A 144179-nucleotide genomic window follows, 5' to 3' on the forward strand; every position below is an offset into this window, starting at 1 on the left:
CCTTCTTAAGGACAGAATGATCTTACTGGGCTGACCTTTATTCCTTTGGTTGAATTTCACGCTTATTCAAAAAGGTAGTCCATGTTTCTGCGCACATTTCATTTCCATTGGTTATATTTTGGAGTAAGTGCTTTGCATCCTGTGCAATTTGCAGTAGGGAGTTACTCGTCCATCTTAAACGCTTCAGGTTGATTGTCGATGTTTCCCCAGGTAATGATCGAGCTTTTAAATGTTTGAAGGGTGCCAGGCTGATTTCAATATGCTGCATTGAATGGTCGCTGTCAGCCGTACATAGAATTTGGAAATTTTTGATTAATCCCAGCAGAGGGAGCGAGACGATGGTATAATCCAAGATTGTACTTGCGCTAGGGCCTATATAGGTGTTTGAAGGGGGTTTATCCTGTTTGATTCTTCCATTAAGTACTCGCAACCCATGATTTTCCAGGGCCCACATCAACTGTTTTCCCACTTGATCGGCCTTCTTGGCGAGCGGGATCTCCTGTGTTTCAACTGCCCAAAATTCATTTGCAGCGATTACGTTATCCTCCTCTTCTGGGTGATGTATAAGATTAGTATTGAAATCGCCCGTGAGGATTATCTCCCATGCTGGTTGATCTAGACGAAACCCGGATATTACATTGTTAATGCATTTAAATAGCTCTTTTTTTACCTTCATTTTTGGGTGAGCATATATGTTGATTAGTATTATGGTTCCGATACCAGCCTGGGATAACCTCTCAAATTTGATTATTTGCATGTCGGTCGTAGAGTTTGCCAGTTGGGAGGCTTTGATGTTTAATGCAGTGTTTATGTAGACTGACAAACCACCTTTTGCTCGTCCATGGCGCTGGGTGCGGGTTGCACTAACATGAAAACTGGTTCTGCCTGGGACATCAATTGGCTCTATTAGCCATGTTTCCTGCAGGGCAACGATGTCATAAGTGTCCCAGTGTCCATTTTCCAGTTGTTGTTTAAAATTTCTTTTGCTCCAGCGATGTTCCAGGAGAGAACTTTTACTATACTTTGGTCGATGTTATACGCTCTGCTACTAATTCAGTCTTCAGTTGGACGTTGCATCGGCCTACTCTGTTGCTCAGCTTTTATAAGTTCTGCACCCCTGGCACCTTGCAATACCGAGTATGTTTGTTTTCGACTTATACCGGTATGATCTTCTCGTTTGATGTGCCTTCTTAATAGGGGCGAGGGATAGCCTGCCGTTTTCTCTTCTTTGAGCGAGATCCCCCACTCTTCAAATTTCGTGGTTTCGTTAAGTAACTGCTTAACTATTTCCACGCTCCTCCAGGTTGAGAGGGTGCCTTCCTTTGCTGAATTGTTACCAAGATTAACGAATTCGATTGTCAATAAGTCTGCAGGCGTTATATGGTTGAGGCTCGGAATAGCCGAGATCAGGTGTAAGATGTTTCCTCTGTTTAAATAGTCTTGTGTATCTCGCATTGTAAAGTTGGGTATAAAAAGTAGCCTTCCAGTTATTGTTGATTTTATATCATGCACATTGCGATGTTGCCGAGTTCTCACATTTTTATTACTTCCGTTGTCCCTCGGCTCATCCTTTATGATTTTGTCCTGTTGCATATAGTCATCATTCACTAATTGCTCTGTTGGCATTCTTGTCTTGGTTTTTACTTCCAGAATCGTTCTTTTCTGTCCGCATGATTTTGTGTTAGGCGTACAATCGTTAATGGTGGTCACTAGAGAAGGCATTGGCCTTGTTGCTTTTTCCGGACCTATGCTTTGATGTTTGTCATGCCGCTCTGTAATAATCTTTACTTGTAGTTGGTCCCGTTTACTTCTATCGACTCTTGCTGTAACTTGTCTTGTGTTAGTTTTGTCCCTTTTGGAGGTAATGTTGATACTCCTAGTTGAATCAGGATTTGGCGTAACTTTATGTTTATTATCAATACTATTAGTCACTACCCTTTGATCTCCTTGCTTGGTGAACTCGTATTTACTGAGTTCTTGTTTCATTCCTTTGTTGTAAGTGCCTTGCGGCTTAACGCAGGTTCTTTGTTGTTTTTTATTCCCATCATTATATGGTTCGTCCTTCGGACTCACTTGTACTCTGTTCAATGGTGAGTGGTCATACTCGATACTTTCCAGACTCCAATCCGCACTACTTGATATTGTGGCTAGGGTTGCATGTTCATCCTTATTTGAGTCATCTGTATCTGAGCTTGCGACATGGATCATCTCCTCTTGTGTTGTTGTTATTCGTGATCTTTTTATTTGGGCTAAGTCGTTACACCATTCCTCTTTGGCAGTGTGCTGTTGCCCTTCTGCTTTTGAGCTCTGCTTCCGGGATTTTGGTGTTATTGATATTGATAGGGGGTATGACCCCTCTTCATTACCAACTTTGGCTTTAACTGATGGCTTTGGGCGGTTAAAGATCGGGAAGTTGATCAAGGTCTGCTTTGTTGCTGGCATACGGTTTAATAGTTGGTTTCTATTTTTCCTCGCCCGTTTTTTCTGTCTTTTAGTTAGGGGTTGTTTGGTGTTCGGATTTTTTTCACTAACCTGTGTGAACTGTTTCTTCTCTGTTAGGTCATGACAAATGCTATTCCGAGCTCCTGGGTTTGTCCCTCTAAGATTTTGGACATCCTGTTGTTCTTCAGTTATTATTTTTATTGACATGTTTTGTTTCGATTCCTTATCTGTTATTTGTTGTGCTGCTACTGTTTTCGAATCTTCCTTTCTCTTTTCTCGATTTGCTATTTTATCTTTGAGTACATCTTTTTGTTGCACGATAAGGTCTCTTGTATCGAATGTACTGTTGACTCCCTGATTTGTCTGCTTGCATTCCTGTAGAATGTCTTTAAGTATTACCGGCAACTCCTTTAGTTTTTCCAATATTGGACTGCACGTACAATTCGGGGGCTGTGTCCGGAGGCGAGACTGTTCCTGAATAATCTCAACCATTTTTCCCATCGTATCCAATTTTTTGTTTATACTCGATATGTGTTCCGCTATTGTGCTCATTAGGTGGATTTGAATATCAAGTTTGTCTGACTGCATATTCAATGTTTTGATTGAGGTTTCCAAAATGTTACCCAGTGCACTATGTAAAGTTATTATTGATTCCAAATTTTGGTTGAGACCGTGCATTCCTGCTTGCTGATGTACGTTTGCTTTAGTATTCTTTGGCGTGAGTTTAGTGTATGGGTATTAATCAAGAGACACTAGTATTCGATGTTCCTCGTTTAGTTTGTGTAGAGATCCTTTATATACTGACTCTTTTACGGGTAGTGGCTCGCATAATGCTGTCACACTTGAAATTTCTATTATTGATAATTCCTGGCGGTGCTCGTCGTCGTTACAGTTGAACAAATCTCAAAATTTTTGGGTTTCGTGGGTTTCTATGTCTTGATTTGACCCACTAGATATCTCAATGAAGTTATTGTTTGGTGTTACCAGAGTTGATTGATTGCCTCGGTGCTGTTCATTTGAGGTATTTTCTTTTGCCTCTGTTGTTGGCGCTACAGACTTGTTGTGTAGTTTCATTTGTTTGGTACCAGTCAGGTTTGTTTGCTTGTCTTGCTTTACATTGCGCGACATTATGCTTTGTTTATTGTCCCAAAAGGTTTGGCAGTCCGTCCAGTGATTACACCCATCACTGTTGTCACTGGACTTTAACTTTATTTGATTTAAACGTGAGTCCAGTCTCGGGGTTGAATGATTATTTGATTGTACCTTGTACGCAGCATCAATCGTACTCGCATTGTGGCTTCCTACATCAACACCCACCGCCAGCGGGCTACTGGTCCTTGGTAGTTCTTGATTTATGTCAATTATTAATGGAACTGACTGCGTTGGATACGTGGTGGTCCTTTGAGGCCACGTGGTCGACATACTGTCGCCCAACGGTTTTTCACTAGGATTGTCCAGTTTCCAGTCTATGATACCTGGCGGCATTGAGTGATTGATTTGTTCTTGCGCCAGGTCATGACTACTGTTATACGCGTGCTCCGTGTGTACCATATGTACTTGTGCTTGGATTTGTATCTTGTGCTTGTTGTTCCTCAGAGCTATTTGTGGGCTCTTGTCTAATTCAACTTTTCCAAAGCCCTTCGCTGGGGTGACCGTTGCACCGGACAGGGGGGGCTCTGGAGCAACTGACTGCATTGTAGCCTTGCTCGGAGTCATAGGTTTTTGTAGTCCATTTGGGATTGCTGGCATTGTGTATATCGCAGACACAGGATCTTTCAAAAATGTGAATTTTCCATTTGGCTTCATAGAGCCGAATATTGAGTAGATTGGAGGTATTAGTGGGGTAGTGGGGGGATTGGCTACAGTATCTTTACAGGGGCTAGTGTTTGCTTTTGCTTTGGTTTTCCGTTTTGTAGTCCGTTTTGTGGTCTGCAGGGGGTTTCCTCGTGTTTTTCCCGACCTCATTGTTCCCACCGACTGAACTCCAGGCCTCTCGCTGCCCTTGTGGACCTTTGCAATGGGAACTTGCTAGGCGTATACTTGCTTAGTATGACGATCAATAAACACGGGTTGTGGCCATTAGTAAGTGAACTGACATGGCCCAAACACCCCCTCTGCACTCCACTCCACCCCTCTCCAAAGTCCTTTCAAAACAGTGGCTCCAACTATGGCTGCCTTTGCCACTGCACGCCCCCACTGTCTCCTCTGTTCCCGCTAGTACTCAACACCCTCCACCTCTCCTCACCGGGTATGCTGCTCACTGCTCGCTCGCAGGATTCCTCAAAAGATGCTTTAGGCGTTCCAAGCACTTTAGACACCTCCGTGCTGACGCCTCTCCTCTAAACAGGCTTTGTGCTCTCTCCTCTGGTTAAGCTTTAGATCAGACACGGGGTCGGCAGCGCCTCGGGGGCTTCAGGGCTTCAGGGCTTCGGGATGCCACGGCGCTTCAATGCCTCAAAATTCACTTATGCTCCAGACGTTATTGAAAATGCTTCTGTTTGTTTATCTGCATCGGCGTCTGGCATCTGGCACTGGTGCCAGGTATAATAGTGTGATGCAGTACTTCAAGGCTCCGAGAACCGAGTACCGACTCAGCCTGGGAGCAACTCTCAGCCTGCTCCCGGCACCCGGCTCCTGCTTCTACCTGAACTTCAGCAGGGCGATGCGGCGCGGAGCTGTAGTGGAATCCTCTGGGCCTCCGAGGTTGTGACAGGCGCCTTAGGGCTTCCGAAAATACTGCGACGCCTCCGGGCTTTAGAGCGCCTTAGAGCACCACCAGCGCTCTTGGCTCCAGCGCTTTAGAGCTCCACCAGTGCTCTCCACTCGCGGCTCGCACCTGGCTTGGGTTCGCGGTGTGGTACGGTGCGATGCGGTATGCCGGCTTTGATCCCACTGACGCTCCACCAGAACTTTCAGCCTCAGCTCTCAGCCTGCTCCAACCATTGCACCAGAGATCGTTCCCCCAGACAAGTCTGGCTTTGTACCTGGGAGGAACTTGACCTATAATATACGCACGGTGTTGGGCACAATACAACATGTGCGGCAGGATGCGAAGGCAGTAGCGATTTTCTTGGATATGGGAAATGCGTTCGATTCTGTCGAATGGCCGTTCATGCTGAGGGTCTCGCGTTGAATGGGTCTGGGTGAGCAGTTTTTACAAATGGTTGGTGCGCTATATTGGAGGCCATTGGCAAGGGTGCGACTGGGAGATTGCGTTTTGGACCCTTTCACCATGAGCAGAGGTACGAGACAGGGTTGCCCCCTGTCCCCGTTACTGTACGCCCTGGTTGCTGAACCACTAGCGTGTGCGTTGGGAGAATATCACTGGCACCGGGGGGTTAGTTTTCCGATCTATAAGATAATCGTCTCGACGTACGCAGACGATACATTGCTCTAGGTACGAAATCCGGAATCGAATCTCTCCCCCGTTCTAAGGGAGGTAGTACGCTTTGGCGCCCTCTCGGGCCTAAAGGTTAAATGGGAGAAGTCGGTGGTGTTCCCACTGACCCCGGTAACAGATCGCTTTGAGATGGAATACCCTTTACACTGGTCCATGGACCCAGTTTGATACCTTGGCATAATGATCCACACGGACCCGGAGGTGCTATTTAGTGAAAACTATGGGGTGGCTTTCAGTAAATGCGAGGAGTATGTGGAAAGGTGGTGTAAACTACCACTCTCCCTGATGGGCCGCATAGCCATTATGAAGATGGTGATTCTGCCGAGATTTTTGTTTCTATTCAACACGCTGCCCATTATACTTTCAAAAGCCTTCTCTCAATAACTCATGACTCGCTTGGCCTGGGGAGGTGGACAGCCGCGGGTTAAGTGGAGCACGCTCACGCTCCCGTAGGAGCTAGGTGGGCTTGGAGCGCCTGATCTAGAGAGATACTATAGGGTGGCTCAGGCCACACATCTACACACGTGGATTCATGGTGATAGGAACATCGCACACGTGCGGATGGAGCAGCTCTTTGCGGACCCTCTTCCTCTCCCAGCCACAGTCTGTACCCCTGTGGATCGTAGGGTCGGTGTACTAGACTCCATAACGGCTACAAAGCACGCCTGGAACGCGTTATTGAAGGCCAGGGAGGGAGAGCTGCTATACTCCCCCTCGATGGTGGTGGAATGGCTGCAGTGGCTGGCCCCCATCGGGGACGGGAATGTGATCCGAGCCCTGCATGCGCTGGGACTGAGGACTGCAGGAGAGCTGTTTACCGACAGGAAAGTTAAAACGTGGGACCAGATCGCTCAGAGTGTGGATAGCCCGACGCCGTTACAGCGGTTTCAATTCCACAGAGTCCGGAGCGCCCTGAAGGATGCCCTGGGCCCAGACCTGGCGGAGCCACCGGCCCTCCCGGAACTCTCATACGTTATAATTACTGCATCTCCGCGGCATATGACAGCGCACTTGTATAAGAGTATTGTCTCCTATAGAGTGCAAGAACCTTCCAAGGCCCGTTTAGCATGGCAGAACGACTTGGGGTTTGAGATAGATGACCCTATGTGGAAGTATTGTTGTGTCAATACTAGGGAGCTGTCACTGAATGGGCGACACAAACTGATACACTTTAAATTCTTGCAGAGGGTGTATTACACTCCTGAGCGCTTACATCGATATGGCCTCCGACAATACCCCAAATGTGAGCGTTGTCATGCGCCGGTAGCGGATTTCTTACACGTGGCGTGGGGCTGCCGTCGGATACATGAGTTCTGGGTGGCTGGCATTTCAGAGCTAAGCGAGATACTGGATCATGAACTTCCGGTAGACCCGAGTTTGGCATTGCTGGGCTATTCGAAGCCCTTACCGGTGGCATACAGGCGATTGACAGATATGGGACTACTACTGGAGCGACGTACAGTGGCGCAGTGTTGGATGAGAGGGCCGACACCGACCAAGAAACGGTGGGCTAGAGATATGGTATACTGCTGCATGCAAACGGAACACTACAGTGAGCTCCTCCGTCGCACCAGCAGGCCGAAAAACTTCTGGAGCCTATATAATGCTTTTAGATACACTAGGGATGACATTGCGGATACACAGCGGGAAGAGGGGGAGGATGTGCACTAACACTCACATAGGGGGGGTCCCCCTGTGAACTCAAGGAGCGGAGGGTACGTCAGAGACCTGAGAGGCACAGTGGCGGCAGGGTGGAGTATCGATACCCGTCTGTCATGTGGTGAGAGTCTGGTAGGGGTACACACGGGATATCACACAGGGTAGAATGGGACACACACGGAACACTCCGAAGAGGTTACACTCGGGGCAAGGGAGGTGGTCTCTGGCACAAGATTTAGCGTGGCAATTCCTGTAGCACGTAGGTTAGCGAATGGGTTGGACAGCCGGGGGGGGGGTTGGGAAGAGGGTTTCTTGGGAGTTTGTGGGTGAGGGGGGAGTGGGGGGTTTATTTTGGGAGGGGGGGGATCTTATAACATAAAATACACCTACACTTCTTCCTTCGCAGCATGCGATCTCCACGAGCCAATTTCTGTGTGACTAGGGGCTTACACGGATGCACTGTTATGACACCTGCAGTCGCTGGCGGTTTGACCGCCTTCCCCAAAGTTCCCTTGCGCCGCCGTTCCCCAGGATTGACAGCATCTGGCTGTGTATCACTAGCTGCCTGTTTATTGACCACATCTATTATTATTGCAGTGCCGGCCCGAGGGGGTTGTAGGCGGTATGCTGTGTCTGTTTGCGACAGTATTAATAAAGGTGTTTTGAATTTTTTTTTATAAAAAAAAAAAAATTGGTTTACTCCGTTTGATGCTTCATTGCCATGTGCACTTCAACTTCTTAAGGCATATGCTTGTGGAAATATTAGTTATGAGTGTCATGACTCTTTTACCTATACACAATTACTCCACAAATAATTTGAAATAAGTGACAGTATATTTTCAGATTGAAGGAGCTCTCATACGTGTTATTGTTTTTATGTGCAATAATTAACAGCTCCACAAGATGGCAGTATTGTAAAATATTTAACGCTGTAACAGTCTTTCAACACAATTATGGTTGAAGTGTAGCTTAAATTCAATAAGGATCAGTTTTGGCATTAAGTGTGTTGTGCTACATTGTGCTTTGCACGCATGGGTTTGTATCCCATCCTCTTCGACAAAAATTTTGTAAGTAGTTAGTAGGCAGCAGGACACATCTTCAGTTACAAGATAGATTTATTAGGATATCACAGCAGAGCAGTACACCTCGCCAGCTGACCAGACCATCAACTGACAAGACTGGAACTTTCACATACAAGTTAGAACACTCATGGGTACTAGGGGAGACTGGGAAGGTGGGAAAACAAAGGAAACCCTACTGACACCAAGTAACCATATTGAAGGAAGCACAAATATACAACACCTTACTTTGGTGCTTGCCTTTTTGAGTGGTACTCATAAGTATTCGTTATTTGTTAAAAGTGAACTATCAAGTATTCTTTACTCCCTACAATGAGGATACCCTGGCCCAAGATCAAGCGAACTGTGTCTCAATGCAACCTCCCCTGGCGTGTAGTCATACGAGCTACAGACTACTATTTTTCAACCATCTTTTTTGTACGATTTTGATTGAAAGCTATAACATTTGTTAATCAAATAAAAGATGCTTTATTTGTAACTTCTTTTTAAAGACTTATGTGTAGTTTAACTCTTTTGGTTACTGATCCTCATTTTGGATAGAGGAAGGATTAAGGAAGGTGGTTGGTATCTAATAGATATAGGGCCCGATGTACGACCCATTTTTACATGCGCAAACGTGCTTGCGACCCGTTTGCTCATGCAAAAACCTCATGGGCCATATACAAAGCCTATTTAGTGAGGCGCGATTTATTTGCGACTCGCTAAGTAGGTTTTGAGAGTCGCTATCAGGAAGGGGCGTTCCCTTCCTTATAGCGACCGTAAATGCTAATTACCAATGTTTTGTGACCGCAATTGCGGTTGCAAAACACTTGCAAATTACCACCCTCTTCAAGAGGGTGGTAATGGAGACGTCAATGGATTACATGAGTCCACTTTGTCGGAAGGCAACCATTAAACATTGGTTTGGACTTTGATTACAAAAAACATAATTTCAATGATATTGCTTGGGAAATGCATGCATCTAAGATCATGCAGGTTATTACCCAAGAGCCCACAAAAATTAATCACATTGAAAGAAACCTTTTTAGATACATGTGGATGAAATAGATAGGTTTTTTCTACTGTGAACACAGATCTTATAGAAGAGCGTGAATTTGATTGGCAATGCTACGTGTTAATGTGAAAACCATTTTTTTCACTGTTTATTGAAAGTCTCTCACAAGATTTTAGTTTGGAACTAAACAGTGGGTTTACAAACATGTTCTTTAGGTGCCAGGAATTTCTGCCCTGTATTTGTTAGCATTCCATTGTCTTTCTTGGCCCAGACTTGAATTAGAATGAGGATCTGTGGGGATTCTTTCACAATATTCACCTTGGCTACTCTTCCCGCTGTTTGATTCATGCTAAGGAGTGAAGGTGAGTGATTCTGAGATACTTTGACTTCCTTATGTTGTAAGTAGTTAGGTAGGCAGCAGGACACGTCTTCAGGTTACAAGATAGATTCATTAAGATAGCACAGCAGAGCAGTACTCCTCGCCAGCTGACCAGGCCATCAACAGACAAGATTGGAACGTTCACATATAAGTTAGAACACTCATGGATACTATGAGAGACTGGGAAGGTGGGAACACAAAGGAAGGCCTACTGACACCAAGTAGCCATATTGAAGGAAGCACAAATATACAACATATCTTCTTCCTTTACAGAGAAAACAAAAATGAAAGACTCAAACACAAGATAAGTCGTTAGAGCATGGAAAACAACAAGAAAGAAAACATAAAATACGTAGGAGATCAGCGACCTCCTGGGCTTCCAGATCACGAAGGCAAAGGGACAGGATCCTGATGAGGATCGTGATGACCACCATCTCCCCTTCAATTGACAAAAAAAACAAGAAGAGACAGTCTACGCTCTACAATCCGTCATTGTGGCCAGCAAAAACGGGAAGAGATAGTTTACTTTCTCCGATCAGTATTTGTCCGCCGCGGCTTCCCACTCATAGTTGAAGATAGAACTGTTCAATAAGTGCTTCCAACGCTCAAAAAGTTCTGGAAGGATGTTCCCGAAGAAAAATTGGGAGCCAGTTCTCTTACAGTCCAAGATGAAGTTCTGGACAACGGGCCATATGTATCATAGTTCCGTTTTGCAAATTCCAAATAGCGAATTTTAAGGAATCCCACAAAAGAGCCCACAAAAATTAATCACATAGAAAAAAACCTTTTTAGATACATGTGGATGAAATAGATAGGTTTTTTCTACTGTGAACACAGATCTTATAGAAGAGCGTGAATTTGATTGGCAATGCTACGTGTTAATGTGAAAACCATTTTTTTCACTGTTTATAGAAAGTCTCTCAATAGATTCTAGTTTGGAACTAAACAGTGGGTTTACAAACATGTTCTTTAGAAGCCAGGAATTTCTGCCCTGTATTTGTTAGCATTCCATTGTCTTTCTTGGCCCAGACTTGAATCAGAATAAGGATCTGTGATCTGAGGCCTAATGTTCATTGATGTGGCATACAACATTGTGTCTATGTGAAGCCTTGCCAGATGCTTTACCATATACAACTTAAGCAAATTGTGTGCAATAGTCTTCAAATCATGTTTATTCCATAGACTGTCAAACCTTCTGCATTTTCCTGAAAACTGCTGGTTGACTGGTGATGTGATCATAAGTATGAAATGTTTTCTTTTTTGTGTCCGTGGACACTGTTTGCTCCCGGGTGCAAACAAGGTTGAATGGCTCTAGTTTTGTCTATTACATTGAGATCATGCTTCACTGTGGTATAGTGTTCACCTAGTCCTTTTCTTGCTTGATGAGTTCCATAATTGTTTTTTTTATGTGTGCTCAGAGGCGTATTATAGGTTTTTCTCGCCAACTAACTCTGTGATGTTCTTACAAAGTTGGAATACAATTTTTAGATTGTCTTTAGAGATATGCACAAAGTCAGAATCTACTTGTTAAATTGCCTAGGATGTTTTTTGTGATCTGAATATGTTGGGTGGATTGTATGGAAAGAAATATCATATTGTTCAGTTTCACAATTGTATTTGGATGAGACCCTTCGATATTTATGGCTACATTCTTTTCCGGCTTTCTGTGTATATTTGTTCCTAGAATTTTATATAAATTATTTCGTCTGGTTCAGAAATATCTGCTGTATTAGATAATATTCTTAAGCTGGGACATGGACAGCTTTGCATTTACAGAAAACTGATAAAAACCGATGTAATGAAGATTGTTTTGACCTCTACATTTAGTATATGCATACATGCAGATCTTTATGTTTTTAATAGTAATGCATATCCTCAGGAATCAAAAAGTTTTTCTTTGAATGTTGAACATAACGTTTACTCTCTTGACCCTAGAGTTACTGAACTAGACCAGCCTGCCTGATTTATGCACAACCTGCTACCCCCTTGAATTTACATTGAAATCAAAGTGTGCCCTTATTACTGTAACTGCTGAGTGATGCAGTTTCTAAAGTGTTCAGATACTACTCTTAACTTTCCCTTGTAGGCAGAGATCTCCGCCATCTTGGTCAAGGTCTTCTTCACCATGGTGGAGCTCTCCTAAAAGAAAATCTAGTGAAAAGTAAACTACTGAAATTCAGCAGTTATATTTTACTGACCTAACAACAACTTGTGCACCCCACCATGCTCGGCTTATGACCTCACAGTTTGCACCACTCATTACATGGTCAATGACAACATTGATGACATCACTGATAACATCTCAAATTACATCATTGCAGACAACAGTGATGATGATGGGGCACACATTCTAGTTCCTTCAGTAAACAATAAGTGGCGAATTTCAGTGTTTTTTTGTGTTTAACCCCTTCCATGCGGCCACGATTCTGCACCTGTGCGGCAGAATCGCAGGTGGACGGGTTCATGACGGCCCCCAGCCATCATCAGCACACAAGCACCGAAGTGCATGACTGCTGGGGGCCCTCATCAGCATGGAAGGGTTTAAAATGTAACATTTTAACTGACATTTTAACCTAACTATAAGTCCACTTTAAACTTTGCCTCTGTTTTGAATTTTTGAATGTAAATTAATATATTATTACAAAACCTTACTATAACCTTACTTTACACACACATATGTATACATAATTTAAATGTCAAAATCATTGAATTAGTATATCATTATTTTCTATTGGGTGTTATAGTAAGTCCATGCGTTCCATATTTTCTATGAAGGTGTGTTGCAATAGTGGCCTTGGTGGTGCAAAACTTACTCCAAAGCAGGGCTGGAGTACATTTAGTACTGTTTTGTCTTGTTTAGAGCAATAGCATGGCCCTCACTACTCCTCCCTAAACCTCTTCTTTTCCCATCGTAAACCCTCCTGTTTAGTGTAGAGATTCATCTTTTTCCCCCGACTCCGCCTAGTTCCTCCCACATTTACTATTTTTGGGGCGATTCCGATCTTGGTCGGAAGGGCTCTGAATCGGGTTTGGCATTAGCGGGTCGGATTCGGAGGCTTAATTGTAGTCCGGTTCGTACACGAGTCCGGACGTCGAAGTACAATGCGAACAAGCGCAAAATCTCCGTGCCAAATCGTTTCCGGGTCCGAACCGCTCCATACGTCTCGCCCGTAAGCTAACCGTGGCGTGCAATGGAGGCGAATTCCGACCGAGCCAGTACGATGCTCCATTCGGGCAGCCAGATCGAGTTGGAGCTTCCAGCTTGCAATAGCTCCCGGAGCTGGACTTTGGGGGTCCAATTGGACCCTTTTACCCGCAGCCTTACGGCACGGACACAGGGGTGGACCCATGGGTCTCCCCAAGACAGGCATGTACGGTGCAGATGGCACTGACGCGTACCCATTGTAGGAGGTGCACTTGTCCAGAGCATACCCATTCAGTCAATGGGAGCCCATGCACGTGTTGGACGACCAGCTCTTATTGACTTCAATGGGAGTCAGACCGAAACGAGTCCGACAGCATACGGCCGCATCGTACTTGCTCGGTCGGACTGCAGGAGTTCTGATTGGTCGGAAAACACCCCGGATCCGGCTCGGTCAAAGTGATTTCCGACCCAGATCTGAATCGGCCCCTATGTAGTAAACTTACTTGTGCAGAGATCTCCCAATAGAAAATATAGGAGAGGCACGGGCGGCTCCACCTTATGGTGGAGGAGCGTCACACCCCCACAAGCCTTAAATTAAAAAAAATTAAACTATAATAAAACTTGTTTACTATTGTTTTCTTTTTCTTCCATTGAATGTGGCTTGGGGGCAGGGCCATCGTGGGGCAACTCAGGAAGGAGAGTGGTGAGCTCTGTTATTCAGTGTGCATGACAGTTTGGCCAGTCGTCTCAGGTCGGCCAAAGCGCCATGTGACAGGTAGCTCTCTACAACCCCAGCTGCATTGCTGGGTTGGAGGCAGCAACCAGAGGTTCCCAGCCTCCCTGGGAGCGCAAATCGAGGGCTCTCAGGCCAATACTGACCCTGCTCTCATTTATGAGAGCAGCATCAGGATTGACCATAGGGGATACTGGAAGCCTGTGCTGCAGCGAGGAAGAAACAGAAGAGCGGCATTTTGGCAGGCATGATGTGGCAGGTAAGTTATTTTTTTTTTACTTTTTATTTTACTGTACTGTACGTCCGTTGTCCCCCCACTCCCCATTCCAACGGCACTCCAGCCGGTACTGAGAAAAGGTGGAGATGGATAGTTCCCCCATTAGGTTTGTGAATTGTATTTTGTAGTAAGTAGGTAATGCTTGTGTAGTACTACTTTATTTTACAAAACCATGTAGTTTGGAAATCGGACCCTCTATTTGAATCTATTTCAAGTTGTTGGTTTAGAAAGAGTTCCTGTCATAGTATTTATAATTCAGTTCTAAAGTTTAACTTTGTTGCATTTTTCATGAAGGAAGATGCTTAAGGTGTCCCTGGCTAAGGCAATGCCTTAGGCGGAATAAACAGTACTCCTGTTTAAAAGACTCAAATGACAGCTTGGTTGTTTTTCTTGTAATAATGGATATAGTTTTAGTGCTAAGAGCAAACTGTAATATTAAGAGAACCAATTTCCCCTTTGCACAATGGGGTGTCGGTGGACTTCATTATTACAACCTTGCTTACACTCCATTGGGCCATGCTGTGCTACTATAACACATCAACAGCACATACAGTATTTCTGTGGTTTTTCACAGTGTAACTCAATTTACCTGGTTGACGGTAGCCCTGAAGTAAGCAAAGCAACAACATAATCAATTGCCATGGGGATACTGCAAGCTCCAGGCAAAGTAGTCAAGTATAGGACCTTGAACTACAGTTCAGTGGCCTTTACAGAATCATACTTGTACCCTTGGAATAATTTTTTTTTTAAACATAGTTTTATTGTTTTTCGTAGAACATAGGCAGTACATTAATGCATTGAATAGTATATATGACTACAGATGTATGATAAATGTCATGTATATAGAAGGTGGTGTCTTTACATGATGAGTTGAGGAGTAACATTATCAACGTGTAGTACAGAAATAATAACAACATACATGGCCTATGGAACCATCTTATCTAGCAATGTTTGCCATAATATAAACGTCCAGAAGTATCTTGCTGCACAAACACACCTTATGTTTGTAGTCATATGTAGAAAGAGTTACCCTACAAACTATTCCCCAACTCCCACCACCCCTATCCCTACTATCCCAAGCGCACACCGTGTATCAAAATCATTGTGTGATAGACATTGTATGCGACATGTAGAAGATATGAATCACTAACTAATAAGAAATGAAAAACCTGCTGCATATAACTTGTCATTCGTGGAATGGGTACCCTAATATGCATCCAACTGTGGGGATGCGACGGCATATTGATGGACATCAACTGTTTTTAAAGCCTCAAACATTACATCCCAGTCTAGCACAATGGGCTTTTTGCGTAGCCCTCTAGGGGACCGATGTAGGTGGCTATATACCGGCCAGGAACAGCCGATTTCGGCCGTTACCGACCGGTAAATGGGTTTTTGGGATGTAGGGGGGCAATTTTACCGATTCGGTAAATTTACCGAATCGGTATTTTTACCGATTCAGTAACTTCTAGATGTAGGTGGGACTCTTCTGAGTCCCAAAGGCCTTTCAGATTCGGTATTTTACCACCCAATCCAATTGGGTGGTAAAATACCGAATCCAGGTGTGCATGCACATGTGTGTATGCACACCTATGCCATGTGACAGACAGACATGCCCTTAGGGCATGTCTGTGTGCCACATGGCACACATGCCTGTATTTGGGGTGATAGAGGGTGTCAAAGTGACACCCCCTGCACCCTTGCTGGAATCGGTATTTACCAAATCGGTAAATACCGATTCGGTAATGCCCATTGATTCCTATGGGCTTCAATGCCCATAGGAATCAATGGGCATTACCGAATCGGTATTTACAGAATCGGTAAATACTGAATCTTAACGATTCAGTATTTACAGATTCTGTAAAACCTACATCCCCCCTCTATTTTACCACTTTTTAAATACCGAATCGGTAAAATTCGGTATTTAAGAAGTGGTAAAATAAAATTACCTACATCTAGCCCTAAGTTCCTCTCTGCGTAACACAGCCCTTTCAGCGTTGCCCCAGCGCACCATTTCGCTATGCCATGTGAGCACAGAGGGGGGAGTCCGCGATTTCCGTTGCATAGTGATGGCACATATTGCTAAAATAAGCGCCGGGTCTATAAACTAATATTGTACCTTATGTTTAGAGCCTTGTTTGTTTAGATCTAGTATGCATTCTTCCATGGTGTCCAGAATTGCACGATGTCTAGCCCAGGTAGTTATGGTACTCACACAATCCCAGTAAACCTGTACTTTCGGGCAGGTCCATACCATGTGAGGCAGGTCCGCCCCTTCTAGTAACAATCTCGGGCAATAATATGGCGTTTGTGAGAGCATTTTATCTAGTTTATGTGGTGTAAGGTAAGCTCGATGGAGCATCATAGTTTGAATAAATTTGAATTTCGCATTACTAGAATCTTTTTTGGGGTGTTCAAGAATGCACATCCATTCTTTATCTTCCAGGACCCTGTCTCTGTCCTCACTCCATGCCACCCTCAGTGAATCCAGAGCAATCATTGTGTGTGAATGCAACCCAGTGCAGAGCCATCTGATAAGGTGTCTGTCTCTGCCCATATAATAAAGCATTTTGACCAAGTCGTGAGTGGGGGGTTCCTCTCTCTGCGGGGCCCAGTGCTTTGTGATATATTGGAACAATGCAACATGCAATAAATATAAGTGTGCTAGAGCTCCTGTTTGATTAACAAATGTGTTGTGATCCAGTAGCATCCCCTCCCCAAACAGATCTGCCACTGTGCCAATCCCCACTTCTAGCCAGGGCGCTATCTTGAGCTTAGTAAGCCTGCCGTTCCCCAGTGGGATACCCAGTAGCGTAATGTTACCCGCATATGCAAGGGGTCTATGCGAATATTGCAGCACTGCTTTCCAGCATTGCAGCGCTGTGCGGAGTAGGGGGGGATCTCCTGGGACCATTCCACCAGATAGCAGCAAAGTATGTAACGCTCCACAATCTATGTCTGCCTCAGTGTATCCTATCTCCTGTAAATTACGCCCGCTAACCAGTTGGACAGCCATTGCAATTGGCATGCGTAATAATACGCATGCAAATCCGGAACGCCTAGGCCACCTTCACTCGTGCCCAATTGTAATTTCTTCAGACTGATACGTCGGCTGCCAGCGCCCCAAATAAGATCAGTAAGCAAATTGTTCATCAACCCAATCGTGGAATGTGGCACCATCAGCGGTAAGTTGGTGAAATAGTATATCAGTCGTGGCAAAACCACCATTTTTACCAGAGCCGCCCTACCCATGACAGATAGCGGCAATGAAGTCCAGAAAGTGATGCTGGACCGCAAGGCTCGAAGCGCATAGTGGAGATTGCCGTTCAGCATGTCAGTGTGGGTCCGGTAAACCTGGATACCTAGGTATCTTAATGTGTGCGGTGCCACCTGGTGCTCCCTGTCTCCTAAGACTACCTCCATGACCTCTGCATGGTTAGTGAAGAAAAAAGCATGTGATTTTGCAACATTTATGGACAAACCTGAAATAAGTTAAAAATGGCGAAATACCGCTTGGATCGGATCCAAGGGCAGGCGGAGATCGCGTAAATATAGGATAATATCGTCTGCATATGCAGAGAACAGATGTGTCATGTTCCCCAGCGGTATACCTCTGAGAAGGAAATCTTGGCGCAGCATTATGGCCAGTGGTTCCAATGCCAATATTAGGACAAGAGGTGATAGGAGTCAGGCCTGCCTAGTCCCCCGGTGTATAGAGTACTCCGCTGAGATGTGACCACCAGTACGGGCACGCCCTGTAGGAGCATCATACAGGAGGCGCAGCCAGGAAATGTAGCCTTCCGGAATTCCAAATTTCCTCAGTGCCTGGAACATATAATCCCATCTAATGGAGTCAAATGCTTGCCGCAGATCCAGGGAAATGCACCTGCATGAGGATACTGTTTCCGCACTTTGGTCATGAGATAGTGGAGCTTTCTGGTGTTTAGTGATGTACTGCGGGCAGGCAAAAAGCTGGTTTGATCGATATGGATTAGTTGGAACAAATAGGGTAATAGCCTATTGGCCAACACTTTACTTAGTATTTTATACTCCGTGTTTAAATTAAGGACAGCGGATGATCGCTAGCCATATCCGTGGGATCCTTACCTGCTTTGCGGAGCGATATTACTAATGCTTGCACCGTGGAGAGTGGTAAAGAGCCCCTTTTCAGAGCTGAGTTATGCAGTATTTTCAGTTGAGGTACTAGTGGGTCTGTGTACGTGGAATAAAATTTAATTGGAAGGCCATCCAGCCCTGGGGTTTTGTTACGCGGGAGTCCCTTCATGGCAATCCTAATCTCGTACTGGGTGATGGGTCCTGACAGTCCTTTTTGAGCTGAAGCAGAGACTGCGGGTATGTGAGGTTGGACAAGAAAGTCTCCGAGTGGGAAAGCGTGTCGTTGTCCGATTAACTATATAGGATGGCATAGTATTATCGGAAGGCAGCATTGATATCTACTTGAGTAATGGCGCTAACCCCGTCTAAGGTTTGTATTTCACTTATAACCACTGCTGAAGGGGTGTCTCGGATCAGCCTAGCAAGCAGGGTGCCAGACTTATCCGCTTCAGTGTGAGTTCACCGCAAGTATGTCTGATAATCAATGACACGCAGAGACTCTAGGAGCTCAGCGTTTTTAATTCTAGCTTCCTGAAGTGTGGCCCATTTGGTCTCATCAGTCACTGTGTCCTGGTCCATCCTGCCCATAGCATGTTCCACCTCTAGGAAGGACTTATGAAGTTCCTGCCTGGCTCCGACAGTCGTACTCATTGCTCTCCCCCATACCACTACCTTGAAAGCGTCCCACTCAATCAGGCTAGTTGATGGGGGAACATCCTTTACAACGCAAGTTTTACAACGCACTACCATTACAACGCAACTTTTACAATGCAAGTGCTTTTACAACGCATGACTTTACAATGCATGCCATTACAACACAGATGTCATTACAACGCAAGTCTTTACAACGTAAGTATTATGTATTTTTTTATATTTTTTTATATTTTTAATTTTTTTAATAATTAAGGTATATTTTTTAATTTACATTATTAAATGATTTATATCTCATTAATACTCAAGTAACAAATAATATTTTGATTAATTATCATTACATTTTATATTACAATTAATACTCCAGTAACATTTTAAAAAAATGAAAAGTAAAAATTTAAAAAAAATGGAAAATCTGTTTCAATGATAATGGATAAATAATACTTAAGTATAAATTAATAACTGAAGGTATATATTAAATTATTTGATTATTTTAAATGCAATTATTAATACAATTAATACCTAAGTAACATTTTCAAAAAATGAAATATGAGTACATTTATTTGATTTGATCTAATATATTTATGTAATTAAAACATAATACTAAAGTAATAAAAAATAAATGAAGGTTTATATTACTTATTTTGATTAATTTAAAATATTATTATTAATACATTTATGTATTTAAAGAATATGAAAAAAATTATTGATGTATAATTTAAATTAAAATATTCCTGTAGTAATTACAATTTTTTTTCAAATGTTTAGGATTATAGGATTATTAATTAAAATGTAGAACAAATAAATGAAAGATTTATTATTAATGACTAAGTTATAGAATATTTTGAAAAAAAAATTCAAAATATTATATCCAATTACACAAAAAATTTAGTAAGTATAACATAAATAAAAAAATAATTTATAAAGAAGTATAGTTTATTAAGTAATGGAGTGTTTGTAAAAAATGTAATTTTAAATGAATCATTAAATTTATCATATTAATATTCAAATAACATTTAAATAACATTTAAAATATAAATAGAATATTGATAAATTAATAGATAATTGAAATTAATATTAATTATTTTGAAAAATAAATTTAAGAAAAAAAACCAAAATTTCTAGAACATGAACAAATAAATAAAAAAAACATCTATATTGTCAAGAATTTTAGAAAAATTAAAAACATTTGTTTTAAGATTAAAAAATGAAATTTTCCCATGCGTTTGTATTGAATTCAATGGAGAGTTTTGTCCTTTATTTATTTCCATAGTTGAAGGTATGAATCCCGCGGAGCTGCTTTGCAAGCAGCTAAAAAGGTACAATAGAGAAGTTTGGGATGGAAATGGAATAAGCATAGAGGTAAGTACTATTTATCATTATTAACTATGATATAACAAATAGTATTATTTGAAATTTACAATAATTACATTATAAAACACAAAGACAAGATAGTTTTCCATTTAAATTTTTTTATAAAAAAAATTCATATAGAATAAAAATAATTTTATTCAATTTTGTATTATTTAAAAAAAAAATTTAATGTAAAGTAACATTAATAAATAAATGTTTTAATACGTTTATTAAAAAAAGAAATAGACCTTTTTTCATCTTTGTAGCTTCAGATGACGTCGACGCGTAAACGTCCATGCAAGCGGCCATTAAGGACAGCCTCGATGGAGGAAGCAGCAGGAAGCTGATCTGCGCTCAGGTAGGAAACTCTTTAAACTTTATTTATAAACATTAGAATGTTAATTAGTATATATATATATATATTGTAAAGAAAGGATAAGGAGAGGTTGCATATGTTAAATGTAATGTTTAGGTTGTAATTTCAGCATGTCGCCGATCATGTTAGTAGAGAATGCCTTTATCGGGTCGCTATAAATAATAGGTTAATGTTATTTATAGATGATTTTTGTTAAAGAAAGGTGAATGGTAATGTTATTTTAGAATGTCTGACTATTTATTGCTTTAAGGAAAGTTATAATTTAAAGTGCATTGAAAAAAAATATCTAAAAGTACATCGAATACATGTATTTGGAAATAAATTGGAGTTTGAGATTGAAAGATAGCTGGTTTCGTGGATTTTGGATTATTTTGGTGATCTAGTTGGAATGAAGTTTGTTTTCAGGAATTGTGGTTCTTATGGCGTTTTTGAATTTTGAACATATGGGCTTTCGGAAAATTATGAAACCTTGCTATATGGACATAGTAATAACATGGATTTCTAGGACTTAGTATTATTTTCAGGATGGAGTTAGAAAGTTTTTGGATTTCTTGCACGTTGTTTTACTTTCAGGATGCACATGGAATTTGGAAACCTTTCCAGATTGATTTTGAAAGAATCCGTGGACCTTGGATTACTATCAAGATGCACATGGACTTTTGAAACCTTTGCAGATGGATTTGGAGAAAAGATGGATTTCTTGCACTTTGGATGACTTTCAGGATGTATATGGACTTTGGAAACCTTTCCTAATGGACTTGGAAAGAACATGGGTTTCGTGGACTTTGAATTATTTTCAGTATGGTGTTGGAAAGATCTTGGATTTCGTCGACTTTGGATTACTATCAGGATACACATGGACTTTGGAAACCTTTCCAGTTGAATTTGGGAAAAACACTGCATTTCGTGGAGTTTGGATGACTTTCAGGATGTATATGGACTTTGGAACCTTTCCAAATGGGCTTGGAAAGAACATGGATTTTGTGGACTTTGAATTATTTTCAGGATGGAGTTGGAAAGATCTTGGATTTCGTGGACTTTGGATTAATTTTAGGATGCAAATTGAAAGTAAAAGGATTTAATGGACATTGGATTAAAGAATAAAAAATAACGAAAAAAGGAAGATAGATTTTCGTGAAAAAATAATACCGTTGAAGACATTGATTTACACATGGGTTTCGATTTTGACTTTGAAACAAGAAAATTAATGAGAGGACCGAAAAAGCTTTCTTTTTTTGGAATATGTTGTATTCGATTCGAGAAGATATTTTTTAAAAGAAAATAAATGCATTTTTTAAATTATAAAGAATGGATTTTAAAATAAGGTATTTAAAAAAAGGTGATCTAATTGGAAAAAAGAGAAAATGGAAAAAATAATTTACATCCTTATATTGCTTGGGTTATTGGATCTTGCCACAAAATGGATTTATTTTGGGGAAACAAGATGAAGAAAAAGAAAGAAGACAACTATAGGTAAGCTGACCCGACGTTAATTTTTTAAAAATAATTTAGAAAAATGTGAATGCCAATTGAATTGAAACGTTTATATAATTTAGGTAAAAGCAGGAAAGTAAGGTGTAAATTATATTTAGAAATATAGAATGTTAGCTACATTATCAAGGTAGTCTAAAGCCACACACAACGAAAACTGTTGTAGAATAGCCAATAGTCTCTCAGACATTTCCTTTGATTTTTTTGATAATCCGTGGGTTTAGGCTACCAGTTAATGTTTGAGAGATTCTCATTTCTTGAAAACTTATCTCTTTCTTCAAAGTTTTCAAAAATTAATAGAAGTTAGGGTGTGGTTTGCCAATTGTATGGTTGAAGGAGTTATACCATCCCTCAATGGCATTGTTTGTTTTTGCTTCTCCTTCTAAATAGCTCGTGTAGCAGTTCCACCACTCTACATGGAAACGTGGCTTCCTCCTGCGACACGATCTGCTTAGATGCCCAATCCAAGTGTCCTCAAAATAATTTAGTAAGGGTGCCAATTTATCTTCATTTTCGTTAACCCCTTGTATGCTCATGACGAGCTGAGCTTGTCATGGCATACAGTGCTCGGGTGCTCATGACGAGCTCAGCTCGTCATGAGCCTCGCTCGCGGGGGGAGCGCCAGCGCTCCCCCCGCGGGTGCCCGATTTTCGAAGTTTCTGCGGGGAAGGCAGGGGACGACCATCCCCTGCCTCCCCCCGCCCACGTCATCAATGACGTCATCAATGACGTCAGCGCACGAGGTGGGCTGACGTCATTGGAGGTTCCCTTTCTACTCTGACGCATAGGGAAGCCATTTGCTTCCTGCACGTCGGAGGAGAAAGAGGTAAGTTTGGGGCCTGGGGCAGGTGGGATTTAAACTAAAGAGGCATCTGGGGGAAGGAAAGGGTTTTTCTTTCCCCCAATGCCTCTTTAGAGCATTCCTGCTGCACGATCGTGCGATCGTGCAGCACGAATGCCCACTAGACACCATGGATTTTTTTTGTTGTAATGGCAGTGTGTGCGTTCGGGGAGTGGCCCCTTGGGCAAGGGTCGTTCCCACATTTGGGGGCAAATTGTTTCGCTTTGTCTGGTCCCCGGGGGGGGCCAGAAGTTGGCAAAAGTTTTTTTAAAAAGCGCCTTTTTGGGGCACTGTTTGTGCGTACGGGGATTGGCCCCTTGGGTAAGGGTCACTCTCATAATGGGGCCATTTTGTGCTGCCATTTGGTTATTTTTGTTTAGGGGAGCGTCCCCTTGGACAAGGGACGCTCCTGTATTTGGGGGCATTATAAAATATATAGTTTTTCTCTTGGGGCAAAGAACAGTGGAGTGGGCCCTTGGGCAAGGGCCACTCTTTTTTTGGGGGCTATCTTGTGTGGCCCTATTGGTTTTTTTTTAGTTTTAGTTTTTTACTGCCCTTTTGGGGGCAGTAGCGTACAAATGTTTCTATGCACTGGGGAAAAGAGCAGGGGAGTGGCCTCCTTTTGGAGGCCATTTTGAGTAGCCCTAATGTTTTTTGTTTGTTTTGGGGAGCAACCCCTTGGACAAGGGTTGTTCCCCTTTAGGGTGCAATTACTTTTGCTTTGTCTCCCCCCCCGGGGGGCATTATTTAAATATTTTTTTAATATAAACCATGCATTGGGGCAAAGAGCAGGGGAGTGGCCCCTTGGGCAAGGGTCACTTTCATTTTGTAGGCCATGAGTCGTTCCCCTTCCTTTATGGGAGGATGATTGTGGACTTTACTGCACTCTTTGAGGGGCAGAGTAGCAGTCCCATCTGTTGCCAAGGGGGGCAGAAGCCAGTAGACACCAGAATTTTTAAAAAATGTGTCTTTTTGGGGGTGGCCTCAAGGGCAAGGGTTGCTCCCCTATTGATGTTATACTGTTAGGCCCACCTACCTCTTAACTTGGCATGTTGGACTAGTGTATTTTTTGTGTATGTGAATCTAATGGTTTTTTTTCTTCTCTTTAAATCTAGTCTAAAGCTTTTGTTTCCTGTTTGCGGTTTCGACAGTGGTTGTTCTGCAGTTTTGTGTGTTTGCATTTTTGTAGGTAAGAAAACTATTTTTGTTGTATGTACTCCAAATGAGTAATATTGTAATGTTTGGATTTGTTTTTGTAAGTGGTGTCTTAGTGGCATTTAGTTAGTGTTTTGAGCATGAACATTTTTGTGATGTGTTTTGCATTGTCTTATGTCTATTTTTTTCTCTTTCTTTTTTAGTGGGATTTGTTGATCCATACTGTGTCCGTGCAGACTACGTGGTGGTGAGTTTAGTTGCTTCTGGCAAGTGAGTGGTATTGTTTTGCACTGTGTAGTTATTTTTGATAAAGGTGAATTTTGTTCATTGCTTATTTCACATAGTGATTGTAGTTGTTGACTTGTGTGTCAAGTTACCTTTGTTAGTAATCATTATGGCTAGCCGTAGAATGACTGCTCAGCAGGTAGTCAGTATGCTTCTTGAATCTTCCTCTGAGCCGGTTTATGACACTGACAGTGCGTCTGAGGGAGAGGAGGGAGGGGAAGATTCTGGCAGTGAGTTTTCTCTCCACATGGAATCATCTGATGATGAAGGTACTCTCAGTGCAGATGAAGGGCCTGTGTTAGAGGAGGACACTGCTGTGCCGATGGTGCAAGAGCCAGCTGGATTGCAGCCTGAGGCTACTAGTCTTCCTACTGGAAGTGTTGGTCTCTGGGTCGATCCTAAAATGGTGCAGCCGGTGTTGCCTGCCTTTAGTGGTGATGCAGGGTGTAGAGTGGATTGTGAAAACGTTTTGCCTATACAGTATTTTCAGTTATTTATGGATGATGTGTTTTTGGGTGAGATTGATGAGCAGACTAACTTGTATGCTGAACAGTTTTTGAGGGTCAACAGTGACAAACTTAGGCTTCACTCTAGAGCCACCCGGTGGACTCCCACAAATCTGGAAGAGCTGAAGAAGTTTTTGGGATTGACTTTATTGATGGGTTTGTTAAAGAAGCCGAACCTGGCTTCATATTGGTCTTCCAGTCCTTTGATGGCAACAGCCATATTTCCAGCTGTTATGACTCATGATCGGTAGTTACTTTTGCTACACATGTTGCATTTTGTGGATAATTCTGAGGCGTTGCCACGTAGTCACCCTGACTGTGACCATCTTTTTAAGATTCGGCCTGTTCTTGATCACTTTGTTGATCGTTTTTCCGAGATTTACATTCCTGGGAAAGAAATTTCTATTGATGAGTCTTTGGTTTTGTTCAAGGGTCATTTGGTTTTTAGGCGGTACATCCCTAGCAAGAGGGCACACTATGGAATTAAACTGTATATCTTGTCTGAGAGTAAGACAGGGTATGTTTTTAATTTTCGTGTGTACACTGGTAGAGACCCACTATTGACCCCCCTGGTTGTCCGTCTACTTTTGGAGTGTCAGAGAAAATTGTGTGGGATCTTGCTAGAAGATTGTTCAACAGAGGCCACCATTTGTACCTTGATAACTTCTACACTGCTGTGCAATTGTTTAAGGAATTGTTTAAAGTGGACACTTTTGCATGTGGCACAATCCACTCTAACCGCAAAGGTTTTCCAAAGGAGCTTGTTTGCAAGAAACTTCAGAGGAGTCAGTGCAGTTCCTTACATTGTGGCGAACTACTAGCTATGAAATTTGTGGACAGGAGGGATGTGTACATGCTGAGTTCCATCCATGATGAGAGTACTTGACCTCTGCCAGTTTGGGGTCAGGTTGCTGAAGTGCACAAACCTGTGTGCATTCAGGACTACAATTAGGCACATGGGTGGTGTTGACAGAGTAGATCAGAGGTTGGAACCTTACACTCCTATTCGGAAGGCTTATGTTTGGTATAAGAAGTTGGGCATCTATTTTTTCAACTTAGCAACTTTCAATGCTTTTATTGTGTTCAAGGCGTGTTCTCCTGGGTCAAAGTTGAACTTTCTTCAGTTTCAGCACTCTGTTATATCTAGCCTTGCTGTTGTGGAGCAAGTAAGTGTTCCTAGATTTGGAGTGGTGGAGGATGTTGCTCCATTGAAAGATCGCCACTTTCCTGATTACATTCCTCCCACATCTACAAAAGACTTTCCCACTAGGAGATGTAGAGTCTGTTGGCGAAGAGGTTTGCGGAAGGAGACTCGTCTTTACTGCCCTGGGTGTCCTTCTAACCCTGGGCTGTGTGTGCTTGCTTGTTATAGAGCTTACCACGCACAAAATATTTTTGGGAGTATCCATGAGTGGTAAAATGTACTGCCTGGTCTGTGTTTTTTAAATATTTGTATTCTTTTTGAAGGTTTGCATTTGTGCAATGTTTTTAGTTACAGATTATGTGTTTTTTTTTTAAAAATATTTTTTTATTGCGAAATCATAGAAGGCACAGGTACTTATGGCTTTGCAGGCCAATCAAAGGCAAGATCATCTACATGCAATTTGCGGGGCAGTACACAGCCATAAAGGCCCAAATCCCGGAGACTGGGCGGCGTAGAATTAGAGCATGTGTCAGGGAAAATTAGCCTTGCATTGATGATACGTATATATCATTGTATTTGCTGGTTTTTACAATATACTCCCCTCCCTATCTCCTTCATGTAATCCCACTTCTATTCCTCTGGAGAGGCACTTTTTCTATTGTTTATAATAAAACACTGTTTTAACATTGAAAAAAAAAAACCCCCGTGCGTGGCATCATTAATAAATTACTTACAGAATCAGGCTATCCATGTGAGGTCCAAGAAGGTGCAGTCATTATATCTGGGAGAAGACCTTTAGGGATCACAGTTAATCACAGTTATATATAACAAGGAACCTTAGTGTGCAGCTAGTGGGGCACTACACCTGACCCGGGTCCCCCAACCTGACCCCCTCCCCATCGCTCCCGGACTCGGACTCATCAGGGGTGAACAATTCAGTGCTAGTGGCATCTGAATCATCCTCCGTTAGCCCCTCATACACATCAACCTCCAGGCAAGCAGGTCATCCTGTAGTTTCCCATCTCGGCGAGTGCGCTGCATATGCGTCTCTTCAGCTAGGGACCATTCTCTAGCATCTCGCAGCCAGAGGGAAATCTTGGGAGCCCTCTGACCCATCCAGGTTATAGCTACGCGCCGCCTTGCCAAGACTAGTAATAATTGTAAAAACTTATAGGACAAATTCTTCTTTTTAGGTTTGGGTACCAGGGCCAAAAGACAATGGAGTGGATCCACGCCATCCTGAGTTTTGTAGCATGACCAATATGGTCCACCACCCCCCTCCAAAAGGCACTGACCTGAGGGCACTCCCACGCTAGATGTAAAAATCCCGCTTTCTGTGCACCACACCTAGGGGAGTTGTGTCTCCTATCCGCAGAAATGCGATTCAGGGAGACCGGGGCATATAGGTACGGTGAACAAAGTTAAAATGTATTAGTTTGAATTGGGCATTACACAAGACTTTTCGGGTCAGAAGCCCAATTCGTTTATGCTGTCCCGGCTCCAACTCCACCCCCAAGTCTGCCTCCCAGGCTGCCCAGGATGGTGCGGTCAGAGGGGTCGAATCCCTACGCATGGCCGAGTACAGCAGGGAAATCAGCCTTCTACCTCTACCACATGACAAGATGACCTCACGAAGTGGATCAGCAACTGCGCGGACGAACTCACCCCACTGAGGACCCCGCCCAGCAGACCCGGCAGCAAGAAGGCCCCATGGTATACCGACGAACTCAAGAGCTCCAAGAAGAACTGCCGAGCCCTCGAGAAAGCCTGGAGAAGGGAACCAACACCGGACAACATGACCACCCTCAAGCTTGCCACCCGGAAACACCACCAACTGATCCGCGCCACCAAGAAAACTGCATTCAAGGACCGGCTGGACAACAACGCACACAATTGCAAGGAACTCTTCAACATCGTGAAAGAGCTCTCCAACCCCAACGCCGGAAACAACGACATCACCCCATCGCAAGAACTCTGCAATTCCCTCGCCTCCTACTTCCACAACAAGATCGCGGACATACACAACAGCTTCAGCACTCAACCGACGCACACCACGACCGAACCACCGCCCCCCACCACCACCATCCGCGCCTGGACTCCGATCAGCACCGAAGACACCGTCCGCATGATGAACTCCATCCACTCCGGATCTCCGACCGACCCCTGCCCTCACCACGTCTTCAACAAGGCCGATGCTGTCATCGCACCCTACCTGCGGGACATCATCAACACCTCCTTCGACACCGCCACCTTCCCGGAGAGCTGGAAGCACGCCGAACTCAGCGCCCTACTAAAGAAACCTACAGCGGACCCCACCGAACTCAAGAATTACCGCCCCATCTCGCTCCTCCCGTTCCCAGCCAAAGTCATCGAGAAGACCGTCAACAAACAACTGGCCGCCTTCCTCGAGACGAATGGATCCCTCGACCCCTCACAGTCTGGCTTCCGAGCCAACCACAGCACCGAGACCGCCCTCATCGCTGCCACCGATGACATCCGAGCCCTGATGGACAACGGAGAAACAGCGGCCCTCATCCTCCTAGACCTCTCCGCGGCATTCGACACTGTCTGCCACTGCACCCTAGTGAAGCGCCTCAGCAACGTCGGAATCCAGGAGAAGGCTCTGGAATGGATCATCTCCTTCCTCAACGGAAGAACACAGAGAGTCCGTCTACCACCGTACAAGTCAGAGGCCACCGAAGTCATCTGCGGCGTCCCTTAAGGATCCTCGCTGAGCCCCACCCTCTTCAACGTCTACATGAGCCCCCTCGCGGCCATCGCACGCCAACACAACCTCAACATCATCTCCTACGCTGACGACACCCAGCTGATCCTCTCCCTGACCAACGACCCCACCGCCGCCAGAGCCAACCTTCACGAAGGGATGAAAGACGTAGCTGAGTGGATGACGACCAGCCGCCTGAAACTGAACTCAGACAAGACGAAGTCCTCATCCTGGGTTCCTCGCCTTCCGCCTGGGACGACTCCTGGTGGCCCCCCGCCCTGGGCACCGCACCCAAACCGACAGACCACGCACGCAACCTGGGCTTCATCTTGGACTCCTCCCTCACCATGACCAGACAAGTCAACGCCGTCTCCTCGTCATGCTTCAACATCCTGCGCATGCTACGGAAGATCTTCCGGTGGATCCCCACCGAGACCAGGAAGACGGTCACCCAGGCCCTCGTCACCAGCCGACTGGACTACGGCAACGCCCTCTACGCCGTAACCACCGCCAAGCTCCAGAAGAGACTCCAGCGGATCCAGAACGCCTCAGCCAGACTCATCCTCGACATCCCACGACACAGCCACATCTCCGGACATCTGAGAGACCTGCACTGGCTCCCCGTCAACAAAAGAATCACCTTCCGTCTCCTCACCCACGCACACAAAGCCCTACACGATCAAGGCCCGAGCTACCTCAACAACCGCATCAACTTCTACGCTCCCAAACGCCATCTCCGATCAGCCAGTCACGCCCTCGCCGCCGTCCCCCGCATCCGAAGAACGACAACAGGAGGAAGGTCCTTCTCCTACCTGGCCGCCAGGACCTGGAACTCCCTCCCGACTGACCTGCGCCTGACCCAGGACCACCTCTCCTTCAGGAAGAAGCTCAAGACCTGGCTGTTCGAGCAGTAGCAGCACACACCCCCCCCCCCCCCCCCAAGCGCCTTGAGACCCTCCGGGTAAGTAGTGCGCTCTATAAATGTCTTTGATTGATTGATTGATTGTCAAGGGTGTGGGTCAGTGGAGGTGCCTCCGGGAACTGAGGCCACATCGTTCTAGCTATGTCTTGGAGCCCTCTATAGTGTAGATACTGTCCCCTACCTAACCCAAAGAACTCTGTAGCCCATTCAAAGGACACAAAAGAGTCATCCGGATAGAGGTCCACCAGCGTCTCGCATCTGCCACAACGCCACTCTCGGTAGGACATATTCTCCTCCATCCGGAGCACCGGGGCTAAGATCCACACCGGCAGTTCCCTATGGAAGGGGGCCCGTCGTAATACTTTCTCAACAATTTGCTGCCAAATTCCTGCTGTGTGTCATACCACATAGGGTAAAGCCTCATCTGCACCCCTTCCCTGCATCAGGGCCTCCTTCAGAGCCTTCTCGTTTGTCGTGCCCGCTAGTAATTACAGTTCCCAATTCTCCTCATCTGCTAACCACCTTGCGGCGGGGAGGAGCTGCGCCGCATAATAATATAAGTCAAATCTCGGGGCCTCAATGCCTCCCTCCTCCCAGCATCGGGTCACCGTGCGCAGAGCTACTCTGCTACGCCCGCCTGCCCAAAGTAGAGACGTGAGGAGCGAGTCGAGTGTGCGAAACACGCGGGGAGGCAGCGGACACAGGGTATTCTGCAAAACGTATAAAATCCTGGGGAGCATCACCATCTTGGCGATCGCCTAGCGCCCGTTAAAGGAGAGAGGAAGGGTATTCCAACTTGTGACAGACTTGTGAATAGCCCGGAGCACTCGATCGACGTTGTAAGCCAGTAGGGCCTCATCAGTTGAGGCCACCTGTATGCCGAGATAGCGGAACGCTTCCCGCTCCCACCTGAGACCCAAGCACAGGAGATCTGCGCTCGGGTCAGGAGCACAGCCTGTCAGTGGGAAAATCAAAGATTTATTGATATTAATACCTAATCCAGAAGCTGCGCCAAAGCGGTCCAGAATTCGCATCAACGCAGGGAGGGCTGCATCATGGGACGTCAAAAAGAATAGAGCGTCGTCAGCATAGAGAGAGATCACGTTCGTGGTGTCACCTACCCTAATTCCCCATTGCTCCAACTCAGCGCGGACAGAAACCGCCAGGGGTTCTATGGCTAGAGCAAATAGGAGAGGGGAGAGAGGGCAGCCCTGGCGAGTGCCCCTCCCCAAGTACCACTCCTCCGAGCGGGCCAACCCCAGTCGAACTCTAGCACGGGGCGCCCTGTAGAGCACACGGATCCAATTGCAAAACACCGGTCCGAACCCTGTCCTCTGGAGCATCTCCATCAGATACCCCGAGCTTACCGTGTCAAAGGCCTTAGCCAGGTCGATCGACACAAGCACATGAGGATCCTCTCTCCCCCTCACCTCGTGGAGAATATGATTCAGGCGCCGAAAATTCATCGCCGTATTACGGCCAGGGATAAACCCACACTGGTCGGGATGGATCAAGCGGGTCATGTGCGGGGCTAGGCGAGTGGCCAATAGTTTAGTAAGGATTTTTGCGTCCGTATTGATCAGGGTGATAGGCCTGAATGCTGCGGGGTCCGAACCGTCCCCACCCGGTTTCAAGATCATGCAGACTTCCCCCTGGTTCATGGTGGGCGGAAGAACGCCAGACTCCAGGGCCTCATTATAAACCTGCAGTAATAGGGGGGCCAGAACGTCCCTGAACGAGTGGTAGAATTCAGGTGGGAAACCGTCCCCGCCTGGGGTCTTAGCTCGTAGAAGGGCGGCCAGTGCAGCGCCGATCTCGCTCAGTGTCAACTTCGCATCAAGTTCCTTCGCGGCCTCCTCCGAAAGGGTCTGGAGGTCCAAATCCCGAAGATAGGGTTGATAGGACTCCTCCGTGACCGAGGGGTCAGCTGCGTATACAGTCTGCAGGTGGGATCGGAGGACCTCAAGGATAGCAGATTCGGAATGCACCATATCACCGCCCAAGTCTCGTAGGGCAACTATCCTCTCAGGCACAAATTCACTTAAAAGGATCCAGGCCAGTAGTCGGCCAGATTTGTCGCCCTCGCGATGAAGACGCTGTCTGTATTGGCCTAATGTGTATTTATCAAGGCGGGTGAGGATGTCATGTCCCGACACCTGCGCCTCTCTCTCTGCCTCCTGGTCCGAAGCGTCAGGGTCTGGTTGAGTCTGGGTGCGCTGAAGCACAACCTCCGCATCTCAGACAGTAGCTGTTTCCGGACCACGTACGTGAGGCCCATACAGGTTCCACGTACCACTGCCTTCAGGGCCTCCCACTTAGTGGAGTATGGTAGATCACCGCTCCCCCAGTTCAGATCTATGTAACCCGATAGGGCAGTTGCCACATGGGCCTTACCCATCTGGTCTTGAAGGATGTCCCTCGTCATCGGCCAGGTGCGGGGACGGGCAGCCTGAGCAGCCCATTGTGCCATGCATGACACTGGGGCATGATCTGACAAGTATCGGGCCTGATGCGTAACTGTCAAGGTGAGAGATGGGGCGAGATTAGCCGCAAGCACGCGGTCCAATCTACTATGGGTGCCATGGGTCGGGGTATAGCAGGTATAGAGCTTCTGAGTGGGATGACAAGTTCGCCACACATCAAGCGCACCCAAGTTGTGCATTACTTCCTGAAGATGCGCGGTCATACGGGGCTTCGTGCCTGACCTAGGGGGATGTCGGTCTAAGTCAGGGTTTCAGATGCAATTGAAATCTCCAAACCAGAGGAAGGGGCATCTAGATCCGAAGCAACAAGATCTTGGAGATGAGAGAAAAAGGTTGGGTCATCGATATCCGGTGCATAGGAGTTCAGGAGTAAGAATTCCCTGTCATCTAGCCTGATCAGCAATAGCAGATATCTGCCTTCAACGTCTGCTTCAACATACTGGACAGCGCAAAGGATCCCTGGCGCCACCCAAATGAGGACTCCCCTGGCATACGTGGAGAAGGAGGAGTGGAAGAGCTGACCCTGTGTCTCTTGGTGAAAGTACCCAAACCGCGCACATTCCAAGTTAAGAATTTAAAACCCATGGTCGGTGATTGCGCCCAGCCGGGCCATAGCATACATACATTGCGACCTGCCACCTCCGGGCCCCCGTTCCAGCCAGACCGGGTGGACCAGCCCACCCAGTGAGCCACACATAAATCCGATTCATCATACATTTAATGCCAATAACATTTTCCGCACGAACTCCACCCCGCCCTCCAGAAACTCCGGAACTCAGAACCCCTTCAAAAACACACTCCCCTCTACCCACGAGCAAGTGGACAGCAACAACCAAAAACGCTACCCCGCCCTTCCCCTGCCAGTGCCAGAACGTACACAGCCACCACATACAACCCTCTCAACACACACACACACAGAACCAACCAGACCCACCCACCCTCCCCCCCAGCTCCCCATGGGACCCAATGTTCCAGGACAGTCCCCGGGCATGTCTACTGTAGACAGTTTCTAGTCTGGGCGGCGATCCGCCCGGAAAATGTGGAACCCGCACCCCGTACCTCCGTCCAGTGGGATGCAAGTCCTCCGCTTCAGCCAGCCATCCAGAGCCCCCAGCACCAGTTAGGGACAACTTTGGACCAATACAGATCCAAGAGGGGGCCCCCTAACTCGGAGAGCAACAAAGCATGAACAAAACAGTATCTCAAGTCAGAGCTTACTCAAGCCGTGGTTCAGAAAGGCCAGTTTCCGGGATCACTGGAGCCGTGGAGTCAGTATCCGGCAAAGTTTCCCGCAAGGTATCTGGGACCAAGACCTCACCAGGGGCGGACGCCCCAGGAGACTCCGGGGCGGCCCCCGTCGACGATGTTCTCATGCTGAGTGCTCCATCCACTCCCACAGTAACCCGAGGCTCGGCAGAACCCCGGGATCCAGATCGGTGCCTTCCTCTGCCTCAACGCCGCCGCTGGGGTCAGGTCCCCCAGGTCTCGCGGGGGCGCCGCGCTCACCAGGGGGCAGGTCGTCTCCCCGTATCTCGAGCCACTCTCACACCTCCGCCGGAGACTCAAAGAAGTGAGCACGGCCCTGAGAGAGCACTTTGAGCTTGCCCGGTACAGAAGCATATATTGGAGTTTCATTTCCCGGAGTTTTTGCTTAACTCCTAAGTAGGACTTCCGCTGCTCCTGCACTTGTTGGGTATAGTCAGGATAAATGGAAACTTGGCTGTTCTCGATTGTCAGGGACTCCGTTTCCCTTGCTGCCCTCAGGATACAGTCACGATCTTTATAGTTCAGGATCTTTGCGATTAGGGCTCTAGGAGGCTCGCCTGGGCGTGGAGGGGGAACAAGGGCCCTGTGCACCCGTTCAATGACTAAGACACTGGACACTGGACAGTCCGGTCGGGCACAGCTGCGTGCGGATCCAGGTCTCCAAGAAGCGCTCTGCATTTCCCGCTTCTAAGTGTTCCGGTACTCCCAGGACCCTGATGTTACTTTGACGGGTCCTGCCTTCCGCGTCCTCAGCTCTTCTCTCCAGCGCACGGGTAGTGGACGTAAGGTGCGCAACAGACTTTTGCAAGGAAGCCACCTCACTCTGTAATTGGGTGATATTACCCTCCGCGTCTGAGACCTTGTCCGCTAATTTACGGAGATCGGTTCAAAGTAAATTAACATCTATGGATACAGCCTCAATCTACCTCTCCAAGGCAGAATGGGATCCCTGAATAGCCTTCAAGATCTCTGCTCAGGATTGCTCTGCTGGGCCATCCCCACCATCCTCTGGGCCCGTCTGCCGTGTAATCCTCTGTGTAGGCAGACATGAAGTAGTATACTGCACTATGGTGTTAGGTTGGGAGGACTTCGAGGACCTATCCTTGCGGGTCGCCATCAGGAGGGGTAGATCGTGCACCTTCCCAATATGTTCCAGAGGGTTCCCCCCAGGCACCACGGGCTAGGTATGGAAAGCAAGGGTGGTCCAATGAGAGGATTACCAGGTGAAATGGCAGCGCGCTAGGTAGCTTCAGGCAACTGCACTTCAGATGGCGTCCAACCCAGGCAGGGGACCAGATGGAGGAAGCAAAGGTGGAGAGGTAGACTCCCTCCATCGGTGTAGATGTACCTATAGAGGTAGGAGTCTGGTACCCCCAACGGTAACGAATAACTGGGCGACCAGCAGTTCACTATACACCCACCGGTTCAGGCGGTGGGATCTCGGGTGGTTCGGCCGATACAGGCAAGCAGGCTCCCCCGCCAACCAGGGCACCTGGAGTGGCGCTCCCACCTCCAAAAGGCAGCAGCTCGACCCCCAAGTCTCCAAGGGCGCACCCCCAGGGGAGCGCACGGCTACAGGGGAATGCGGGCCAAGGATCCTCCAGGCAGTACGCTGCTGCGGTGTGTGAAGAAAGCGCCTCGGGACCCGGACAAGATGGCGGGCAAGCAGGGGAGGGGCACCAGTCCACTCGAAACAAAACCCCACGGACTGTCGCAGGTCCCACAGCGGGTGCTGCGATCTCCCCGCACGGGCCGGCGCGAATCGCCGAGGCCCCAGATCAGCCACCAGCCGCTCCTCGATGTTCGCCAGCCGCTGTCCCCAGCAAGCGGAGGTCCGTCGAGGACGTGGCTAGTCCTGGAGCAATGAGACACCTCGTCCGGACGGGCCACCCGCACCACCACACTCCTCCGCAGGCCCAGACCACGGCCTCGCGTACCTCAGCTCGGAGCCCTCAGATCTCCGACAGGATCTCCGGTGTTGTTTGTGGGGTTCTATGAGTCGCCCCAGCAATGTGGAGGTCTCGTTTGTTTTAGGGAAGTTTCCGGCTCATCCACTCTCGACTAGACAGCCCGGGCAGGATTTTATTGCAGGATAAACGGGTCCTCGGGACGGAGCTGGTGGAGCTCACGTCCTGTCGGCCATGCTGCTTGGCCACGCCCCCACACAGATTTTGTGTTACTACATTTTTAGCTATTTGCAATTATTTTGTTTGTTTTGTTTAAAAAAAATTCAAAATGTGATGGCGGTGTGCGTAGGCGGGCGGTGTGGGTGGAGTGGTGCTTGGCTGGCGGTGTATGTGGCGTGGCGCTTGGCTGTCGGTGTGCGTGGAGTGGCTTTTGGCTGTCGGTGTGCGTGGAGTGGTGCTTGGCTGTCGGTGTGCATGGAATGGTGCTTGGCTGTCGGTGTGCGTGGAGTGGTGCTTGGCTGGAGGTGTGCGTGGAGTGGTATTTGGCTGGCGGTGTGTGTGGAGTGGCGCTTGGCTGGTGGTGTGGTGGAGTGGTGCTTGGCTGGTGGTGTGCGTGGAGTGGCGCTTGGCTGGTGGTGTGTGTGGAGTGGCGCTTGGCTGGTGGTGTGGGTGGAGTGGTACTTGGCTGTCTGTGCGCGGAGTGGTGCTTGGCTGGTGGTGGTGTGCATGGCGTGGCGCTTGGCTGTCGGTGTGCGTGGAGTGGCTTTTGGCTGGAGGTGTGTGTGAAGTGGTGCTTGGCTCTCGGTGTTGTGGAGTGGTGCTTGGCTGGAGGTGTGCGTGGAGTGGTGCTTGGCTGGCGGTGCACGTGGAGTGATGCTTGGCTGACAGTGTGCGTGGAGTGGTGTTTGGCTGGAGGTGTGCGTGGAGTGGTATTTGGCTGGCAGTGTGTGTGGAGTGGTGCTTGGCTGGCGTGTGTGTGGAGTGGCGCTTGGCTGGCGGTGTGCACGGAGTGGTGCTTGGCTGGCGGTGTGTGTGGAGTGGGACTTGGCTGGCGGTGTGCGTGGAGTGATGCTTGGCTGGTGGTGTGCGTGGAGTGGTGCTTGGCTGGTGGTGTGCGTGGAGTGGTACTTGGCTGTCGGTGTGTGCGGAGTGGTGTTTGGCTGGCATTGTGCATGGTCTGGTGCTTGGATGGTGGTGTGGGTGGACTGGCGCTTGGCTGGCGGTGTGTGTGGAGTGGTGCTTGGCTGGTGGTGTGCGTGGAGTGGCGCTTACTGGTGGTGTGCGTGGAGTGGTACTTGGCTGTCTGTGCGCGGAGTGGTGCTTGGCTGGCAGTGTGCGTGGCGTGGCGCTTGGCTGTCGGTGTGCGTGGAGTGGGTTTTGGCTGGAGGTGTGCGTGGAGTGGTGCTTGGCTGTCGGTATGCGTAGAGTGGTGCTGGGCTGGCGGTGTGCGTGGAGTGACGCTTGACTGACAGTGTGCGTGGAGTGGTGTTTGGCTAGAGGTGTGCGTGGAGTGGTATTTGGCTGGTGGTGTGTGTGGAGTGGTGCTTGGCTGGCGGTGTGTGTGGAGTGGCACTTGGCTGGCGGTGTGCGTGGAGTGGTGCTTGGCTGGTCAGGTGCATGGAGAGGCGCTTGGCTGGTGGTGTGCGTGGAGTGGTACTTGGCTGCCTGTGCACGGAGTGGTGCTTGGCTGGCGGTGCGTGTGGAGTGGCGCTTGGCTGCCGGTGTGTGTGTGGAGTGGTGCTTGGCTGGTGGTGTGCGTGGAGTGGCGCTTGGCTGGTGGTGTGCGTAGAGTGGTACTTGGCTGTCGGTGTGCGCGGAGTGGTGTTTGGCTGGCGGTGTGCATGGTCTGGTGCTTGGATGGTGGTGTGGGTGGACTGGCGCTTGGCTGGCGGTGTGTGAGTAGTTACTTTCTGTTGGTCACTACACACACTGCTAGTTGAGTGACACTCCACGCAGTCCATCATTTTGTCTAGTTGCAGTGTCAGGAATGTGGGCGGGTGAAAGTGATGGGCCCTTGAACGGCGCTGTCTGCTGGTATGAGTGTTGTAATGTGATGGGTCCGCGGCTGGCGGTGTGAATGTTTTGTATGTGTCACACGTATGAAAGGTGTATGAATGGCCTGTAAAGAGGTTGGTGCCTTGACGTGGCTTTACAGCTCATGAGCTGTGAGTCAGTGGTTCAGTTTCTCATACTTTCAATTATTCGCAGTGCATTTCATTTTTGTGAAATTACTTGTGAATACAATTGTATGTACTGAATCATCACTCACCCTCTAGCCAAAATCAATCAGTATGTGTGTGTGCTTGCGGATTTGATGGCTGTGCAGTAATATTTGTCTTTTTTCGCTTTCTGAAGTAGGGTGTACCTTGTCCCTGTTTGTGAATGTTGTAATGTGTTGGTTTTCCTTCCGGATGGTGTCAATGGTCTGGTGTGTATCAGGTATGAAAGGTGCGTGTATGGCCTGTAAAATGGTTGGTGCCTTGTCGTGGCTTTACAGCTCACGAGTTGCGAGTCACTGGTTCGGTTTTTATGCATTTATTTATTGACAGAGCATTTCATTTCCTTGAAATATCGTGTTAATAAAATTTTATGTACTGAACCATCACTCGCCCTCATGCCAAATCCAACCTGTATGTGTGTGTCTTTGAGGAATAGATAGCCGTGCAGGAATGTTTGACTTTTGAGTAACTTTGTCAAGGTGTACATTACAGCTATAAATAACTTACTAAATGTAGATATTATTGTTAAACCATGGGAGTATATGGTCATGTCTTTCTTGTGAATTCTATTGTTTTTTTATCCACAATGTCCTGCAAACTTGAAAATGTCTGTCACAATTTCCATGCAATATTGTCCCAAGAATCTCACGCTCTCAAATTGAAAACTTAATTCAGTCAAAACAATTTGGTTTTGCAAGGGGGTTTCCATGAGTTTTTGGCCCGGGGTTCGCCGACCATCTTTGGAAACTACCAAACCCAAACAAGTCTGAGAACTAGACACCTGGGGGAGTCCAGGGAGGTATGGCATGCGTGGGTCCCTCAACGTTTTCCTACCCAGAATGCCCTGCAAACCTTAAAATTAGGTTAAAAAAACAGTTTTCCATACATTTTTGCGTGGGATCTCCGTGCCGGCACAAATGTCCTACCACCCAGCGTTCCACTTGTTCTCCCGAGTAAAATGATACCTCGCTTGTGTGGGTGGGCCAAAGGCCTGTGACTAGGATAACCCCAAAATTGTAGAATTCTCTGTGCTTAATTTGTCAATCTCGAAAGCTCCAATTTCTTAAAAATATATTTTTGGCCTGTTCTGCTTAGGCCCACTCACACAAGTGAGGTATAATTTTACTCTGCAGAACAAGTAGTAAATTATACCCCTACAGTATCCCTCACTTTCCTTACTGCTACACCTTCCTGGAGTTAGAATAGTACATTACACACCTACACTATCCCTCACTTACCCTACTGCTGCACCTTCCTTAAGTTACAATACTAAAGTATTGCTCTATGTTTAGTTTTATACTATTGCATTTTGATTTGTTTTACCTTTTTAGTCTGGTCTTTTTTCCTTTTTCTGTAAACTGTGTTTTTGGTCTTGGCTTTGCTTTGCTTTTCTTTGTTTGGTAGTTAAGATTCCGAAAAGATTGAAAACAAAGAATATGTTGTAGCACGTTTTAATTGTTTTAAAAAGTTTAGATGACTGTATTCCTGTGCACTATCTATCCTTTTGCCTACTGCTGCACTATCCTAGAGTTAGAATAGGAATTTACACCCCTTCACTATCCCTCATTTTCCCTACTGCTGCACCTTCTTGGAGTTACAATACTAAAATATTGCTCTTTGTTTAGTTTCATATTGTTGCATTTTGATCTGTTTTACCTTTTTAGTTTGGGGTATTGCCTTTTTCTGGAAACTGTTTTTTTGTATTGGCTTTGCTTTTCTTTTCTCTGGAAGGTAGTTGTGAATCTGTAAAGATTGAAAAGAAAGAATGTGTTATAGAATGTTTTTATTCTTTAAAAAGGTTTAAATGACGGTCTTTCTCTGTACTATCTATACCTTTCACTACAGATTCAACTCACAGGAGTTAGAATAGTAAATTGCACCCCTACACTATCCCTCACTTTGGATCCCTCACTTTCCCTACTGCTGCACCTCCCTGGAGTTAGAATAGTAAATTGCACCCCTACACTATCCCTCACTTTCACTACTGCTGCACCTTCCTGGAGTTAGAATAGTAAATTTCACCCTTACACTATCCCTCACTTTCACTACTGCTGCACCTTTTGGAGTTAGAAAAGTACATTACACCCCTACACTATCCCTCACTTTCCCTACTGCTACACCTTCATGGAGTTAGAATAGTAAATTACACCCCTACACTATCCCTCACTTTCTCTACTGCTACACCTTCCTGGAGATAGAATAGTAAATTACACCCCTACACTATCCCTCACTTACCCTACTGCTGCACCTTCCTGGAGTTAGAATAGTAAATGGTACCCCTACACTATCCCACACTTTCCCTACTGCTACACCTTGTTGGTAGTTAGAATAGTAATTTACACCCCTACGCTATCTCTCACTTACCCTACTGCAGCACCTTCCTACAGTTAGATTAGTAAATGGTACCCCTTCACTATCCTTCTCTTTTCCTTCTGCTACACCTTGTTGGAGTTAGAATAGTAAATTACGCCCCTACACTATCTCACACTTTCCCTACTGCTACACCTTCCTGGAGTTAGAATAGTAAAGTACACCCCTACAGTATCCCTCACTTTCCCTACTGCTACTACTACCTCAAGTTTTTGGTCTTGGCTTTGCTTTGCTTTTCTTTGTTAGGTAGTTGAGATTCTGCAAAGATTGAAAACAAAGAATATGTTATAGCATGTTTTCATTGTTTTAAAAAGTTAAGATGACTGTATTCCTGTGCACTATCTATCCTTTTGCCTACTGCTGCACTATTCTAGAGTTTGAATAGGTAATTACACCTCTTCACTATCCCTCAGTTTTCGTACTGCTGCACCTTCCAGGAGTTACAATACAAAAATATTGCTCTATCTTTACTTTCATATTGTTGCATTTGGATCTGTTTTACCTTTTCAGTCTGGGGTATTGCCTTTTTCAGGAAACTGTTTTCTTTGAATTGCCTTTGCTTTGCTTTTCTTTGGAAGGTAGTTTTGAATCTGTAAAGATTGAAAAGAAATAATATGTTATAGAATGTTTTTATTCTTTTTAAATGTTTACTGTATTTCTCTGCACTATCTATCTCTTTCAATACAGACTCAACTCACTTAGTTAGAACAGTATATTACACCCCTACACTATCTCTCACTTTCCCTTTTGATGCACCTTCCTGGACTTAGAATAGTAAATTGTACCCCTAAACTATACCACCCATTCCCTATTGCTGCATCTTCCTGGAGTTAGAATAGAAAATTACACCTCTACACTATCCCTCACTTTCCCTACTGCTACACCTTCCTGGAGTTAGAATAGTAAATTACACCTCTTCACTATCCCTCACTTTCCCTGCTGCTACACCTTCCTGGAGTTAGAATAGTAATTGGTACCCCTACACTACCCCACACTTTCCCTACTGCTACACCTTCCTGGAGTTAGAATAGTAAATGGTACCCCTACACTATCCCACACTTACCCTACTGCTGCACCTTCCTGGAGTTAGAATAGTAAATGGTACACCTACACTGTCCCACATTTACCTTACTGCTGCACTTTCCTGGAGTTAGAAGAGTAATTGGTACCCCTACACTATCCCACGCTTTCCCTACTGCTACACCTTCCTGGAGTTAGAATAGTAAATGGTACCCCTACACTATCCCACACTTTCCCTACTGCTACACCTTTAAGGAGTTAGAATAGTAAATTACACCCCTACACTATCATTCACTTTCCTTACAGTTGCACCTACCAGGAGTATGAATTGTAAATTACACCCCTACACTATCCCTCACTTACCGTACTGCAGCACCTTCATGGAGTTAGAATAGTAAATTACACATCTACACTATCCCTCACTTTCCCTACTGCTACACCTTCCTGTAGTTATAATAGTAAATTACACCCCTACACTATCCCTCACTTACCCTACTACAGCAATTTACTGGAGTTAGAATAGTAAATTGCACCCCTACACTATCCCTCACTTACCCTACTGCAGCACCTTCCTGGAGTTAGACTAGTAAATTGTACCCCTCACTATCTCACACTTTCCCTACTTCTACACCTTCCAGGAGTTATAATAGTAAATTACACTCCTACACTATCCCTCACTTACCCTACTGCAGCAATTTCCTGGAGTTAGAATAGTAAATTACACCCCTACACTATCCATCACTTACCCTACTGAAGCATCTTCATGGAGTTAGAATAGTAAATTACACCTCTACACTATCCCTCACTTTCCCTACTGCTACACCTTCCTGGAGTTATAATAGTAAATTACACCCCTACACTATCCCTCACTTACCCTTCTGCAGCAATTTCCTGGAGTTAGAATAGTAAATTGCACCCCTACACTATCCTTCACTTACCCTACTGCAGCACCTTCCTGGAGTTTGAATAGTAAATTGTACCCCTACACTATCCCACACTTTCCCTACTGCTACACCTTACTGGAGTTAGAATAGTAAATTACAACCCTACACTATCCCTCACTTACCCTACTGTAGCACCTTCCTGGAGTTAGAATTGAAAATTACACCCCTTCCCTATCTCTCAATTTCACTACTGCTGCACCATCTTGAAATTAGAATAGTAAATGTTACCCCTACACTTTATTTGTAAATTTAACTTTTTAAATACCGTCCTTGGTATTTTCGATTAAGCAACTTCTCGTTATTTTCTTTAGTTATTTATCTGTTTGAAAATGGTAATAATTTTCTTTGTATCAGAAAAGGTTATTTACTTTTTACAAATTTACAACTATTTTTAAATATTTGAAAATAAGTAACTTTTTGATATTGTTGATAGGGAGTTTGGCTCTTTTTTGAAAACTCTGTTTTAATGTCTTTCATAGCTTTCTCAAATTTAATTATTTGTCTGTCGAAAATATAAATTTGACATTTGCTTATTTTTAAATATAAGTATATCGATTATTTCTCATCAATATTTAAATACATTTCTAATACTCGAAAAAATGTTTAATACTGTGTCCCTTCACATTTAGCAAACTTGTTTTTATTAATTTGACTTAATATGCATTGTGGCCTTTTAAATGTTTTTTGTATGTTACCACATTTAAACAAATTGAGTTATGCTGCTATTTTACTTATTTGGCAAAATTTTGATTAATATTTATAGGTTCTTACATATCTGTCAAAATTCGCTTTATTTTCGAAAAATTGCTTTTTCAATTCAGCAAATTATGGAAAATCTGTAATTTAATTATTTATATAATTTAGTATTAATACTTAGTTATTATGGATAAATTCTTGTTATACTGCTATTTCTTTTTAAACTTACTTGTATGTGTCAAAATATCGGTTTTTCAATGACTCCGGGTCGTCGCTGTGTAAAAAGGTCAGAGGGTCAGTTTTGGGCGTCTGCTCTCTCTGGTAGTTGATAATCAACTGTTTTCAAAAAGGTGTCTTGCGCGTATTTATTGGTTTGTGTCAGTGTGTTCTTAATTTTTGAGAAAGACTGCGTTTTAAAAAGCTTTTAAAATCATTTTATTTGCAGTGTAAACATACAATTTAAAACATCATTTTTAAAAGTGTTGTTTTAATTTTCTAATTCCATTTTGGCATCCATTTTGTTTTCAGTGTTTTGGTGTTACATTCATGAAAAGAGTTGTAGGACTATTTTTTAATCTTCACTATTTAAAATGGCTGATATGTGTTTGTTATTTGTTGGTTGTTTCGGATAGTTATTTTTATTTCTCGTTCTTTTTAAAAGAATGTTATTTTTAAGTCGTGCCTATTTTGTTAAAAAAAATTACATTTTAGAATATTCGAGTACTTTTTATGATACTCGAGTATTCATTTATTAAAAATGCTTTGCTTTTCCTAAAATTTACCTACAGTTTATTACCACATTTTAATACACTTCCTCACCCAAAACCTCTATTTTCCCTGCATCCCATGCCAGGTTTTATTTTACCAGAAAAAAAAATGTGGTTATTTTTTGCGTTGTAAAGGTATGCGTAATATGTGTTTTCGTTGTAATGGTACTTTTCCATTACTTTTACTATTTCGCGTTGTAATGGTATGCGTTGTAAAGTCATGCGTTGTAAAGGTACTTGCATTGTAAAAAATGTGTTGTAAAAGCATGCGTTGTAATAGTATGCGTTGTAACGTCATACATCCTAGTTGATGGCGTGTTACTATTTTCTGCAAAATAACGCTCAATGGTGTCCAGTTGGTCCGTGAGGAAGACAGAGTCTTCCAATATCTGCGGCCACATATGCCACGTGGCAACCGGAGTGGGAACCCTACCCCATGTGAGAGCAATCTCCAACGGGTTGTGAACCGAGAATGTCTTTGGTAGATATGTAGCTTGGGGCATCTGCATAGCAATCCTGTTAGAACAATATATTCTATCTATCCTCGTGTGGAGTTCGTGAAAGGTGTCGCATCCTCCAGACTTCACACAGTTCCCACCCATCCGCCCATCTGCCCAGCGCCTCAGCCTGTTTAAAAACTCCTGCTCCATGCAGGGGCGGGTGTGACCTGTCCAGAGAGATATTCATTACAGCATTACAATCACCCCCTACAATCCATGCATGTGATTCCTACCCAGCCAGTGCAATATTTAGCATATCCATATTTATCTTGATCTAAATTCAGGGCATACACATTACCAAGTACCACAGGTTGACCATCCAGCATACCTCTCACAAAGATGTACCTCCCTTGTTTGTCTATCCTCTTCTAGGGCTAAGAATGGCACTCTGTGTATTACCCAAATTGTAGTTCCCCTCGCATAGCTGGAGTACGTAGTGGAAAAAATATGCCCTCTCCATTTCTTGCGGAGTTTCACCACTTTACTATCCACCATATGAGACTCTTATAGATATACAATCTGCGCCTTGCGGCGCTGCAGTTGCACATGCACCCTATGGCGTTTTTGCACCAAGCCCATGCCCTGAATATTCCAGGTCAGTATGGTGTTGCATCGCGGTGTAGGTAGTATACACTTAAAAACTAGCATAGTGCACCATTTGTCTAGCCTTTCTAAAACAATAGCTATCTTAGGACCATTCCTCCCCCCAAAAACCCCAATACTCGGTCTGGTCAAAAAGCAGTACCGGACCATGCAACCAAACTGAACAATTGAGAACATGAAAAGTATGTAAAGCGCATTCATCATGTGGGGGATATCGTAAGTGCTCTCCCTGTGGCACGACCTTCACTACAACAGTACATGTGAGCTACTACGGGACCTGGGCCGTATCAACATGTTACTACTCAAAGAATCATATACATATTTCAACCATTAGTTACAGAGTCATCCTGCAGTCGGAGGTACATTACGAGCAGTGGCTACTTCAGTAGTATAAATCATTAATTAACTGCAGGGTTGCAGCGAGAAAATGGGCCACACTGCCCTCCGAGTCTGTGTTGTGTCTTTCTTCTACTTTGGAGGAGGTCTTGACTTTGGTTCTCGCAGCATGAGTAAAGGTGGCTGCCGCGACAATCGTCTGCGATTTGTTCTGTTGTATCTGCTGTGTGGTGAAGTATGTCCACGCGGGGATCCTGCGCGATCGTCTGCTGCTGCGACCTATGGGTATCACAGGACTGTTCCGAGTCTTTGCAGTGGATTGAGAGGCGATGTCACCGGGTTGGTCAGTTCCATCACCTCCAAGCAGTCTTCCACCTCTCCAGAGCTTATGAAAAAGTAGGCTTTTCAATCAAAAACATTTATAGAGCGCGCTACTCACCCGCGAGGGTCTCAAGGCGCTGAAGGGACTGCTACTGCTCGAATAGCCTGGTCTTGAGGTGTTTCCTGAAGGTGAGGTGGTCCTGGGTCAGTCGTAGGTGTGCGGGGAGGGAGTTCCATGTCTTGGCGGCCAGGTGGAAGAACGACCTTCCTCCGGTGGTGGCTCTGCGGATCCGTGGGATGGTTGCGAGGGCGAGGCTGGCAGAGCGGAGCCGGCGGGTAGGAGAGCAGAACGAGAGGCGGTTGTTGAGGTATTCAGGCCCATGCCGTGGAGGGCTTTGTGTGCGTGGGTGAGGAGCCTGAACGTGATCCTCTTGCTGACGGGGAGCTAGTGCAGGTTTCTCAGGTGGGCCGATATGTGCTGAGGCATTCTGTATGCACTGAAGTTGTTTATGAAGTTTGGCTGTGGTTCCTGCATAAAGGGCGTTCCTGTAGTCCAGTCAGCTGGTGACGAGGGCCTGCGTGACCGTCTTTCTGGTTTCTGTGGGCTTTTTGGTCGTGAAAATTTTTTACACGGCCCGGGAAGAGAAGTGCATATTTTAGGTTCAATCCTCTAAGTCTTTTCATGACCGTCAGGAAGGAGGAGCGCTGTCCTTGCACAAGGACCGTGTAGTCGTGATATAGTGATATCCTAGCATTCTCAAATTGTAGCTGCAGTAGTTCACGAGTCCTTTGCAGTAGAGTGTCTCTATCGAAGAAGTTCAACAGTTTCACTATGAGAGGTCGTGGGGGGGCCCCCGGTTTTGGTCGCCCCTTGGGGATCCTGTGCGCCTGTTCAATACAGTATTGCATGGATAGACTCTCTTTCGTGACGCGGTCTTTGAACCATTGCTCCATAAAGCATGTAGCATCAATCCCTTCGCTCCCCTCTGACAGGCCAATGACGCGAATGTTGTTCTGCCTAGCCCTGCCTTCCGCATCCTCCACACGGTCCATCAGGGTAGCAACCTGGTACTGCAGTTGCTTAACGTGGGTCTCGCTCTGTGCCTGGCTCGGTTCTAAGCCCTCCAGTGTTGTGGCATTATCCTTCCCCTTGGCAGCAAGTTTTGCGTGATCAGCCCGCAGCATAGTTAGGCCAGTGGTCAGGGTCCCAATTTGCAGCTCTATCACCTTCCTGAAGTCACTTACCTCCTGTAAGATCAGATCTAGCTTGTCCACAGTTGCAGGCACAGCAGTAGGCGGGACACACCCAGATGTGAGCGAGGCGCCCATGCTTTCTGCTGTATCCGGGACAGCATCTGGGCCTCCCAGATCTTGTTGTCTCCCTCTGTTTTGCCCCATTGTGCCCTTCATGAGAAAGGCAGGCGATATAGCTGGCAGCAGCAGCAACTTCCAGGCGCCACGGGAGCCGGTCACAAACGCGTTGGTCAGCAGACACCTCCTTCCACCCCTAGTAGTGTTACACAGCAGCCCAGTCTGTGTCTGCACAGTTTAGCGCCAGCCACAGCACTACTATTGCGCCTCTGGGACAGGCTCCAACCACAGCAGAATGGTACAGCAGCAGGGGGGGCGGGAACCACAGGCAATCCACACTAACAATCTCAATCCAGGGGGCTATGAATTACATCACCTGTATGGCCGCAGCGTTAGCCACGCTAAATCCAACTTCACACTGCCCGTGTGAGGACTCCGCTGCGACAACCAGAGGCAATCAGGAGGAGAAGGATCCCCATTGTGTGCTTCAGGAGAAAGGCAGGTGATATAACTGGCAGCAGCAGCAATTGCCAGGCCCCTCGGGGGCAGGCCAAAAACGCGTGGGCCAGCAAACACCTCCTTCCAACCCCAGTTGCGTCACACAGCAGCCCAGTCGATTTCTGTGTCCGCACAGTTTAGCGCCCTCCACGGCACCACAACCGCGCCTCCGGGACAGGCTCTCACCATGGCAGGTTGGTACAGCAGCAGAGGGGGAGGGGCTAGGAACCACAGGCAATCCACACCAACAATCTCAATCCGGGGGGCTATGAATTAAATCACCTGTGTGGCCGCAGCGTTAGGCACGCTAAATCTAACTACACACTGCCCTTGTGAGGGCTCCACTGCTGCCCCCAGAGACAACCAGGAGGAAAAGGAGCCCCGCGATTGGTGGGGCACACCCGGCCGGCAGTCGTCCTCCGGCATGCCGCAACCTCCGTGGGTCTCCCAACCGCTGCCCCCACCCCGTCACCTAGGCGCAGGGTATCGGTCTCTACTTCTGGGGTTGTTGTGGGTCGGCCGTCACCGCTCAATTTTGCTGCTTCCGACGATCAGACCCAGGGGAGGGGTTAGGCCGCTACTCATTCCCGGGCTCAGTTATTGGTCTTCCCCTGGGCCCCAGAGACAGGTCCTCCAGCTCCTTAGTGGCATCTTGTGCAGTTTTCGTGGTGCCTCTTCTTTCGTGCACACAGTCCAGCTTCCGTGCACGCCGTGCACCACCTCAGAACGCAGGGAAGCAGGCAGCAATTCCGCTTACTGGAGTCGTCCAGGCCTGTACGCACCGGGCCGCGGGCTTCACACTCCTTTGTCGGCTGCGCAGATGGGAGCTGGGGACAATAATGCTGCCTCTGTCAGCCACACTCGATAAACTTGCAGCACAGAGTCTTCATAACACTCTCGGCCAGCCGCCCGCTCTCTTGCAGCCCCCGTCCTGCAGGGTACACCAGGATAAGTCAGGATTTAGCAGCCCAGGTCCTGAGCTCGTCTAGAAGACGCCTGCCAAGCCTGGCTGCTAGCCACGACCCCTGTACCCTTGGAATCATTTGTGTATTTGTAGCTCATATTTACAATTCATTTAAGGCCGTTCCAACAAATACCTACCATTGTTGTCAGATAACCAATCAAATTATAAGAAGATGAATTGCTTGGGCACTCATTTAATAAATATTAATATTAATACTGCTCACCATTACCCATTGAACTATGTCTAAATCGAAAAATGAGTCATACAGAGGGATTTGGGATGTTGACCTACGTTTTAAATTTAGCTACTCCCAGATTTACACTGGCTTCATTACATGAACTTACTGTCCTAGTGTACACCTGTGTTCCTGCACCAGTAACACAGTGTGTACTGGGTGACATTGCTACTACTATAGAAATACTGTAATACATAAATGAGACTAAACATTTGATCAATGCGTCATTTTTAAATATATACAAATTGCTCATTAACACTGCCATAAAACATTATCAATTCATTCTTTGAGCAATAATTGTGTAACTTCTGTATTATGAGCTATAAACATTCCCCTTATCTGTCCCTGAACCTTGAAATGACACTATCTACCTCATTAAAAAAGGATTTGGGGGGATTTTCCATGACTCTGATCTCAGAAAGTCAGTGCAGTGTCAAAGGAGTCAACAAACAATCAATATTTAGAACAATGCAATTACTCCGAAACAGCCACCGGCTAAAGTTCCCTGGAAGGTTTTCGAGGTGCAACTTGACCACTGAAACACTATTTAGACAATTCCTTCAAAGAAACTCATTTACTCATTGCAAAGGGGTGGGCGGCAAACTCCGCTCCACCAACGGAGCTCGCTGAGTTTTTCCACTCCGTGCTCCATGCGGAAAACGGAATTTGTAAAAAGAACTCTGGCTACCATGGGCATTGCTAAGTTTACAGGCTTGCTGGCCGCTCACCCATGCACAAGGCTTGCAGGGCTTCCCTTATCCATCATACATCTGGTGTTACTGATGCATCTCTGGTACTATGGAGCCTCTGAACTACAATTAATTAGCTGGTGACAACTCCCTGTTTCCTCAGTTGAAAGGATCACGCATCGTGTGAGACTTGCATGGTCAAGGGTCACATTCGGACAGGCTGCTGGAAAGAAGTCTCCTCTCACAAGATTGTTTTCTTAATGTAAACCAACACAATGCAAATTGGGGCGCTATGCAGGGTACTTGAATTATTACATGCGTGAGCTCATTGCAGGCTCACTGAGGGGCAGAAGGTGTTCCACTGGTTTTTCTTATTCTCATTCTCTCATAATTAAAAGATCGTATTGACTTTCTTTCCTCATTCATTTTACTGTTTCCAACTTTCACAACCCTACGCGCGACTATGTGTTTGCTTCTGATCCAGCGCTGCAACTAAAATACTTTATAAATGATGTCACAATCCACTATCACACTTACCAATCAATACCAGGCCCATAAGAAACAATAGAACAGCTGAATCATGAGGTGAATGGATCAATATGTTGTTGCAACATTAGCCAAAATAAACAAGACCAGCTTGTCATTTTAAAAAGTTTATTTTAAAATTCATAATTGAATAATCTTTATTAACTCTCTTTATTTAAATCAAACATTTAGTTTTATTAATTCAGTTAAATGCATTAAACATTGGCACAATGTTAACTGTCAAATCAGCATTGATCAAAATAATGAACTAAAGAAAACATAAATCTTATTCTCTAAGTTAGTTTTCTGACCTGAAAGGGAAACAAATAATAAACAGTAGAATGCTTACAATCCAAAGGAAATCGGACAGCACTTCGCCCTCTGGAACAGACAGACCCAAACCCTTCAAGAGAGCCAATTTTATATCATTTTTGCTCTCAAATTTAACTAAATGTAATATTTTAGAAAAGTTCAGCACTGTGATTGGTTGATGGCTGTCAGGCCACCACAACTACCACGTCCAGGGACTAAGCGTCACCATGCCATTGTTCATTGACATAGAGTGACATCAGCTTCCGACCGTCCCTTGGAAACATTTTAAAAAGTTACATCTCTAACTTCCACCCAAGCTCGGTAGAAATCATCCCTTCCATTTCCTCGGCCTTGAGAAAAAAACATCCAGAGCAGTCCATGAAAACAAGCTCCATTGTTAGAGCCACAGTTTTTTCAAAAGTCAGAGCCACAATCCTTTCAAAGGTAAAACAAACTCCGCATGGAAGATTTCCAAAACGTGTACACTTGGCTCCAACTCTGCTCAGTTCAGGCCGACCAACTTTTCTTCAGAAACAGAGACTAGGCCTCAAACCACTCTTGAGCTAATATTTAAACAAACACAAAAAGAGTGATTAATTCAGGTAAAGCAAACCCTTCTGTACCACCCAGCCCTTGCTAATTATTAATTAACCCACTAATAAAAGACATTTAGCAAAAGCAAACATTTAAAGCAGCACATAAAATATCTACCATTCTTCATGTAATTCAGCTTAATGTTTCTGAAAAAGTAAAAAGATGATTAAATGATACACAGACAGACAAACACAACATAGGAAATACATGTAAGCACGTATAAAAAGCACATGCCATGAATGATCAGCCGCATATTAATAGTGACAAAGACAATAGGACAGACATAACAAACAAGACAATATTAATTATGTGTTACAAAACAGACTTGCAAATGCAACAAGAGCACATGCAATTAGTTTCCCGCGTGTATATGTGTGTGCAAACTTAATCTAGGTTGTGTTAATTAAACAAATCATGCAAAAATTCATTAATTGATTAGTTCATGTTATAGGGAATTGAATCATAAACTATTTTCTGAAGCCAGCTTCATCAACTCCCTCATCTGGTGATTTTAAAATCACCCAAAAAATCCCAAAATGTTGAAAATTTTATCTATTGAACATGTTTCAGGCTTTTTTTTTTTCTTCTTTTTTTTTTTGTCCTCATTAGCCATTGAGTCGATCCAACTGTGCTCCTATCCGCACAGACAAGAGGCTAGACCCCCCTATAGCACCAAGAAGCTCAATAGTAAGCTCCAAGTACTCAGAGAGTCCGTCCCCCCGTCCCAAGCAGAGCTTGGACGAACATTCTCCCTTCAGACCAGATTGGCCAGTTGTCCAATAGCTGTACGATGCCTCCCTTTGGACAGAGAGACTTTAGGCCTAATCATCGGACCCGGGGGAAAAAAAAAAAATAACCCCGGGTGAACTAACTGTCCCTTCTCCAGTTAATCAAGAGGTCCCAAAATCTCAAAGATCGAGGACTACATGATCTGGATAGATCCTGCTTTGACGTTGCATATAATGAAGACAGCCACTCTGCATGTGTTGGGGAGTTTGTGTTGACCCAGTTTTTGCAGATTTCTCTTCTTGCCAACAATATGCCGTAAAACAGAAATTCTCTTTCTAGTCCCTTGATATTGTCGTTTATTCCAAAGATAATTAAAAGCCATGAGCACGGGATTGATGAACCAAGAATAGATTCAAGTGTTGTTCTGACTTTGTTCCAGAAGGTAGCAATGCTCGGGCACTCACAAAACATGTGAAGATCTGAGGCGGCTAGCAAAGAACATTTGCAACAGCACTTCCCTGGTTGAAATTTCGACAGGCGTTTAGGGGAATAATACGCTCTGTGCAGTGTAAAAAAGTGGTTGCGCCTCAGTCATGCTGGCTTAATGATTCTATAAAGCAGGGTGAAAGATTCCTCCCATAAGTCCTCCATATGTGGTTCTCCCTCCGGCCCCCAGAGTTTTTCCGGGAGGTTGAGATCCCTCTCTCCCTCCTCTATGATGTGCCAGTAAAAGAGTGCTACTTCCTTTTTCCCGGGAGGCCTTTCGACTAGGGTATTTTCTAACAGACTCTCCACTCCCATCATTGCTTTCTTCTTAGTTTGAATCCAAAGCCAGCTACTTAATTGCAAGTACACTAACCAAGAGCTTGATGATGTTATCTTAAAGTTGAAAATCTCCCAATCTATGATTGATCTTTCCACCAGGAGATCGCCCCACTGTGTGATACCTGCATCTAGCAAGATTCTTTTTACTGTGTTGGCTTCTTGTGATGCTAGTCCCGGTAAATCCCAAATCGGGGAATATTTGGATAGGTATCCTGTCCCGATCTTTGACTTTATTTGAGACCATTCTTTTAAAATACCCAATAGTGACTTTAATCTAATCTTTTTAAAGAACTTCTGGTGGCCGAACTTAAAGAGAAATCCATTCACTGGAAGATCCGAACCCATTAGCATTGCCTTGTACATCAGCCCATTTGCATTTTCCCAAGGGATCTTAAGTAACATCCTAGAGTGGGTCAGGTGAAATGCCCAAGCATAGTATTCTAAATCTGGCAATGCGAGCCCCCCTTTTTCTCTTCTCCTTCTCAATTTTTTCCAAGCTATTCTGCTGGATTTATACCCCCAGACAAATGAATTTATATTTTGCTGACATTTTGCTAGCTGTTTAGTATCGAAGACCAACGGGATGGAATTAAAAATAAAAGTAAATTTCGGGAGGATACTCATTTTTATCAAGCTGGTTCTCCCATAGATGGTGAGCGGGAGAAAGGACCAAGCTTTCATCAAGGTTTGAGATTCTCGGGAAATACGGGCTAAGTTGTTTTGGGCCATGTGTTCTAGATCTTTAGTATTTGTGATTCCCAGGTACCTCAGTGAAGATTTTACCGGGAGCTCAAGATTATGAATATTCCAAACCATAATTTCGGTTTTCCCTGCGTTAATTTCATATCCCGAAAATTTTCAAAAATTCTCAGTTTTCTTTATGATAATTGGGAATGCCAACGTGGGATCAGTTGTGTAAATATTTATATCATCGGCATAGAGACCGATCTTCTTTTCCCAGCCCGAAAAAGTAAAGTGTGGAATATCAGTATCCTCCCTAATAGACTGCGCAAACGGTTCTACATATAAATTAAAGAGAAGGGGGGATAAGGGACAGCCCTGCCTTGTTCCTCGACTAATTTTGAAGGGAGTAGTTCGCGTACCATTTATTAATAGGGATGTTCTAGGATTATTATACAGTAAGCCTATGGCCCTGCAAAAATTAGGACCCAGATGGTATTTTTCCATAATTAAATTTAAATATACCCAGTTAACCCTATCGAACGCTTTTGTAGCGTCAAGGGTCATGATGGCAAGGGGTAAGCCAAAAGTTAAAGCAATATCCGCGGCTCCCACCAAGTCGTAGGTTAAGTCGGCCAATTGCCGGTCCTTAATAAACCCCTTTTGATCCGGGTGAATAATTGACCCAATCTCTCTTCCCAATCTCGCAGCCAAAATGGAGGTAAAAATTTTATAATCATTGTTGAGAAGCGAGATTGGGCGATATGATCCGCACTCGGCTGGGTCCTTACCTGTTTTTAATATTAAAGCTATATTACGAGCGACGAACATGTTTCAGGCTTACTCAGGATTAGTATTTAAACTCTAATTTAATCTATATTTCTGCAACTCTCATATTGAGTCCTACATCCTTCTAATTCTATTTCCTTTTCCCTTTCTTTATTCAGATAAGTTGGATCCTTTCTACCTTTGAATCCCCAACCCCCAATGAATTTAGGTAACTAAGTTTTAAATTGCATAACTACATTTTGAATTGCACCAACAAAACAAATATAAATCTGAGTAGTATAAAACAAAACAAAAAACAAAAAGTAAAGTAAATTTTTGAAAATGTTTGAAAATTAGTACATAGTATATACCCCCTCTTTTTTTTTTTTTTAAATTCTAAAACATGTTTTCTTCGACCTTGCGTCTTACATAAAAGTGTTTCCAGCTAACACAATTTCTTCGACCTTGTGTCACCCTAACATAATTTCTTCAGCCTTATGCCAAAAATAAACCTCAACTTAAAGAAAACTAAACATAGTCATTGTCACCATTTTGACTGCTACTGCGCTCCTCAACTATTGGAGTGATAGTTATGTAGGCCCATTCTGGAGACTTGTATTTTACATTTGGTCTCAATGGTCTTTTGCTCTTCTTGGTAATCACTTCAATTTTCTCTTCAGCTTGCTCTTTTTTGTCTGAATCACTCTTCTGACTTGACACTTCATTTTTGAATTTTAAATCTTTAGGCCAGACATCACCTTTTCTCAAGAGTTTCTTCTTAGGCTTGTTTTCTTTACATTCAGCTTTCCAAGCCCTTTTTCTGAATTTTCTTATTTCAGACTCTTCATTACTCCCATCTGTATTTGTTTCTGAGACTTCAAATCTGTACCTAGGAACTTCTTTACTCGGCAGCTTCACTCCATTAGGAACATCATCCTTACAGCTGGTACTTGGTAATTCTTCCTCTTCTTTAGGGATCACCTTCAGCTTCCCAGTTTCAGGATTCTTGTTCCCGCATACAGAGCTACTCCTTTGCCTTTCAATCTCCTGGATTAGATTATCTTTTTGCTCGGAGTCTTCTGCTTCTGAATCTTCTTCTTTTCCTTGACATTCTTTTTCTATCAGATTTTTATCATTTTCTGAATCTAGAATCACAATCTCTAGATCTTTTTCATTCAATGTTTCATTCACATTGACATCATCATCCAGATGTCGACCATCTTGTCGATCTTCAAGATCTGGATTTTCTTCAGAAATTTCTTCTTCAGAGTCTGAATCAGTTGTAGTGTCTTCACTAGCTTCATCAGTGTTATCAGGTACAAGTACACAAAGGGTATTACTGATATACATCCATCCAGTATCTGTTGTGACTAGTAACACCTGACTTGCTTTCCGCCACCTGGGTACTAGACAGTTTCTCCTCCGATGAGCCTTTGTTCTGACCAAGCCTCTTGGCAATAGATCATGAGCCTGCTCCTTTTCCACATCTGTTCCCAACTGATGGAATACAGTAACTGTATTTTTTTTTCTTGTTGGAAAAGCTTCTACCCATTTTGAAAATAAACAAATGATGACTAGGACATATCTCAGTTTGTTATGTTGGGGCATCTCAAAAAGATCTGTTTGAATATTTGTAAATGAACCACCCTCCCGGCCTATGGTTCCCAAACTCTCAATTGGACCATGGTACATCCGTGCCATGTCAGCAATCATGCAATTGGGCATAACAGGTTTGTCATCTTTGTAAAAGCAAATTTCATTTTCCTCTTGCTGTCTGAAACCTTCTTTGAGCCATGTGTTTTTCTCCTCATCGTGTGCCTCATCTTGTAATTGTTTTAATTCTTGCCATGTCTGAATTGCAAAGGTTCGAATGAGGATGCTTGAAACATGTTCATTGAATTTTTCCCCATTGATTGCAACCCTCTCCTGAGCACAGAACTTAACAATGGTACCTGCGTGCTCATTGCCTTTTGAGACATGATCATTTTTCTCTCCATTTGCAACACATTTTATCACTGCTATTTTGTCAAGAAGCTCAATTTCTTTGTTGAAGACTGGCTTGCCCAGAACAGGAGCTTCACTCAAACTCTTTATAAATTGCTCAAAGACTACAAGTTTAATTTCTGTCAGGACAATTTGGTCTTTTACATCTGCTTTTGTCAGACTTTGCAATGGCCTCATAATTACTGAGAAACCATTAATCCATTGGCAACAGTATCCAACCATGTCTAGAAACATTCTTACCTGTTTTTGCATCTTAGGGTATTCCATTGCCTGAATCATAATAGTTACCTGTCTGAGAATTCTCTCTTGGAACCTGAAAGCAAAATTTATTTGACTCTCTGGGTGCATTGGGACCCAATACCACTCAGTATCATGTGGTATCTGACAAAAGATCTCTGCTGGATTGGGCACAATAGGACAACAAGGGATAACTATCTCGTTAACCTTTCTCAGGTCCTGTACTATTTTGTAACTTTCATCTGGCTTTCTAATGCCCATATCTGGTGAGTCACAAAGACTGTTCTCAATCTCCTTTAAGACAACCTGCTCAATAAATTTTTCAATAACAGGATTAACTCCTTTAATTCTTTCTGACTTCATCTTGTACTGTAGAACATTAGGAAATGAGTTTCCCTGCTTGTTTGCAATTTTAACTGAATCAGGTCTGATTTCCTTGTCTCCACTGAATCCGGTATCTGTATTATATTTCTGCTCATTAACATAATTTGGAAATGCCGGCGAAGGTATCTCATTCTGCTGAATCACCACCTGTCGCTGAATTTGTAGCTGTTCATTCAGCAGCTGTTGCTGCTCATTTATCTCATTCTGCATCTGTGGATTTTTACACTCTCCTACAAAAGCTAAATTTGCTTTTTTTCCTTCTCCTTTTTCTTCGTCCATTTTGTTTTCCATTTTTTCAGACTACCCCTTTTTCTCAGGACAGGACAGTGTTTCTGCCATTGTTTAATTTAACTATTGGTCACTGATCATTAATCTAGTAGCATTAGCCTTTTTCAATGTATTTTTCTGTTTAATAGCTGTAAACAGATGAGTTAAGATCTATAATTTACCCTCAGAATCTGTGTGCATAAATTGGTTGTAGAATGTATATCAAGTGCTGTTCTTAAACCCAAACATTTGCACCTGAAAAAACTATCTATCTTCTACTCTTCATGAAACTTTCTTAAAAATGTTAATCCACCTCAGCACCTTCCTGGTCCTAGAAAGCTTCACAGTGATTGAATAAGCGGGGGCCGTGTAAAAGATGTATCCCCCAAAAACATTTTTCCCATGCAATTTCCACAGGGAAAGTTAGACAATGATTCAGAACAAAAAGCTGACCAGATTAACACCTCATTTTATTAAGATCTAGCTCTTACCTCAAAACGTTTGCTTTTTGTGGTTTGGTAAATCTGATCAGCCATTGTAGAGAAATAAAGATCTTAAAAATGTGTTTTAACTTTGGCCACGAAACTCCTGTGGGGGTCCTGAAAACAAAAATAACAAAACTGAGCATTCTGATGTGTCAGCCCCTTTGGAACACAAGCCATCCTACAGAACCGAGAGCGCTGATTGGCTGGCCACAAGAGATGAAGAAATATTGCGCCTGCCGTTAAAGGACTTTGGTACTAAAAAAAAAGTACACATTTCAAAGGGGGCAGTATGGGGATTCTCTGACTCCCTGGCCCTTGTCTGAGGTGGAGATTGTCAAAAAGAAAAAATAACTATTTTGGTTTGTCATTCGGAATTCCCATCAGAGCGCAAGCGCTGCACCTATGTGGTTCCATGGGACTCTCAAAGGAGTTCCACTGGAACAAAAAAAACATTAAAAATGGGGGGTGGAGTTCTATGGCCAGTTTGCCACGTGTGGGGGTATTGGCTGCCTGCGAGGGATTGACTGCTGGGCCTGGCTGCTGGCAGTAGTCCATGCAAAATTACTCCAGTCCTCTCAAACAGCATTGAATACCCTGCTACAAATGATGAGCTGGGACACAGATGTTCTGTTTCCTGACAGTGCCCAGTGTGATAAAACATGTTAATAAGCATGAGAATTCAGATGGTTGTGCCACAGTATGACGTCAGTGCCTATTTCAAAGTGAACATTGATCAAAGAGCTGTCAATCACTGCTTGGATTTGTGCCAAAGGGGAAGGTTTGGAGAAAGAAAGGGAAGGAGGGTATATGCCAACCATAAATTACTGTTTCACAATCTATGTGGCAAGAAAGAGGTGAACGCGGACATTGCAGGTGATTTGTGACATTGTTGGAGGACTCAAGAGGCCTCTCCTGGTATAAATGAAAGTGATCTGCAGAAAGCTTATTATCAAACACTTGAACTGAGCCTGCAACTGGAGTCTTGACATGGAAGCCTCTCTCAGTCATGAAGGTTGCTGCCATATGTTTGCTGGTGGTCCTCAGCACCACCTTCATTCAGAATGCTGGGCCCCCAGAGGAGCATGTGAAGGGATTTGTATGGTGCAATCTAAGTAAGAAATAACAGATCACAGAAGAATGGGTGAGAGTCCAAAGGTAGGATTCAAGGTAATTTAGAGAGTGCAGCTACTGGGTGACTTGTTGTAGTATAGGGGGAGAAGATTTCCTTTAAGATATGAGTTTGCAGTTTCTGTCTGATAAAAATTTAGTCCGGGCCAAGTTTCAGAAAAAAACAGTTGTAACTTAATATAACCAAATATTTGTAAAACGTTTTGGAGCCTTTATCAGGCATGCTAACAGTATGGTATGTTGAGATACTGTGTCAAAAGAAGGATCCAAGGGAGATACTGTGGGGAAACAATGTCCAAGACAGCATCTGATTGAGAGATAGTCCCAAGTGAGGGGGAATCAGCTCCCTAAACATCAATGATGAGAAACTGTGAGGAAGATTCAATTACTTTTTACACAACACAGCGCAGCAAGCGAAGTTGTTTTACTGCACTGTGTGAAAAGGAGAGACTATAATAGTGCCATATCAATTAAGACATGGCACCATTTCCTCCCACTCTCTTCTATCTTGCTTTAGACTGCTACACCTCAATGTAAAAACATAGTAAAAGGGTGCAAAGTGTAAAGGCCTTCTGACACGCATAGATTTTGTACTGGAGGGAGAAAATAAATTAGATGGTTGAAAGTTGCTCCACTGCCACACATGCATTAAGGAGATGACATATTTATTTTTACAACTGTTAGTAGAGAGGTATTTGCATCAGAGTTTAGCCCTCAAGGAAGCTGTTAATCCAAGGATTGATTCTGTCCAGATTGGATTACAGCAATGCCATCTTCTTTGGTGCCCCTGAAGCCACAGTTAATAAATTGCAACAGATTCAGAATGCTGCAGCCAGGTTGCTTATGAGCACCTCGGCCAGGACGTCAGCAAAACCGGCTCTTAAATCGCTCCACTGGCTTCCCATCCGTGAAAGGATAAAGTTCAAATCCCTGTGCATTGCCCAGAAATTTCTTCAAGGTAAGGGACCCTCTATTCTGAAGATCTTAGTCCTGCCCTACAAGGCTAATAGGTCCCTGCGCTCCGATCACGAGTGTCTGGCCAGAGTGCCGAGGGTCAAGAAGGCACGCACAGGAGGCCGCCGATTCTCTGTGAATGCAGCCACTCTGTGGAACGCTCTTCCCCTGAAACTGTGGGCTGAACCTTGTCATTTGTGGTTCCAGAAGCTTTTGAAAACTTTCCTCTTCCCCAAGTGATCCTGTCCCCTGCTCCCTCTGGCAAGCTTGGCTCTTTGTTTAGCGTGGGATGCCTCCGGGTAACCATGCGCTTTATAAATCTGGTTACATTACATTACATTACATTACATGAGTAGTGGCATGGGAACACTCATGTACCACCTATGGTACTGATAGAGCCCGTAGGTTACTCAACTAGAATGTGTACAGATACTCACCTGGGCCCATAATTTCAAAACGCATACCTTAGCATTCATTTAAGTAACTCACGCTCTACTATCAGTATTTTGTGATTTTATCTCTAATTCCTATACCAGTAACCTTAATAATTTTGACACTAGGAACCTAAACACGTTGGATCAGGGAGTTGAGTCAAAGGAAAGGCACTCAAAACATCATAACATTTGTAATTATATACTAACCACAGACTCAGGATAGGTTAAAAGTCTTTCTCTAATCATCATCATCATATGTCATGAGCCAAAGGTTGAACGCAATGAGTCTATCAATAACTAAAATCAGAAACAGCGTAAAGCTATGAATAAGATAGAGTATGCTAATCATTTAGAAGCTTTGAAAATAAAGGGAAGGAAAAAACAAGGAACATACTAATTTTAGAAAAACTGTCTTTCACAACTTGATTAAAGGAGGATAAAAAAGGGAACATACTAAACCCAAGAACTTTCGCAATTCACTGGCAGTTTAGAAAAGAACACAATATGTAACTCTAGGTTTAATTCAGCACATAACTATAGGAAGGTAAGAATTGGAACATACTATAAATTCAGCTTATCTCCTTAAAGGGAGGGTAAGAAAAGGAACATATACTATATCGAAATGATTTAGCATTGACCAAAGATGGGTTAAAGAATGGGGACATACTAATAGACAGTAATACATAAAAATCATATTTACCAAGGGACGGGAAAGAAAAGGAACATATGCTATTTAGCTTTGCAAATTCGAGAAGGTGAAAAAGGAAATGCAAGTTAATTTACAATCACCCACACAGACTTATATTTACCTAGGATAGAGTGAAGATCAACCCTGGCCACGGGTCAGTTAGAAAAGACAGGAGGAACCCCAAAGACTTCAGTGCCAGTATGCGAGCAGGTGCAGCTCATGGACAATCAGGACAGGATAACCCCAGAATTTGGATCAGGACAAGTTCACCAAAGGTTAATACCAGCACCCGCAGCTTCGGTTGCAACGCCTGCACTATTCCCTCTCTGCAAGAAATCTGCCAAAACCCCGATTGGGTTATAACTTTTATCAGCAAAGTGCTTCGCCAGCACTTTCACTTCCCAAAAACCCTGATTGGGTTCTCGAATCTCCCAACAGAGTGCTCCTCAGCTCTCTGCTTTCAGTCACCTATTGAGTGCGTTGGGTCAGTGACAGGTCAGCTATTCGGACAAGTCAGACAAATTCTCTAGCTAAACCTACGCTAGTTATACTGTTTTTGGGACAGTGTACCACCCCCCAATATTGCAAGTGTAAAGATCCCCAATTTTGATTGGACAAAGGAGGAGGACAGGTCATCACCCCACCTAAATTTTAGACTTTCTCAGACTCCTTATTCAAATTCCATTTACGCCCCATAAATTCCAGGTTCTCATGACATATGCTTTTTGGTTAACAATGGTGAATATAACATTGAATACAATTGTAACAAATTTCACTACAGTTCAGCTCCCTCTAGCTAGGTCACAGGTCGGGTTCCCAGGCGCATCTTGACTATTGCTGCCATCTGGCTGGGTTCTAATGCTGCAGAGTTCAATTTTCCTCCACAAGGGGACATGCGCAAAAGGATTTCCAAAATGGAGTAGTAAGCACCTCCCAGGCCCAAAGAATACGATACATGAAAAGTAAAAGAAATAAAATTAGAACACAAGAATAAATGATTACACTGTATACCATGAATCTCTACACTATACCCATTACTTTAATATAAACTATAGCATTAGGATTAAGCAAATCGAACAGCTTAGCGAAAGCAGCAATGCAAGCTTCAAGGATGTGAGAACACAAAACAGCCATTTTAGCACTAGTGCGCAGATGCGAAAGAGTTCCCTCCAAAGCTGCGAGTACGTCATGTCACGTTGGTATGACAGACGCATGGGCAGTAGAAATTCCAGCGTAGCAGCAGCCATTTTATATGCAAGCGTATTAGGGTTAGAAGACACATAAGCAAGCTTCTCTCGGACACCCAAATGGTGAAAGAATAAGGGGAAAATTAGTGAGACAAACAGGTTGGTTATTCCGTTAGAGTTATTCGAGGTTCATGAGTACTAGCAAGTCGCTTTACATGCAAATCCTTGCTCCATCAGTACTCTCACTTGATGTAAAGTAGTGAAAAGTAGTGCACTGTCATACTTTGTGTTATTTTAAGCAAATTTGCAACACAAATCATGATTTTGTTTGAAAGTAAATCACACACAATGCTTTGTTCTAGGTTTTTGGGACCATGTGCTTCGACTGTTTCACAAGTTACCACCTTTGGAACGATTCTCAAAGAACATATGTAATGGCCAGAGATACCAATATTTATGTCTGCCAGAATTCACAAAATGATTTTTGGCATGTATAAATTGATTTACTCTAGCAGATTTCTTCACTATCAGTGTGGAAATATGCACAAGAGTAAATCCCACCCAAGGGGTGAAAAGCTTGCAATGGGACGGCGCTGTTTACTTAGTACGTTTGTAAAAACCCACAAACAGGAACATTGCTGGACATTCCAGAACTGAAATCCAACCTTTCTTTATCCTGTGAGGAACAACACATCACCCACAGATTTGTGTGGGTTGATGGAGAAGGGCTCTTTCAATGGGAAATATCGATTTCCCCCTAAAGAAAAAACAAATTGGGTTTGCACATTCTGCTTCCCTTCCCACTGTACATATTTATATACGATGTACAGTTCTGAACAAAGAGACTAGCTAACCTTAAGAAGGCCACATAATAGGCACACCTGGAAATGTGTGTCTGAGCTCCTCGAAGGCGGTCGCTCCCCACGCTGCTTCCAGCCCTGACCTGGTATCGTAGCGCTCCTCGCACTGCTACTGCTGTACTCGTTTGGATTAAGCTGCTCTGCTCTGTGACCTGGAAGCATCGTCCTCGCACTGCCATTGCCTAATTTTATTTCATAGTCCCGCTGTGCCACTAGACTGCGCATTGTTTATTTATTAATTGTACATTGCTGCCTCTGCCTTTCGATTTCATAGTCCCGCTGTGCCGCTAGACTGCGCATTGTTTATTTATTAATTGTACATTGCTGCCTCTGCCTTTCGATTTCGGCTGCTTGCCGATTTGTGCCTGATTGTGCCGATTTCACTGGTGGTTTGACCGCCATTAGCTTTACCTGTGCCCCAATCTCGTCCTGGTCACCTTTTGGCTTGCAGCCATTTTGTTGTTGTTGTTGTGCCCCCCAGCCCGGCTCTCCGCACCGCTCCCGCCTCCCAGCTGATCCTCCCTCGCCCCTCCCCTCTCCACATTCCACTTATGACAGATGCTTTTTTCGCGCAGCGTTCACGCGCAGCGGTCGTGCCCCATGCGCGCCGAAGGTGCGCAAAAGGTAAGCCCGTCTACGCCCGTCTGCGCCTGGACCGTGCCCAGCGCCATACCCCCTGGCCCCCGCTATACCCATTCTACCCGCATTACTTACGACGCCCAACCGTCTATGCACTTAACCCCGGCCAACTCACAAACTGCTATCAAGCCGCCCCAGGACACACTCATGGACCCTTCACCTGCCACTCCTGCAAGTTCGACTGCATCAGGACCCTCACCAAATCCACTAACTCAAAACAGAGCTCCTACAACAACCACCTAAAGTGCATCCTACTCAACTCCCGCTCGGTCCACAGACACTCCATCGAACTCTGGAACCTACTCGACACTACATCACCGGACGTCGCCTTCCTTACAGAAACATGGATGAACGCCTTATCAGCCCCCGAAATCGCCATAGCCATCCCGGACGGCTACAAGATCATTCGAAAGGACCGCATCAACCAAACGGGAGGAGGCATAGCCATCGTCCATAGGAACACCATCCACATCACGACCAGCCTCGACGATAACCTCGCTACTGCCGAACACCTTCACTTCCAGAACCACACCAACCCCAAGACCACACTCAGAGGCACCCTCATCTACAGACCTTCAGGACCCCGCACACAATTCAGCGAAGACATCACTGACTTCATCAGCCCACACGGCCTCCCCTCTGAGGACTACATCCTACTGGGAGACCTCAACTTCCACCTGGAAAAGAATAAGGACAACAACACCACCACCCTTCTGGACAACCTGGCCAATCTCGGACTCAAACAACTTGTTGACACCCCCACCCACCTTGCCGGACACACGCTTGACCCAATCTTCACCTCCAGCAAACACATCTCCTTCGACCACACCACAGCTCTCCACTGGACGGACCACAGCTGCGTTCACTTCGACTACAAAAAGACCTCGACCCACAACCCCCCACAACCTATCCCCCGAAGAAATTGGAACAAAATCACCACCACCCAGCTCTCTTCTTCGCTTCACCTAAACCCTCCCACCAAATCATCGGACCCAAACCAAGCAGCAACTAACCTCACACAATGGATCACCCTCAGCGCTGACGAACTAGCACCCCTGAAAAACCATCAAATCAAGCAAGGTAGCAAAAAAGCCCCCTGGTTCAACGACGACCTCAAGAAATCCAAGAAGCTCTGCCGCACCCTCGAGAAAACCTGGAGAAAAAACCCATCCACTGACAACTTGGCCATCTTCAAGAATGCCACCCGCAAACACCACCAACTGATCCGATCCACCAAGAAATCAGCACTCAAAGATCGACTTTACAACAACGCCCAAAACAGCAAGGAACTATTCAACATCTTAAAAGACTTTACCAACCCCACCGCCGGCACCAACGACATCACTCCCTCCCAAGACCTCTGCGACTCATTATCCTCATTCTTCCACAACAAAATCGCCGACATACATAACAGCTTTGAAAATCAACCAGAAGACCAGTCAACTCCACCCACCCCCGAACCTAAACAGCACTCTAACAACCTTTGCGCATGGAACCCAATCACTACTGAAGACACCATCCGCCTGATGAACTCCATCCATTCAGGATCGCCAACCGACCCATGCCCCCACCACATCTTCAACAAAGCAGACTCCATCATCGCACCCCATCTCCGCGATGTCATCAACTGTTCCTTCAACTCCGCTACCTTCCCGGAAATCTGGAAACACGCCGAACTCAGCGCCCTTCTGAAGAAACCCACAGCGGACCCCTCTGAACTTAAGAACTACCGCCCCATCTCGCTCCTCCCATTCCCTGCCAAAGTCATCGAGAAAGCTGTCAACAATCAGCTCGCCGCTTCCTTAAATGCAACAAATCCCTCGAACCCTCACAGTCCAGCTTCCAAGCCAAACACAGCACCGAAACCGCCCTCATCGCATCTATAGACGACATCCGAACGCTTCTGGACAACGGAGAAACAGCCGCCCTCATCCTACTTGACCTCTCCGCCGCCTTCAACACTGTCTGTCATAACACCCTTATACAACGCCTCAGCAACGCCGGAATACAAGGAAAAGCCTTGGACTGGATCATCTCATTCCTCGCCGGAAGAACCCAGAGAGTCCGCCTCCCCCCATTCAAATCAAAAAGGCCAGCGAAGTCATCTGCGGCGTACCACAAGGAACATCACTCAGTCCCACCCTCTTCAACGTTTACATGAGTCCCCTCGCATCCATCGCGCAACAACACAACCTCAACATAATCTCCTACGCAGACGATACCCAGCTGATCCTCTCCCTCACCAAAGACCCGAACACTGCCAAAAATAATCTACATGAAGGAGTGAAAGAAGTAGCCGAATGGATGAAGAACAGCCGCTTAAAACTGAACTCAGACAAAACGGAAGTCCTCATCCTAGGATCACCCCCCTCTGCCTGGGATGACTCATGGTGGCCACCGGCCCTGGGTACAGCACCCATACCTACAGATCACGCACGTAACCTGGGCTTCATCCTGGACTCCTCCCTCTCGATGACCAGACAAGTCAACGCCGTCTCATCATCATGCTTCAACATCCTACGCATGCTCAAAAAAATCTTCCGTTGGATCACCACCGAAACAAGAAAGACGGTCACTCACGCACTGGTCACAAGCCGACTGGATTACGGAAATACCCTCTACGCCGGAACCACAGCCAAACTACATTAAAAACTCCAACGCATCCAAAACGCCTCAGCCAGACTCATACTAGACATCCCCCGTCAAGCTCACATTTCCGGTCACCTGAAAGACCTCCACTGGCTCCCCGTCAACAAGAGAATAACGTTCCGTCTCCTCACCCACGCACACAAGGCCCCCTACGACCTAGGACCCGAATGCCTCAACGCACGAATATCCTTCTACACCCCCACCCGCCTATTACGTTCGTCCAATCAAGCCCTCGCCGCAATACCGCGCATACACAGATCCACCATGGGGGGAAGATCCTTCTCCTACTTAGCAGCCAGAACCTGGAATTCTCTCCCCACCCACCTCCGCCTTACACAGAACCAGTTCTCCTTCAGAAAGCAGCTAAAAACCTGGTTATTTGATAAATAAAGCACCCACCCCCCTCAAGCTCCTTGAGACCCTCTGGGTGAGTAGTGCGCTATACAAATCTCTGAACTTGAACTTGAACACTGTTATACCTGTTTTGTAACTAGCAAAAAAGAGGAAAGTATGCTCAGGTGGGGTTCATAAAATTCTGCCCATAGTTGTACACTTTTGTGGTGAATTTTGTCAATTGTGTTACAGTGACTGTGTATAAAATGCTTAGATAGCTTTATGTTAGAACATTTTAGACAGAAATATTATCTGCCATAAATATCAAAGCCTACATAGCCTTTACAAAAATAGCATCCCAATACTGGGTTTTTCTCTAGTATTAACTTCTACTGAGGGATATGTTTGTAAACCAAAATTAGGGCACAGTATTGATGCCAGAGGATTTTACAACTATACTATTCTGGAACCATGACCCTTTGGCTGCGTTTGTAAAGTTTTTAAGGCCATAAACTAGGTCCGTAATTAGATTCAATAACTAATTCCCAAATAGTGTTCAGTTATTTGAACACACTTGTCAGCAGTTGGCATCTTGACTATAGCAAAACTTTTCCCATGAATACTACAATTCCAAAAATGTTTAAGCAAAGATTTTTCATCATATGTCAGCTCATGTATGATCTCTACAGCTGTGGTTGTCAAGATGACAAAGCCAAGATGGCTTTCTCTACTAAATGAGTCTTCTTAGAGACAGGAAAAGTGAACAATAAGAGTGCAGGTTAATACACAAATATAACCACAATAAATTACCGGACTATGCCCAAGCACCAGATTCTATCTCAACAGTTTAAAAGGGGAGTAAAGTCACCCAAACAAATATATCTGGACACTATGCTGAAAGTCTTCTTTGTCTTCTCCCTAATACCAGCTGCATTGATCTTACAACCCATGTATCCAGCTTCTGAAGATCTTTAGAAAAATCCAACCAATATAATGCCAGTTCAAGTCTGTTTCTACACCTGCTTTCGCCCTCATGCATTTACCAGTTACTGTACATCCATTCCATGCTGACTTATGGAATTGCATGTTATTGAGGGTTATTCACTGTAATTGCCTAACGAGAAAACTCTTTGAGTGGGCAGTGGTCTTTGGAACCAAAAAACTGGCCTTTTAATGGCTCCACACAGCAATATCGTTAGCTGTAAATGTGCTCACAACTCACAAATGGGTACATATAAATCGCACTCTAATCTTGGGTGGTTACCTTCAAATACTCAACGGTGGGCCCGTTATAAATAAAGTATCAGTTCTTCCATAAGATTGTCATGTTCAAATTAAATAATTCGTAAAGTAGAAAGAGGTAGTCCCTCCCAAAGGAAGACAGTGTTCCTTGAGAATGGCACACACGTGCTGCAGTGGCAGTCTGCCTCCGGGACTCAGCTTTATGGGCTTCATCAAGATATAGCATCAAAGTGCACTGGCAGTATGTGAGATCCTCTCTGGCAGAACTGTGTGGGGTACTCTCCTGCCAAGTGGTGAAGTGGCAGTCCTTATGCTAAATCTTGTCAGAAGTTGGAATTTCTGACATAAGTTTAGGAATGTCTGATACAGAATATGTGCATTGAGGTGTGCGTCCCAGCCATTTCATTATAAACATATACAGTAAAAGGATGTCCATTCAGACTGCACTATTACAGCTATATGTCTTCATTTGTTCTTATTTATCCATGACATGGTGAAAAGTAGACACTTTTTTCAGAATAATGTCGCATCTGGTGTTATATCTCTATCATTAGTTGAATGACTTGACAGTTTCACAGTTCTTAGAAAGATAAGGTTAGATGACATCTGCATTAAATGGCACACATGACAATGATTCTGAATAAATTAGGAAAGATGGCGACTTCCATTGTCTAAAAATTGTGATGATGGCGACCTCCGTTATCTAAGATGGGGTCAGGGCCTACACAAAATGGAGTCACACCTTGGGGCTTCACATCATCCCTGGCTTGTTCGTCTTAATGTGACATCATAGGGGTGTATCTAATCAATAGGGATTTAGCTAACATGTAAGGATATTTTTGCTCTTTAGTTATTATGAGCTAAGATACTTAAAATAAGGCATGCAGTTAAACATCTGTTTTGGAGGAGTGACTATATTTAGGTCCCTTCCCTGAGACAGTAGGAGACTTCCCTTAGCTAGTCTCAACACCCTCACTACCAGGGTTGCTTTCAAATCCCGTTAACACCCCCCTGCCATAGGTTTTTATCCCTGGAAGGGCAATCCCCTCACTAAAGTATAGTGCAGGATCTCCCTTACCAGTTTTAATCCTTCCGTTCACACCCCACCACTTCACGTCACGTACCACCTCACCTGCACTCATCATACAGCAGCCTCTTAAAAGATCTCCGGCAAAGTGACCCTTCGGGGACCCATAGGGCATTGCAGCGCCGGCCCAAAGAGGAGCGCCGCCCTATGATGAAGCATGACATGCCCAAGGGGATGTGTGAGTGCACCATAAACAATCCCACTGACTGTCCCTATTTATTACTCTGACCCAGGCACTCTCCACCTTTTGAGAGACTGTGCCTCTTTCCCTATCCCTTTCAGAAACATTAGCCCCCTGTTGAAATTCGAATTCTATCTAGGTGCACAGGTTTCTGGACCTCAAAATCAGGCTCTCTGTCCCCCGCATCCCATTCTTGTTAGCAAGGGGTCCTTTTTGATTCAACAATATGAAATATGCCAGATTAAAAATATGTGTTATACAAAGCAAAAATAAAGCAACAATTAAAAAGAATCTATAAAAAAGAAAACATTGTCTTCAGTTCATAGTCCATAGTCCATACAGGCTTTTATGGTATCTGTGATAAACATGTGTCGTTGGTCGACTTACATTTTTTGTGCTCATTCCTCATCAGAGGCCATGACAGCATTCTCAGGTCCACAAGCAGCATAAGTGTGATTTTTACGAAAACTATTCAGAGCGTGCTCATAGTTAACAATCTGTGTATTAAAGAGAGATACCAGCACCTCAAGTCACTCATCAAGAGCTACATTGAAAAATGCTACAAGACATTGCTCTTTGATAGGTAACATCTAGTAGAAGGGACAGGTGCATTGTTCGGCATTGTCTGTGTTGCTTCTGTAGAGGTTGAACGACTTTTTCCATATTGAGAAAAGCGACTGGAGGCTGCTCCAGCTGTAAGTCCAAGATGATTTCAGTCAGACAGTTTATGCATCAGAACACAGGTTTTAATTGTGTAGCACTCATTTTGCAAAATGTGAACATCCAGTGCTTGCTGACTTTAGATAGCAAAACATGTCCCATGTAACATGTTAGAGTCTCTCTGCAGCTTTATTCAGCTGGATACCAGTCCCAGTGTTGTTAATTTCCTTGTCAGAACAGGAGAAAGATAATGCTACCACAGCTAATAGGCAGTACGATGATTGGAAACCCTCCAAAAGGGCTGGAGTACAGAGAATGAAAAAATGTTGGAATCAGTCCAAATACTGCTTTAAACCCAGTCACTAGACCAGATCCAATGTTTCCAAGAAGATGCACAACACCAGTCATCAAAGACGAGTTGAATATTGTTTGTACTATATCGGCAAAGTTTGTTGGGTATTATGTGTGTAACAGTATTTAAATCTATTGAGCAGTTATGGCTATCTGCAGATTATACATTTCAATCACTGAAGTCAATGGGACCTCTTTTTGCATTAGAACTGTGTAAGAAATTAGGTTGTAATTCCTGGTCAAGCAGTAACCACAATCCTTGTCAGGCTAAGGCACAAGCAATACCCAAATTAACCTGTGCTAACCCTCTGGTAGCTTGGCACTTAGAGGCAATATGTTAAGCATTTGTGCAACATTCCAAACAGTAAATCAGTAAAAACACAACACAAACAGAGATTAAAGTACAACGTTCAATAAATTAACCAAGACTAAAACAACAAAAGTCCAATCAGTAGAACCGGAGTGATTAATTTCTAAAGAAAACAATTGTGTAAAATAGTACTTGAAAGAGCAAAGCAAGAACCCACTCACCGATACAGCTACTGACCCCTACCCTCTCACTTAACAATGCAGTCACTCACACAGCTACTCCCACACTCACTCACTCAGCCATACAGCCACTCACCCACCCATACATCCACTGACACACATAGTCTCTGATCAATACAGCCACTCACACAGCCACTAAGTCACCCACACAGCTACTTACACACTCACCCACACACAGATACACACAGTCACACAGCCACTCACATAATCTATGTAAAAAAAATTGAATCACTCAGTAGTACACCTAATTTAACGTCTGTGGTAGGTTAGTATATATGTATAACACTCATAAATGTTTAGAAAACACTCACAATCACTGGATGATGTCAACAGTGACGTCATTCGTGGTGTCACTGACCATGCCATTAGTGATGTAATATGTGAGGGCATAAGCAGTGCATTGAGGGGGTGTTAGCGATAGTTAGCTCAGGTAACTATAACTGCTGAATTTCTATGGTTTTGTATGAGTGAAAGGTGACAGGTGGGCTTCTGGGCCCCCAAGAACACTCAGTATCCAAGAGGACTTTATCCCAAACCAGCAGTGCACCAGGAGGTACATTTGCAGAGTGGTGGAGAAAGTGGGCATGGCCTCTGAAGACCTCTCAGCAATTCTGCTGTGTGTGACTTACTGGAGGTAACAGAAGGGCATGTTGGCCCCTAAGGACACTCTAGAGCTAAGGTGACTTCATCCCCCAATCACCAGTATGCCGGGAGGTGTGTTTGCAGAGTGATGGAGAAAGGGGGCATGGCCGCTGAAGTCCTCTCAGCTTTTGCACTCTGTAGGTCTTACTGGAGGTAACAGAAGGGATTGTTGGCTACCAAGGACCCTTAGAACACAAGGGGACTTCATCCCTCAACCAGCAATGCACCAGGAAGTGTGTTTGCAGAGTAGTGGAGAAAGGGAATATGGCCTCCAAAGTCCTCTAAAGCGCTCTCAGCAATTCTGCTATGTGGAGCTTACTGGAAGTAACAGTAGGGCTGGTTGACCCCCAAGGACCCTCTGGTGTGAAAAAGACTGTATCCCCCAACCAGCGTTGTGCCAAGAGGTATGTTTGCAGAGTGGTGGCGAAAAGGGGCATGACCTTCATTTTCCTCTTAGCCATCAGGCTGTGTGTGACCTACTGGTGATAAAAGGAGAGCTTGTTGGGCCACAAGGACCTTCAGCATTCTATGGCATTTCATCCCCAACCAGCAGTGTGCCAGGAGGTGCGTTTGCAGAGTAGTGAAGAAACAAGACATTGCCTCCAAAGACCTTTCAGCAATACCTCTGTATGGGACATACCGGTGGTAACAGGAGGCCTTATTGCCCCCCAAGGACCCTCTGGACCCAAGGGACTTCATCTCCCAACCAGTAGTGCACCAGGAAGCACATTCGCAGAGTGATGGAGAAAGGGGGTGGGGCTTCTGGTGACTTGCTGGTCTGGGCTCTTCCCCACCATTTATTCTGTCAGATGGATTGCATGAGATCCCATCTCTGGGCCAATTTTGGCCCTGGGGATCCCATGCCCGGGGGCCAGGCTTTTTTCTTTTAATGGGGGAGGGGAGCGCATGGTCCCACTCCTGGCCCAATTTTGGCCCTAGGGTCCCCATGCCCCAGGCCGGTCTTTGTTTTGCTTCTTTTTTTTAAATTTAAAGTGAGGGGGCAATTTCAGCCCCGGAGACCCCATCCTCGGGCCTTGCCTCTTTTTAAAAAGTATTTTTTTAAAGTAAGAGTAGGGGGCCATGAGGTCCCCCTCCCAATCCAATTTTAGCTCCAAGGACCCCAGCCCCAGGGGCCTGGCCTCTAGTGCGGGGGACCGTAGGGGGCAACTAAAGGCCCCCATAGTCCCTGTCGGTTCCCTGCTTTCTGTAGGAGCTGGATTTGCTTATACACATAGGGAGGTGCTAACATACAGCTCCCTTTGTGTAAAAGTAATTGTGCTCCGCTTTAAACAATCAAGAGCAAAAATGCTTTTGCTTGCTCAAAGCAGAGCACAGTGTGCAATGGCTTGGTGGGAGTGGTAAAGCTCCCGCCAAGCCATAGCAAACATCTATGCCCCAGGACAGACACCCTGGGACATTGCAGGAGGGGGGCGTCCCCAAGGCCATCTATGGCTCCAGCAGGGGGGTTAAGCAGCCCCCCTTGTTTGCAATACACTGCCCTGGGGGGGTGGTGGTCTCCGCTGCTGTGGCAACTCATCTTTACTTTGGCCCTCCGCACTCATTTTATTATAGCCCCCTGCATTAAGGTTGTATTTTGTCCCAGAAGGTGGCGGTCCCCGAGGCTGCGGGGGGTAGCACGCCCCCGCATTAACTTCAAATTTTTCATTGGCGAGGTGGCAGTCACCAGGGCACAATGAGCCCCAGGAGTGGGGGCTCATGCACCGCCCTCCTTTATTTCTATGATGCCCCAGTATTTGGCTCACCTGGGGTCCAATTAATAATGAAGACCAGGAGATGGGGATTCTTTTTGTTTTTCCTCTGGGATTCCCAGATCAAGCGCGACTCACACAGAAAATGTTTTCCTATTAGTGCCCCCAAGAGACCTAGGGGGTTGGGGTGTTTCTACCCTGCCCCCTTTTCTTTTTAAAAAAAAATTCTGTAACTCATTCAACCAAGTCACAAGATATCTTACAAACTTCTTGCTTGGAAGTGTTGGCAGCCAATCAGATCTCAGCGGATGTTCAGGGAGGGAATCGCAAACCCTTCACTTCCACAGTTGGATATCTGAAAAATATCTTCGTAACTACTGAAGAGATTTCTACCAATACACAAAGGTCATTTTCTACACAAACAGCTACCTTTCTACCCAATTTGGTGTAATTCGTTCAGCAGTTCGGGCTGTAGCTTTCTCTAAAGTTTCTTATGGAAATTAGCATGGGGAAAACACATTTTGGGACCCTCCCTTTTTCTCAGTCCCCGCTTGATGGGTAGCCCCGAAATGTTTAAGACAGCAAATGAAGTGAGCATCAAACTAGTATTGAACCTTTTGCAAGGATTCGTCTAACAATGCAAAAGTTCTTGGCCAATGAAAAAAAACTACATCTGTAAGATCTCAGCGAGTGACATGAGTCAGTTATATGAGTAAGGCGGAAACGCCGAAAAGCGTTGTCAATAAACTTTAAATGTACAGCCCGCTGAGTGCTCCATCTCTCTGTGAAGAGGTTTGGATAAATACAAATGCTTGAGCACCCTAAGCTCATAACGGAGGCACCCGTTAAAAAGTTCGGCACGAGACTCGTGGTATGGTTGGGAATACACTTTACAAGTGCCAAAACTGCCACAACCACTAATGAATTATATCTCTGTCTTGCTAAAAGGACATTACAAAATGGATTGGTGTATGATACTTAAAAAAGACTCCTTCGGAAATATGACCTTGTGACAAAGTGGTAAGATGAGGGTGTATATATTTACTCTGTCACAATGAAGAGGGGCGTGCAATATCTGGTGTATTGAACCATTTAATGTATCCTGCACTCATCATAAGTAAAACATCAACTGATGGTGTTAATGATATCCAGGACATACTTGGTAATCAATACTTTGCAATTTTGTCTTGACAAACTGGCCTTTTTAAAAATGAGTCCTCTCTCTGTATTTACCATCGAAGTTGTACTTAATGACCGTGAGCCAACAGTGTAAAAGTAACTGACATGAGTAAGGTGGCAACTCAGAAATGTGTCTTCAATAAACTTCAAATGTACAGCAGGCTGAGTGCTCCGGCTCTCTGCGAAGAGGTTTGGATGAATACAAATGCGTGAGCACCAAAAACTCACTACGGAGGAACCCATCAAGGAGTTCGGCTTGAGACTTGTGGAATTGTTGAGAGTATGTATATATGTATATATGTATATATATATATATATATATATATATAAAGTTCAACAGTCCAGAAAAAATGTGCACTCAGAGTTGGAGTTGAAAAGTGATACAGTGCTACATTAGGCTAACTGGTCAAAAATAATCCTATTTATTGACCTGCATGGTAATGCAAATTGTTCAAAATTATTAAATTTACGTGGTCTAGTGCCACTGACTTCATGTGTACTTTAAGAGTTTCAACTCGGACTAGTGCCCAAAGTGTCCTCAGTCACGTGCACCCATTTTTTATATGTATTAGAGAGTTTTGACTCGGACTAGTACCCAAAGTGTTCTCTGATAGCCCACTGACCCAGCAGTTGTATCTACCTTGCCATGTGGCCGTACCAAGCAGTAACCTCTAAAAGAACTGACTCGGATCCCAAGTGTAACACAGTGAAAAAAAGGTTACTAGACAAAAGTGATAAATAATGAAAATTGAATGTTTCATTCGGTTTCAAAAAGTGCCATTAATACGTTGCAGATTTTACAACCTAATACCTAGGAAGGTCCAGTCTATTGAAGAAAAGGGTAGGGAACCGTGCATGCCCAAAAGTGATGGTGAAAAGGTCCCTTCCTTTCCTCCTGCAAAAATAAACAAAAAAGAAAAGAATACATGTTAAAACCAATCTGCTAAAAACCATGTACATATATATATATATATATATATATATATATATATATATATACATTAGAACATCACATTACATGTCTATAATTACAGTAGCATATACAGAGTATACTTAGTTTGCATGAAGGTGGGTGGCAAGTTCCTCATCTAAATTGTGCCATCCCGGGAATCTCGTCTCGAGCTCCATTATCCATTTAGGCTCCCTTTTCCTCAGGGGCAGTAGTCTATTACCACTTCTCTTGCTTATATTCACCTGTTCTATGGCATAATACTTCAGCAGAGTGTTGTTAGACTGGTATTTCTTGAAAAAAATGGCGTGTTATAGGGTAGTTGGCATCAACATTGGTGATTGCCCGGAGATGTTCTTGTACCCGTTTTTTCACCATGCACACAGTACTCCCCACATATTTCAACTGGCACGGATATTCTAAAACATAAACAACAAAGTTGGTACTGCATGTCAAGAATTGTCCTATGCTATAGTTTCTGCCAGTGCCAGGTATTTCCACCTCTTTCACCATTGTGCTAGATTTACACGCACGAAAGTGACCACATGGGTAGAACCCCTTGAGGTTATGTACGGTGTGACTCCCTGTGGGACTGATGTCTCCCTTCATAAGGATGTCTCTAAGACTTCTACCTTTACGATAGGTTATAGAGGGTCTTTCACCTATGTTAGGGCCTATGATTTTGTCTGCTTGAAGTATTTTCCAATTGTCAGCCAGAATTTTACCCACTTTCCTTGAATCCTCATTAAAAGTGGTAATCACTCTGGTGACAGGTTCAATTTCAACAGTTTTTGATTTGGTCTCAAGAGTGCTTTCCCTAGATCTCTCTTTTACATTATTCACAGCTTTTTTCAGAACCCACTCAGGATACCCAAGTTCATGGAACCTGTTAAGCATGTTGATTTTTTCAGTCTCATAGAGCCTGTCATTGCTACAATTACGTTTTGCTCGCAATAGTTCGCCGTAAGGTATACTCCACTTTAGGCTGTCAGGATGAGCACTGTTAGCATGTAGGAGACTGTTACCGGATGTATCCTTTCTGCGCAGTATGGTTGTAAGTCGACCTTCTGTACCATGACCTTGGTGTCAAGAAATTCTATGCTAGTAGTGCTCATGTTGAGAGTGAGTTTGACATTGTAGGGGTTCATGTTCAGTTTAGTTACAAAGTCTTTGGCTTCTTGTTCCGACCCACTCCATATTACAAACAAATCATCTATGTAGCGGATCCATGCCCTTACTTTGCTAATTTATGCCTCGAGGTTAGTATCATTCCGAATCTCTTCTTCCCATTTACTTAGGAAAAGATTCGCTAGGCTTGGCGCAAAGCTAGAACCCATCGCCGTGCCACGCACCTGCTTGTAGAGATCACCATTAAACATGAAGATATTGTTGTTTAAGCATATCCTCATCATTTCTACAAGCATGTGCGTGTGCCCTAAGTATGCTATATCTCTACTCTTCAGGAAGTGCAGGCATGCACTGATGCCTTGTTCGTGACCTATGATGGTATAAAGTGATCTCACATCCATCGTAATGAGTGTGAGCCCCTCTTCCCATGGCATGTTGGCAATATTATTTAGAAAGTCTTTGGTACCCTCAATGTGTGAAGGGAGTGTGGTAACATATTCTCTGAGAAAATGGTCTATCTGTAGACATTTTCATTTGCACTCCCCAGGGATGACACAATGGGTCTTCCCGGGGGATTTCTAAGATCTTTGTGCACCTTGGGTAGAAGGTATAGGATGGGTAACTTCGGGTAATCTTTTTTAAGAAAACAGTATTCTTGCCATGTAATTAAACCTTCTTTCCGCCATTTGGCAAGATTTTCCCAAGTGCTGGTGATACTCTGATTATATTCAATGGTGTTACTTTTGCAGTAGTAGTTCACATCATCAAGTTGTTTATACGCTTCTTCTGTGTACATTTCTCTTCCCCATAAAACAATATTTCCCCCTTTATCAGATGGTCTGATGATGATAGTTTCATCACCTGCTAGAGAGATAATAAGGTCCCATTGGGATTTGGACAAATTAAATTTGTGTTTATTTCTGCTTCCTGTACTGTGTTTGTGTTTAGTCAATGCCTTAGTGATTACCTCGTGGAATGTATCGATACTATCATCAGGCATGGTGGGGCAAAATACAGATTTGGGTTTAAAATTAGTGCAAGCTGCCCTATCCAAGGAGATATTACTTTGGTCTTGTATCCCCCATTCTTCTGCATTCCCTATGGGTACATCTCTGAGCTCATACACAGTTTGAAGTGTTTCATTATCACCTACAACCAACTGTATTGTATTAGAGTTTTCACTTTCAATGTTAGGAGGCCTATGGTTCTACAACTTATGCCATTTCTTTAGCTTTAATTTGCGTATAAACTTGAAAATGTCAACTCTAGTGTTGGAGTAATTGAACAGTTCTGTAGGGGAAAAAGATAATCGTAAGCAGAGGGTCGATTTCTCAGCATCACTCAAACACCTGGAGGACAAGTTAATATTTGTTCTGTTTACCGTTTCTATGCCCATCATTATTTGACCTTTCTGTAGCCACCGCATTTGTTTCCCACCGGCTTTTTGTTTGTTGTTTCGTTGTTTGATTTTGAGACGTCTTCTTTTGGAACGCACCTGCCTCTTGGTCTTCCTCGAGTCCGACCGCGTCCCTGTCTCTTCTGTGGTGTTGGGTCTCTTTCTCAAGTTTGTTCTTTCGTTCGTCGAGACCTGAGAACTTTGAATTTGTCTAAAAAAACTGACCTGTTCTTTGGTTATTATTACATCTGAAATGGTACTGATTGTTTGAATGGAAGCGTCTGTGTCTGAATCATTTGTAGGTGCTTGTTCTTGTTGGTCCTCATTCAATCCTATTGTGCATGGTTCGTTATTAGGGTTGATCTGTTGTTTGTAAAGATGATCATATTTGGGACTATACGTTAGTATCCTGCCACTTTCATAGTCCCCGGAGTCTCTATGCAGTTTTCTTTGCTTTCGATATTTTATGTCATCCTCATATTTTTTCATTCTTCCTTTCAAATCTTCCCAAAATTTTGTGATTCTGTCTTGTCCAGAGCATTTTTTGAATTCCTCTTCAAGTTCTTTAGTTCTGCCAGGATCTTTTCCCGGTCCTCGCAGGCGTACTTGATCAGAATGCAAAGCATGTTTCTGGAACTGTTCGATGAATTGGTTGCCCATTCCCCCAACATTTGTGGATTGCGTGATTCATGTAAAGGCGTTCTATATATTCTTAGGCCTCGTGGAACCATTCCTTTCTCCACATAGTCCTGTAATGAGGTGGCCTCCCACCATTTAGATGCTTCTTGCTTTTTCAGTTTTTAATAGCGTCTGAGTAAAGTGTTCAAAGTGTCACTCTCCGGTTTTTCAGCTACGATTTTGGCCCCTGTTGTTTTGCCTGGGGCTCTCGCAAACAGTACTTGTGCCTCTTTTCTCCTAGCACCCTCCTCATCCATGTTGTTACTACTGTATAAATATCTGTGTTTAATACTCGTGATCCTGCACGTTTTGGAGCATAGAGTAAAACTGAAAGCAAGCTTCCAGCTTCCTGTTATTTGCCTGGTGATTATCCTCCACTCCCAGCCTCAAATAGGCAGTTCCTGATGCCACCATTAACAATTGGGAGCTGGTGTCGGTGGAGGTTGGTTTCGGAGAACGGGAATTTGTCCCGCGAGCCTCTCCCGCGAGGTACACCAAAATGCTTTTCCGATATATACTGTTTCAGCCCTAAGCACGTATGTAAGGAAAAACCGTTACCCGGCGCTTCCGCCCCAGCTAAATCCGCCCGAACCACACAGTTCAAGCTTCTTCCCCCAGAACTGGCTGCAACCAGGCACAGAGCCTACATTAGTGCTGTCAGGGAGCACGAACTCCACTCCTGCCACCTGGATTCCCGGTGAAGGTCCATCAGTTTTTGATGCCGCCGGCATACAATCCCTCAGTAAATTTTAGAAAAACAATGGGTTCTTCTGAGATCAGTCCCGTTGTCAGTTGGCGCACTGCCGGCAGAGCCCAAGCCGGTCAACAATTTTATAAAGTTAAACAGTCCAGAAAAAATGCGCACTCAGAGTTAGAGTTGATAATCACCAGTTTATTTCATGATACTGCTACACGTTTCGACACCCGGCGGTGTCTTGATCACACGATACATTGCGTTGCCATAGACGTGCATGAATAAAGTTCAGTCATAAATATAGAAGAGGTACTGCATTTCATACTACTCAGTCTGTAAAACGTGGTCGCCATCTTAGGACAGGTTCAGAACTGTAATACTTCTTACATTCTGTTCTATACATTGAACTAACCTATGAGCCATGTTACTGTTGTATAAAGTTTATCAGGTTCATTGATGTCATAATTTACTGAATGTAACCGGCAAACTGAACCGTCAACATGAAAAGGTGCGACCGGAGGTCCGGAGACAAAGTACACAAACCAAGCATCGGCATGTTAGCTAAAAGTGATACAGTGCTATATTATGTGTACTTTAAGTGTTTCACCTCGGACTAGTGCCCAAAGTGTCCTCAGTCACGTGCACCTATATATATATTCACTGAAAAGACCATAGGTTTCACACCAGTTATAGTTAGGAATTAGCATTTAAAAAACCTATTAAATTCACTAAAAAAACCATAGGTTTCACATCAGTTATAGTTAGCTGAAAATTTTACTGACATAAAACCATTGAAATTCCACGTTATAGTTAGTTGGACTCACTATACCTTGCGCGTGTAATGCACTGCTGATGACGTCACATATTACATCACTCATGACATGGTCAGTGACATCACTCATGACATCTCAATCGTACGCTCCCCTGTCCGCTCCCCGGTGCGCGTACCGGGCGCTCCCGCCGCGCAAATCAAAAAAAAATAATTTTTTTTGCCCCGTACGGCCCTTTTATGACCCCCACATCAAACCTAGTGGGTCAGGGGGGTGTACCCTGCCCCCTTTTGCTCATTTCCCCCTTTGATTTTTACCACCTCAATCCAACCGAGGTACAAGATGGCGGCCGCTGTGGACTGTTTCGAATGTTTACAGACACCCGAGAGCCAATCAGCTTTCCGTACGCAAGTCGCGTGGCGCGCTTTGAGCGCTCCCCGGTGCGCGTACCGGGGCGCGGCTCTAGATATATATATATTTTTGAACCTAAATTACTCAAAATCCACTGGAGCACATATCCTGAGACATAGCAAAGGCACATCGGGCTACCAGTCCCTACAATTTTGCCAAATTAGGTGGAAATCCATTCAGCCGTTCGGGATAAAAGTGAAATCGACCGCCCTATGGAAATTAACATGGGAAAACGCATTTTGGGACCCCCCTTTTATCTCGGCCCCCGCATGATGCATCCCCCCCAAACTTTCAGGGAAGGACCGGAGCTCCGCGAGGCCATTTTGAGGAAATTTTCAGGCAGATTCGTCAACCGGCAACCGGCACCAAAGTTATTCCAAATAGAATTTTGAGATTTAACATTGAAAAAAATCCTAACTATAACTACCTACTGGCGACCGCCAGTAGGCAATATATATATATATATATATATATATATATATATATATATATATATATATATATATATATATATATATATATATATATATATATATATATATATATATATATATATTCACTGAAAAAACCATAGGTTTCACACATGTTATAGTTAGCTGGGCATTTCACTCATACAAAACCATTGAAATTCCCCCGTTATAGTTAGTTCAGCTAACTATAACTCATGCACCCGCAATGCACTGCTGATGACGTCACATATTACATCACTCATGACATGGTCAGTGACATCACTCATGACATCACTGATGACATCTCAAATGACATCACTGATGACATCATCCAGTGAATGTGTGTCTTTCTGAAATATAAATATTTTTTATATATGTATATCTAAATGTTGATGGAAGAATAAATGGGTAAATAAGTGTCTAAATGTTCTTTTTGTAAAATTGATTGTATAACTGACTTATTAAATATATCTTAGTGAAAACATGTATTAGCGAGTAATGTTTAAATATGTAAATATGGGTATCAGTGTCTCAATTTGTGTATAAGTGGCTGCATGGGTTAGTGAGTAGCTACATGAGTGTCTATATGGGTTATTAGTTGTTTTTTTGAGTATCAGAATGAGTGTCTGTATGGTTTGATGGGGTATTACTTAGCGCACAGATGCATGAATGACTGACTCACTGTTTGTATGTGTTTTGAAGACAGCATGTGTGCAGGACTGTATGGGTGGATGAGTGTGTGTATGGGTGTGTTAGTGAGTGAATGACTGCTCAATAGTGTCTTTATGAATAAGTACATATGTTTTAAACTAGTATATGTGAGTATTGATGTATATAAGTATGAATATATGACAGTGACAGATTGGAAGAGTCCCTGTATATGTATAAATAAGTATGTGTTTCTATAACTAATTGTTTAAGAGAGTTAGCATGTGTACGTTTCTGTAGAAATAAGTGTAGTGGTGTGTGTAGAGCTGTATATGCAAGTAAATGGATGTTTGATGTTTATTTGCATGTGTGAATATATCTGTGAATAACTATGTATAGGTGTAGGTGTGTAACAGGATGAATAGGTGCATGAGTACATCTGATGAGTGAGTACATGTTTGAGTGACAATATAGAACTATTTGTGAATGAGTAGATGTGTATGTAGATTTTGGAATTACTGAATAGGTTGTTCTAACTGGTATTGGTATCTCCATTTTTTTGAAAATTTTAGGTTCTATTTTTGAATGTGTGTATCAAAGGTTATATTAGGGTGAGAGGAGGTCTGCCACTCTTTCACAAGGATGATCTCATCAGTGATGTAATCAGTGATGTCATTTGAGATGTCATCAGTGATGTCATGAGTGATGTCACTGACCATGTCATGAGTGATGTAATATGTGACGTCATCAGCAGTGCATTGCGGGCGCGCGAGTTATAGTTAGCTGAACTAACTATATCGGGGAAATTTCAATGGTTTTGTATGAGTGAAATGCCCGGCTAACTATAACATGTGTGAAAACTATGTTTTTTTTAGTGAATTTCTAAGGTTTTTTTAAATGCTAATTCCTAACTATAACGTGGCTGAAACCTATGTTTTTTTCAGTGAATTTCAAAGGTTTTCAAAATGCTAATTCATAACTGTAACGTCGCTGAAACCTATGGTTTTTTCAGTGAATTTCAAAGATTTTATAAATGATCATTTTTAAATATATTAATTGTTATATTTGTTATACTAATGTACTACATTGTTTTAAAGTATTTATTTTTAGATATTTTATTTTTTAAATTACATGACATATTTTTAAAATAAATTGAAAAACATTTTTTTTAAATATTGAAATTGTAATTTTTTTATTTCATATATTTTTTACATTTATATATATATTAAATAGCAGGCAATTATATCCTATGGAAAGAAATTCAAGTTGCAAGTTCTGAAATGTATTGGTCATCATCGATCAAACCTATAACAACTGTCTCATAAGTTTCGTGAACTGACAACTCCAAATTTGAATTAAATTAGATGAACCTGTTTCCTCACAAGTACCTACCAATGTATTAGAAGGCCGTTTTTTTGTATAAATTTTATGATAAGAGCACTTAACAGTAAATCTGTCTGCTCTTTTTCTTTTTTTAAACATGTTCCTTTTTTTAAGGAGTTTTTCCGAATTTTGTACTGGATATTAATGTACAATGTGAAATGTAATTGATTTTATGAATATGCTTTTATGGCTTTTTAATATGACAAAAAACCGAATAAAGAAATATTTGATTTGATTTGGTTTGAAGTTACTGGTAAGTATAGATTAATTTACTTTTCAGTAATAGTAGTGAGCTGAAAGATGCAGCACTGAGGTTTATCCTGATAACAGGTGAGTAAATTGAAATTCGTAGTTTGACTGATTTTTGAGGAATTTTTTTAAGTTCCAGAACTCCACACAATAGATTCCAATGGAAGGAAAAACAAGTTACTGGTAAGTACGCTTAGATTTACTTTTTAGGGTCCTTACTGCGCTCAAAGATGCAGCACTGATGTCTATCATGATAACAGGTGAGTAAATCGGAATTCGTAGTTCCACTGATTTTAGAGGAATATTTTGCTCAATAGTGAAGGAAGGGGGCGAGGCCTCAGGTGACATGTGTGCAAACACGCCCTGTGACGCATTTTAGATTGGGGAATTAATTCCTCTGCAATCCTGAGGTCCCCTGTGAGCCAACTAGCACACCAAGTACCTCCAGTATACGCCAGGAAGCTGTGTTGCAGAGAGGTATTCAGAGGGCACACCCGCTTTTTACAACACGCTGCAATGCAGCTCCGTCAAAACAAGAAAATAAAGCCTACGGAGTAGTAGTCTGTCTGTCTAATTTCCTAAGAATGGACACCATAAATTATCCATTCTCTGAGAAATCATTTTTCACAGGACTTAATCCAAAACGTATATTTGTAGAGTTTCTCCAATAAAACAAGCCATTTGACCACAAACAATTTCTTTATGTACATGGTTTAAATATTTTTTTTAATTAAACCATGTTTCTTCATGAAATATTATTGTCACACATTTAACATAAATATGCACACTTTATACATATATACAAAACAAACACCACTAATACAATTACACTTATATACAAATTGCTTTGAACCAAATTTAAAGTTCTTTTGCCCAACTCATTTAGAAAGAAAGGATGTTTATATACAATATCCCTGACAGCATATTTACAGATCATCAAGAAAAAACAAAAGGAGTATCTAAGGTTAGGAACTTTTAACCTTGCTCTCTTTGACACAACTTAATACTTATTTTGTCATCCAAGTCAAAAACACTTTTTTTGTGTTAGTGCCTTCAAAAAAATTGTGTCGACGTGTTTCAGCCTCTTATCAATCCAGGCTTCATCAGGACTAAATGGGCAACCATAATGTATACATAAACAGTAAGAGCAGGAAAGTGTGAAGAACGCAAGTCTCTTCCGGGTCGCTCTTTGATTCTTTATACACTTACGGCAATGGACGCCACAATTAAGAAGTCGGCAATTTAGTCCATCCCGTTAAATCCTTAAGCTCAATAATGAATAACGAGGGGGGAAATCCTATCCGTACGCTTTCACCATACACACTGGTCGGAAGCTCAACCACCCGTGTCGGCGTACGTCGCGTTGCTTCCAAGGTAGCTCCGTGGCGCTTAATGGGGGTACCTGTTGGACTAGTTGGCCCCTATGGAACCTCTGGATTGCAGAGGAAATATTTCCCCAACTTAAAAAGCGCCACAGGGCAGGTTTGCACACATATCACCTCAAGCCCCGCCCCAAACCTTCACCACTGTGCAAACGCGCCCCGGAGCGCTTTCTAAGTTGGGGGATTAAGTCCCCCTGCGTACTGGGGGTCCCTGGAGGCCACTAACCCACCAGGAACCTCCAGTATGCGCCAGGGGGCTGTGTTGCAGAGGTGTAAAAAGATGCATTGCCTCATTACACCTCTCTGCAACACAGCCCCCTGGCGCGTTTGCAGAGGGGGATCTAATTCCCCTTGCATACTGGGGGTACCTGGGGGCCAACTAGCCCACCAGGAACCTCCAGTATGCGCCAGGGGGTTGCGTTGCACAGAGGTGTAATAAGGCCCCGCCCCTTTTTACACCTCGCTGCAATGCAGCCCACTGGCGTGTTTACAGAGGGGGAACTGATTCCCCTTGCATATTGGGGGTCCCTGGGGGGCAACTAGCCCACCAGGAACCTCCAGTATGCGCCAGGGAGCTGCATTGCAGAGAGGTGTAAAAAGGGGTGTGGCCTATTTACACATCTCTGCAAGGCAGAGAGGTGTAAAAAGGGCGTGGCAGCATGGCCTCTTTACACCTCTATGCAACACAGCCCCCTGGCGCGTTTGCAGAGGAAGAACTAATTCCCCTTGCATACTGGGGGTCCCTGGGGAGCAACTAGCCCACCAGGAGCCTCCAGTATGCACCAGGGGGCTGCATTGCACAGAGGTGTAATGAGGCCCTGCCCCTTTTTACACCTCTCTGTAACGCAGACCCCTGGCGCGTTTACAGAGGTGGAACTAATTCTCCTTGCATATTGGGGGTCCCTGGGGCCAACTAGCCCACCAGGAACATCCAGTATGTGCCAGGGTGCAGCGTTGCAGAGAGGTGTAAAAAGGGGCGTGGGCTCTTTACACGTCTCTACAAGGCAGCCCCATGGTGCGTTTGCAGAGGGGGAACTAATTCCCCTTGAATACTGGGGGTCCCTGGGGGCCTACTAGCCCTCCAGGAACCTCCAGTATGCACCAGCGGGCTGTGTTGCACAGAGGTGTAAAAAGGGGCTTGACCTCATTACACCTCTCTGCAAACGCGCCCCCTGGCGCATTTGCAGAGGGGGAACTAATTCCCCTTGAATACTGGGGGTCCCTGGGGGCCAACTAGACCACCAGGAACCTCCAGTATGCACCAGCGGGCTGTGTTGCACAGAGGTGTAATGAGGCCCGCCCCTTTTTACACCTCTCTGCAATGCAGCCCCCTGGAGCGTTTACAGAGGGGGAACGAATTCCCATTGCATATTGGGGGTCCCTGGGGGCCAACTAGCCCATCAGGAACCTCCAGTATTCGCCAGGGAGCTCCATTGCAGAGAGGTGTAATGAGGCCACGCCCCTTTTTACACCTCTCTCCACCGGCACCAAAGTTATTCCAAATAGAATGTTGCGGATTTCCTATGGAAACTAGGTTTTAACTATAACTACCTACTGGTGACCGCCAGTAGGAAATATAGGCAATTTATATATATATTACCTACTGGTGGTCGCCAGTAGGTATATATAGTTAGGATTTTTTTCAATGTTAAATCTCAAAATTCTATTTGAAATAACTTTGGCGCTGGTTGACGAATCTGCCTGAAAATTTCCTCAAAATGGTCTCTTCGAGCTCCGGTCCTTCCCTGAAAGTTTGGGGGAGATTCGTCAAGCGGGGGCCGAGATAAAAGGGGGATCCCAAAACGCGTTTCCCCCATGTTAATTTCCATAGGGCGGTCGATTTCACTTTTAGCCCGAACGGCTGAATGGATTTCCACCAAACTTGGCAAAATTGTAGGGACTGGTAGCCCGATGTGCCTTTGCTATGTCTCAAGATATGTGCTCCAGTGGATTTTGAGTAATTTAGGTTCAAAAAAATATATATATCTATAGGGCGCTGTTTGTCATTAATTGTATATTTTAATGTTTTTTTAAACTTCCCGACCCTTTCCCTTACTGTGCACTGGCTCCGCTTCACATCGTTGCACTTTACAGCCAGTGGGGTGCTTTCTTTGCCTATCTTGCACTGGTTTAGCTTATTTGCACACGCCCCTTTTCTGGTGCCGGCCTCAGCGCTCGACCCCAGCGGTTTCCCGGAAGTGAGGCGCGACCGCATTGCAGCGGGGTTGACGCTCTAGTCGGCAGATCGCACGTCCGCTTATAACGCCATGTGTTAGCGACCGCGCAGCGGACGCGCGCAACGGGAGCGCCGTCTGCGCGCCGAAGGAGCGCCAAAGGAGGGCCCGTCTGTGCCCGTCCGTGCTCTGGCCTGGCACAGGGCCCCGACCCCTGCCCGTTTTTCTACCACCTCTGTTCCTCCTACACCACTTCGGTATACCGCTGCCGACCTTAGGGCCCTTCAGATCCCCCCTTGTGAGGCGTCGCATTCCTGGGCGCTGTTTGATAATCGGTTCCGATCTTGCCCCTTCTGTAATTATCATTTTCCTAGTCCTGTCCCCCCGCCTACTCAACCCTGCAATGAGATTAAGATCATACAGGCGGGCCTGATCAATGCCAGATCTTTGGTATGCCACACGGCTGAGGTCTTTGACCTATTAGTTGACAATGATTTCGACCTACTCTTTGTTACTGAGACCTGGATGACTGACTCCTGCTCACCGGTAGTCGAGTTAGCTATCCCTCGTGGTTTCAGAATTTGCAGAGTAGATCGCGCTGCAGATGTGGGAAGAGGAGGGGGGGTTGCCGTGATCTATCGGGATCACTGGTCTCTCACCTGCGAGCATCTGGACAAAATCAAAGAGGCGGAACTTCTCCATTTCTGTTTGGACATTAGTCCGCATTTTACCTTAGGCGGCACACTACTGTACCGCCCGCCAGGTTACGTCGGAAACTTTATTGGATCTTTGGAGGAGGTTATCGTGCCACGAGCCTTACGGTTCTCTCGTTTTTTACTGCTGGGCGATTTTAATATACATGTAGATTCTGTGAATACCACTGAAGCTACCGCTGAGACTTTCAGCATGGCTCACCTCTCTCAATGGGTAGACGCCCCCACTCATGTGGGAGGTCATGTTCTTGACTTGATCTGTACTAATTTTGATATCAGTCTGTCCCCCCCAATGCCTATGGTGTGGTCCGACCATTACATGATCAAGTTTGCCTGGCAGCTAGATGAGGGTTTGAGGAAAACTCCTTCTATGGTACATCACCCCCGGATTAATTTGATGTCCTTATCTGAGTCCCTTTCCGACACCCGTCCGGCTCCAATGATGGAGCTAGAAGCGACTGTGAACGCATTCAATTCTTGGATAGCGAATGGTGTCGCTACCTCCACTAATGTGGGGGGTGTCCGTCGAATGCGGTCAAGACCCTCTCAACCATGGTTCACGCATGCCCTGTGTGAACAGAAGCTGATCTGTAAGAAATTAGAGCGAGCATGGAGACAAGCTTACCTGCCTGCCGCAAAGAAATCCTTACGAGCAGCCCAAATGGACTATTACGCTGCGATCAAGACAGCTAAAAGCAGGTACTACTCGGACAGAATTGAGAAGGCGGAAAACAATAGTAAAGAGATCTTCTCAATTGTCCAAAATTTCCTATCTCCTTGTGCTGCCCAACCCCAATTCCCTTCTTCCGCTCAATGGTGTGAAGAACTGTCCTGCTATTTTACGGACAAAATTGCAAAAATTCAATTGGACTTAGAAGTGGCTCAAAAGTCGTTTACGACTCCACCTGTCCATTTTGGATCGGACAGACAATGTCTAAAGGATCAGTTTGTTGCCTTCCTCCCGGCCTCGGATCTGGACATTCGGCAAATCCTGACTGCTTTAAAGTCTGGATCTCCCTCAGACCCCTGCCCAGCCAGGGTTTTGGGTGGGATAGCGGACACCATCAATCAAGAGGTGACGTATATCACTAACCTCTCCTTTTCCATGGCCTCGATCCCGAGAAGTTGGAAGGAGGCAAAGTTGCTCCCTTTGTTAAAAAAGGCCGGTTCAGACCCAGCAACACCATCGAGCTATCGGCCCATTTCACTGTTGCCAGCTCTGGCGAAGGTGTGCGAAAAGGTGGCCTTTAAACAACTGGACAACTTCATTGAGTCCTCTCACGCCCTACACCCTGCTCAGTCAGGATTCAGAGCGGCCTACAGCACCGAGACAGCTCTAGTTGAGGTTTCGGAGGCAGTTCGTGAGTGCCTGGACGGAGGTGGCAGAGCGGTCATGATTTTATTGGACCTCTCTGCCGCCTTCGATACGGTCCCACATGCCTTGCTGATTGCCAGACTGCGTGCCGTCGGCATCTCAGGGTTGGCCCTTGACTGGCTGTCATCATTTCTGAGCGATAGAACTCAACAGGTCTGGATGCCCCCCTACTCGTCGGCCCCGAAGAGACTGTCAACTGGAGTCCCGCAGGGTTCTACGTTAAGCCCTTTATTGTTTAACGTTTATATGACCCCTTTACTATATCTGGCGGAACATCTGGGAGCCAAGATAATAGCGTACGCTGACGACACACAGCTGCTATTCACATGGCCTAAGGGTGTGTCCGATTCATCAGCAGTCCAGCATTGTCTGTCGGAAGTATTCAGGTGGCTTGCACAAGTCCAACTTAAGTGCAACGAAGACAAATCCGAGGTCTTATTCTTCGGCTCCTTTCCTGACAATTTTAAGGATCAGATTTGGCCCCCGGACCTGCCCTGTCCCAGTGCGACGGGAGGCCCAGCCAAGAACCTGGGGGTCTGGTTCGGTCAGGATCTGAAGTTTGCGGATCACATAAAAAAATTGACCGGCATTTGCTTTGGTACCTTGCGAGCCCTGAGGAAATTTTTTCCTCTCCTGCCTAGGGCAGCCAGGGAGTCTGTTCTCCGAGCTCTGATCTTATCTCGGCTCGACTACGCCAATGCCTTATTCAGTGGTCTACCTGCGTACATGGTTAATCGCCTCCAGGTGATACAAAACGCTGCAGTACGTTTGCTTTTCTCTCTCCCTAGGAGGTCGAGCGTGCGTAGCCACTTACGCAGTTTGCACTGGCTACCAGTACCACACCGAATTCTGTTTAAAATTCTTGTGTTGGCATTCAGAGCAGTTCATGGCCAGGGACCAACATATCTGCAGAAACGGTTTTCATTCTACACTCCCAACCGTGCCCTACAATCGGCCAATCAATGTCTACTAGCCACCCCTAAATTCAAATACGCTCGTATGGGAGGCCAATCCATTTCAGTTAAAGCAGCTTCTGCCTGGAATGCTCTCCCCCTTTTTCTCCGAGCCTCGCCAACCATTACTGTGTTTAAGAAGGAACTCAAGACCCATTTGTTCAATGCTCCTCTCTAATAGTTTATCCAGGTTTTGCTCCAGCACTTTTGTTCTCAAACCACTCACCGCGCCAGGATACCCCGTGGTAATAGAGCGCGCTATAAAAGTTTTAATAAACATAAACATAAACATAAACACGCGACTTGCGCACGGAAAGCTGATTGGCTCTCAGTTGTCTGTAAACATTCGAAACAGTCAGGAGCGGCCGCCATCTTGTCTGTCGGTAAAATCTAGTCATAAGAGGTGGAAAAAACAAAGGGGGGAATTGACCATAAGGGGGCAGGGTAGACCCCCCCAGCCCCCGTAGGTTTGATATGGGGGCCATTAAAGGGCCCCCGGGGTCTCAAAAAAAATTTTTTTTGCTCTTTTCGCGGGGGGAGCGCACGGTACGCGCACCGGGGCGTTTACGGGTACGCGCACCGGGAGCGCAGAAAAGTAAAAAATGAAAAAAAAAACTATATTTAAACAAAAATATTATCATAATATACAATATAGGGATTTTTTTGAATAGGGATTTCTGAAAATTCTATGTTGAATAACTTTGGCGTTTTTCAGGAAAATGGCACATTTTGTTTCTGAGCGTCCCCTGAAAGTTTGGGGGGGTTTCGTCAAGCGGGGGCCGAGAAAAAAGGGGGGTCCCAAAACGTGTTTTTAACATTGAGTTTTCCATAGGGCGGTTGGACTCACTTTTAGCTCGAACGGCTGAATGGATTTCTATGAAACTTGGCAAAATTGTAGAGACTGTTTGCCCGATGTGCCTTTGCTAGGTCTCAAGATATGTGCTCCAGTGGATTTTGAGAAATTAACGTTCAAAAAAATATACATATCTGTGACAGCGTCCCAGTTAGCGCCCCGGTTCGCGTACCAGACGCGTAACGGAACTTTGCGAGGAGAAGCGGATTGGCTCTCCGGTGACTGTCAACATTCTAAACAGTCCGGAGCGGCCGCCATCTTGTCTCTCGGTAGGATCGAGAGACAAGAGGTGGAAATAAACGAAGGGGGAAATGAATGAAAGGGGGCAAGGTAGACCCCTCCTGACCCCATAGGATTGATGTGGGGGCTATTAAAGGGCCCTGCTGGGCAAAAAAATAAAATAATTTTTATTTTGATTTTTCGCGGTGGAAGCGCTACCTGGTAAGCGAACCAGGTAGCTCACCGGTAGCGTAACGGGAGTCCGCCATCTTGTGTTTCAGACAAATTTAGTCACAAGATGGAGGATAAACAATGATGGGAATGGGTATAAGGGGGCACGGGAGACATATCCTGACCCCCTAGGTTTTCTGAGGGTGGCTGAGGAGGCCCATATATACGAAAAAAAAACAACCTTTTTTTTTTCAAATTTTCTCACGGTTAGCGCCCGGTCCGCGAACCGGGTAGCGTTCCGGAAAGCGTAACAAGGGGAAAACCAAGGGAAGTAGTAAAATAATATTTTAGAGTGCTTTGAGGTAGGGTAGCTCTGAATAGAGCTGTTGTGTTGTGTGGGTGATGTAAGTACCAACATGTAGGTACCAATGAAGAGTCTAAAATTCAATGTACACCGTCTCCTCTGTAGATATTTTGTATGTTCTAATATGGGTTATTTAAATGTAAATGTGTGGAAAAGCACTTCATGCTTTAAAGCAATTGTATTTTTGAACTGATTATTCTTTCCTCTTAGTCCTCCTCTTTGTTTTTTTTTCCCCACACTCTTCAGCATGATAGTTGATAAATTCGTTCCCTCAAAAAATTTATATACATAAAAAAATTATATTAAATACATATAAAATATATTTTTCCTTTAAAAGAAGAATCCATTTTACAGCTTTTGATATTTGCTATTAAAAAACCATTGAAATTCACTGAAAAAACCATAGGTTATAGACCATATATAGTTAGGAATTAGCATTTACAAAAGCTTGAAAATTCACTGAAAAAACCATAGGTTATAGACTATATATAGTTAGGAATTTACAAAACCTTATTTTACTCACACAAAACCATTGAAATTTGCATATATAGTTAGTTGCACTAACTATATATCGCGCACCCGCAATCCACTACTGATCATGTCACATATTACATCATTCATGACATGGTCAGTGACATCACTGATGACATCACTGATGACATCTCAAATGACATCACTGATGACATCACTGATGACAACATCCAGTGACTGTATGTTTCTGTAAAGTTAAAATATGTCTTACATATTGAAGAATGAGTGGATGTATAAGTGTCTGGATGAAGGATTTAGTAGGCGCATGACTGACTGTATGAGTGAGTGATTAAATGTGTCTCACTGAGTGCATGGGTTAGTGACTAAACTGTCTTAATTTGTGCATCATTATGTCTGTTGTTCTGTAAACTGCTGCATGTATTGATCAGTAGCTATATCAGTAACTATATGGGTTATTGATTGGTTGCCGAAGTATTTGTATGGGAGACTGAGTGTGTGTGTGGGTGGCTGGGAGGTGTATGACTCTGTGCATAGATGTGTGAGCAGTTGATTCACTTGATGTATGGGTTCAAAAGTGCATGTGGAAACAGCTGTAAGGGCGGTTAACTGTGTACATCAGTGTATTGGTGAGTGAATGGATATCTCAGTGCTACATGTCAAAGTAAGTACATATGTAAAACACAGTACATGTGAGAGTAGACATATATAAATAACTGTGCATAAGAGCCAGTGAATGTGTGAGTGGCTGTATGGATCATTGTGAACTTGTATCAGGGATTGTATAAGAGAGTAAATGTGTTAGTATATGTTTGAATAAGTAAGGTGTGTATAACTGTATAGTTGAGGAAATGGAGGTGTGATTGATTCTTTGCATGACTGACTAGGTGTGTGAATAACTCCATGGATGAGTGACAGTCTGTGAGTGTCTGTGAGTGTCTGTTTACACTGAGTGTATCTAAGGTTATATTAGAGTCTGAAGAGGTTCATCGTATAATCACATGAATGATGTCATCAGTGATGTGATCAGTAATGTCAAATGAGATGTCATCAGTGATGTCATCAGTGATGTCATTTGAGATGTCATCAGTGATGTCATCAGTGATGTCACTGACCATGTCATGAATGATGTAATATGTGACATGATCAGCAGTGGATTGCGGGTGCGCGATATATAGTTAGTGCAACTAACTATATATGCGAATTTCAATGGTTTTGTGTGAGTAAAATAAGGTTTTGTAAATTCCTAACTATATATAGTCTATAACATTTGGTTTTTTCAGTGAATTTTCAAGGTTTTGTAAATGCTAATTCCTAACTATATATGGTCTATAACCTATGGTTTTTTCAGTGAATATATATATATATATATGAGCACAAAGCAGATTTGAAGGCAGCTTCCACTTCACGGGGAAGAGGTCCGTTACGGAGACAAATCAACCTCCGTTGAACATACACCACGTGACTCCTCCTTGAATTTCTCGCCGTCTCAGACCCAGCACAGCCCGCACGCCAGCAAACAAAGGGAGACGGACCACAATGAATCAGCATCAGTAAGTTTATTGATGCACAGAGAGCAGCTGCGCGTTTCTGGCAAGTTATGCCCTTGATCACGCTGTAACATGCACAAAAGACAGAATGCTATTTTTAAATGCAGTGTTGAAGGGAACACCCCCTCACAGTGACGTGATGCATCATGTGATGAATGAAAAGTGAAAACATACTGCCACTAGTGGCTACTGCCATGGAATCAGCACAAACAAATATTACCTGATAAATACAGGATTCATATGTGTATACAGTAATGAGCAAATAAACTAATTACATATACGCCAATGAGTTTAACAGAGACTAACTGTATAAATACACAATTCTCATAAGACGTAATTATATAGACATGTAAAGTATGATACACAGTGTGCCTATATGGCTGTAAAAAAGTGGCTGGCAATAAAGTGCTGAGTGAGAGTGAAATAAGTGCAAAAAAGAGCGAGAGAAAAGACAAGAAAGAGAAGTGCAATACCATTCATTACACAAAATTATCATGACATAGAAAGTTTCTCAGATCCCTGGAAACATTTGACTATATATAATTCATGGGTATGATTTATCACTTTGCAATAAATAGTATAAAACAGTATCAAAATTGCGTTAATGCCCAATAAATACACCTAAACCATTATCCAATAATATATATACAAATATATATACACTCAATAATATATACACGTATATATACACACGAGAATAAAATCTATGGAAAATATAATATTTCGTGTTATCAAACCAAACCCAGTCAAAATAGAAAAGTAGAAAAATAGATAGAAATATATATAGATAAATATATATATACATAAATATCTATATACATATATGTCAAGGACTAAATTACAAATAGTCCACAAATCTGTCTTTTGTGCATGTTGCAGCGTGATCAAGGGCATAACTTGCCAGAAACGCGTAGCTGCTCTCCGTGCATCAATAAACTTACCAATGCTGATTCATTGTGGTCCGTCTCCCTTTGTTTGCTGGTGTGCGAGGCTGTGCTGGGTCTGAGACGCCGAGAAATTCAAGGCGGAGTCACGTGGTGTATATATATATATATATATATATATATATATATATATATATATATATATATATATATATATATAATGTTAATTTACTAACGTTTTAGTTAGAAAATTGAATTTAAATAACCATAGAAATTCACTAAGAAACAAAGGTTACACTGACGTTATAGTTAGCAAGTAGATTTTAAAAAAACTCTAGAAATTCACTAAAAAACAAAGGTTACAGGGATGTTATACTTAGGGTCAGATTTTACTCATTGAAAACCAGAACAATTCTGCAGTTATAGTTAGCTAAGTTAACTATAACTCGCCCTGCAATGTACTACTTATGACTTCACATATTACATCACCCATGACATGGTCAGTGACATCACTGATGACATCAATGAGGACATCTCAAAACACCTCACTGATGACATCATCCAGTGACTGTTTTAAAGAAGTTTATGTGTTTCAAATATATATACCAAGGTGTGTTTCTGAATCATTGGGTGCATGAGTGACTGTATGGATGTCTCAGTGTGTGTGTGACTGATTGTATAAGTGAGTGATTAGGTGTCTCAGTGAATGTATGGATGAGTGATCAGTTGTGTGAATGTGTGTATCAGTCTGTCGGTTGATGTCTAAGTAGTTTTATGAGTGTGTTAGTGGGTATGTGAATGGCTATATGGGTGATTGATTGGTTGTCTGACTATTTCTATGGTTGTCTGAGTGTTTGTGTTTGTGGATGAGGAGGTGTGTGACTGCCTGTATGGATGAGTAAGTGGGTGTGTCAATGACTGTATGGGGGACTGTTGCATGTGTGAGAAGTTGAATGGGTGAGTGAGTGTTATATGGCTGTGTCAGAGATTGAGTTCATGTGTCAGTGTGGGTGAGTAACTGAGTATGTAAAAAGCTGTATATGTGAGTGAAGGGTTATATGAGTGACTGTATGCATGAGTGAGTGAATGTGAGAGTGGCTATTTAAATGAGTTCATGCTTCTGTCAGTGAATGTAAAGCTGAGTGAGTATTTGATACTATTTGTAAGAGTAAGTAAGTGGGTGGATATGTAACTGTTTGGGTGAGTTAGCGGCTGTGTGATTGCCTGTATGGGTGAGTGTCTAGGTATGTGAATAGTTCTATGGGTGACTCACTCAATGTGTGAGTGCCTGTATAGGTGTATGAGTTGATATCTCAATGGCTGTATTAGTGAGTCTATGAGTGGCAGCATGGGTGAGCTAGTGGATGTGTGTGGATCAATGAATCACTGAGTGGGTATGTAAGTACTGGTATGGCTCTGTGAATGGGTTTGTGAATAGTTGTGTGGGAGTGGCAGTTGGTGTATAAAAGTTTCTATAGGGGTGTGAGTGGGTGCATCAGAGATGTTGTGGATGATGTCATCACTGATGTCATGAGTGATGTCATTTGAGATGTCATCAGTGATGTCACTGACAATATCATGAGTGATTTAATATGTGAGGTCATAACAGTGCATTGAGGGGGATTGATTTATAGTTAGCTAAGCTAACTATAACAGCTGAATTCCTCTGGTTTTGTATGAGTAAAATCTACCCTAACTATAACTTCCCTGTTTTAATAGTGAATTTCCAAGGTTTTTTAAATTCTATTTGCTAACTATATTGACATATTAACCTCTTATTTTTTGGTGAATTTCAAAGGTTTTTAAAAATGTATATTTGGTAACTATTATGTCCCTGTAATGTTTGTTTCTTTAGTGAATTTCTAAGGTTTTTTAAATTCTATTTTCTAACTATAACATCCCTGTAACCTTTGTTTTTTTAGTGAATTTCTAAGGTTTTGTAAATTCTATTCACTAACTATAACGCCATTTTAACCTTTGGTTTTTTTGTGAATTTCTATGGTTTTTTAAATTCTAGGTGCTAACTATAATGTCCCTGTAACCTTTGTTTTTTTTAGTGAATTTCTAAGGTTTTTTAAATTCTGTTTGCTAACTATAATGTCCCTGTAACTTTTTTTTTTTTAAATCAACCTTTGTTTTTGTTAGAGAATTTCTAAGTTTTTTTTGACCAGCAGTCATGTTTGCAGAATGGTGGAGAAAGGGGCCTATTGGGAATTCTATTGCAAAGGACTTTACAGGAGGTACCAGGAGGGCTTCTTGGCCCCCATGGTCCTTAAGGAGTAAAGTGGACTTCATCCCCCAGGCAGTAGTGCACCAGCAGGTGCATTTGCAGAGTGGTGGAGAAAGGGGGGTGTGGCCTCCGAAGACCTCTTAGCAATCCCAATGTGGAGGTAACAGGAGGGGTAGTTTCAGTAATATGGCTTTACGTGTCCTTATAAATATTGATTTTTTAAGTAAACAAGGGGGACCCACTTAATGGCTTTGGACCATGGGTATCGACTATTTCAAAAGAACAAAGGTCCTAAGCTTAGAACAATTTCTAGAAAGTTAGATAACATATGGACCACAATCCGACAACATGTACAGTTCTTCTTATACCCAGCCGGGCAAAGAGTTTATTTTAGGAATGTTTGACAGGAAGTCAATTCAAATCCTACAATATCATATAAACATAATAGTGTTTGAAGTAAGGCACAGGCCTGTGCCGTACTCAACAGAATAGAGAAAAGTTTGTGAAAAGGGGGTGCAGAGGAAAGAATAGTTTACATCAGGCAAAGGAAGAGTTGAGGAAAAGAGTGGTACTGCTTTAGGATTTAAATTGGCAGTATTCCCTTTAGTAGAACATACAACAGTAAATCACAATAAATAACAATGTATGTCTACATAACAGTGTCGACGGCGTTTCGATCCTATGCTCTAAGATAAAAGGATCATCATCAGGACTTAATATATGCCTGGAATAAAATAGAACAATCAAGCCCAGAGGTGGGTTTGAAGAAGCGCTTTCAGTTAATGCTGTACCTCGAGGTTGCGGTACATTGGGGTTCAAGAGGCAATATATTCAGCGACCTGGAACGGCTGCCCAATGAGGGGTGCCCGGTAAAAAGATATAAATGGGGGAACAATCTTGGACGGGGATACGGTGTCCCGTAGCAGCATCAGATGGCTGAGTAAAGTTGAATGAGCGCCTTGCTTGGCGTTCTCACCCGGTTTCCAGGGGCTCCGTGGCGGCGGTCGGGAGGTTCCACGATCCGCTCGCTTTATTCGGGATGACGGTGCATCTGTTCCTGGCAAGCGTTCCAAGGAAGCAACAACAATACTGCCAATTTAAATCCTAAAGCAGTACCACTCTTTTGCTCAACTCTTCCTTTGCCTGATGTAAACTATTCTTTCCTCTGCACCCCCTTTTCACAAACTTTTCTCTATTCTGTTGAGTACGGCACAGGCCTGTGCCTTACTTCAAACACTATTATGTTTGATATGATATTGTAAGATTTGAATTGACTTCCTGTCAAACATTCCTAAAATAAACTCTTTGCCCGGCTGGGTATAAGAAGAACTGTACATGTTGTCCGATTGTGGTCCATATGTTATCTAACTTTCTAGAAATTGTTCTAAGCTTAGGACCTTTGTTCTTTTGAAATAACTTATAAATATTGAGTCACCAGAATATCGAGAAGTTACGGTGGTGCAAAAGTGCCAGTAGAGTATCTTTTGGACAGGAGGCAAAGGTTCTGTAATTTTGACCGTGGCATAAAGCCATAGACATTGGTTGAGAGTGATAAAGGTCTTTGTCAAAAAGGTCTACAGCACAATAAAAACTCATCAGTACAAAAGGGGGTGGTGATGGACGGAGCATCTGAACCAATCAAACACTCACACCCAGTCAACAGATCTGGGTTTAATCCATCACCGTTCTTTAGCCCACTCTGCCACCCCAGTTCAGACATGGCCATATGCAAATCAGTCTGACCCTGTGCCTCATGGGAACAGTCCAGCCCGAACTGCCAAGACATGCCTTCCCTGGACAGGAAACAAGCTTCCTAGGACCGGTTTCTGGCATTACAGCCGTCTTCAGCCAGGTTTGCTTGAATCCAGTGGCAAAGTGAGCAAGGGACTCACGTCTGAGCATACCCTGCCAACTTATGACGAACAAAGCGGTACAAAAGGGGGTGGTGATGGACGGAGAATCTGAACCAATCAAACACTCACACCCAGTCAACAGATCTGGGTTTAATCCATCACCGACCGGAAACAAGCTTCCTAGGACCAGTTTCTGGCATTACAGCCGTCCATCACCACCCCCTTTTTTACCGCAATAAAAACTTATGGCAGCTGTTAGTAACTCAAAAATATTATAGTGACTTCCATTGGAACCACGGAATCAAACTGCTGTTAGGTGTCATCACAGCATCTCACCTCTATGTAAGTGTAAAGGAAAAGCTAAAGAAAGTGCTATTTTGGATAAGCATTATGTCTTGCATTTGTAAATTTAGAGATGTTGGGGTTGAAAATGGCAATGTTTACTTATGTTCTTTTATTTGCAGAGGAGTCATAATATTTACATAGCACTTATTGCTATGAGTATAAAAAAGCAAAAGTAAAAAACATTGTAATTTTGAATGCACAGAGCTCTAAAATTAACAAATGCCAGATGCTTGGTAGTTCAGCCCCCCACCCATGGAGGTTGCAGTTTAATGGAACAGCACATTCAAAAGACATGAAATGTAAGTGCCAAAAAACATTTTGTATTGGTAAGGTTGTGCAAAGTGTTAATGGGCATACTGTAAATGGTCAAAGTAAATCTGGTTGTTCTTGGAATGATGTAAGTAAGTTTACTTTATGTGAGTTATTGCTCTGTGTGTGTACTGCTCCTGCAGGGAGGGCTCTGGCAGACAGAGGGGGTGGGGCAGAAATGTTAGGAGTTTACTGGTTTTCTTTTGCAGAGAAAAAAATTATTACATTTGGCATTGTGGTACAGACAAAACCTTAGCTATTATTCAAGACTACATATATTTTTTAAAAGTAGCCAGCAGAAAACAAATATACAGCAACTTGCTTTTATACATTAGCATGCCGTATTTACTGCACTGTATGTTCCCACCGGATTATCTTTGGTGGAGATTGGTGAGGCAGAACTCTGCTTCTTTTCAAGTGTCTGGGTATAGTCTTTATACAGTGCATGCTGATTCTATTAAAGGGGAGCCTGTGATAGGAGCACTGTGCCAGGACTTTGTGCCTTGAATCAGCCACTATGCTGAGTCTCCAAATCAGCCCCCATTGCTGTGTCTCTGAATCAGCCGCTATGTGGTGTCTCTATGCCACACAGTTCTGATGTGCTCAAAGCAGAGGCTGCCCCTCCAGTTAAAACAAGCCCCACCTCTATTAAAACAAGTGAAAAGCAAGCACACGAATACCAAAAGAAGCTCAAGAAAAGCATAAGGGCAATGTTAATAAATAAATAAATGTGCACGGTGAGTGCTATTGGATGGGTCATAGGTGGGAGGGGTCTAATTTAGAGGCAGTTCAAGAAAAAAAGAAAAGTAACGGCACCACAAAAAGGTGCACAGTGAGCCTGCTCAATACACATTCAGAGTTGGGATTAGTGTGCTTTGCAGGCAAGTAATAAAAGAAAACCATACAGGACCGTTAAGCCCTTTTGTGTGAGGCATATTCCCCCACTGTGCTGGGAGGCGGAGGCACGCACAGCTCCCCGGTGCTCATGACGAGCTCAGCTTGTCATGAGGCACGGTGCTCCGGTGCTCATGACGAGCTCAGCTCGTCATGACCACATCCGTTTCTGTGGAACGCTCAGCACAGCAGGGAATTCTCCACATGTGTGAGCGTTCCAAGTCTCATGATGAGCTGAGCTCGTCCTGAGCATGGAAAAGGTTAATGCACACAGTGACCACTGGGCATGCTGTGTTGGAGGTGGGAGGGGTCTGATTTACAAGCAAGAGAAAACAAGAACAGATTCCCGCGAGTGGTGTCTGTGGCGATGGCCGCCATTGCGCTGCTCATGCTGTGTTGGAGGTGGGAGGAGTCTGTTTTACAGGCATGGGTAGACAAGGGCAGTGTCCAGCGAGTGGTATTTGTTGCTGGAGCCGCCATTGTGAAAGTAAAAGCGCGCATGGCCCACTAAAATAAAAAAAAGAAACTGAAAGTGTGAATTTTGTATTGAAAATAATAGGAATACAAGCATTGGTCAATGCAGGACAATATGCTACACCCAATAGAACTGGAGGAAAAGTAAGGGGCCCGCACAGGAACCAATAGAAAGCCAGGAAAAAGAGGGGACCACATTTAAACCCTTTGCAGGCGATAACTAAAAAAGAAGCCCAATCCCCTTTAAAAGGAAGCCCAAACAAAATGAATATCCTACCAGGAAAAGCTCAACTGATTGTGGACATCAAAAAGTGCAAAAATGCTAATTTTAAAAAATATATAAGCAATCGAGTGGAGCCATGGTGGGGGAGGCAGCAGTAAAAAAGGCAGCAGTAATACAACTTAGGCATTAAGAGGAGGTGAGAGGAATAATACTATATTTAAATGTAAGCAGCTGGAGCGCTGAAGTTAAATGCAGACAAACAGTAACATGGCATGAAACCAAGAAAAAAGTAGTTCCCCAAAGAACAGATAAATTACCATAGCGGAATGAGACAGTACTAAGTCCCTGCTCTGTAAGAGTAACAGAGAAAGGGGGGACAAAGAGGCAAGACTGGCCACTAGCAAGCAAGGATTTTAAAACGACACTGTCATAGACAAATGAAACCCACAGATTGATTGCAGCAGGTCTCGAAGTAATACAAGGCACTGCATTGGGTTATGTCGTATTCACTAAACCATGCACAGCCATGCAAACCAAATTGGTATGGCTTATGAAATGACAAAATGGATTTTGTGCCAGGGCTGCATGACAAATGGGAGCACATCTGGCCTTTAATGTCATGCAGGGTACAGAGCTGTCCAACGTGCTGATAGCTTCTGAAGTATAGGCTGAAGTAGGCAGGGTACAATTCCTGTAGTGGAATGAGTAAACTCTCAGGGAGAATTAACTCAATGAAAGCAATAAATGCAACGTTCTGACCAGAGCATTACAGCATCGTTCAGTGGTGAGTGCATAGCCAGTCTTATAGGATTCTTCACTTAACTCCATTTATACCTATATTTGTTAAAAGTGACAGAAGCATACTCTGTATGGGAGATGCTAAATTAGGGCTTTTACATTAAGGGAGAGCATTCCTTTCTCATATTCAGTGGTTGTTTTATGCAATCTCCTAATGCATTCAGAGATGCTGCCAACTAATAAGACAGTCACAAATGACTTCAATATTGTTTTCTGCTAAGCAGGATTTTACTGGTTAATTCTTTCGGAGCTTGTCACACCTTTTGCATCACAATTTATTTTAATCACACATTTTCCTTTGAAAGGATCCTTTCCTATTTTTACTTCTATAAGGACGTCCTCAAAATCTGACAGGACAAGTTCTAGGAGGACTTCCTGGACTTGGGAAATAAGGTAAACAGATATTTGATATTTGATATTCATGAACATATTGATTTTAATAAAGGTTCTGTTTATTGAACTTGACAGGGCACAGTGGAATTTACACAATTTCATTGCCTTTTATCAAACATGAAATATACAATCATGCTAACACTACAGTGCCATTTTCTTGTTTTGCTCTACAGCATATTAATCACACTGTCTGTGAGATCCACATCTTCAATGAGTGTATCTCTGCAATCCCCTTCTCAGGTTCCCGTACAGGTCTCCATGGTAAGTGTCCCATTTGCCCCAGACATGTTACCACTTCCCTGGACAACCCCGGCTTTTCCTCTTGATATCAGATTATAGGGACTTTGTTTCCTTTTGTCTCTTTGTGTTTACCCCGTCCCTTTGCTTTGCACTGGGGTAGCTCCCTTCTTCAGATTTTGTTCAACCCCTGCTTTCATACATCATTTTTTCAGGTGTCATACACCAATCTAGGTCTTCCATCCAATCTCGCTGTCTCTCTGTATCAGGAATCCCCCATTTCTGTGCTAAATTGCACTTAGCGATTGTCAGTGCCAGTGCTACCCAGATTTGGTCTTTGACACCAAGGTCCGAGTTGTCCCATATATTCAGGAGGCACCATTTTGGGGCAGTGATCATCACCACTCCTGTGACCCTGCTCAGGCTGCAAACTATGGCTGCCCAATACTGCTGTATAAGAGCACAGTCCCATAGTTCCCTCTTGATCACACCCCCTTCTGCATGTGGGATCAGCCTCCCTACCCATTTTCATTAAGCTGCAACAGGAGTAATATACTCTGTGGAGTATTTTCAGCTGTAGTAGCCGGAGTTTACTTGAGATGGCACCGTCTCTCAGGGACACCAGGGCCTCCTTCCAGTTCTCATCATCCAGGTCACCTGCATCAACCTGCCAATGTTCCCAGACTTGAGAAGGGGTTCAAGGGAGTTACTCACCAACTTCTGGTATGTTAGGGATACAGTCTTAGGGTTCATGTAGTCTGTCAAAATTCTGTCCTCTAGTAGGAAGGACTCTGGAAGTGTCGTCCCATTAGGGATGACTGCTTGTAGGTCGTGTTTTATTTGAAGATAACAGAATGTCTCTACGTCTGACAACTGATACTGTTGTCGGAGTTTTGCAAACAGTGTCACTTCCCCCCCAACCCATAGGTTGCCTACCCGAGATATGGCTATTATGTCCCATATCTCAAAACTGTGGAATCTAGTCATGGTGCCCAGCTTTTCAGCACCCCATAGTATAGTATACGTTGTTATTTTGTTGTCCCATCCGTTTCTGAACGGCCTGGCACAATTGAACTGTGGTCTATGTTGGGTCCGTGAGGGAGAGATGTTGAGGAGAGATTAAAAAGCGCTTTAGTATAGCCCCTTTTCCCTAATACGTATGTGTCCATTCTAAAGGCCGGCTCTATTGGTGGTCGATGTAAACACTTGTTAACGGCTACCAGTTGTGCTGCCCAATAGTATTTACGTATATCCGGCAGAGCAATACCTCTGTCATACTACCCACGGACCAGATTTTGGTATGCTATTCTTAGAGGTTTACTATTCCACAGCAGGCTCTTTGTTCACTTTCCATTGTCTGAAAGTACTTGGATGGGACTGGGTAAGGTGTATTTTGCAGTATATATAGGAATCGATGGAGAACCATCATCTTAAAGAGGGTGGCTTGCCCTAATAGAGAGAGTGGCAAGGTTCTTCAGTGACATATGTCCCTTTGCAAATGCAACAGCAGGGGAGAAAGGTTACTTTGGTAGAAGAGATCAGGATCAGTATTTATAAAAACTCAGAGATAGCCGAATCCTTCTGTTAGCACCTCCTCTGTATAGTCCTTGAGTAGTGTGGGCTACGCTCTGCCAAATATATATAGTAATTGTGGATTTTTCCCTTAATTCAAGGTTTACGGTGGGCCGACAGTTGGGAGGATCGAATATCCCTATATGCAGAGGACGTGTTGCTCTATCAGCGCCCCCCAAAACCTCAATCAATAAAATAATAAACATATTTACCAATTTTGATAAATATGCAGGATATAATATCAATTGGCCAAATCCCTTCAGATCCATGTAGCTAGTGGTTCTAGTATTAAAGCGAAGATTAACAGTGACAAGGGACAGCCTTGCCTTGTCCCTCTCTGTAGTGGAAATTTATGGGATGATCCCTTGTTTACCACCACCTGTGCCATAGGGTTAGTAAATAGGGGGCTAAGCCACGCAATGAAATTGGGTTTTAATCCGATCCTTTCTAGCCCTGCAAACATGTATGGCCACTCCACTGTGTGGAAGGCATATGTGCATCCAATGACATGACCACTGCATCCTCTCTTAGCGTGTCTAGTCTCCCCAATACCCAGTGAAGCCTACGGAGGTTAAATGCTGCATTTCTCTCAGGCATGAAGCTGGATTGATCTGAGTGTATCAGCTGTGGAATAATCTGAATCAAATTCCTGGCGAGCAGTTTAGATTTTGTCTTCTGCGTTGATTAGTGAAATAAGACGATAAGATGTGCAGCTGTCCCTAGTTTTCCCTCCTTGTGGATCACCACTATAGATGCAAGTTGCTGGTCTTCCGGTAAGGCCCCCACCCTTCCACTTTCTAGGTACATATTTTTGAGATGAGGGCCCACCATTTTGACCATTAGCTGATAAAGCTCAATCGGGAGGTCCGAAGGTGAGTAGACTTCACAGTAATAGGTCACATATGCGTCTGCTATTTCCTCTGGATTCCTGAGGGTTTCTCCTGCTTCTGTGGTTATTGAAGCTACCATCCTATTGGCTTGCTCCCACCTATTGAAGCCAGGTGAGCAGTTTCCCTGCCTTATCGCCCACTTTGCACAGTTCATGCCAAGTTGCCATGTATTGGGCCTTTGCTGCATCTGTTACCAATTTCCTATACTCTCTTTTTTTGAGAGTAGGGATATGCCTGGCTTGTTCCGAGTTACTGCTCAGTAGGGCTGCTTCTAGCTTTTGAAACTTGTGTTCAAGAGTCTCAATGGTGGCTCTCTTTCCCTTTCTATGTCCTGCCACCAGGGATATGGCTTGCCCTCTTTTTAATGTGTTGTACCCTTCCCAAAGCATCTGTGTAGACTGAATTGGTCCTACATTCTCTTCAAAATATTATTTTTTGCCTGGAGCGACCCCTTTTTGACCTAGGGGACCCTAAGCCACAATGGGCTGTTTGCCGCCCTTCCTCCTGAATGTGGTGTAACCTCTGAATAAACCACTCAAAGCAGCGACCCTAAGCTGCAATGGGCTGTTCACCACCCTCCCTCCTGAATGTGGTGCACCCTCTGAATAAAGCAGCGGGTGGTCTGATATTCACCTTGCCAGATGGTGCACCTCCCAGAAGCATATCACTACTAGATCTGCCAAGGTGATTAAGAAATCTGTTGTTAGCTCCAGAGTGGAATATGAAGTGTTGTGTTGTTGGGTTATGGGTTTGCCACGCCACCACCAACCCCATAGCAGCCAGAAAGTCCGAAAATCAAGAGTTTGTGCATGGTAAGGTTTGTGATGGCTGTCTATCATTTATTTTGATAACGTGGCGTTAAAGTATCCCACCCCCCCATCAACAGTTCCCCTGCAGGAAGGCCTAAAAGTATGTCACCTATTTCTTGGAAGGCGTGTGAGTGCAGGGTGGGGGGAACATATATTGTCATCATGGTTATTGTATTCCCATTCCATGTCTCAGATACTGTCACATATCTGCGTTGTGTGTCCTGCAAAGTATGGTTCCTAGCAAAGAAAAAGGTTTTCCGTTGTAATAGTCCCACTCCTTGAGATCCAGTGTGAAGCCGGCATGTGCTATCAATTTATAACCCCAACGATCCAAGGCCAGGGGAGTGATGCTTAACATATTGAAGTACCATTGTTCTCTTTAGCCTGACTACCAGACCATTTACATTCCAGGAGAGAAGCTTCAGTTCCAGACCTGTATCATTATGAATTGTGTCTGTTGTGGCTCTCCGGCCGCCCCTCCCCTCAGCTCTAGAGCATGATTGCACTTATGGTTTTGTTTGCAGTGCATTCCTTCTCATCTTAAGTACAGTCCGAGGTATGGTATGAACTACATGTTTCACCCCCCCTTCAGCCTCTGATTTCCTCTTCCCCTCCCACTCCCTGCTGTTGTGACACTGATAACAATCAAACTTACAGTACGAATTACCCACCTCTTTGCCGCCCTGCAATCCAGGTCTAAAACTACCTGAGTCCCCACCTATGCAGAGTGCTTGTCACCCTATCCCGTTCTGAGTCACGGAGGGGGGACGGGACCACTCCCTCACATTGCCGCCCCTAGCCCTCATCCATTGGGGAATCAGATTGTCTCAACATCTTGCATAATGGTGTGTTTTATATTCTGTCCCTTATTGTGATATCCTGCTTTTCTTTTTACAGTGCTATGGGGCTCACCTGTGACTAGTCAGATTTCCGATGTTTAAGATAGCGTTCATGAGTCTAAACCAGTCATTCATGAAGGTCTTCCTCTCCGCAACTTCCCTGCCTGGTTCCCTCTGGCTTCTGATTACCTGGTGTTAACGTTGTTTGTCGTAGCCCATCATGCCTTCTCCTGGGGCTGCCACCACCCACTCCTCTCCACCCTTCCATCCATTCTCAAGCCGTCTCCGGCATTTCAAAGAACCACGCCTTTCTTTGGGCTTTATTTTCAGTTTTGCTAGAAAGCTCACAGATTACTTCACTCCCCTTGTATGTAGTTCCTGTTTTATCTCTCGGAACGATCTTCTTTGCCTTTGCACCTTGAGGGTGAAGTCGGGGAAAAAAGTGACAGTGCTGTTATCGTATCACACTGTTGGCACACTCCTCTCTGTCTGCAGAATTACATCTCGGTCACGGAAGTTAAACAGGCCAGCAAGAATCAGTCTTGGTGTGGCCCTAGGCTTACGGCTGCCCCAGGTAACCAGGTGCACCCTCTCCACCGGGAAGAATTGTGCGAGACCTCATGGTTTGAGATGTTTAGTTATGAGCTCTTCCACAACGAGGTCTGTTGCTGGCCCCTCAGTGCACTCCGGCACACCTATAATTCTGACATTGTTCTGAAGTGAACGTGCCTCATAGTCATGTAGTTTTGCTTCTGGGATGTGACAAATGGTTTGTAGTTCCTTGACCTGTTGCTGCATGGCCTTAGAGTCTCCCTGGAGCACCGTGACAGTGTTTTTTATTGTCCCTCATTTTGCCAAGGTCTTCTCTGAGCAGTGAGATTGCGTCCCTTATGTGCTCCAGGGATGTGCGCACAGCCATGATTGCCTCTATGATATCCCTAAGTGAGGGGTCACCAGTCTCTGGTTGTGGCTGGGCGGCAGCAGTAGGTTGTGATGGTGCTGTCCCCTCCACCACTTGGTTCTTATGTGTTATTAATCTGTCAAGTTGAGTTTGCTGGGCCTCTCTTAGTCTTTCCACCCCATCATCTCACTTGATTAGGCAGGTTTTGTGCGGTCCACTTTTGTACGGGGCAGTCTCCTCCACCTGGGCATAGGGATTTCCCCAGGCGGCCTTTCAGGTTTCTCCCCAATAGAGAGTGAAAGGCCTATATCGAGATTCCACACACACAGGTCATTCCAGACTTGGAGTATCACTAATGTCTATCACTCTGGCCATTCCTTTACCCGCGTTTCTGGTCTTAGAGTTGGCTCTTCCAGGGTGAGGGAGGGGCTTTTATTTTTTATTTTTCATCATGCGTGCTTCCCCAGTTGCTCCCCATGGTTGATCCCTATAGTTTCCCTGCTGGCGGGCCCCCACCTTGTCACATGCTTGTTTCAGGTATAGTTCTTTCTGCTGCCAGGCCCTTCTAGAGGTCACCAAATCTGTCAAGGCCACATCACCACGTTCTCCCAAGGCCACTGGCTGGATGCAGGCTCAAATGGTACAGCTACCATGTACTGTGCGACCTCCCCAGGGCTTCTTCTCCTAGAGCTGGGCTTCTTTCCTTGGGAAACGCAGGAGCGCCGCTCCACATTTATTCCACAGAGTGAGGTGCTGAGATTTCAGATTTTGTCCCGTATCTAGCCGCCATTTTGTGTCCTGTCGCCCTTTGTGTTGCCCTCACTCAGGCAGCCCGGCAAACGCGATGCTTTTGCTTTTCCAGCTGCTACGTGTCCTTTCAGTTAAAAAGTAACTCTATTGTCCTTGTTCATGAAACCCGATGTCAGGGTCTGGCCCAGTTCGCTAATCTATGTCTGGTTCGATTGATCCCTGTCTCAGCCGACTATTTGCCCTCTCCTATTCTTCCCTTATACTATCTTATCTGACTGGCCTTTGCTATTCTCTCCTTGTGTGCTCCTATTACACAACTATCCTTTGAGACACACCAGCATGTCCTGCCACCTGCGAGAGGGGATTGTGAACACCATCACTGATTAATTTGTTGGGAGGGGTGACACACGGGGTCTGAGAAAGAGGCATATACTGAGATACCTGATAGCTTGTTTTCCAACTTTTCTCATTGGTTCGTTTTGTGTGGTCCAAACGATGTTGGTTTGTTACAGATTCCTCCTTATGTGGTAACTATCAAGCCTAATGTTAAACTGCCACGTATTCCACAATACAAGATCTCTAATGATGGTGAGCAAGCCTTGATGGCTATTATCTATGATCTGGTTCAGAAGGGCGTGGTTGAGGAAACGAGAGGTAATGTTTGGAACAATCCTGTTCTTCCCGTTCTTAAACGTAGCGATCCTTCTCAACCACCTGTGTATCGTTTTGTGATTGATCTTCGGGAGGTCAACAAAATTGTAGTCCCCCAGTTTCCTGTTCCAGATATCACTGCTTTGCTTACTATGATACCCGCCTTAGCGGCATGGTTTTCTGTTATCGATCTAAAGAATGCTTTCTTAGGTATTCCCATTGCTGAGGAAAGTAGAGATATTTTTGGCTTCTCTCTTGGAAGCCGAAGTTTCCGGTTCAAGCGCGCTCCTCAAGGTTATTGTGAAAGTCCCTCTATCTACAGTCAAGCTTTGAAATCTCAGCTTGACGCGTTCACTTTGCCTTCAGGTGCTACTTTGATCCAATAGGTTGATGATTTGCTGATTGCTGCTGATTCAGAGGATGTTTGTAAGGATGTGACGGTTTATTTGTTGCGTCATTTGTCTGATTTACATCATAAAGCGTCCCCTTCTTAGTTGTAATATTGTCGCCAAGAGGTTACCTACTTAGGTCATCTCTTGCCGAAGGAGGGAAGACGATTGACCCAGAACGATTGCACAAATGTCTGAGCCAACCACACAGAGGGAGGTACGTGCCTTTCTGGGCATTACCTCATATTGTAGGCAATGGATTCCGAATTTTTCTTTGTAAGCTAAGCCTTTGCTGGTGCTTATGTTGAAAGATACGCCACAACCTCTCCCTTGGACCGATGAATGCCAAAAGAGTTTTTCTGATTTACGTAATGCTTTATGTTCTGCACCTGTGTTAGGTAATCCGGATTACAGTAAGCCTTTTACACTCTATGTGCATGAAAGAGAAGATTGTGCATTGTCAGTTTCAACACAACAATTTGGAGACAAACAACGGCCATGTGCCTATTTTTCGGCTACGTTGGATCCAGTAGCCAAGGCATTGCCTAGTTGTCTCAGAGTTACAGCAGTATCAGCAATTTCTATTCGTCAGTCTGCTGGATTGGTATTGGACAACACCCTTGTTGTTATGGTACCACATACAGTAGATACTCTTTTGAATAGGACTAAGACACAACACCTGACGAGTGCTCGCTTGTCTGGATATGAACTAACGCTTTTGGCTAGTCATATCTTGTTTCAAGCTTCCAAATGGAGAGACAACTGCAGTCTATGCTGTCACTACTTAGTATACTGTAGTGGAGACAGTATGTATTGCACAGAATTCAGCCCAAGCAGCTGAGTTAATTGCTTCAACAAGAGCATGTCTTTTGGCAAAAGGAAGGAGAGTAAACACCTACGCCAATATGCTTTTGGTGTAGCTCATAGTTTCGGTCGCTTGTGGAAGGAAAGAGGATTCTTTACTTCCCATGGGACTAAAATACAGCATGGCCAGTTGGTGACTGATCTTCTTGGCTCACTTGTTTTGCCTAAACAAATAGCAATAATCAAGTGTAATCAAGTGTAGCGCTCACAAAAAGATTATCGAGGATGTGGGTCGTGGGTCGTGGGAATGCTTTTGCAGACGAGGTAGCAAAAGAGACAGCGAGAGATGTTACGAGTCGAATGTATGTTGCGGACCCTGCAAGATGATCAGAGAAGGAGGAATGTGTGAGGACACAATAGAAAGTGTGAGAATGATTCAAGAAAAGGCTACTGAGAAAGAGTTAAGTAAGTGGAGAGAAAGCACAGGAATGTTGGACGCGACTGGGTGTTGGACGGAGTTGTCGGAGCATCAACGATGGCTGTTACCAGACGCCTATGTACTACCTGTAGTTACTATGGCGCATGGTCCAGCCCATATTAGTGCTAAGTGCATTTGTAAAGTTTTGGCCCAGCATGGCAGAATGAGGGAATTCCGAAATGTGCAGAAAACCTAGTGAAGCACTGCATTGTTTGTCTAATGCATAATTCAGGAAAGGGAACCCCGACTCCAGCAGGTCATTTTGCTCCCCCCACGTATCCTTTTGAGGTATTGCAAATCAATTACATTCATATGGATCGTGGCAATAACCTCAAGTATGTTCTGGTGGTGGTTTGTGCCTTTTCCAGATGGATAGAGGCCTACCCCGTAAATGACAATACTGCCTTATCTACTGCTAAAGTTCTTTAAAGGAGTTTTTCCCGAGGTTTGCTTTGTCGCGTATTGTCTGGTCTGACAATGGAAGTGAATTCGTGGGTGAGATCATGCAGAAAGTATGTGCAGGTCTTGGTATCAAACAGAAATACCATGCGGCAAACCACCCTCAGTCAGCGGGATTGGTAGAGTGTTATAATGGTACTCTCAAGCTCAAATTGGCAAAGATTCAGGCGAGCACAGGTCTCGCCTCGCCTGGCAAACTTAAAACCTGGTTGTTAACTAAACGTTAATTAAGTTCTTCAGCTTCTCTTATTCCTCTCAGCTGGACTTGAACCAGGTAACTCTCTCTGGGGACACTCAGGTAATCTTAGCGCCGGGACACCTCCGCCGGAGGTAGCCGCGCGCTTTACAAGCTTCTAAAATAAATAAATAAATAAATAAATAAATGCCTTACCATTAGCACTGTCTACAAGAACTACTGCTCATTCCCGTTTAGGTTTAAGTCTGTATGAGGTCGTCTTTCGGCGAGCAGCAAATGTCTGGGGAGTGCCTCGACCTAAAAAATATTCTGACATTCCATACCCAATGCTGATTGACTACTTGCATGGCCTGACCACTAAATTACGTGTACTTCACCAACAGGTTCAAAACGCTTTGCCCGAGGCCTCCGCAGACCCAGGTCATTCCATCCAACCTGGGGACTGGGTCTGCATGAAGAATTTTCAGTGGAAGCGGAATCTGGAACCTCGTTGGGGCCAACCACGTCAAGTGCTACTAACCACAAGGACGGCAGTGAAGGTTTTTGGGAAAAAGAACTGGGTCCACGGCGTGCACTGTAAAAAGATACCCCTGCCCTTGCCTTTTGACCAATGGGTTTGTGAGGGTATAGCGGACAACGAAAGTGAGACAGTGCCTAGATTTGAACCATTTAGTAGTGCACGCCTGGACCACACGAACTGTGAGAAAGAAGACGACGACGTGTTACAGGAGGCCGTCCCAACACATCTGCATTTGAACACTGTTACTCCAGAAACCTTGTTTAAGGACCAGACGATCCCCAATAAGACTCAATATAACTTGCGACCGAGAATGGTCGAGGATAATTGAATTTTTACGATTTTTCTGGTCATACATTTTGTTTATGTATTTTCTTCCACTATCCATCAAGTTGCAGGGTCACGGTACGAGTCTTAAGCTGTGACCTGAGTAGTGACCTAGGTTCCACAGGACTTGCAGTGTCATAGGACAGCTAACAACCACAGCTAAGTGATCTAGGAAGATTATCGTGAGCAACGCCTTTAGAGTAATGGATTTAAAACTGGAAACTAATGATCAGACTGTAAACAATGAAACAGCGATTTAAGAAAATGATGGTTAGTCCATGTGGGGTAACCTTATGTGTTTTGATATGCTAATGTACTTCATTAGCATGTGGAAGCTGTATTGTTTATGTCCTACAGCCGTTACCTGTTTCTACTTCTGTCCCCGTATCTTTTTCTGCTACTGCCTCCCCACACCGGTTCTATACAATCTCAGCACACAAACAGATTAGGAGGACCGAATACTTCAACAATTCGTTCATTCAGCTATTACACCAACACCAGTTAGTAATGAATACTACTGATTGTTGGGTTTGTGGGCTCATGCCTCATAATACAGAGAGAGGCATGGCATATTTGGTTTTTCCTTCTCTAATGAAGGTTTCGCCTGGGCTTATCTGGCTATGTTTTCTAATCTTTACCAAAATCAGTTGCAATATCCTGATAGCCAGACACCGGTCCTAGGATGCTTGATTTTGGTCCAGGAAAGACATGGCTTGGCAGTTAGGGCTGGACTGTTCCCATGAGGCAAAGGGTCAAGGATGATTTGCATATGGCCATGTCGGAACTGGGGTGGTGTGGAGTGCAAAAAAAGATGGATTTAGGCCCAGATCTCTGTACTGGGGTGAATGTATGATATTGTTCTGCATTCTATCCATCAACTGATGTTTTTGCATTTGACACACTGAGTAGGACGAGTATGCTCAGGCGTGAGTCCCGTGCTCTCCACACCACTGGAGTCAAGCTATCCTGGCTGATGACGGCTGATAGCCAGAAACCGGTCCTAGGATGCTTGATTTTTGTCCAGGAAAGACATGGCTTGGCAGTTCGGGCTGGACTGTTCCCATGAGGCACAGGGTCAAGACTGATTTGCATATGGCCATGTCTGAACTGGGGTGGTGTGCAGTGCAAAAAAACGATGGATTTAGGCCCAAATCTCTGTACTGGGGTGAATGTATGACATTGTTCTGCATTCTGTCCATCAACTGTTGTTTTTGCATTTGTCACCCCGAGTGGGACGGGTATGCTCAGACTTGAGTGCTGTGCTCTCCACACCACTGGAGTCAAGCTATCCTGGCTGATGACGGCTGATAGCCAGAAACCGGTCCTAGGATGCTTGATTCTGGTCCAGGAAAGACATGGCTTGGCAGTTCAGGCTGGACTGTCCCTATGAGGCACAGGATCAAGGTTCATTTGCATATGGCCATGTCTGAACTGGGGTGGTGTGGAGTGCAAAAAAACAATGGATTTACACCCAGATCTCTGTACTGGGGTGAATGTATGATATTGTTCAGCATTCTATCCATCAACTGTTGTTTTTGCATTTGACACACTGAGTAGGACGAGTATGCTCAGGCGTGAGTCCAGTGCTCACCACACCACTGGAGTCAAGCTATCCTGGCTTATGACGGCTAATAGCCAGAAACCGGTCCTAGGATGCTTGATTCTTGTCCAGGAAAGACATGGCCTGGCAGTTAAGGCTGGACTATTCCCATGAGGCACGGGGTAAAGGTTGATTTGCATATGGCCATGTCTGAACTAGGGTGGTGTGGAGTGCAAAAAAACGATGGATTTAGGCCCAGATCTTTGTACTGGGGTGAATGTATGACATTGTTCTGCATTCTGTCCATCAACTGTTGTTTTCGCATTTGCCACCCCTAGTGGGACGGGTATGCTCAGACGTGAGTCCCATGCTCTCCACACCACTGGAGTCAAGCTATCCTGGCTGATGACGGCTGATAGCCAGAAACCGGTCCTAGGATGCTTGATTTCGGTCCAGGTAAAACATGGCTTGGCAGTTCGGGATGGACTGTTCCCAAGAGGCACAGTGTCAGGGCTGATTTGCATATGGCCATGTCTGAACTAGAGTGGTGTGGAGTGCAAAAAAATGATGGATTTAGGCCCAGATCTCAGTACTGGGGTGAATGTATGACATTGTTCTGCATTCTGTCCATCAACTGTTGTTTTTGTATTTGTCACCCCGAGTGGGACGGGTATGCTCAGACGTGAGCCCCGTGCTCTCCACACCACTGGAGTCAAGCTATCCTGGCTGATGACGGCTGATAGCCAGAAACCGGTCCTAGGATGCTTGATTCCAGTCTAGGAAAGACATGACTTGGCAGTTTGGGCTGGACTGTTCCCATGAGGCACAGGGTCAAGGCTGATTTGCATATGGAAATGTCTGAATGTGGGTGGTGTGGAGTGCAAAAAAACGACGGATTTAGCCCAGACTTCTGTACTGGGATTAATGTATGACATTGTTCTGCATTCTGTCCGTCAACTGTTGTTTTTGCATTTGTCACCCCAAGTGGGACAGGTATGCTCAGACGTGAGTCCCATGCTCTCCACACCACTGGAGTCAAGCTATCCTGGCTGATGACGGCTGATAGCCAGAAACCGGTCCTAGGATGCTTGATTTCGGTCCAGGAAAAACATGGCTTGGCAGTTCGGGATGGACTGTTCCCAAGAGGCACAGTGTCAGGGCTGATTTGGATATGGCCATGTCTGAACTGGAGTGGTGTGGAGTGCAAAAAAATGATGGATTTAGGCCCAGATCTCTGTACTAGGGTGAATGTATGACATTGTTCTGCATTCTGTCCATCAACTGTTGTTTTTGTATTTGTCACCCCGAGTGGGACGGGTATGCTCATACGTGAGTCCCGTGCTCTCCACACCACTGGAGTCAAGCTATCCTGGCTGATGACGGCTGATAGCCAGAAACCGGTCCTAGGATGCTTGATTCCAGTCTAGGAAAGACATGACTTGGCAGTTCGGGCTGGACTGTTCCCATGAGGCACAGGATCAGGCCTGATTTGCATATGGCCATGTCTGAACTTGGATGGTGTGGAGTGCAAAAAAACTATGGATTTCGGCCCAGATCTCTGTACTGGGATTAATGTATGACATTGTTCTGCATTCTGTCCATCAACTGTTGTTTTTGCATTTGTCACCCCTGAGTTGGACGGGTATGCTCAGATGGAGTCCTGTGTTCTCCACACCACTGGAGTCAATCTATCCTGTCTGATGACGGCTGATAGCCAGAAACCGGTACTAGGATGCTTGATTCCAGTCTAGGAAAGACATGACTTGGCAGTTCAGGCTGGACTGTACCCATGAGGCACAGGGTCAAGGTTGATTTGTATATGGCCATGTCTGAACTGGGGTGGTGTGGAGTGCAAAAAAATTATGGATTTAGGCCCAGATCTCTGTACTGAGGTGAATGTATGACTTTGTTCTGCATTCTATCCATCAACTGTTGTTTTTGCATTTGACCCCCAGAGTGGGACGGGTATGCTCAAATGTGAGTCCCGTGCTCTCCACACCACTGGAGTCAAGCTATTCTCGCTCACGGATTGACTTGCCTGCCACCGAGGATTGCTCTACAACTTGGGCGCTTGTTTCACGTTATCCCTGCTTGCTCCCTGAGGCACGCCAGCTGGTGTGAGCGCTTTCCGCAGTCGGCGGAAAATCAACTCGCTCCCAGTCTGGTACCGCCCAGGTTGAGGACTTTGCCGTGTGTATAGCGAAAGGAACCTACCGGGGGACTGCGAGGCCCAGCATTCTCCATTCTGCACAGCTGGTGCCTTTTCCCCCGGCGGTCACGCCCCCTGACTCCAGACCTGATAACCTTTTGCGACACCTGCTTCGCGGGTGCCGCTCACGGATTGACTTGCCTGCCACCTAGGATTGCTCTACAACTTGGGCGTTTGTTTCACGTTATCCCTGCTTGCTCCCTGAGGCACGCCAGCTGGTGTGAGCGCTTTCCGCAGTCGGCGGAAAATCAACTCGCTCCCAGTCTGGTGCCGCCCAGGTTGAGGACTTTGCCGTGTGTATAGCGAAAGGAACCTACAGGGGGACTGCGAGGCCCAGCATTCTCCATTCTGCACAGCTGGTGCCTCTTCCCCAGGTGGCCACACCCCCTGCCTTCACGTATTTTATCGGCGTAGCCCCACCGCGACGTGGGACGCGCGCGGGACGGAGCTCGGGGCGAAGGCCGTTCGAGGACCGGAGAGACCGGACCGGGCTAACTCACTAACTATTTATCCTGAAACATTTTATTGAAAATCACTGTTTTCTTACAGGGCTCCACTTAGTTACAATTTCACAAAAACTAGATTTGCAGAGTGGCTCTTCACGAACAATGGTATCAACCAGAGGAAATAAGGGTAAAAGCAAGACTAATGGGTGTGGGGACAAACTGCTAGGCCCAATGGATGACTTTATCACCAAGGCTAACCTGTTTATTGATCAAAGTTTTACTTTGATAGAAGGTAGGGTGTCACTGGACTTAGAACACGCTAAGAGATCCTCTATGGGTCACTTAGCGAAGGCAAGATCTCCTGAAATAGATGGTAACTCAGGAGAAGGGAGTCGCTGTGAGGGTAGACCCAGCCTACCAAATACTGTCGACCTCTCGGTCTCCCAGCTTTCAGACTCCCAGATATCCGCAGACCAATCTATTCTAGACCTGGAAAGGACCCCAGACCTCCCTGTTCAAACCACCCCTGATGAAATAAGACAAGCTAGAGGGAGGAGGGAGGGTGCAGTAAGTAAGAGAAAAACTGGCCAAAAAACCACCAATACTACTGAGATTGCTGATACCCCCATTGGAGATACACCTATTAGGGTTCTCCCGCATGGCCTAGGCCAGAACACATATTAGTCACGGCAATAGTAAATCAACCCGTGCATGACTCATTTAGTCTAATCTCCTCAGAACCCCCATTTCTCATACCACATGGTAACAATACGCCTAGTAACAACGCACAGTTCTTAGATATCATCAAAGACACAGTGAAATCTCTATTCGCCCCAGTAGAGGTAAGACTAGCGAGGATAGAGAATCAGCTAGCTTACCTAGTAAAGCTTGTAAAACCGGTACAAGCCACGGCGGAACAAAAAAAGATGGGAAATAAGAATAGTAAGCAGTTATTGCCCAATCAAATAAATATTCAAGATAATCTCCCTACATTGCCAAATACAACAACTAAACCAGGCCCTGACAAGATAAATAAAACCAGACCAAAACTACCTACTAATACCACCATAACTACTACACAAAGTAATCCCTTGCCGTCACCAGTAGCAATCCCCAAATCACCGGTCCCGAAGACACCAGTCCCTAAAAAATCTGCGCCAAAAACAATGGCAACTAAAACACCAGTAGCCAAAACCCCGGCTCCCAAACCATACTCACAAAAGAATCCGGCTACAACAGTAAATAGAACCGGACGTAGAGGACAGCCCGAAGGGAGACTTCCTGTTTAGATGCCTCCGGAAGCTTCTCCTTTCGTGGTGGTAATGACTAGAGTTCCAGAAATAGCGGATCACAATCTGGAATCCACATAGTCACTACAAAATAAAGCTCAGCACTGGTTAAACAATAATCGTCCAATCCCACCATCCTGGCCATCAAGGATTTTAGCGGTTCACAGAACAACCTGGGTGGGAAATGGTAGAAAGACTATCCCGGGAGATTGTATCATCATTACATTTGAGGACCCCAGAGTCGTAGATTATATCTGCTCATGGGAGCCCTCGGGTGGAAATGCGGGCATAAGCACCAAACCACTCTCCTTTTTTTACCCAGCAAGACAACACAACGACTTCTATAATAATCATGAAACTCCCTGGGAATTTACAACTTCATGCCACTTTGATTATGGCAATATAAGACAACCAGTGATCCCGCGCTGCCAGAATTATGAGAACCCCTGGCAAACAGTAGGACCACGCTATAGGCGAAGGGGGTGGGATGATCAAGGTCCATACTCGCAAAAAATAACCTACAACAAACAACCACGCTGGGACACTTGGTATAATATCCCAACGAGGAACAGATTTAGTGGCCTTGAAATGGTCGATTGACCATTAGAGGCGACTGGACAAAATAATCCTACCTCACCTAAAGTAGTAAACTTATCACCCTCCCCAGAACTAGGCTTAGTAGTAGAAAATTTAGACACACCTCCTCTTTCCACTTTCTTTTGGAATGTGGCGGGTCTCCGCTCTAAAATTGATGATGGGACGACCCTGCACTTTCTGGAGCAGGGGAAAATAGTCTGTCTACAGGAGACGTGGTCCACAGTGGAACTTCATCTCCCAGGTTATAAAACATATTTTATCCCAGCCCTTAATTGTAATGCGGGCAGACCAAAAGGGGGGATTACCACATATGTAGCTAACACTCTGAATCTAAAAGTAACGTCAGTCGATTCTGACCCAAATTACCAAATATTTTGCCTTACCTTCAAGAACAAGGATTCAATCCTTCTAATTAATCTCTATAATAATTTGGAAGATGGACAATTTTTGCCCCTTCTTACAAATATACATGAAAAAATAATCTGGTTCTACCAAACTAGGCTAGGCAAAGGGGTAACCCACCTCCTCTGGGGAGGGGATTTTAACATACACCCATGCCCACGAGGAAAGACTATTCAATGTGGTATAACAGACGAGCTAGACTCCCCTTTGATCCATTTTGAACACACCAAAATAGGGGATGCCATGAACAATATATTATCAGAGTTAGATTTAGAAATAGCTAACACCATAAGCGCAGACACAGACTATTTGTAGCCAACTTACGTTGGCAGAGGATTCCAAACATCAGTTGATTATATCCTCCTTTCTCCCGGATTGGCATGCAGACTTAAAACTTTTGAGGTCAGACATAACACACTAAGTGATCATTCCGCCTTGAAAACGGATTTCCAGATAAATCAGGTCAAAACGATAACTACAATTATAGAAAAAATGCTTGCCCAAAATCGGTTGGAGCTGGGAAAACAAAATGGATATACACAAAAATTGGAAAAGGTAAATCCAACAGAAATTACCGGTAAGCTGGTAAAAATGGCATATCCAAATATAATTAAATGCTTAGACTTACAAGAAACAGATGAGACCGTTCTAAGTAATTTTATCCAAATACTGGAGAAAATAAAGTGCCTCCTTACCTCTAACACTAAAACCCAAAATACGACTGTTAGAGGATGGTTTAATCACAGCTGTACAGCGGCCCTTACTAACTTAAAACTAGCCCTAAAAACTACTCCTAGAGATCAGACTCAGATCCAACTTTATAGAAAACAATACAATAGGGCACGTAAATCAAGAATAGAAGAGCTTAAGCAAAAACTCTGGAATGATCTCCATATTAGTGCTCTTTCTAGAAATAGCGAGAAATTTTGGCGTACCCTTAGATCACCCTACCTTGTAGATGATAAAAGTCCTAAAATGGAAGTGGCCATAGAGGAAGACATCTGGGTGGCTCACTTTTCAAAAATATTCAAAAACCCAATAACATCAGGAAGGACCGAAAACACACTGACAAAGTTTGAATACCCAATTTCCCTACAGTTTGACATCTCTGAGCTAATAGTTGCACTGGGTGCTAGTAAGAATGGGAAGGCACCGGGCCCAGATGGGGTTCCGGTGGACCTCTTCAAACATAATTTAGATCTTTGGGCACCTATCCTCACCAGAGTATGTAGTGCAGCAGCAAAAGTGGGCCTGATAGAATCCTGGTCGAGATCTATCATGGTCCCAATCTTCAAGAAAGGGGACCGCCAGGATCCCACATGCTATCGCCCCATCTCACTGCTGGACTCTCTGGGCAAAGTTGCTGGTAGGGTAATCCTCCAGAGACTCCAGCAGTGGGCTGAGGCGAAAGGCATAATTTCCGATCTCCAGTTTGGATTTCGAGAAGGCTTCGGTACAGTGGAGCAAGCTCTCAATCTCAGCCTTTTAATTAGTAAATACAAACAAGCAAAAAAGGGCATGGTCTATATGGTATACGTGGATCTGTCCGCAGCATTTGACTGCGTCTCCCACGCAAAACTCTGGACAATCTTGAGGGAAATGGGAGTGGATGCTGTTCTCTTAGATTTTCTGAGAGAACTATATTCAGCAGCGACTGCGAGAGTGCGTTTTGGCCTAAAGGGGGAGCTGACGGAGCCATTTGGGGTGGAGCGTGGAGTCAGACAGGGTTGTGTCCTGGCCCCCTTCCTATCCTCTCTGTACACCAACGGTCTCGAGGAGGAGATGTTGAGGGGGGCACAGGACCTCCCACAGGTAAAAAAGCGCCTGATTCCCCCTCTGCTCTACGCAGACGACGCCGTCATCTTGGCACGCACCCTGCGTGAACTGTAGAAGTCCCTGAATAGATACACGGACTGCATGACCAAACTGGATCTGCATGTGAACGTCAAAAAAAGTTCGTCATGATAGCAGGGAGTAAGAAAAAACAAGTTAGGAGCATCCACCTTAATAACCAAAAACTCGACATAGCTGATAAATATCCGTATTTGGGCATTATGATCGATAGGAAACAGAATTGGCGGGCAGCAGTGGACGCAAGGTGCCACCTATTCAAAAGAGCCACAGCGGCGCTGATAAGTTTTTTACACAGATTAGGGAAAAGGGCTCCAGTAGAGCTATTAAAAATTTATAGTGCAAAGTGTCAGTCAATTGCACTATATGGGGCTGGTCTCTGGGGCCATGCTGATACAACTACTTTGCAGGTTGTAGAAAACTCTTTCTTTTGATTCCTCCTAGCAATACAAAGTTCAACTTTCATATACGCAATCCACGTGGAACTTGGTGTCTCTTACTTAGAGGACCTTATAAAGATCCAGACGCTATTGTTGTGGAGGCGTATTTGGACCTCCGAAAAAAACCTACTCACACAGTCAATTGTAGCAGAGTTGATGACTCTTGATAGAGTAGATAACATTCTATGGCTCCGGTATGTCAGAAATTTTCTTAAAGATCTAGGAAAGGAGAAATATTATCTCCAACCTGAAAATATTAACGACATACCGAAGAAAACACTGAAACAACTGGCATTAAGTCACCTAGAGTCACTAAGGCTGGCCGCTGAGGCCCAAAAACCCTCGGTCCTCCATGCTAACTTGGTTCAGGCCACAGAAAGCATTCAGCCTTATCTAACACTAGAAATTAGTTCTTACGAGAAAATGCTGCTGACAAGATTTAGGCTAGACCTTTTTTTCAGGCTAGTAGCCTTTTATGCAGGAAACAGGTGGGAACAAACTCTTCCTGTATGTCCGTGTGATGAGAATTCAAAACAGACTAATTTACACACTATATTGTTTTGTAAATTTCATACCTCACATCGGAAAACATGATTATTGCCATTGTTGAGGCAATGGGGTTTGAGGCAATGCCGTCCCGCAATGTTCCGCCTACAAATGTTGGAATCTGAATCTGCCTGTTACCATGTTGTGAATTTTTTGAAATGTGTCATAAGGCATAGAAAAAACCTGTAAATAACACTGCTTGATTGTGGCCCTATAAACTATAATGAACTAATCTTCTCTAATCTTTTAAAAATGTATTGACTTATTCTGGATCAAATATTTGTATGAAGATGTAGATTTTATATTTTCTAGACTGTATTTTTTTTTAAAAATGTGCTTTTATGGTTTGCCAACGTGTTAAACCGAATAAAGGAATTATATATATATATATATATATATATATATATATATATATCCTGGCTGATAACGGCTGATAGCCAGAAACCGGTCCTAGGATGCTTGATTCTGGTCCAGGAAAGACATGGCCTGGCAGTTTAGGCTGGACTGTTCCCATGAGGCACAGGGTCAAGGTTAATTTGCATATGGCCATGTCTGAACTGGGGTGGTGTGGAGTGCAAAAAAACGATGGATTTAGGCCCAGATCTCTGCACTGGGGTGAATGTATGACATTGTTCTGAATTCTGTCCATCAACTGTTGTTTTTGCATTTGTCACCCCGAGTGGGACGGGTATGCTCAAACTTGAGTCCTGTGCTCTCCACACCACTGGAGTCAAGTTATCCTGGCTGATGACGGCGATAGCCAGAAACCGGTACTAGGATGCTTGATTCTGGTACTGGAAAGACATGGCTTGGCAGTTCGGGCTGGACTGTTCCCATGAGGAACAGGGTCAAGACTGATCTGCATATGGCCATATCTGAACTGGGGTGGTGTGGAGTGCAAAAAAACGATGGATTTAGGCCCAGATCTCTGAACTGGGGTGAATGTATGACATTGTTCCGCATTCTGTCCATCAACTGTTGTTTTTGTATTTTTTACCCCGAATGGGAGTGCCATGCTCAGACGTGAGTCCCGTGCTCTCCACACCACTGGAGTCAAGCTATCCTGGATGATAACGGCTGATAGCCAGAAACCGGTCCTAGGATGCTTGATTCCGGTCTAGGAAAGACATGCCTTGGCAGTTCAGGCTGGACTGTTCCCATGAGGCACAGGGTCAAGGCTGATTTGCATATGGCCTTGTCTGAGCTTGGGTGGTGTGGAGTGCAAAAAAACGATGGATTTAGGCCCAGATCTCTATACTGGGGTGAATGTATGACATTGTTCTGCATTCTATCCATCAACTGTTGTTTTTGCATTTGACCCCCAGAGTGGGACGGGTATGCTCAGACATGAGTCCCATGCTCTCCACACCACTGGAGTCAAACTATCCTGGCTGATGACGGCTTATAGCCAGAAACCGGTGCTAAGATGCTTGATTCTGGTCTTGGAAAAACATGGCTTGGCAGTTCGGACTGGACTGTTCCCATGAGGCACAGGGTCAAGGTTAATTTGCATATGGCCATGTCTGAACTGAGGTGGTGTGGAGTGCAAAAAAACAATGGATTTAGGCCCAGATCTCTGTACTGGGGTGAATGTATGACATTGTTCTGCATTCTATCCATCAACTGTTGTTTTTGCATTTGACACACTGAGTGGGACGGGTATGCTCAGACATGAGTCCCGTGCTCTCCACACCACTGGAGTCAAGCTATCCTAGCTGATGGCGGCTGATAGCCAGAAACCGGTCCTAAGATGCTTGATTCTGGTCCAGGAAAGACATGGCTTGGCAGTTCGGACTGGACTGTTCCCATGAGGCACAGGGTCAAGGTTAATTTGCATATGGCCATGTCTGAACTGAGGTGGTGTGGAGTGCAAAAAAACAATGGATTTAGACCTAGATATCTGTGCTGGGGTGAATGTATGACATTGTTCTGCATTCTGTTCATCAACTGTTATTTTTGCATTTGTCATCCCTAGAGGGACGGGTATGCTCAGACGTGAGTCCCGTGCTCTCCACACCACTGGAGTAAAGCTATCCTGGCTCATGACGGCTGATAGCCAGAAACCGGTCCTAGGATGCTTAATTCCAGTCCAGGAAAGACATGGCTTGGCAGTTCGGGCTGGACTGTTCCTATGAGGCACAGGGTCAAGGCTGATTTGCATATGGCAATGTCTGACCTGGGGTGGTGTGGTGTGCAAAAACGATGGATTTACGCCCAGATCTCTGTACTGGGGTGAATGTATGACTTTGTTCTGCATTTTGTCCATCAACTCTTGTTTTTGCATTTGTCACCCCCAGTGGGACAGGTATGCTCAGACGTGAGTCCCATGCTCTCCACACCACTGGAGTCAAGCTATCCTGGCTGATGATGGCTGATAGCCAGAAACCGGTCCTAGGACGCCTGATTCCGGTCCAGGAAAAACATGGCTTGGCAGTTCGGGATGGACTGTTCCCAAGAGGCACAGTGTCAGGGCTGATTTGCATATGGCCATGTCTGAACTGGGGTGGTGTGGAGTGCAAAAAAACGATGGATTTAGGCCCAGATCTCTGTACTGGGGTGAATGTATGACATTGTTCTGCATTCCGTCCATCAACTGTTGTTTTTGCATTTGTCACCCCGAGTGGAACAGGTATGCTCAGACGTGAGTCTTGTGCTCTCCACACCACTGGAGTCAAGCTATCCTGGCTGATGACGGATGATAGCCAGAAACCCGTACTAGGATGCTTGATTCTGGTCCAGGAAAGACATGGCTAGGCAGATCAGGCTGAAATGTTCCCATAAGGCACAGGGTCAAGGTTGATTTGAATGTGGCCACTTCTGAACTGGGGTGGTGTGGAGTGCAAAAAAACGATGGATTTAGGCCCAGATCTCTGTACTGCGGTGAATGTATGACATTGTTCTGCATTTTATCCATCAACTTTTGTTTTTGCATTTGACACACTGAGTGGGACGGGTATGCTCAGACATGAGTCCCGTGCTCTCCACACCACTGGAGTCAAGCTATCCTAGCTGATGGCGGCTGATAGCCAGAAACCGGTGCTAAGATGCTTGATTCTGGTCTTGGAAAGACATGGCTTGGCAGTTCGGACTGGACTGTTCCCATGAGGCACAGGGTCAAGGTTAATTTGCATATGGCCATGTCTGAACTGAGATTGTGTGGAGTGCAAAAAAACAATGGATTTAGGCCCAGATCTCTGTGCTGGGGTGAATGTATGAAATTGTTCTGCATTATGTCCATCAACTGTTGTTTTTGCATTTGTCATCCCTAGTGGGGCGGGTATGCTCAGACGTGAGTCCCGTGCTCTCCACACCACTGGAGTGAAGCGATCCTGGCTGATGACGGCTGATAGCCAGAAACCGGTCCTAGGATGCTTAATTCCGGTCCAGGAAAGACATGGCTTGGCAGTTCGGGCTGGACTGTTCCCATGAGGCACAGGGTCAAGGCTGATTTGCATATGTCCATGAATGAACTGGGGTGGTGTGGAGTGCAAAAAAAATGATGGATTTAGGCCCAGATCTCTATACTGGGGTGAATGGATGACATTGTTCTGCATTCTGTCCATCAACTGTTGTTATGCCATTGTCACCCCGAGTGCGACAGGTATGCTCATACGTGAGTCCCGTGCTCTCCACTCCACTGGAGTCAAGTTATCCTGGCTTATCGCCAGAAACCAGTCCTAGGATGCTTGATTCTGGTCCAGGAAAGACATGGCTTGGCAGTTCAGGTTGGACTGTACCCATGAGGCACAGGGTCAAGGTTGATTTGCATATGGCCATGTCTGAACTGGGGTGGTGTGGAGTGCAAAAAAATGATGGATTTAGGCCCAGATCTCTGTACTGAGGTGAATGTATGACATTGTTCTGTATTCTATCCATCAACTCTTGTTTTTGCATTTGACCCCCAGAGTGGGACGGGTATGCTCAGATGTGAGTCCTGTGCTCGCCACACCACCGGAGTCAAGCTATCCTGGCTGATGATGGCTGATAGCCAGAAACCGGTCCTAGGACGCTTGATTCCGGTCCAGGAAAGACATGGCTTGGCAGTTCAGGCTGTACTGTACCCATGAGGCACAGGGTCAAGGCTGATTTGCATATGGCCATGTCTGAACTGGGGTTGTGTGGTTTGCAAAAAAACGATCGATTTAGGCCCAGATCTCTATCCTGGGGTGAATGTATGACATTGTTCTGCCTTCTGTCCATCAACTGTTGTTTTTGCATTTGTCACCCCGAGTGGGACGGGTATGCTCAGACGTGAGTCCTGTGCTCTCCACACCACTGGAGTCAAGCTATCCTGGCTGATAACGGCTGATAGCCAGAAACCGGTCCTAGGATGCTTGATTCTGGTCCAGGAAAGACATGGCTTGGCAGTTTAGGCTCAACTTTTCCCATGAGGCACAGGGTCAAGGCTGATTTGCATATGGCCATGTCTGAACTGGGGTGGTGTGGAGTGCAAAAAAACGATCGATTTGGGCCCAGATCTCTATCCTGGGGTGAATGTATGACATTGTTCTGCATTCTGTCCATCAACTGTTGTTTTTGCATTTGTCACCTCGGTTGGACGGGTATGCTCAGACGTGACACCCGTGCTCTGCACACCACTGGAGTCAAGCTATCCTGGCTGATAACGGCTGATAGCCAGAAACCGGTCCTAGGATGCTTGATTCTGGTCCAGGAAAGACATGGCTTGGCAGTTTAGGCTGGACTGTTCCCATGAGGTACAGGGTCAAGGTTAATTTGCATATGGCCATGTCTGAACTCGGGTGGTGTGGAGTGCAAAAAAACGATGGATTTAGGCCCAGATCTCTGTACTGGGTTGAATGTATGACATTGGTCTGCATTCTGTCCATCAACTGTTGTTTTTGCATTTGTCACCCCGAGTGGGACGGGTATTGAAGTACCGGGTTTTTAAGAACCAAGCGGTACCAGGGAGAACACCCAAAGACTTCGAGTCCTTCCTGTTTCAGACTACAGAAACACAGAGTCTTTTTGGTGAAGTCAAAGATCGTATTTATTGGCTGCAGCCAGTAACAGGTATCCTAGAAGTACAACGGCATGTATCTTCTCAGGAGACAGCTCAAATTTACAAAGCCAGCCTTCTCTTTTTATACAAAATAATATGCTTCAGGCAAACATTCTTATTTTACAGTTGACCATTCACATATTTTCACTACAAAGTAAAAGCAGAGTCATGATGACAAGCCCACATTTCAGTTTGTCCAGTCCATAATAAATTACCCGGCAAGGCCCAGAACTTTCATCAGATATCGACGGACCCTCAATAAAAACGGGCACCTCCTCCTCATAAAGCAGGTCATAAAGAAGAAACAGGGACAGGTGTGTGTAAGATTAGGCATGGTTTGTGTGCGATGAAGGGTTTATGACATGTTGTGCCTTGATACTAATCTCATTCGGCCACTGGGATGGGAACTGCTCGAACAGGTTTGGCTCCGGGCAGTGGAGTCAGCTTGCCCAGGTCACAGAGGAGTCAGCAAAGGTGTACGTGTCCTTCAGATCAAATTTAGCCTTAGTTATTTGGCTATGTGAGGGCAATCACAAAATGGCTGCCGTTCACAAAATGGAACCCGAGGGTTCAGGACGAAAACTCCGATTTCAGGGTGATTCCGTCATTGTACCATGACGGAAATGCTTGTGCATAGTATTCAATTCAGTCCCGGTCTGCTGATACCAAAATCGTCATGATACGACGATGTTAATGACACGGGTCCAGAATTTTCAGTACCACAGCCCTCCTTTTGCCCTTACATAGGCAATAACCTATACTCATGCTAATCTGAGTCCAGGTCTGTATTCATAAAGTCATTGAGATGTTGCTGTAGCATCATCCTATTACTTAGCTTGTTTCTTGATACAGGTTTCCTTACACACGATGTAGCACAGAGGCCACATATTGCAGGAGCGCACTGTATACACAGACAGAACAGGAAAAGAATGGCTAAGACCATCCCAATGACTATCAGAATTTTCCATCCCAGGCAGATATCAGTTCCCAGAACCACCCCATCAATGACCAGTCTCCTTCATCCACGTGAATGGATTCAGAGATCTTGTGCAGTTTGGAGATGGCTTGGTATGCTGTCGGAGCGTTGTCTGGGATGAATATGCAGCAACTCGATTGGATCCCTTTACATACCCCACCTCGGTCTGCAAGTATGACATTTAACGCGACCCTGTTCTGAAGAGTCATAAGGCGATCCGACTGGAGCTCAGCAGTCAAATTACTAAGGGCACCGGCAGTTTCAACTACAGTGGATTCAACCACCCTTGTCAATTGCCTTATGTTCCTGCTGTTCACCATAGGCCCCCAAAATGGCAGAAAACCCTTTACAAAATCTCCGAATTCTTGTCCTGTAGTGTCTTCATTACTGATGACACCTCTAACTATCCTTGTCCTATGGTAATCTGCCACGGCCGTGTAGGTGGGAGGCAACAGAAACGAGACAAAACATGTGCCCGAGAAGTCAGGGGGCAACCATTTATAGGCCCTATCATGTCAGATGAAATAAGTACCTTTGGCTGCTAGGAACGAAGGGGAATTTTGAGATGCAAAAACATATGTTTCAGTACAGACGCTCTTCCCCAACTAGGCTCTGGGATTTTTGCCATTACCTTGCAGACATAGGTGACCCTGATGTGTACAATCCAAATCGAGGAGGATCTCTTTGCTCGCTGGTTCTCACTCAAAGCAACTCCATATTTTTTTATATTCCATCTAACGTAAGCTTGCAACTCATCTTTAGGAATCGTTCTGTACGAGTCAATTGTTCTGCTCATATTTGCAATTCCTACTACCAATGCTTTGTTGCTTGAGTTACTTTTCGTGGAACGTGGGGGATATGGTTCGATGGCAAATATGAACATTGTCTGAAACGCCCACAAGGAGCCTTTGTAGCTAAATGGTAAGACTAAGTATGGGATACCCTTGTCGGTCGTTGTAGGAGAGTAGGGTCTGCTATCCTATGGTCACCCCAAATTTTTGCTTTTTGCTTCACTGGTTTATGACTTAATGTGGCTGTGGGCCTGCTAATCAGACCCACAGCCTGCTGTTCTCTCTCTAAATTACTGCCAATGCACTCTAGGTGCATTACGAATTGGATACTGGTTCACCTTATAGGCCCCTGTAACAGTGTATCATAGGTACCCAGGGCATAGGTGCATCCAAGGCCTACCAGGGGCTGCAGCATGTATTGTGCCACCCCTGGCCTGGCCTCCATATTTGACACAACTGGCTGGTCACTCAGCCGGGGTAAGTTGGTGTAATCACCTCTTACTTAGATATAGTATCCCTATATCTACCCTTAAACTGGACACATATGTTCCTATCAGCCACTCCTATGGAAGGCCTCATCAATCCTGGAGGCAGAGTGCTTGGAAATATGTGAGATGGTGCTCTAGCATGAGCTGAGCCTGTCTGCAGCTGTCGGGAACCACTCCCTAATCTGTTCCGGGATATTGTCATACCATATACTCTTAAGTGCATTATAATCCTCGCGGTTATATGCTATCTTTGGTTTGGCTTTATCAAAACATGTCGAGTAAGGTGTCATACGAATTGGAATACTATCCCCTCAACAGTTCTGTCGACGGGGATAGCATTCCACCCTTCTAGAGGGACACGACATGTGTGTAGCTTTAACTCCGGTTAAAGTTAACCAGAGCCTCAGCATCACAAAATGGATGCTGCCACCACAGACACAAGTCTGACCTCCTGCTGCTGGGAGTCCTTCCAGCGAGGGAGGCTTGGACAAAGGGTTTCCTGCCTTGGGAGGTGTGAGCACCACCCGAGACAGGGTTTTGTGTATTGGGTAGGACAGGGATGAACAGATTGAGACATGCCCGGGGCACACAAGGTGTCCCTGTGCATAAGCCAGTCCAAACCGGTCCTGGGACTTTCCAGACCCAGGCTTGGCGAGGAGCTGGACAAAGGAAAGGGGTGTAACCGCCCCCTTCCTGGTCCCACCCAGAGGAGGGACCTAGTAGGTGATCCACCCCTCAGATTGGGAATAAGAGTGGGAGCAGTGCCATTGCACAGCAGATCATCCTGAATCAACTTTACAGGAAGAATACGATTGCACTTCAACATTCTGCTGCACAGAAGACTGAAGAGAATCTCCCTTGTGGCCTAGGAGTGGCCACCCTGTGAACACAGGTACCAACCAGCGAATCGATGTCTGCTTTGCCGCTGCCTCCCGCCAAGGCCCGAGCCCAGAGCCTGACAAGACCCAGACTCCCAGACTTCTCACAGCCCGATCCACAGTCCCTGCAAAGAAGGGACCCGTGGAGGCACGAGAGACGTTGGACCCGACATCTTGGAAGACACCCGAAGAGCTGACTGGGCAGCATCAGAGGCATCCTCGACGTTGTGCTTTGGGGACTGAGAACCCCCAACACCGAGCAGCCCTTGCACCGAAGATCAGCCCCCCAGCATCTCCACGATCTGTGTGGGGCCCTTTTGCATTGTGCCACTCAATGCGCCATCCCGGCCACTAGCCACGTGGTCAGCGGCCATCTTGGCAACGAAACCAAAGAACTATCCTGCGGGTCTGGTTGATCCAGACTTGCCCTAGATCCTGTGAAAAGGAGCACCCTCTCTGACCTTGCTGGTCCGAGTGTTAAGCCTTTTTTGACTCCTGCGTGGCTTGCATTAGCCAAGGTCTGTTTGGTCCGATCAAGTTGCTGACACCGCCAACAGCGAGAAGCCTGCTTGGGACAGCTCGTGACTGACTCCAGGACGTCCTCAACCCACGGTGTCCACGTGGCTGCAGAGAGAAGCTACACCTCAACGCCTGTTTGCACCCAACATCACCTGGTTCCAATCTAGTTCCACGGTAGTCACTGGCTAGTGACTTTGAACATTGTCCCCTCTGCTTTCAGGTCTTCACAACTTCAGATCCACCCTTGGATCCACCGGAACTTTTCACATCGAGCCGCCTGCAGCATCTTCAGCTCCAAGCACCATCGACCAGCGTGACGAAACCCGACACTACTTCGACCCTGTGCACCCGCTTCCTGTGGGTGAGGTAACTCAGCTCCGCCGGTGCTCCTACACTGGTACACATCTCTAGGGCTTGTGTCTCAAGTTTCAGCTTTCTAGGTCACTCGGAAGGTTCCGAACTAACTTACTTTGTACTTTTTACGCACCATAGACTTTGCATTGGTGAGTGCGTGCACTTTAAACACTGCACCGAGTACCGCGGGCCTTTCCCGACTTAGTCACTGCTTGTCCTGAACAGCTCCAGCGATTCCCAAGGCCCTAGGCCTGTTTCCTTTCAGATTGGTATCTCTTATACCACTTTCTTAGTATATGGTTTAGGTGGCCCCTAGGGCTCATCCATATTGTGCAACTTTTGTGTATTTTAAACTGTCTTGTGTTTAACGCTTGTGCTTCTGTGCTCATAAAGAGTCCAGGGGATACTTTTAGTTAATAAATCAATATATATTTTCAATATATATCTGTGTGGTGTCCTTTCATTTGGTATTCAAGGGGGTTGTGTATGGTAATACAGCTGGCTTCACATGCCTTTCAGAGTTTAGCCTAAGACTGCTTTGTCCATGTTACCACTAGGATAACTGGTCTATAAGGTTGATTTACAACCAATCATCATAAGGGTTGCTTGGCATGGTACAAAGTGATCACTAGAATTAATGAGCATTATATACCAGGCCAACTTCTCACATTGGTGAGCAGCGGATTGGGATCTGAGCTTGCTGTTGTTTTACCATTACAATCTTTGAGATTATCATTTGAAAGATCATACAGGTACCTGCTAGGTACATATAAAACAAGACTAGTATACTTAAGTTCTTTTTTTTTTTTTTTAAGGTTTTTTTTTAATTTTTTTTTTTTTTTTATTAAGTCGGTTCCGGGTATCACATAAATTCATAACTTAACAGAATACAATTCAGGAATTCAAAGTACAAAATAACATAATGTACATAAATTCATAGGAATGGAACAGGCGAGAAATTATAGCAAACAATAGTATATAAAAGTATAGATTCAGTATCTCAACTCGGTCTTTAAGTTCTTATTCATCTAATTTCTCTCCAATTTTTCAGCGGAGCCCAAATCTTATTACCCAATTCCCTCGTCCTCCTTCCTTTGAAATCATACAAACATTCCTCAACGTTGTGGATTCCCAGCAATTTAGTTAACCACAGTTGGGAGGTAGGGGCTACAGGATCTTTCCAACCAGCCGAAATTAAAATCCTCAGAACAGCCATGGAAATGAAAATAAATGCTTCATCTTCGTATTCTAGTCTTAAACTGGCATCCCTGCCGATCAAAACCATGGTAGAGGATAGAGTGATCTGTTTCTCTAACAACCCCGTTAAAAATCTTTCAATTTCTTTATGAACAGGAGTTAAATTCTGGCAATTATAAAACATATGTGGCAAATCTGCTGGACCTTGATCACACCTGGGACATCTATCATTTTCCCTCTTACCCCACTTGAACAATTTAGCTGGTGTGTAATATAGATTAAAAATAGTCTTATAATGTTGTGCCTTTAAATTCGAAGCTCTAAGTATCTTTTTATTCATTGCAAGGGCACAGTCAATATCTACATCTGGATCGCCAATTCTTTCCGCCCAATCTGATTCGATTTGACCGATGTCATCCCCCAAACCCTGCAGAAGATAGCTGTAACCAATTTTGATCCTCTTACCACCATTCATCACATATTTCAGAATTGGGTTGAGCTCCTGAATTGGAATCCTTGGTCGAATAGCTTTCAGTGTTTCTTCTAACTGTCTGTATAAAAACCATTGGTTAGCTGGTATACCAAATTTTTGTTGAAGCACGTCGAAGCCCAATAATTCATCCTCCACCATGACATCACCCAGGCACTTAATCCCTGCTTCCTTCCATATCTTACTATTTCTATTCTGTCCGAGGTGCACAAAGGGATTTGAATGCCAAATATCTATCAAACTGTTAATTTTCGGAATCTTCAGATATCTCATTATTGCTTTCCATGTGCCCCAGGCACTCAACATCACTCTACTCTTGCCCCTTTTAAAATATCTACATTCTACTTCTCGAGTGAGCACACCCATTGCTTTTCTACCTACTAGTAATTCATAAATTGTAGGAGTTCTATCTACTTCATTCAATATATCACTATCATCATATTCAAACAAAACATTCAATTGTAATATTAAACAGGCCCAATGATACAGCCTCAAATTTGGTGCAGTCAAGCCCCCTCCCTCCAATGGTGCTGATAGTCGAGCCAGAGATCTACGAATTTTCCCATATTGCCATACAAATTGTGAAAACACAGCTTCCATTTTCTTCAGGACACCCTCTTCTACTAACAATGGTATGGCTAGAAAAAGGTACAGAATTTTTGGGAACATGGACATCTTCAGAACATTCACTCTTCCGATTAGTGATAAGTGTAAAACATCTATTCTTCTTAGTTCTTTATCTATTGTTGTAATCAGGGGTACATAGTTCTCTTGTACAATTTTCTCCACATTCGCGTTGATCCTCACCCCCAAATAAACTGCTGATTCCACATACCTTCGATCAGCTTTATATATATTATATATAGTATTAGTACTGATTATTATAGTTTTTCCTTCATTTAACTTATACCCCGAACAAATCCCAAATGTTTTAGCTAATTGACTCAATTCTCTTATGGCCGTCTGCGGGTTGGTAGTAGTTATTGCCAAGTCATCCGCGTAGGCCAATAATTTGGTTGAGTGTCCATTTAATATAACCGGGAAACTTTGATCTGAGTCTAGGATTTTTCTTATTAATGGATCAATGTAAAGAGCGAAGAGTGTAGGGGAACATGGACATCCCTGACGAGTGCCTCTCCTAATTACCACTTCGTCTGACTGTAGTCCCATAGTTGTAATTCGGGCTACTGGATCTACATACATGGCTTTTATAGCTTTCATACATTTTCCTCCAAACCCTCTACTGACCAGCACCTCCCATAGGAATTCCCAGACCACTCGGTCGAAGGCTTTTTCAGCGTCTAGGAGAATCATGGCCATCTCCCCCCCCCCTTGACAGCCATCGCATCGAACAATGAAATTGCCCGCGAGGTGTGATCTGTCGTACCTCTCCCTGGGATAAATCCATGCTGCCAAGGGGAGACAAGTTGGCCAATGATTCCCCCCAATCTCTTTGCCCATACCTTTGAATACAGTTTGGTATCCGCGTTTATCAATGATATTGGCCGATAAGAGCCCGGGTTTTCTTCTGGTTTGCCTTTTTTATGGAAGACCACAATATTAGTCTGTTTCCATGAGTCTGGAATCTTCCCTGAGCATATTATTCCGTTAAAAAGATCGAGAAGTATAGGCAGAATTTCTTCCCCAAGAATTTTATACACCTCAATAGGTATCCCATCTGGGCCTGCAGCTTTGCCTGCTGCAAGATCTTGTAATGCTATCCTGATCTCTTCTAGGGAGATATCTTTTTCCAGCTGCTCTCTGTCTTTTCCCTCTAAAACTGGATAGGGGGTTCCAGAGTTTTGTCTAGCTGGTATCCCACTGCCCTCTTGATCATATAATTTTTGGTAAAATCTCTGGAAACCCCCCATTATCTCTCTTGGCTCAGTATGCACTATTCCATTCTCTTCAATCTTCTGAATATTATTTTTATTGAAATCTTGCCTTATGCGGAGCGCAAGTGCTCTACCAGCTTGTTCGCCTGCCTCATATCTTTTGGCTCGAGAAGTCTGATACTCTCTAGTTTCCTTTTGCGAATAAATTTTTAAGATATCTCCTTTGATTAACGCCATATTTTTACCTGTTTCCCTCCCATCATTACCTAATCCTATTTCCTCTGTGTGCCGCTTCTCTGATGTTGCTAACTCTGAAATGAGCTTCTCCAGCTTATTTCTATCCTCCTTCCTTAGTCTTGCGGAACAACTGATCGTCTCCCCCCTTAAAGATGCCTTAAAGGCTTCCCATACCCCGTTCCTGGACGAACTATATTTATTTACTTCAAAAAACTCCTTTGCCCACTGTTTTATATGCTTAACAAATCTGTCGTCATTTCAAGTTTCCTTTCAAAAGTCCATTTAGTTGTTCTCTTAGGTATGTTATCTACCTTGTATGTCATTATCAGAGGGTTATGATCCGAGACTATTCTTGGTAACTTAGTAATTCTGACTTTACTTAACTCTCTCGTAGAGACAAAAAAATAGTCTAGCTTAGAGTATTTCTGAGCTGGAAATGAGAAATAAGTGTAGCCCAGGTCTCCGGAAACTTTTTCTGACCATACATCTGACAGACCATGAGACCTTAGAAGAGAGCTTAATGCTCTATACACCTTCTGTTTACGTCCTATATAATTACCCGCTTGCCTCCAATTTGCGGAAATATTCAAATCCCCACATAACACCAAAGGGGTACCCCAGTTAACTAGTTCCTCCTCCATCTCATCAAATACAGCTGGGTCATCATCATTTGCACCATATATTACACACAAAGTGATACCAAGGTCTAACTCGACCAAAACCCATCTACCTGAGCCGTCTGTTTTAGTGCGTCTCACTCCCCCCAAATTACATTTCCCCATAATAGCAACCCCTATTGTTGTGGATGTTTGTGACGAGCAGCCTAACAAATTGTAACCGGGGATATTCAATAGTTTCCTTTTAGCCCAAGGTAGATGTGTTTCTTGAATACACACCACATCAATATTGTTAAACTTCACAAATTGACTCATTCTCTGTCGTTTCTTCCAATCATTTAGGCCCCCTACATTAATAGTACAAATCTTAATGTCTGACATTATTGACGTTTTTAACCTCCATCCTGATTATATCCATGGATCTACCACATGCCGATAACAGACCCTTTTCCATCTCAAAGTTTTTTTCCCCCTTTTTACACCCCACCACCACCCCCACCACCCTCCCCTCCACCCCCCATCCCCTTCCCTCCCCCCCTTCAGCCCCTCTGTCCCCCCTTCCCATCCCCCCCCTTCCACCCCTTTTCCGAGGTGCTCAGACCAACCGGTCTGTGCATGTGATGGTTCGCAGTGCTAACTGAAGAGACTCAAATGTTTGCCTTCATGGGACCTACAACCCTTTTATCTCCTTCAACCTGTGCAACAACCACAACAACAACCCGTGCAACCCGTGCAAGACCCAATCCTCACCCATTCCACCCCCTACCAAGTCTTACTAATTCATATTTTAAGGCATTTTACTTATATCCACCAGGCCTTTTCCTAATCAAATCCATGGAGTAGCCTAGGACCCTTGAGTAACTAAATACTCCTTTGCTTTAACTTCGGAGGAAAAATACAAGGTTCTCCCCCCATTAATTATTTTCAACTGTGCCGGATTGATTAGGTATGCTTGCATGCCCTTATCCTGAAACGGTTTTATCATCTGTCTAAGTCTCCAGCGTCTCTCCACCGTGACATGACAAAAATCCGGTCAGACAAAGAAAGAAAAGCCATCCACATTCTTTTTTGAGTCCGGTCTTGCCTTTTCTGAGATCGCCTGCTTCAGGTTAAAATTACCAAGAAATATTAAAATCGCTCTGGGCTTGTCTCCCTCCTTGGCATTTTTATGAACTTTGGCGGGGATGCGATGTGCCCTCTGGATCTCCTTCGTCCAATCCCATCCCTTCAACTCGGTGAAGGCATGTTCAAAAAGTTTTATTACAAAGGCCCTTGTGTCCGCCTTTTCTGATCCCTCCGGTATCCCGAGAATGCTGAGATTATTTTGTCTTGCTCTGTTCTCCAACGCCTCGAGCTTCCACTGCACATCAATCAACTGTTCGCCTTGTTGATCCACTTTGCAAGAGGCCGCTGTCGTCTCAGCTTCTGACACAACAATTCTTTCTTCAAGGTTGGTAACCCGCTCTCCCAGGTTCGTACATACTCTTGCCAATTTTCTTACCGCTCCTTGTATTTTCCTGGCTGCCGCCTGTGATTTGCGACTCTCTTGTCGGGCTTCCTCTCTATGTGCCAGTATTTCCTGATGTATTACCTCCAAAAGAGACATTTGAGCTGCTTCCCCTCCAGGGCTCTCCACTGAGGGGTTAGGCTGAGGGTGATCACATCTCTGTCCATATATTCTTGACCCTATATTGGATTTTCCCGCAGATGTCGGAGGAATATCTTCTTCCTTGTCAGGTTCGCTATCAGTGGCAGAGCCACAATCCTCTCGATCCAGGCTGCCCTCGTCTTTGTCTGACCATTCACCCCCCTCTGAGAGTGAGAAGAAAGCCTCACTAGGGACCTCTTTTTTGTCTTCTGCGTTCTCTACGTTCTCTGCGTTTTCTGCGTTCTCAATGGGCTCCTCTTCTAGCTCCTGGGTGGGAGTTTCAATACCTAGATCTGATATAGGCTTAGTATGTATGGTCTGAGTGGTAATTTCAGTTGCTTCCACTACCACTACTTGTGTCTGCCCATTGCTGTCCCCCTCTTTGTTTACTGAATCAATCATCTGAGCAGGTAAGGCTATGTCTTGTGTGGCCTTCAGGCTAACATTCTCCATTAACCCTGCCTCCAAAGCCTCACTAGTAGATTCTTTGTCCTTGCTTACCTTCTGAAAGATATTGGAGATTGGGGTAGTGCCATGGTTAGCTTTAGCTACTCCTTGTTGCTGTATTTTTTTTTAGTTGGGGAAATTAGGGATTGAATCTTCCTTTTGGTTCCATCACCCTCCTTTTCCAACAGTAGCTCTGCCTGTTCAGCAGCCGCTTTTCTTCTTGCAGCTGCTTTGGCGCTGGCACTAATTTTTGGAGCCATAATCTCTTTTCTCCTCTCCTTATCCCCAAACTGCTCCTTACCGTTTACTTTATTGTCCCAGTCGCTTACCACCGTCTCTATTACTGCTTCCAGCGTGTTCGGTAGTTCGTTACGCTCCGCTTGCACAGGAACACTTGTCTGTTTGGATCTCAAGCGCTGCTGCCGGGACCTGCAGAGCAAGCGCCGCCCGCTTCGTGAGCTCCGCTTCCACTCGGCGAAGTCCGCGAGCTCCGCGACCAGACCTGCCCCTTTACGCCTCCTGACGTAACCCTCCTTGCAGCCTGTGTAAGCTCCCGTAGGAGCCGCCTAAGCGGCCGATCGCAGGTAAGGGGCATACGGCGAATCTTCTCTCTCTGACTTTTCCAATCTACGATGCTTCGATGCTTCGCTTGCAAGCCAAGAGTTTCTGCACGGTCGTAAAGTTGCTGTCTTTTTCAATCCCGGTTACGGGTTACCGCATACCAATTAAACCGGCGTCTCTCCAGAAGCACTGCTGCCCGGCCGTCCTACACGGCCGCCATCTTGCCTCAGAGGTCACACGTCTAGTATACTTAAGTTCTACTGAACTTAGTTGTTGTAGAGGAAAGGGAGTAGCACACCCTGACTACAACTACTAGATAGGTTTAGTAGGTAAACACTAGTGTAGGTAGATTGCAACATATCCACCCACACTAGAGCAATGTCTGGAGCAGAGGGTTCCACTGGGAATGTCCCTGTTGAGAGTGACCCTCCAAGGGCACCATCCAAATTTGCTATTTTTTCCTTTAAGGAATTAAGACAGCTTTGTGTCTTAAGGGGTCTGAAGACAGGGCCTTCCCCTACTACAGACCACCTTAGAGAGCTCTTAGACCAGTCTGAGACTCTGAAGACCTCTGAGGCAGACCCCACAGGGAATGCTGAAGGAGGCCATCCTTCTGAGGATGACACTGCAGAAGCCCCTGTCCCTATAGTCCTGGTAGATGAGGAAGCCCCCATCACTGGAGCTCCTCAGACGGATGAGGAGGAGGAAGAGGAAGAAGAGACAGAAGGGGGGAGCAGTGAGTCAGATGATGACAGAAATAGTCAGGTACTGGTCAGTAGACTGAACCAGGCTAACTTAAGCCTATTTGGGACTGAATCTGGTAACAACCCATTCAGACCCCCAGGTGGACTTAACCAGAAGCCTAGGAGGAGAAGGACTCACTCAGGTGACTCTAACAACTCCCATGCTTCTAGAGGTTCTCATGGTCACTCCAGAAGGGAGATGACTAGCCCTCAGAGAAGGGAACATGAGGCCAAAATGAGGGAGGCTGAATTGAGGATCCAGAGACAAGGTTTGAGGTTGCCCTGGCCCAAGAGAAACTTGCTAGAGCAAGACAGCCTAGAGAGAGTGGGGTAATAGAACCCACTGGTGGCAGCAATATCCACAAGGATAATGACAGGTCTTTTGATAACAGAAACCTGAGTAAGATTGTGACCCCCTACAAAGCTGGGGATGATATCCACAAATGGATAACTGCAATGGAGAGAGCCTGCAGAGTACAGCAGATCCCTCAGGAGCAGTGGGCAGCAATCTTGTGGCTCTCCTTTGAAGGTAGGGGCCGAGACAGACTCCTCACAGTTAGTGATGGGGATTCTAGAAACTACCTGGTCCTGAAGAGTGCTCTGATTGATGGGTTAGGCTTAACCACTGAACAGTACAGGTTAATGTTCAGAGATACCCAGAAGACACAGACTCAGGACTGGTCTGAATTTGTTGAGTGTGCCACTAAGGCTCTGGAGGGATGGTTGCTGGGAAGCAAGGTTACAGACTATGAAGGATTGTATAATTTGCTGATGAGAGAACAAATTTTAAATAATTGTCAGAACCAGCAGTTGCATCAACATTTGGTTGACTCAGATTTGACCTCTCCCCAAGAATTGGGAAAGAGGGCAGATAAATGGGTTAGAACCAGAGTTAAGCAAAAGAACCAGAACCAGAACCAGGGTGGTGACCAGAAGAAAACAGACCAGAAGGGTGGGGAGCAGAAAGCTAAAGACCAGAAGTCTTCAACAGGGCCCCAAAATGATACAGAGGGTGGGCCCCAAACTTCCAAGAAAAAGAAGAAAGAAGGTCAGAAGAAACCCTGGTGTAAAACTTGTAAAAACACCTCTCACTGGACAAGTGAGTGTAAAAAGGGAAGCACCCCCAGCACTGCAGCCCCTAAGGCACCTGCACCCACTAGTACACCTAGCAGAGCTGGTCCACAAACCAAGGGGGTAGTGGGTATCACCTTGGGAACTGAAGGAGATTCTGACCTAGTCAGAACCCTTACACAGGCTGTTCTGATTTGTGAAGGGGACATAGATTTGACCCCTGACATAAGTCCCAGTAACCTGGGCAAATAAAGACAGACACCTTTGATTAATAACAAAGTGGCTCAAGCTTACAGGGACACATGTGCCAGTGTCACTATGGTGACACCTAACTTTGTGGACCCTGGACAGTACATGCCAGGAGATAATTACATGGTGACCAATGCCAGCAATGTCACTACTACACATAGTGTGGCACTTGTTAACTTTTCCTGGGGAGGGGTAACTGGCCTAAAAAGAGTTGTGGTTAGTGCTGATCTCCGAGTTGAATGTTTGTTGGGCAATGACCTGGAGAACTCTCTATGGTCAGAAGTTGAGTACAGGACTCATGCAGAGATGTTAGGGATATCATCACATGTCCTTGCTGTGACCAGGTCACAGGCCAAAAAGTGCCTCTCTGAACCTCAGGTCTTGGATCCTGGAACAATGGACCAAGCACCTTCCAAGAAGAAGAACAGGAGGGTTAAGGCTGTGCCTTCCCAACTGCCTACAAGTGAGGATCAAGCTTCACAGGAAGCTGGTCTTGAGACCCCTGAAGGAACTGTCTCTGAAGAACTTGAACCTGATCAGGTTGAGTTTCTGGGGACAGGGGGACCTTCTAGGGCAGACTTGGAGCAGGCTCAGTTAACCTGTCCTTCTCCTGAACCCCTCAGACAGCAGGCTGCTGCTGAGGCTGCTGGGAATGCTCAAGGTGCCCATAAAGTTTATTGGGATGAAGGACTCCTTTAAACAGAGGGTAGAGACCCCAAGCCTGGTGCAACCAGGAGGTTGGTTATACCTCTGCAATTTAGGGGTTTCCTTCTCACCTTGGCCCATGATATTCCTTTAGCAGGACACTTAGGCCAGAATAAGACCTGGGACAGGCTTGTCCCTCACTTTCACTGGCCTCACATGTCTGAAGACACCAAGGAGTTTTGTCGCTCCTGTGAAACCTGCCAAGCCAGTGGTAAAGCAGGTGGCATCACAAAGGCCCCCCTGATACCACTACCTGTGGTGGGGGTTCCCTTAGAAAGAGTGGGGATTGATATTGTAGGTTCAATGGATCCCCCTACAGCATCTGGGCACAGATTCATACTGGTGGTGGTGGACCATGCCACCAGGTACGCAGAAGCAATTCCACTTAGGACCACAACAGCTCCTGTTGTGGCCAGGGCCTTACTTGAAGTTTTCTCCAGAGTGGGGTTTCCTAAGGAGGTAATATCTGACAGAGGTGCCAACTTCATGTCAGGATATTTGACAGCTATGTGGAAGGAATGTGGTGTCAACTACAAGTTCACCACTCCTTACCATCCACAATGTAATGGGCTTGTTGAAAGATTTAACAAGACCCTAAAGGGTATGATCAAAGGATTACCTGAAAAGCTCAGGCGGAGATGGGACATCCTTCTACCCTGCCTTTTGTTTGCTTACAGAGAGGTCCCTCAAAAGGGGGTTGGCTTCAGCCCCTTTGAATTGTTGTTTGGGCACCCTGTAAGAGGACCCCTGTGTCTGGTGAAGGAAGGATGGGAGTTACCTCTCAAAAAGCCTAAGCAAGACACAGTGGACTATGTACTTGGTCCCCGCTCCAGGATGGCAGAGTACATGGAAAAGGCATCCAAAAACCTTGAGGCTAGCCAAGAATTACAGAAAGCTTGGCATAACCAAAAGGCTGTCCTGGTTGAGTTTCAGCCTGGACAGAAGGTATGGGTGTTGGAGCCAGTGGCCCCAGCAGCACTCCAGGACAAATGGTCTGGACCCCATACAATTCTGGAGAAGAAGGGAGAGGTTACCTACTTGGTGGACCTAGGAACTCCCAGGAGCCCCCACAGGGTGCTCCATGTCAACAGACTAAAGGCATATGTCAGCAGGGCAGACATGGGCTTGCTCATGGCTACAGATGAGGGACAGGAGGAAGAGAGTGACCCTCTCCCAGACCTGCTCACTCAGAACCCTGAGGATGGCTCAGTTGATGGTGTGGCCTTAGATGGCAGCCTCACTGAACATCAGCAAAATGACTGTAGACAAGATGGGCGAATTTTGCGGATCTCGCGTTCGCGAATTTTGCGGATTTGCGAACTCGCAATCCGCAAAATCCGCGAATTCCCGCGAATTTGCGGATTTTTTTTTTTTGTGTGTTCGCAATTGTTTCTGCCAGTTCGCGAGGATTTGGTACTAGTTCGCAATTGCGAACTTACTTGTCGCCTCGCAACGGTCGCGACTATGTTGTTTCTACGTCTGGTTCATCATCACAGCCTCCCAGCACCCTCTGTTTTACCACTGGCACCCTCTCTTTGACCCATGCCACCCTCTGTTACATCAATGCCACCCTCTGGTTCATCATCACTGTAGAAGATGGGGGGGAAAAGCAAGCCCACCTGCCCTGCTTGAACTGACATGAATTAATTTGGGGTTAGTTTATTAACAACACCTGCCCTGCCCCAACTGACAATAATGAATTAGGGGCTAATTAATGTGTCACTGAAAGAATTTAAAGTTCCAGCCTGGCACCTGCTTGTCTGCTCCTTTAGCTGTAAATCAGGACCTTTGTGGCATACAGTTAAGGTCAGAGCAGGGTCACACAAAATAGTTGCAAGCAGGCAACCGAATTCTGGAGGGCCCCCTCAGGAAGCACTACAAAGAATCGTTACAAATCATGAGGTTGACCTTTTGCACCTGCTCATTGCTTTTGCTTTTGCTGAAATCGTTTTTCGGTTTTTTTCGCGCTATTCGCGGGGCGCGGCGTCGTGCGAAACCGACCGCGGAAGCCGCCAATTCGTGCGAATGAGCATTTTATTTTTTTGCGGATTGTTGTTTCGCGAGTTTTTTTGCAGTATTCGCGAGCCGCTTGCAGCGCAACACGCGAATTTACCCCAAGGTCGAGTACGGGCGCGGCCATTTTGTTTCCGTGACGTATTTCCGTTTCTGCCCGCTATGTATAATCTCGCGCAGTAAGCGCATTGCGAGTAGAGGTTCGCACGAGATCGCGCGGGAAATCTACAGGTTCGCACGAGATCGCGAGGAAAATCTCGCGCGAACTTTCTTTCGCGCTCGTGAACGGGCGCCGGCCATCTTGTTTTATATTCATTTCCTGTGTCTGGGCATGGTGTTTAATCCTCTTGGTATCTTTGCCATCCTTTGCTTGTTTTCAGTTTTTTTTTTACGATTTTGCTTCTTATCTATCCCTCTCTTTTCCTAGCTGTATATTTTTGTCTTTTCTGCTATTTTTCTTTACTTTTAAACTACTTTTTTAAACTCTTTTCTTTTCTTCTTCCCTATCCTATTCTTTCTTAATTTTCTACTTCTTCCTACCTTACCTGCCCAGACCATGGTCAAGCCAGGCGCCGTGAAGCTGCCCAGGCACTTGAGGGCCGCAGCGGCGGCGGGGAGTAGTGCTGGACCCAGTGGCAGGACAGCATGCGGGAGATTGAGGGGGGAGCAGGTGACGCGACGGGAGATATTCAGCCCGGAGGAAGTGGGCGCGCTGGTCTACTTCGTCCAGCGCCGCCTGCCCAGGACCATCGCGGGAGGCGGCAGGATCGCGGCCGGCGGCTACAACATGCGGGAGCGCCGGAAGCGGTGGGAGAAGGTGTGCTGGGCCATATCCCACCTCTACGGGGTCCAGCGCACCTACAGCCAGGTCACCCATCGCTGGACGGACCTCCTGGACCGCGAGCGCGACCTGCTGGACCAGCTCGGCTTGGAGATCCCCGGGCTTGGTGAGTAGTAGTAGCCATTTAATCACTCACTACTATGATGTTTTCTCCTGCTCTGTGTTGTTGTATTGCAAATATTTGTTTTTTACATGGAGCAAGCCAATAATGCCGCTGATGACGATTACATTGTAGTTAAATTATATTTCAAAATCTTCTGTGCATTTCAGGTGCACTGCTCTCCTTCTCAGTGGCGTTGCTACTATGCTTATTTGTTTTCTATTTCTTGGTCTCATTGGCCTGAGTAACTATTATGTATGAGTGTACTTTACAGAACTGCGTAATGCTAGACACTAGGGGGCAGATTACATTTACAAGCCCCTTGCGCCACGTTTACGTTGCCTTGCGTGACGCAACAGCGGCGTAAACGTGCCGCATCCCTGCGAGTCATTTACAGCATGACGCATCTAGGGAGATGCGTCACGTTATAAAGCCATGGGCCTGCACCACAATGGGTGCGTTCCTAGTACGCAGGGTGGGCGGTCCAGCGGCTGTGCGCCTCGCAAAATTGCCTGCGTGAAATGTACAAGATTTAACGCAGGCACTTCTGCGACGCTGCTACGTCAATTCAATTCCTTATGTCTGCTCTAAGCAGGCGAAAGGACTGACACAGCATGTTAAGTATTGGGTGGCCCTGAGCATTACTGGAGTTGCATTGCGTTGGCGACGGGACTCCAGCGATGCGCCGCTCTTACGTGACGAGATGCGTCACGCAAGTGCCTACCCTTGCGCCAGGGCGAGCCGCATTGTAAATGAGGCACATCTGCCGTGTCGCAAGGGTAGTTTTGCGTGACACATTTGATCTGGCGCATCTCTGGAGATGCGCCAGAACGCGTAAGTAAGTATGCCCCTAAGGGGCAGAATTGCAATTACCGTCGCATCCCTGCAAAGTAGCAGGGATGCGCCATTAATTGTGCGGCCCGCTACCACCACCAAACATGGTGCGCCGTATTTGCAATGCGGCGCACCATGGGCCCAAAACGTCACCGAAGCTTTACTGCTGGAGTTGCGTCGCAACGATGGCGCAGCTCCATCAATGCTCTGGGGTACCCTATCTCCCCAATGCTGGGTCAAGCCGTACGTCTGCTTCAAGCAGGTGCAGGGTTTGTGTGACGCATCATTGTCCTAAAGGTGACTGATTGATATTTTGTAGATTTCCCTCAGCCACTATTAGGATGTGTTCCAGTGCAGGAATGCCCTCCCTTGCGCCGGAACGCCCCCTGATGGCGCAGGGCTTTATAACGGGATGCATCTCCCAAATGCGTCACGTTGTTATAATATTATACGCCGCACCATGGCGCCCTTTTTTGTTTAGCTGCTGCGTCACAAAAGTCACGCAAGAACGGCGCAAAAGAGCCGCAAGGGCTTAAATCTGCCCCTTCCTTTGTAACCCTGACAATAAGAAAAATAGTGGCGGTGGATTGATAGTTTGACTATTTAAATGACTGGTAATGTAGCAGGCAACTGTTAGTGTTGTCACTGATCTGACTGAAATCACAATGGAGTTTGTCTGTCACTTTGCGTCTTGCCTGCGGACTGCTGCCTGCCAGTCCTAGGTGAACGTTTCAGTACTTTGTTTAGTGAGTTACGTGACTTTCGAAGTCACAGGTCCGCAAATAAATGAAAAGTAACCATAATCAATATAATTTTGCGGAAATATTTTGTTATTGTTCTTTTGAAATGTTTGATTTGGTTGACATTGACAAGCAACAATCATCCATGTTTTCTGTTCTTTCTTTCATGTTGTACGTCAGCTCCCCCCAGGGGCGAGAGGAGGACACAGGAGCAGCAGGCGGCGGATGCTGTTCAACAGGGCCAGGATCGGGCAGGCGAGGGCTCCTCTGCTGGCCCCAGTAAGTTTTCATTTTAGACTAGTACCTATTTTTCCTAGCGTTCCTCATTTGACTTTTTTCAAAATTGTCTTTGCTCTTCTTGTAGACTGTATCTAAATTCTTATCCTGCCTCTACTATGACTCCCTGTGGTATTACTAGATTATTCTTATTAGTCTGTCTGTGTAGCTAACTAAGATTGCACGGTTGGCGAAACTCCCATGATTCTAGTCAGCAATAGCTCTATCAACTTAGTGCAGTCCTCTGGGATTGTCCATAATGTCTTTTGAAGTGTTCTATCTGGACTCATGCTTGCAAAAATTGCAAAACCTTTCGCTCAGTCACTCTAGTCTGGACCAAAAAACACAGATTGTATTTAAGTTTAAAAGCTTTATTAAAAGTAAACACATTTATTAAAATGAAGTCATAATAAAACTAAACGTTTAACTGATAATGGAAAAGTGGTTAGTGCTGACGATTAATTGAAGACATTTCTGTTGTGTTAAAAAAACAGCCTTCATCAGTTGTGCCAAAAAGTGCAGCAAGACAACCTTCCCTGGAAAAAGGGACATTTTTTTTAACTTTAACGTAGACAGTCACAAATTACATTGTTTTCACATGTCTTCATTCCTAGACCAAATACTAGTGACTAGTGAGTGCTTTATTCTAACATTCTTAAATGTACTTTGTAGGTGGAACATCTGGTGGCGGGGCCAGTGTGGAGGTGGTGGTGCTCGACACGGAGGCGGAGGGCGATTCTTCAGGGGAGGAGGCGGCGGCGGCGGCTGTGAGAGTTGAGACGGTGGTGGTGGCGGCCAGAGGTAAGCTCTTATATATTCCTTACTTATTGAGATTGAAGACTAGCTGGGAAGGCAAGAATATGAGATGCATGGCTGGGTGAATGATGAAGCAATGATGGGTGGAAGGACAACAGCCTGGGTGGG

The sequence above is a fragment of the Lissotriton vulgaris genome, chromosome 1_1 (genome assembly GCF_964263255.1).
Source record: "Lissotriton vulgaris chromosome 1_1, aLisVul1.2, whole genome shotgun sequence".
Lineage (NCBI taxonomy): Eukaryota > Metazoa > Chordata > Amphibia > Caudata > Salamandridae > Lissotriton > Lissotriton vulgaris.